Consider the following 134,124-nt stretch of genomic DNA (forward strand, 5'->3'; position numbering starts at 1 on the left):
ATCTTGTCCACCGCTAATTTTTCTGCAACACCCGAGCTAAGAATGGTTTGAACGTTTTTAAAGGGTCGGGGGAGAAAAATCCAAAGAATGTTCCGTGACATGTGAAAATTAAATGAAATTCAGTCCCAATGTCCATAAGTAAAGCTTCGTTGGAACACACTCACGCCCATTCGTTACGTCCCGTCTGTGGCGCTTTCACCCCACAACACAGAGTTGAGTAGCTACGACACAGACTCGTCCTCTCACCCCTGTGCGTGGCTGCTCAGAGCACGACAAGCCGCAGTGGTACAGCTGTGCCTTGACAGCATGCATATCACCGTAGTGCAAAGTTTTATTCTTTTATTACCTGTGCACATCCATCATGTCAAAACAAGAAAAGTGAACACTGAACGCCACACTTTTTTTATTGTGGTAAAACACACAATGCATGAAATTTATCATCGTAACCATTTTTAAGTTACGGTTCAGTGGTGTTAAGTACGTTTCCACCGTTGTGCAGCCATCACTCCATCCATCTCCAGAACACTTCACCTTCCAGAACTGAAACTCTGCCCCCATTAAACAGTAACTCCCCATTCCCCCCTTCCCTAGCCCCTGGCAACTGCCCTTCTACTTTCTGTCTCTATGCATTTGACAACTCTAAGCACTTTTTATGACTGGTTTCTTTCACTTAATATTCCCAAGGTCCTTTTTTAAGACTGAATAATATTCCACTGTATGTATATATCACATTTAGTTTTTCAACTTACAGTCAAATGTTGCACTTTTAAGGTACAGTGGAGTGTGTGTTATTTTTTTATCTGATTAGATGGCAAAGCATTGTGCATATTAGGCAATGACACTATATCTGTGCTAAAATAATACAAGATATGTCATGGTCCACAGCACCTAAAATATTTACTGTCTGGCCATCTACACAAAGATTGGATGATATCCCCTGTTTGGGTGTTTCCTGGCTTCACAGCACCTTGTGGTTGGACTGTTAGTCTGAATTCATTGCATGTCAATGTTGGCATGGTTCCCGTTTCAAATATAGGCTCAAGTGCTCAAACTTTTATCTGCAGTTTCGTATGGGCTTCCCACAAATGCACTTGACCCTTTCCTCTTAACTGTGCCAACCTGCACCTGGCCCAGAACCACCCACAGCCCCTACTCCAAAGCCCCAGCTGGCCCTGTCCTTTCTTACCCAAACATCAGTCATTCTGTAAGTATTTCCTGATTCCTCTTCTGGACCCAGCCCTGGGGAAGTTGATACCTGAGGAAGGCTGGGAGCGGGGAGGGGGTGATGCTTATGTACCAGACCAGTCCCTGCCTTCCCCACCCACATGCTTAGCATCTTCCTGAAATTAATCATAGAATCTTCAAATTACAGGATCTGAGACACAAAGGCTTTTCAGCACTTGTGAATTATAGAACCTCGGAGCTTTTAAGCTCTTGGTTTAATAGAAAGTTAGAATGGAAGACATACAGGACCTTACACTAGTGAAATGTTGGGATGAGGAAATCTTAGGGTGCCAAGTTGTTAAAAATAAAAAACATTAAAATGGTCAAGCCTCAGTCACAAGGTCTCCTCTGCCCAGCTTGACTGTCCCCTCTCTCCTCACCTCCTACCTCTCCCTGTTGACAGGCTATCCACTCAAGTGTCTCCCCAAATGTCACCTCCACCAGGATGTGCCCCTTTGCTCCCCTGGGCAGAGGTCACAGCCCCCACTCTATCCTCAGGTTCACCTCAAGCCTACAAGTCACTTTAATTCTCAGAGCCTCAGTCTCCCATCTGCAAAATGGGAAGAAAAAAAGTGCGCCCCTCTCAAAGGGTTCTTGTGGAAATGAAATTAGAGAACATAGGAAACATGAGCCCAGCGCCAGACACAGAATATTAGCTGAAGAGCTCAGGGAGGGGCTCTGAATGCAGAGTCCTTGTTCCAGGCACACAGCCTCCATGGGCACATGCAGAACCAATTGAACGCGGTGTTGAACCTGAGCCCAGGGAGAAGGGGAGTGCACACCAGGCAGGGAGGTGCCCAACCAGGAAGACTCCCTAAAAGAGGGTGGATTACCTTTGCCAGGATCCATTTAGATGATGGTGGAAGATGAGGGTCAAATGTGGGGTGAGGCCAGCACCTGATTTGGAGTGAATGACAGCCCAGCATTGGAGTTGAAAGACAGGTCAGAGGGAGGGGCTAGGGGAGGAGTAGGGGGACTCCATCATCTAGCCTGGTGGAGGGGCTCAGGTTTCAGCTCTGAGAGAAGTCACCCCAGCAAGCAAGGAAAGGAATGGTGCATTTATTGAGCACTTACTGTGTTGAGCCTTGAGATCAAAAGTGCAGCAGAAGAGCCAGGTGGATCTGGGTCCAAATTCCAGCTCTGAGACTTCCTGGCTGTGTGATGCTGGGCAGGTCACATCCTCTCCAAGCCTCAGTTTCCTCATCTGTAACACAGAGACAAAAATATTAGACTAAACTAAATAAATTTGTCAACATCTGACTATTTGGACCTATAAAAATGGCAATTCCATGTGGTTCAGATGAAAATCTACCCTGGCAGGTTGCTGGGAGGATTAAATAAATGAATCCATCTAATGTCGTTGGCCCAGTGTCTGACACATCGTAAGTAGTCAATAAACAGTAGCTTGTCTTTTTAATTGTCTTCCTTGTCCTCACGCACCAGGTGAAAACACTGAAGCTCAGAGAGGTTAAGCAACGTGTCCAAGGCCACCCAGTTGGCAGGCTGCAGAGAGAAGATTCCAGCCCAGAGGCAAACCCAGACCCCTCTGGAGCGGGTGGGACAGAGCCATGCCTGAGTCTGTGCAGCTCAAGACAGGCCTTACTTCCACACTGCCAGCTGGAACTGGGGGTACCAGGGGGCTGGAACCCACATTCCATTAACCACCTCCCTCCGGCTCCCTCCCCATCAGGGCCTGAATCACAACCGGGTGAGAGGCAAGGGACCACTGCTGCCTGGTAGGTGCCCTAGGACAGCGTAGGGGTCGGGGTCAGAAGCTCCCCACAGGCAGTGATGGGATGACAGGAGAGTAGGGTCACGCTCAGAGCCGGCCACAAGCTTTTACTCACACTCAGCCTCCTTCCCAGGCACAAAGAACTTGCTTTGCGTGGGAGACTGGGAGCCTGAGCGAGCGTGTGCGCATGCACATGCACACGTGGGTGGGTGGGGGTGGGGCGTGAGCGGGTACACAGCTCGTGGTGATGGAGATGCAAGTTCCTTATGCGTGTTTCCCGTGTGTTTGCCGGTAGCTGTGGCGGTGTGCAGGGTGCACGCGGCTACAACAGGCAGACGAGCAGAGGGTCTCAGCCCCGACTCTGCCACTTGCTACCTGTGCGACTTTGGATAAGCTATGCCAAATCAAATCCAACAGATCCAGACCGAGTAAGGAGAGACTTTATTCAAAAGGATTATCGTGGGGGAGGCACTATTGCCAAGGGGTTAAGAGGCGACTGTGGCACCAGGAAGACATTCTGATTGTAAGTTCTGCAAGTATCTCAAGAATTGGGCAAAAGGGAGTTTTCTTTTACAGAAAGGAGGAGACAAGACTAGAAAGATCTGGTGTGGGAAAGCGGGATGAAAGGGTGGGTGATGGAAAGATAGAACAGAGAATGTTCGATCCTGAGGCCGGCCTGTTCTGGGGATGGCGGAGCTGTCTGCCGGCTCCAGCTGAGGGTGGGCCTGGAGGAAGGAGAGAAACCTAAGTTTAGTTAACAAGCGTTTTGTTCTGCGTGATCAGTAAGCACAGGCAGTCCGTTTATCGGGCCAAGGATGGGAGTTGGGAGGGTCTGTGTCTGGCTTTGCCATGGGGAAGCCAGCCGGGCTTCTGTGAGTCTTAGTTACTAAGGCATCCGGCCCAGGGGGCTCCGCGCAGTAAACCATTTTCTGAAACCCAAGGGTTGGGGTGTTTCTTAACCTTCACGGTTTGGCGGGCTCCCAGGGCTCAGGTCATTTCACCATGGTCACCCCTTAAGCTCTCTGTGCCTCAGTGTCCTCCTCAGGAACGCAGGGGTAATAGTAGCAGCCACCCTGTAGGCTTCTGGAGAACACTCAGTGAATTCATACCTGTAAAGAGCTTAAAGTGGTGACAGGCCTGAAGCAGGTGCCCAGGACTTAATCTCGCTGCTCGGTGGGGATAAGGTCTCTGATCTCACCCTCATTAAGTGGTTACTGGGCATTTCCAAGCCCCGAGCCAGACACTGGGGACAAAGAGGAATTGGAGGTCCCTGAACACCAGGAGCTCACCTTCAGGGTGATGTGTGCCCTCCAAGAAGGGGTGCTGAGTCCCAGGGAGGAGTCCAGGGAGGGGCCCAGGAGGCTTCTGGGAGCTGATACTTACGGGGTTAACAGGATTGAGGCAGGGTCAGCTCATGTGTGAGAACTCGGGGTGGGAATGAGAGAGACTGTGTGTGCACGTGTGCGTACGTGTGTGGGGCACACACGTGCCTCTCTGGGCTGGCCTGTGAGGGTCAGCACATCTATGCACATGAAGTTTGGTTCATGGGTGCAGAGGCCGAGGCTGCCACCTCTCACAGGCCTGACCACCCCAGCCGGGAGCCATGCAGCGCAGTCCCATGGGGACCCCAGGACCCAGCCTCAGAGCCCACAATGGCCTGTGAGGGTAGGAGGGTCACCCGCCTGGCCCCAGGAAAGAGTACATTCCTGCAGGCCACATGTGTGACCCCGGTTTTCTCTCTTGGGCACCCAGAGTGGGACTAGCAGGTGACTCAGCTGGTCCACAGGGCCCAGGATGCACCCAGCCCTGCTCTGGGTGGCCATCTCCGGCCTCGGGGTGGTGGAGCAGACGGAATGTCAGGGCTCCTCATCACACCCTGAGGTGTGGAACTCTTGGGGAAAGTCGGACCTGCCCTGTTGCGGCACTCACCCACCACTGGCCCTGGCTCTGCCCACCCAGCCAGCCCGAACGGACACCGTTATGGAACCAAACCTGGGTCCCTCGCTTGCATGCAGTAAAGCCAATCTACTGACCCCGAGTTGTGGTGAAGGAAAGTGCCACGTTTATTTGCAGGCGCCAAGCAAGGAGTCCAGGCAGCTGGTGCTCAAAAGACTCAAACTCTCTGATGGATTTTAGGGAAGGGTTTTTAAAGACACGGTGAGGGGTTGGGGGTTGTGGGAAGTGAGATCAGCTCATGGACACTCTTCTGATTGGCTGGTGGTGAGCTAATCAGGAGTCAACCTCATCAGCCTTCTTGTTCCAACCCATCCAGGGTCTACTTGCCCGTGGGCAGCATACAGTTAACTTCTTCCGCCACGTGGGGGTTTCGGCACGTGCAAAACAGCTCTAGGATATGGCTCAATGTATTATCCATAGCCCATGAGGAGGAACTAAAGGTCCTTGACTTTGCTTTATGGCTAAACTATTATTTTGTCTTGTTTGACTGTTTTCCTTTGTTCCTGCATTTTTCCCGTTTCTCTGATTAAATTTGCTCTTTGGAACTCAGGGAAAGCCTAGAAGGCTAATGCTTGTCTACCAACAAGACGCGGGGGACACAGTAGGGTCCTGCTCAGTTACAATGCCTGTCTCAGCTCCTTTATTCACTCATTCATTCATTCAGCACCTACCATGAGGTGGGTCCTGTGCTAGGACCAAGAGCAGAGCGGTGAAAGACAGAGGGGCTGAGCCCTCCAGGCTCACAGCAGAGTTGAGGGGAGGGTGCAGGACAGGCAGTTCTCAACACAGATAAGTAGGGCTGCCAGATAAACTACAGGACATCCAGCTGAACTTGAATTTTAGATAAACAGTGAATAATTGTCCATGTCCGGAGTAATATTTGGGATCTGGGATAATTATTCATTGTTTATCTGAAATTCAAATGGAACTGGGGATCTAATGTTTTTATTTGCCTACATAAAATGTTTTCAGCTGGTAACAAACAATCTGAGGAAACTAAGCTAGGGTGATTTTTGTGGTAGTATGGGGTGGGGGTGGGGGGGCCTGCGGAGCTGAGGCCTGAATAAGGAGGAAGACCCCACCCCAGACGCCATCTCTAACCCCACCCACCTCTGATTTCTTCAGGTATATCCTGGCTTCTTAAGATTAGACTCATCATCACTATAAAAACCTTAGAATTGTCCCCAGGAGCCAGGCAAAAGCAGAGAGATTCAGTTGGGTGTCATTTCAGTGTCTGTAACAGTGGGCCCCCAGAAGAAGTCTTAGAATCAAGCAGTAAATCCATCAGTTAAACCCAAACCCGAACACAGACAGTTAGCCTCAAATCTGATGTGAGAAGTGGGGGAAGACATAAATGGAATTCACAGGAGCCAGGCTATGTACCCACGCCCTTCTTACGTGGTGGGAAATCCTGTTTGAGTGGAACTTGAAGTGGGACTCATGTCTCATCAAGGTTATGGGCAAAAACCTATGACTAAGCCTGGGGTGTCTGTGGACGTTAAGGAATCTTAGAGGAGATGATTACTCCACAATGGCTTGGGAAGTCATTTGGGATGGCAAACCCTTAGCGAGCCCACGTCTCTTAAGCATGATAAGAATTGAGCAAGAAAAAATAAGAGAATCAAACATAGAGTATTTACCTATTTGTGTTAAGAAATAATGGGTACATGTTTGGAATTTTAAGTGTTTGTAATATTTAAAAGAATATTTTCAATGGGGATAACAGATCAGCCTTGAATTTCTAATTTAAAGTACATAAATGAATCATTGATTGATTTAGACTTGTGATTTTTAAGTCAAAATCTTACTAAATTTATCAACAGTATTAAAATAGTTATAAGAATTTAAATTCACCATATCTTTTTTCTTAACATTTTTATTGAGTCATTTTACAATGTTGTGTCAAATTCCAGTAGAGCACAGTTTTTCAGTTATACATGAACATACATATACTCAATGTCACTTTTTTTTCACTATGAGCTACCACAAGATCTTGTACACACTTCCCTATGCTACACAGTATAATCTTGTTTATCTGTTCTACATATGCCTGTCGGTATCTACAAATTTTGAACTCCCAGTCTATCCCTTCCCACCCCCCCACCCCCTTGGCAACCACAAGTTTGTATTCTATGTCTATGAGTCTGTTTCTGTTTTCCATTTATGTTCTTTTTTTTTTCTTCAGATTTCACATATGAGTGATCTCATGTGGTATTTTTCTTTCTCTTTCTGGCTTACTTCACTTAGAATGACATTCTCCAGGGACATCCATGTTGCTGCAAATGGCATTATGTTGTCATTTTTATGGCTAAATAGTATTCTGTTGTATAAATATACCACCTCTTCTTTATCCAGTCATCTGTTGATGGACATTTAGGCTGTTTCCATGTCTTGGCTATTGTAAATAGTGCTGCTATGAACATTGGGGTGCAGGTGTCATCCTGAAGTAGGGTTCCTTCTGGATATATGCCCAGGAGCGGGATTCCTGGGTCCTATGGTAAGTCTATTCCTAGTCTTTTGAGGAATCTCCATACTGTTTTCCACAGTGGCTGCACCAAACTGCATTCCCACCAGCAGTGTAGGAGGGTTCCCCTTTCTCCACAGCCTCTCCTGCATTTGTCATTTGTGGACTTTTGAATGATGGCCATTCTGACTGGTGTGAGATGATACCTCATTGTAGTTTTGATTTGCATTTCTCTGATAATTAGTGATATTGAGCATTTTTTTCATGTGCCTATTGATCATTTGTATTTTTTCCTTGGAGAATTGCTTGTTTAGGTCTTCTGCCCATTTTTGGATTGGACTGTTTGTTTTTTTCTTATTAAGTCCTATGAGCTGCTTATATATTCTGGGATCAAGCCTTTGTCAGTTTCAGTTGCAAAAATTTTCTCCCATTCCATAGGTTGTCATTTTGTTTTACTTATGGTTTCCTTTGCTGTGCAGAAGCTTGTAAGTTTAATTAGGTCCCATTTGTTTATTCTTGCTTTTATTTCTATTGCTTGGGTAGACTGCCCTAGGAGAACATTTTTGAGATGTATGTCAGATAATGTTTTGCCTATATTTTCTTCTAGGAGGCTTATTGTATCTTGTCTTATATTTAAGTCTTTGATCCACTTTGAGTTTATTTTTGTGTATGGTGTAAGGGAGTGTTCTAGCTTCACTGATTTACATGCTGCTGTCCAGTTTTCCCAGCACCGTTTGCTGAAGAGACTGTCTTTATTCCATTGTATATTAAAATAGTTATAAGAATTCAAATTCACCACATCTTTTTAAAAATTTTTTTGAGTTGAAGTATAATTGGTTTAGGTTGTGTTAATTTCTGGTGTACAGCATAGTGTTTCAGTTATACATATATATTCTTTTTCATATTATTTTTCATTATAGGTTATTACAAGATATTGAATATAGTTCCTTGAGCCATATAGTAGAACCTTGTTGTTTATCTATTTTGTATGTAGTAGTGTGTATCTGCTAATCCCAAACTCCCTATTTATCCCTCCACCCTCCACCCCCCTCCCTTCGGGGGAATTCACCATATTTATAAACATAAATTATTAGATTTCTAAGAAGTATTTAAGTTCTTGAGAAAGTTTTGTTTGTCATTAAAGCAAGCAAAGCATTTAAAAAAGAAACTGAATATATTAAATTTATAAATGTAGTTTAAAGTGTTTCAGCATGTTTAATTAACCAACATTAGAAGCATTCATCCAATGTCCCCTTAAAGTTATTTTTTAAATTGCTATATTCATAAAAGAAGATATTTAAGCTTACTCAGACTGAAGTGGGATTGTTGAATTTATAAATATAATAAACTGAATATCATAAATTAGCAATTTTTGAAAACCCAAAGGAGAATCTGAATAATCTCTTTCAGGCGGAAAAGCCACCCAAAAACTCACATTGATGCTCATGTAACAACAGCTGTGGAAATTAAAAGCAGGTCACCCACTCCCACTTTCCCAGTGACTTGAGATCCCCCCAGGGGTCACTGGACTGTCCGGGTGCACTGGGCACCCTCAGGCAAGGCCCCGAGTCTCTGGACGGCTCAGGTCACCTTCTCCAGATGACCAGCCCCTTGGTCAGCCTCTTGGCTTCAGCCCTCGTGGGACGTGCCCACCAGTAACAGCAACAGCACCTGCTATGAACCGGGGGCTTTATGTGCTGTAGCTCATTTCATTCTTAGAACAATCATGTGAAGAAGACACTTTCATCACCCGCATTTTACAAGTGGGAACACGGAAAGGTAAAGCAGTACTAGGATTCAAATCCAGAGGTCTCTTGGCTGTGTCTTGGCAAGCTCCCCTCTAAAGCATGGAATCCATCTAATTAACTTGCTCAGAGCAGCCCCTCCTTTCTTCCAGCTTTGAGCTCTAAGAGGCTGAGAGATCCTTGTGTCGTTGGCGCCCCCTGCTGGAAGCTGGGCATACGGCACAGCCTTTCACAGCCGCTCAGAAAGAACTTCGTCTGAGGCTTCTGCCCTGGGGGAGGGACAGAAAGGGCTCCAAGCTCCGAAATGGGACCGCCACCCACCCCCGGAAGTTTTTTAACCTCCAGTTTGCCTCTAAGGTCAATTCCACTGTCCAGTCTGGGCTTTCATCACTTGCCATTTGGAGCGCAGCCCTCCACCTCCTCCTCTCGGACCTACCCTCACCCGCAGCAGAGAAAGATCCTGCTTTCCCTGGCTCCCTACTGCCCAAAGAATCCAGCCAAAAGGCTCTCTGGCCCAGCACTCAAGGCCTCCGTGGCCTAGCCCCAGACTGGCCTTGCCCACCCCCCCAGACATTCTGCCCACAACTTACCTGCACTCCCTGAGCTGCCACATTGTCCTCCCTTGGCTGTGCTCTGCCTCCTGCCAGGAACGCCCTTCCCCTATCTCTGCGTGTCAAACTCCTACACATCCTTCAAAGGGGAGCTCCAAGTCCACCTCTTCTACGAGGCCTTCTTTCCTTGGCTTGAATGAACTTTTCCCTTCTCTGCTGAAGTACAGGCTTTGCCTACCAGTCAGACCTCCAGCAGCAACTGGACCTCTGCCTGAAGGCTTTGTCTTTGAGCAGACAACAGACCAGGAGTTCTGGGGAATTACCCCAGCCCCCACCCAGGCACAGCCCTCCACCCATGATTCAGCTAGAGGATGGAGGATGAATACCCAGCTCCCTCGCCCCCGGCTAGGGTAGCTCTGAGTTAATGCTCCACACTGTCCCCCAGAGACCCCAGTGGGACCCAGCTCCAATTGTCCACCAAGGCAAATCACTTTATACCACTCTCCTTATTAACTCCCTAACCTTAACTGCCTCAGTTTCTCACTCCCCTCCAGGTGTTTCCTGGAACTGACTCTCAAGTAAACAGCTCGTCCTGAATTCCTGCCACAGGATCTGCTTCCAGGGCATCCCTCAGTAAGCTGTCAGGGCATTCTCTTCGTGGTACTTGGCTGGTGCCTTTGCCGTAGCACCGGTCAGCAGGGGCCTTGAGGGATGACCATTAAAACCACAGGCAAGATGAATCAAGCACTTTCTATGTGCCTGGCCCTTTATGTGCATCATCTGGTTTAAACTTCATGACAACCTGGGACATAGGTGCCATGGTTACCCCCATTTCACAGATGAGAACATCAAGACTCAAGTAAAATGACTTGGTCAAGTTCTCAAAAGCCAGCAAGTGTTAGGGCTGGGGGTTTAAATTCAAGAGGACTGCTTCTAAAGCTGGAGAATTTCACCACCTTGTGTGGCGTGGCAGGAATGATTTTAGCACCTGTGTCCAGGTGTAAATGCCTAAGAAGAACTCTTATAAAAGGCAATGTGTGTGCCTACACACATGTCTTCATAGAGCCATGCACCTCCTCCTGCCCAGCCCAGTGCCTGAGCACTCAGTGGTTATTTATTAAGTGCTTGTTAGAATGAATCAACAACCCAGGCTCACAGGACCAAGGCACTAAGTCAACAGGACAGACATAAAAGATGAAGCTCAAGAGACCCGGCTCTGCTACCAACAGGCTTGCGCAGGTCACTGCCCTCTTTGGGCCTCACTCCATCTTCTCTGGGCCTCAGTTGCCCCTCTGTCCAGGGAGAGAGTTCCAGTCTAAGGGAGTGGACTTCACAAAGAATGCCTGAACCCTGACCCCAACCACCTACGCAGGAGAGGGTCCCGAAAGCTAAAGGAAGGAGCTGAGTGAGGTTGGAAAGAACCAGGAGGCATCCTTGATCTCTCAGTTTCATGCTGGTTCATTCCTTCTCTCCGGTCAGAAAAACCTCCCTCCTCCCTGCTTCTAAAATGGGGATCTGGCGCCACCTTGTGGTCACCACCTCTTCCATTGTCCACTACATTTTCTCTTCCTGTCTCTTCTTGTCATTGACACCGCTAATGGACATCTCTGGGAACTCCAGAGTAATTCCACCATCTTCACCAAATATGTATTTACTATGCCCAGGCACCAAGGCTCAACCCAAGAGAGACGATCATGAACAAGGTAGCCACAGTTCCTGCCTAACAGTTTAGAAGAATCTGGACAAGCATGTCCAATGGAAATATGATGCAAGCCACAATTGCATGCCTCACATGTACTTTTGAATTTTTCAGTAGCCACAGTTTTTTAAAGTAAAATAAATAGGTGAAATTAATTTGAATAATATTTTTATGTAACCCAATATATTGCAAATGTTATCATTTCAACATGTAATCAATATATTTTTAAAAATTGTTTCCCCTTTTTTTGCAAACAAAGTCTTTAAATACCTGTGTATTTTACACTCACAGTGCACCTCAGTTTGGACTAGCCACATTTCAAGGGCTCAGTAGCTCCAGGGTGCAGCAGCTACCTACCATGCTGGACAGCACAAGGCTAGACAGACGGGTCAACGTACTCTGGCTCCTTGACAGTTGTTGAGAGATTCGACCCATCCCATCTTCTTCAGGGTCCACATTTGTAGCTTTGCTTTAGAGGTGTGGAGGTATTAAGAATCCAAGTTCTGTACTCCCACTGAGCTGGGACTGAATCTCAGGGTCTAGGGATAGGACCAAGGGCAAGTCATATTACCTTTTGAAATGTAAAATGAGGGGCCCTCTGGGCTTGCAGCAGGAACACCTGGCAAGAAGTGAATACTGCATAAATGGTGACCTCATGTATCAGAGCCATAGCCTACATTTTGGCACTGTGGTAGTTAATTTTCCACAGCAACATCTCAGCTCCGGCTCCCTGGTGGTTTCAGTGAGACGCCGGACTAGGTGTTGCAGTGAAGTTATTTTTTTATTGAGATGTTATTAACATTTAAATCAATAGACTTTGTGTAAAGCATGTCACCCCTCCTGCCCCCACCCCATACTGTGGATGGGCCTCAACCAATCAGTTGAAGGTCTTAAGAGCAAAGACTGAGGTTTCCGGAAGAAAAAGAAATTCTGCCTCAAGACTGCATTATAGAAACCCTGCTTGAGTTTCCAAGCCTGCAGATTCCAGATTCAGGACCGTAGCATCAACTCTTTGTGAATTGCCACCCAGCCTGCTGGTCTATTCTACAAACTTCAAAATTCCCAGCCCCTACAATTGCATGAAGCAGTTCCTTAAATTCCTTTTGGTGATGGTAGCCCCTGGAAGTCTTTGAAGGCTGAGTATAGAGCAGGACACCTGTCCCTCATTCTGAATACCTCTGGTATTAGAGGTTGAATAACTGCCTTGCTCCAGCCACTGCATGAATACAACAATGTAACACCCCAGCCCTGCCCTCCTTCTCAGTGAAATACCTTGCAGGACCAACGGCCGAAAAAGAAGCAGAAGTAATACCCACTGAAGGGGAACAGGACTCTGTGGGCACCTCCAACCCCTGCATCTTATTTATAGAAGAGCTGGCGTCTCCCAGGCCTCCCTGAGTCATAGAAGAGCAGGCGCAGGCAGTTGATCAGGACAAGCCTGCAGGCACTGGGGGATGGCGACAACTCTGACCACCTATCTCAACGATTAACTGAGAGTATTCCTTCATTTCTCTTTAAGACTTTCATGGCTGAACAGAATCTTTGGAGATGGTTTTTGTTTTTTGTTTTTTGTTTTTTTCCAGGGTTGCTGGGTCCACCAGATTGCGTGCATTCTGGTTAAAAGCAACTTTTTTTTTTTTGTCGCCAAGGCTGTTGTCTCCAGGAACGTACCCCTGCTCCTCCCTCAACTAGAAACCAATTTCTCTTATGTAAGTCTCAGGAGGCAGCTGCAAAGAGAAGAAACAAGAACTGGTTAGAACCAACACCTGAGAAGGTGGAGAATTTGACTTCCAGTGGACCTTGGCCTCAGCATACACTCATTGATTACATGTATTAGTAGCAGGCGAGGTGACACTCCCACCAGGGCCATGACAGTTGACGGTTGCCATGACAACTGGAAAAGCCCATGCAAGGACTGAAGAGCCCCTCCAAGGACTGACTGGCTCCATCACACCCAGAAGGAGGACAGGATGGCAGAGATGCCCATCAAAGCCCATGTGGCCCAGCCTGGCTGGAGCTGTCTTACCGGCCGTCTTGGCTGCCGGCTCCCTGCCCCAGCGGCTCCCCGCCCCGCTCCCCACTCCCGCTTTTCTTTCCTTCTCCCTGCTTGAGCATTTTCCTTCCTTTTCTTCTTTTGAGAAGTAAAAGCAGTTTTTGTTCTGTCCCTCTGCCTCAGCTGTGAATTCTTTCTGGCCGGCAGGCAGACTCCTAATTTAGGGGTCTTACTGTCGGTTTAACATCACCACTCTGGCTTCCTACCAGACCCTGTTGAATTCAGCTCCACAGGACAGTCAGAGTGATTTTCCTAAAGCACGCATCATGCCATTGCCATGTTTCAAGGTCCTCCCCAGGCTTTCCTGTGACCTTAAGATAAAGCCAAAATATTTACGAGGCACTGTGTGATGTGGCTATGGCCAGCCCGGCCTCCGCCACCCCATCCCCCAAATCCTGGCCAGATGTAACTCACCAGGCCCTTGCACGTGTACTTCCGTCTGTGGAACACTCTTCTCATCCCCCGTCCCGCATGCAGCCCACCCTCCCGGTCTCACCTTGGACACCTAGGTCTACCCCTTTATTCTGTGTGGCAGCCCTGCTCCCCTCCTCCAGGCCCCCCAAAACCCTGGCTCCATTGCCCCTCCAGAATTTCTGTATCTGAGGATCTTAGATGCAACCATCTGCTTGGGGTGGCTTTGGAGGGGCTGGGAGTGATCACAGGGCACTACCCTGCTCCGGCCCTCCCCTACCCTCTCCCTCCCACAGCTGTCATGCAACTGCCTGCTTTCACATCTCCAACCGCCTGGTACTTAGTACAACCTGGCACATAAGTGTGCTCACTCCCTGCTCTGGATTCCTCCATTTGCTGTCTGGCTGGGTGACTTGCACAAATTCATTCCCCCTAGACTGTTTCCGTAGTGTAGTGGTTATCACATTTGCCTGACACGAATTCCTTCCCTTCTCTGAGTTTCCTTGGCTAATTAGAACCTGGCTTTGATTTGCAAACTCTGAAATTCTGGACATGAAGGGAGAGGAATGCATGCTTGTGACACACTGCAGACGTTTTTTAAGTGTGTTATCAAATACTACGTAAGAGGTGAGGGATATGGGTCAGTGGTAGAGCACATGCTTAGCACGCATGAGGTCTTGGGTTCGATCCCTAGTGCCTCCATTTAAAAAAAAAAAAGGAGCCAAATAGCAACATACAATCAGAAACCTGTTTTTACAAAAACTTAACCATATACACGTGTAGGAAATAATTACCATCTACTGGGACTTGAGTCTGTGCCAGGCCTAAGCACTAAGCACTGTGTCTCATTATTCCTTACAACCCTGTGCGCTGGGCACTACTAGTATCTCTTATACAGAGAAAGGAACCGAGGTCCAGAGAGGTCCCCAAGCTAGAGAGGGGCTGAGCTGGACTTGACCTCAGGTTTGCCAAGCCCAAAGGCTATGCATGCTCTTCACCGCCAGGCTGGTCAGTGCCTCTGTGCAAATTGGGGATAATAATAGCTCCCACCTCACAGGATTGTTAGGAGGATTAAATGAGCTAAGAGGTGTGAAGCCCTTAGAGCTGCTCTTGGCACAGGTTGAGGGCTCAGTAACTCATTGAGCGCAAGCAGTACCGGACTGCCCCTAAGCAAGCGCTGTGAGATCATACACAGAAATATTAACAGTGGTCGTCTCTGGTCATGGGTCATGAGTGACCTTTTTTAAAAGTTATTTTTCCAAAATGATCAAGGATTACTTGTGTATTTCTTTCTTTTTAAATTCTTGCACGTATGAGGCCCAAAGTGAACTTGAGGACAAAGCAGGCCCGTGAGATATCCAGGTCACCTCCCAAGGTTCCCCCAAGACCAGGCATAGAGAGAGACACACACACTCACCCACCCACCCACCCACCCAGGAAAGGATCAGAACAGCTCAGATGAGCTTCTCCCAGGCCGGCTTTTCTGTCCACGTGCTTGGCAGGAGCCAGAGTGAGTTGGGGGTGTGGGGTGCGGGTCAGTGCCAGAGCTGGCCTGACCTAAGCCTGCCCTTTGTTGGCATCCCCCGAAAGGCACAATGAGATGTCTCGTGGCTCTTCCAGGCCCCAGGGGAGCAGCCGTCATGCGTGAGACCTCCGGCCCTGAATCCACCAACAGCTGTGACCACTTCAGTTATTTTAAACCCTTGAGCACCCGGAGGCTCCCATCCTACCAACCATGCACTGTGACCCAACACCGCAGGCTCAGAGCCAGGGACAGGAGCCCTGAGTGTGAGTCAGCCAGGTCAAGGTAGGATTTTTTTTTTTAATGGAGGTAATGGGGATAGAATCTAGGGCCTCATGTATGCTAAGCATGCTGTCTACCACTGAGCTATACCCTGAACCCCAGGGGATTTTGTGTGTGTGTGTGTGTGTGTGTGTGTGTGTGTGTGTGTGTGTGTGTGTGTGTTTAAGAAGAGGGAGTCTGATTTCTTGATCAATCACTATATGTCAGACACCGTGCTAGTGTCTTCCACACATGGTCTCATCTACTGTCATCCTTACATCTGTGCTGAGAGATCAGCTGATTCACAGATAAGAAAATGAGGCCCCAAAGAGCAGGCAGGGTAAATTGTCCAAGGGTCTCCAAAGGCAGGGCTGCACTAGAATTTGGGTTCTGAGACAACATTCCTTCTCTGCTTCTACTTGCTTTGCCCGGCCCCGCCCCTCCCCTTCCCACTGCAGCCACGCAAATTCCTCTCCTGGCTCTGCTGCTCTTAGGAGCTATGAGATCAGAGGCAGGGCAAGTTCTTTAACCTTTCTCCATCTCGCTTTCTTCATCTGTAAAGTGGTGGGGTTGGTGGGAGGGTATAATGATCTAACACATGAAAAGTGCCGCTGGACCAGCGCCTGGCTCACAGAAAGAACACATTAAGGGCCGGCTGTTACTCCTCTGCCGGCAATCACCACCTTTGTCTGAGGTTATCACTCCCTGGCTCCTGTTAAGATCTGCCCAGGCCTCAGTGAGGGGGGGTGCACCACCCCTCCCCTCACTCTGGACCCCGGTTTCCCAGCAGGTGAAATGAGGGTGCTGTGCGCTATGATCCCCATGATAATGGGCACCCTGGCCCACGCCCAGTATCTGCCACATAGTAGGGGCTCAAATGTAGTTCCGGATAAGCAACAAGGTCCTGCTGTTGTTTACAGCACAGGGAATTATATTCAATACCTCGTAATGGCCTATGATGAAAAAGAGTGTGAAAAGGAATATATGCATGCGTAAATGAATCAGCATGCTGTACACCAGAAATTAACACATCATAAATCGATTATACTTCAATTAAGAAAAGAAAAGAAAAAAAAGTAATTCTGGTAGAAGGATGCCCAGACAAGAGCCCACATCAGGGGCCTCGAAATAAGCTCCAGGCTGCACAAGTTTTTACCTCTTTGACAGATGGCCACCTTGCCTCCCAATTACAGGATACACTCAGTGACCACCAGGAGCCTATCAAAAGTTACCAGCATCTCCCTGGGTCTGTGTGTCAGAACACAGGCCTTCCCCCTTCTCCACCCACATTCCTTCCAAGTTCCCACTACCCAGGAGCAGCTGGGCTCTTGGCCATTTCCTAATTTGGGCTGCCTCGAGGAGGCCGCTGGGGTCAGGAGTCTAGGTGTGTCTCAGCTCTGGGCACTTGTGAGCCTCAACCCTCTTACTCAGAGGTGCGCCTCGTCCCAGGGCTCCCATCTCTGCAGCAGACCACCCACTACCCAAATATGCATCCCCTCCAGCCTGTCACATCCTTCTTATAACCTCTGCCTTCTCACACCTCTGTTCCTGTCCCTTCTTCCAAGGACAACTCAGTCATACATGCTGAATTATCTGAACAGGCCCTGTCCTGGCTTCAGAGCTGGAAGGGTCTGGAATGGGATAGGGGCTGGCTGCTTCAGGCCCCCACAGGGTGTCATCCTGCACCTCAGCCTCCACAAACCACAAACTGACCCCTGCAGCGTCACCTTCCTGTGCCCAGTGGCCAAGGCCAACATGGTGCCCCTCATTGTCAATATTTCAGTCCACAAACATTAGTCAGCTCAATCCCTTTCTCTCCAGCGCTCTGGGCAGCCCCAGCAGGGGTCTTCATCCACCCTCCCCAGGGGCACCTCCATCCAATGAGCCAGGATGGCCTCCTTCACTCCCACTCCTGACCACTCCTCACTGAGGCATCCGTGCCAAGGCTCCCATCACCCACCCACCAATGCCTTGCCATTCTGGCCCGGCAGGCAGCCGGGTCCCCCATCCCACTCCCTCCCCATCTTCCCTCTGTAATACTGATCTGATTGTTGGGAGGTTGAGGTGGGTGTCAGGCTGTATCTGGCTTCCCGGTTTGCTCAGGAAGCTCCCTCTCCTCCCTTTCCCTTGCTTCAAAAACCCTTCCTTTAAGAAGGCTCTGGTCTGGGACCCTGGGCTGGGTTAGGGCACCCACTGGTCCTGGGCTCCTGCCACCTCCCACCCCAGCCCCTGTGACAGCTTCACATTTATATGATCTGCCCCGCAGGGCTGGGGGTTCCCAGCGGGGAGACGGGCCCCGTGTCCTGGCGCCGGGCAGCTGGGGGCCCACTGAAAGTATGTTGAATGAAAGAATGAGCAAGTCAACCATGGAGAGGCGGAAACTGGCAACTCCTGATCTCATCCCGACCACGGGGCGGGGGGCGGAAAATAGTCGGGGGCGTGGCCACATTTGACGGACGGGCCCACAGCCCACTGCGAGAGGAGACCGAAGGGCCGCCCCGCCCACCGGCGGCAGGATAAAGGCAGAGCGTGGGGCCGTGGCCTGTGCGGCTAGCTGGTGGCGCTCTTTTGCGGCAGGTGCTCCGGCCGAACCCCGAAGAGCGAGGTCGTGCACGGGACCGGACACTGAGGGGCGATGCTGCGCGAGCGGACCGTGCGGCTGCAGTACGGGAGCCGCGTCGAGGCGGTGTACGTGCTGGGCACGCACCTCTGGACCGATGTCTACAGGTGAGCCAGGTCGCTGCGCCGCCCTGAGACCCCCTTCGACCCCCTGGGCTTGGCCCGAAATCTGAGCCGCAGAAATCCTGAGACCCTCCCCGGATCGGGGACACGAACAGCCCGAGTTGTCCCTCATCTGAGCCCCCGCGCCCAGAAATCCTAAGAACCTCGCCCAGAAATCTGACAGCCCCCAAACCCTGTGTCAGACTCCTGGAAATCCAGAGACCCTCCCAGACACTCTGACACGGCCCCAGCTCCCTCGCTACTCCTTTCCCAGACCCCTGCCCCTTCACCACACTCTTCCGACTGCCTGACCCTCTCCAGCCCCTCTCCCAGGTCGACCTCGGCACCCCAGCAGCTTCCTGGCAATCCTCTCCTCTTTGCCTTCCCCGCTCTCCCCTCAGCACCTGCCTTATGCGGTCCCTTCCCTCAGACCCTCCTGGCTCACCACTCACCTCAGCCTAGCCCCTCACCCCACCCCCCAGATTAGCTGAGCTTTCCTTCAGGACTTGCTGAGGACTGGGGCAGGGCCAGAGGGGAGCTGCCCTGGGGCGGAGCCTGGCCCTGGGGGTTGCTCGGGCTCCGATTTCACCCCGTGGGGGCTGCTGGTGGTTGCTCACTGGCCATGAGTTCCATGTCCCCAGATGCCTTCCCCGACTTCACCCTGGGGTCAGGGAGGGACCTTGTTCCACCAAATGGAGGGTGTGGAGGTAGGGTCTTTTATCAGAAGAGCTCTCTTGATTCAGGACCCTTTCCCACCCACCCTTTTCTCCTGTCCATGAACTTTGGTGGGGTGCAGGATTTCTAGGACAGTAGACATAGGGTGGGGGAATTGAAGTCAGAGCGCCACCACTACCCCCAGTCCCCAGGAAGCAGCCAAGTCTAACGATCCATCTCCCTATGGTGCGGGGGGGGGGGGGAGGCCTGGCAAAGGTGTGGCTGGTGTGAGTGAAGGGTTGGAGAGTCCAGGGTGGGATCGTGCAACCCTCTATTCAAAGCGTCTGAAATGTTCCCCACTGCCAGCGTGGGAGGGGTCAGTGCTGAGAGGAGGGAGCATGCTTGACTCAGGGGTGGGACCCCATGCTGGTACCCTTGAGCAGGTCCCCTAGACCGCTCTGTGCCTTGAGCTAAGCTGGAGGTGCCAAAGTGGCTTATTGTCCCCAAACCGTTTTGTCATCTGGAGCACCCTGCTCTCCCAGGCCCCCACCAAACCGCATCCCTGTGGCTTCCCATACACCCTCCCCAGCGCATTCTCTGTCACCTCCAGCGGCCCTGGCAATCCTGCTTGGCTGGTCCCTTGCCACCTCCTTAGCAGGCACTGGCCTTCCCCGAGAGCAAAGGGTCAGTTACCGTGCAGACCAGGGACCCTCTCCACTCATCAGCTCCTGGCCTCAGTTGTCCACATGTAAACCTCAGGGCTGGTTTCTGAGGTCATAACACAGAAGAGGAGTGTGGTCCAGGCCTCAGTGGCCCGGGAGAGCTCCCCTCCCTTCCCCACCCCCAATCCTAGACTGGGCACTGCCAGGAAGTGGGCCGGGAGCCAGGACGGTCTGGTCTCTAAGCCTCAGCTGTCACCATACCCGCCTGTTTGTTCACTGGGGCACTTTTAGTGCAGCCTAAAAGGCTGGCGTGGTGCCTCCAGTAGGGGGTGACGAGTAAAGAAAGGGTTTAGACCTGGGCCCCCTCCCCATCCTCTGTCCTGGCAGAGAGAGGCCCAGCCCCCGTGGGGGCGGTGTGGACTCATCTCCCCTCTGGCGGGGGCAGAGGTGTGATGATCCATTTCGTCCTTTCTCAGTCACAGTGACCCTCCTGCACCTGCACTTCACTTAAGACTCTCCACCACCCCCAAGAGAAGCAGTGCCTTCTAGACCTACAGGGTCCAGCAGAAATAGAATGCAAGCCACAAACAGAGCCACACGTGTAATTGTTAATTTTCTAGTAGCCACATCTTTAAGGTTAAAATAAACAGGAGAAATTAATTTCAATAATGTATTTTATTTAACCCAATAGAACCCAAAAGTATCATTTCTATATGTAATGAATATCAAAATTATTAATGAGATCATTTACGTCATGTGAAGTGTTTGAAATTCAATGCTGTATATTTACAGCACATCTCTATGTGGACTCACTGCATTTCAGGTGCTCAGTAGCCACAGGTGGCTGGTGGTGACTGTGTGTACTAAACAGCGCAGGTCTGGAGCAGGGCTTCTCAGCCTCGGTACTACCACGTTTGAGCCCGGATAAATCTTTGTTGTCAGGGACTGTCCTGTGCATCGTAGGATGTTTAGCAGCATCCCTGGCTTCTAACCCCTGGATGCCAGTAGCAACCCCCCAGTTGTAACAACCAGAAATGCCTCCAGACAATGCCAGCCATCCCTGGTAGGACAGATCACCCCCAGTTGAGACCCACTGGGCTAGTGGAAGGAAGCCCCTTCTGGAACTAAGGAGCCAGGGCTCCCCGCTATTGGTACTCCTGACAGCTGTAGTGGGGAGAGCTCTGATCAATATTAGTAGCGGGAGGTATCAGCACTTACAAACCAAGTGCATTGTCTCTTGTCTTCCTCCCACAGACCTTGGAGGTCATCCTAGGAGCCTCCCATTTTGCAGGTGAGGAAAGTGAGGCTCAGAGAGGTGAAACCATTTGCCTGATGTCACATAGGTCTAGTTCTGTCTAACTCAGAACTCATGCTCTTAATCTGTACAATAGCCTGTGTGACCCTAAAACGAGCAGGTTGGACTGGAGGGCCTGTCACCCTCCACCCGGGCCATGAGCCCACTGCCGCTAGAGACCTCACCCACCCCCCATCAACCTTCTGCTTCCCACCGAGCCCTTCCCTAGCCAGTGGAACTGACTAGTCAGACACACGTCCTGATTCATGACCCCGTGTGATGCCCCAGGGTCTCCAATCTCCAAGGAGACACCAAGCGACAAGGCCTGGTGGACCCTGGGTCCAGTTAGTAAGGCAGTGGTGTCTTTTTTTTTTTAATTTATTAATAGCTTTTCTTAAAATTGAAGTGTAGTAAGTCTACAATGTTGCATCAACTTGTGGTGCACAGCCTAATGTTTCAGTCATATGTATACAAACATATGTTTGTTTTCATATTCTTTTTCATTATAGGTTACTACAAGATATTGAAATAGTTCCATGTGTATACAGTAGAAGTTTGTTGTATATGTATTTTATAAATAGTAGTTAGTATCTGCAAATCTCAGACTCCCAGTTTATCCCTTCCTACCCTCTTTCCCCCATAGTAACCACAAGTCTGTTTCCTATGTCTGTCAGTCTGTCTCTGTTTTATAAATAAGTTCATTTGTGCCTTTTTTTTTAGATTCCACATATAAGTAATATCATATGGTATTTTTCTTTCTCTTTCTGGATTACTTCACTTAGAATAATAATCTCCAGGTCATCCACGTTGTTGCAAATGGCATTATTTTTTTATGGATGAGTAAGTAGTATTCCATTGTATAAATATACCACAACTTCTTTATCCAGTCATCTGTTGATGGACATTTAGATGGTTTCCATGTCTTGGCTATTATAAATAGCTGCTATGAACATTGGGGTGCATGTGTCTTTTCAAATTAGAGTAGGGGGTGGTATCTTGACCCCTCACTCCTGAGTCACAAAGGTGAACAGATCTCAACACCCACCCCCTTTCCAAGGGCTCTGGGCCCCCTTTCCTGAGATGTACACACACTTCCTTCCCCTCCAAACACACAGACAGGGCCTTGCCTGCCCCTTCCTCAGCAGGCCCTGTGGGTCACCACCCTCTCCTAGCAAAACTGGCCCTTTGGGGATGGATACCCTGACCCAGCCACACTCTGAGTGCTGGTATCCAGCAAGCTATAAATAGATGCGCAGAAACAAGGAAGTAGGATTTTTTTTTCTAGAGATTTACTTTGTGATAGTTGTTAAGGATACTCGCTTGTTCCTCCCACCTCTCTCCGTGTCCTTATCTTGGGTCTGGCACAAGCACATCCTGTCCACACACTCTCCCCCGATGGCCCCTCTAGCTGGCAGCGGCTTCTTCACTAGGGCTGACCTGGGTCCCCATCTGATTCTGGCTTGAAGTTGGAAAGACGGCACGGAGTGAGTGGCATCCCATGTTGGTTTCACCCTCCCTACTCACCCCTGCCAGGCACCCCCAGAGCCTGGAGGGATTGGAGGAGGGGCAGCGTTGGAGTAAATTAATGGGGGATCGGACTCTGCCCAGCTCTGCCCCAACCCATAAACAAAGCTGGGCAGACAGCTTCTCCTATCCCTCCCTCGGTTTATGCATCTATCCAGGAGGATGAAAGTTCTCCATTGGGCAGCTCTCCTCTTCTCCCTAGTGGAGAGAGGTCAGGACCAGTATCCTGAGGTCTGCCGGAGCTTCAGGGCAGAAATGATATTAACAACTATCTCTTGCCTCTGCAGAACTTTCTTCTGCTTATGTTTGAATTCGTGATGAGCCCATGAGGTAGGCAGTAGGGGTGATCCCCTACCCCTTTCTCTGAGATACCCCAACCAATTAGAAAAGGCTAACCAGCCTTTTCTCCTGGCAGAGCCTTCCCCATCACTCTCTGGCAGAAGACAGGAAAAGGGGTACCAGGGCGGGAGATCCTAGACGTCAGCACAGTAAAGTGCTGGGTAAACAGGGCACAGGACAGTTATGTATCCTGCCTTGGGGGAGAGCCTGGAGGATCTAAATTCATCCCTACCTCACTCCCAGACTTCCTCTCTCCAACTCATGGTTGGTGTGAGTGTTTTAGAAAGTATCCCTAGGACAAAGGCCAGGGAGGGTCTGCTCACGGCCCAGGTAGAGGGTGGAATGGATACCGGGCCAGTTTGAAGTGACGGGGACTTGGGATGCCATGGTCTCCCCTCCCTATAGGATGCCGGGCCCCGCCTCACTGATCCCATCTCCTGCTGACTCCGCTGCGCACCCCAAACTCCAGCCACATTGGTTTTGTGGATGCTTTTGGCCCTTGAGGGCACCAAGCTCATCCCCACCTCAGGGCCTTTGCAGGCGCTGTTCCCTCTGCCTGGAGCACTGTTCTCCAGACCTCTGCAAGCCTGGCGTTTCATCCATCAAGTCTCAGCTCACATCACCTCCTCCAAGCAGCTTTCTTGACTCCCCCCATTTCGTGGTACCCTACCCCAAGCCCCACCAGGCACTCTCTACCTCATCACTACTGTCTTTTTATTTCAGATCTCACTATTTACTTAATATTACGAGCTAACATTTATTGAATACTTATTCTGTACCAGGCAGCCTTTGGGCACCTTGCACACTCAGCTCGTGTGTATTTAATAATTTACACGTGTTCAAACCTCACAACAACTTTATGAGTTAGGTACTATTATTGGGGAAACTGAAGTAAAGAATGTTTGTCCAAGATGGCGCAGCTGGTAGATGGTGGTGGTGCAGAGCCCAGGCCCCTGATCGCTCGGCTGGGCTGCCTTCAGGGACTCGTGTTTTAGGCGTGACCTCCTCCATGCTCACTGCCTTCCTCGTTCCCATGAACGTCTTGCCCTCAGGTCACTGAAGGGCTCCTTGGTTAGGTGAATGAATGGATGAATGTGGCCAGGGATGCCTGTGGACTGGCCTATTGTTGGGCTGAGCTCTCCACCCCCAGCCTCAAGGGATGGGTACCACTGGACAGGCCCGTGGAAGGTCAAGGGCAGATGGCCAAGCTTGGCCAGAGCAGGACTTATTCCCCAGAGAATGACAGTAAGTGGAATTCAGGGCAGGTCAGATGGCCCATAAATTAGAACAACACCTAGAGCCTTCAACCCTAAACAGGAGGCCCAGCCAGGAGCCGCTCCAGGGCTCAGGTTTCAGGCTAGTTCCGAGGGCATGGCAGGGTCCAAAGGAACACCCGGCACCCTGTGACTTGAGCCCACAGGCCCCTGCACAGCTGGGGTCCCTGAGAGCCTTCCTTCCCTACTCACAGAGCCCTGAGTCAGGTGGAATGTGGTGGCAGGGGTTCACCCCAGTGCCCACCCCCAGCTGGACAGGCACACCTGTTAAACTTTGGGGGAGGCCAGTTTTCAGAGGTAGGTCTGTCCAGCCCAGCCATGCCAGGCCCTGTGCCCCAGGCTTTGGCTGGCCTAAGCCTGCTTCTCTTGGTCACTCACCCAAAAGCCCAGGGCAGGAAGCCAGCCTTTTGTGTCCCCTCTCTGGCCCTCTGATCCCCACCTGCATAATAAGTAGGGAACTCTAGAGGCTCCTAGGGGCTTCTCATCTGATCCTCTCCTGAGCCAGGCCTGACACTCCTCCTCACCACCAAGTGTCCCTACCCGGAGGACCTTTAGAGAGGATCCTCTCTCATCTGGATCCTCTCCCTGGAAGGGAGCAGCCAGGCTGGGAGCTCAGAGAGTTTGAGTTTACCCCACACTCTACCTGTTACAGTCTTTCCCTGAGACTTGGAGCAAGTTCTTGCCCTCTGCAGGCCTCAACATGCTCATCTGCAAAATGGGGTAATTTTAAATACAGGCCTCATGGGGTTATGGACTGAGATCAGGTGGCACAAGGACTTGGAACAAAGCCTAGTACATAATACTGAATAAGTAGTTATAGTATGAATTAGCATTGGGTTTATCATAATAGGATTAAAGCGAATAATGAGCTATGGCTTCAAAGCATTTATGATGTTCAGTGGAGAGAAATGCTGGATAAGTGTTGTTTGAGGCACCTGCAAAGGGTGAGAGAGAAGAATCCGGGCTGATGGAATCAGGAAAGACTTCTTGGCGGAGGTGGCAACCTAGCTAAGGGATGGACAGGGGTTCACAGTGTGACCAGGACATGCCATGCAGCAGCACAAGTACTGACAAGAAAGTTGGGACATGTGGGGGCGGAAAGGGCATAGTTTCCATGGCCTGGAGTGCAAAACTAGAGCACTGATAAACTTAACCTGGGGCTTTGAATCCCAGGCTCAGGCATTAGACTTTGTTCTGCAGGCAGTGGGGAGTCACTGAAGGTGTTTGGGGAGGGAGTGACCATGGATTAGATTGTTTCTTCCCTAAGGAGAGGGCCCCTGGGCAGCTGGAAGCACCAATGCCTAGTGAGGGCGGCTGCTGAGCTTACGAGGCTCAGGAGAAGGTGGTCTGAAAACAGACCTCATCGTCTGTCTTCAGTGATCCCTGTCCAGGCCAGTGACCCACCTCAGGGTTCCAGCCACCACAACTCCAGGCAGCTCCTGGAGGGTGCTCGCCATGGGATTGCATGCCAGGTTGGCATCCACGAACCCCCTCAGATTCCTGCAAAGACCCAAGGACAGGATGTCACACCCAGGCTGCCAGGAGCTGAGTTCACTGTGGAGTAAGCCCCACTGGTGTTAATGAGGCCCAGGGCAGTTGGACAAGCAGAGAGAGCCAGATGCCAGCAAGTAGCAGGCACATTGTGCCTTCAAGTCTGGGGCTGAGTGAGTGTCCCAGCCCTGACAAGCCAAGTTGGGGACCCTCCCCACTGACTAAGAGAAGACCAGAGAGGCTGACTCACTTCCCAGAGGCCACACAGCACTTGTGGGGCTGAGCAGATGTTAGGTCACAATGCCCAGCATTCCCATTCTACATCGGATACTCCTTCTACATCTGATACAATCTTGCTCAAAGTTCCTTTGTTTGACCCCAACCAAGCGGCCATCTCTCTCCATTTCCACGGCCGCCACTGGGTCCCACTCAACCAGCATCGCTCACTTGGACAGCTGCAGCCAACTTCTCCCTGGTTCTCCTTTTCTCACTGTTGCTATCTGGAATCCATTCCCCACCTTGTGCCCTGGGTGATTTGTCTGCAGTGCAAAAATGATCATGTCTCCCCTGCCCAGAGCTTCAGTGCCCTCGGGGGCAAGGCCAGCTCTCGCCTTGACCTGGGTCATCTCCGCCCACCACTCTCCCTCCTCCTCGCTCACAAACTCCAGCCACATTAACCTCCTTCCAGTTTCTTGAGCATGCTGGGCTAGGGTCTACCCCAGGCCATTGCCCAAGATGTCCTTGCCGCTTGGAAATCTCTGCTCCTCTTCCCTCCTCGCTTTGTCCAATTCAGTGGTTCCCTGGACCAACAGCCACAGCATCACCTGGGAGCTTGTTAGCAACGCAGTTTCCTCCCACCGTATCTGTATATCAAATCATCATGTTTTAATACACACAGTTTATATCTGACAGTTTTTAAATACACACAGTTATATCTGACAGTTTTTCCTCAGTAAAGCTGGGGTGGGGAAAGAAATGCAGTTTCTCAGCACCCATCCCAGGTCTGCTGAATCAGAAATTCCGGGGGTAGCCCGACAACCTGTATCTTAAATGGCCTTTCAGGTTACAGTGATGCACACTGGAAGTTAAGAACCACTGGTCTAATTAATTTTCATCTGTCGTTTAGAGTGTAAAATTTAAACCGCAACTCTAATGCCATTTCCTCCAGGAATCCTTTCTTGACCTCCAGGCCAGGGCCTCTTAGCAATCCGTACTTCTCCTTTATAGCAATTATCACAGCTGTAATCACACAATTAATTGTGTAATCCATTGAAAGTCTCCCTCTTCCACTAGAATATATACTCCATGGGCCACAGGAACATGTTATCTCTTTTGCCCTGCCCCAGCACCTAGTATATGCCTGGCACATAGCAGGTGCTCAATAAATGCATGTTGGGTGAATGAATGACCACATTAGCAAGCCCCTCTTCCAGCCCTTCCTGCCTTAAGCTATACTCATTGTGTGCCTATGCTAAAGCAGATGCTAAAACAAAAAGAAAATAAAATCTCTACTTTCAAGGAGCTAACTGTCACAAGGGAAGATAAATAGGGATGGAGACAAACTGATCGGTTTGGGTCTTCAAAGAGGGATGAGCAGTTGCCAGGCAGAGAAGTCAGAGAACAGTATTGCAGGTAAAAGGAACAGCATATGCAAACACATGGTGAGATGAAGCAATACAGGGAATTGAGGCAGGGGAGGAGATGCAGGAAAGGAGGCCAGAGAGTTGAGTTAAGATGCGGTGGCTGAATTCCACTGGGTGAAGACCAGGCTACAGAGTTTGGATTTTATTGTGTGGTAAGCAGTCAGGGGCCACTGAATATTTTCAAGCAGGCAAGTAAGCTGATTTCATTTTGTTAAACCACTAGAAATACAGTTTGGGAAACCAAGAAGGGTGGGTTCATTCATTCATTTATTCCCAAATTATATACTGAGCACGGCCATGTCCTGAGCACTGGGCTGCAGTGGAGGGCCGAGCAGACATGGTCCCAGCCTGTCCTTCTGTTCACATATCTTTAGTCTCGTTCCCATAAGCAGGAGACCATGGCCACCACCATCCCTGCTTTATTTCCCTCTATTCCTCCCTGGGCCCCTTCCTGCAGCCTCCAGGAACATTTGAGGTGCCGGCGGCCCCTGGCTCTTGAGTTTCTGTGGGGGGTTCTGAGATGTTCTTCCTGGGGAGGGAGGCAGCCAGTAGGATCTGCAGGGGACAATGGGTGCCTTTGTTGCTTCAGCCAGGGCCTCTCTAAGAATAGCTGTTTATTCAGCTCAGAGCAGGACTGGTGCTGGGATGGGAGGGTGTGGGGCCCCAGAGCTCCATGTGGGCGGGGCATTAGCTAACCCCCAGCCTCTGGGGCCTCCTCCAGTTTCTCACTGGCTCAGAGGGATGAAGTTGGCGGGAAGCATCACTTACAACAACTATTGTCAGAGTCGGGGCCTTAAAAGATCATCCTGCCCCATGAATTTATGAAGTTTTTTTTTCTAAATAGAGTTGTATACAGAAACCCAATATATACAAGCAGATGGAATAACAGTGCCTCCCTCCCACCCCTTTGCCCAGGCCTGCCCTCTCTGTGCTCCCCAGACTCCAACCACCTCTGACCTGTCCCCATCCTCTCATTTCACACTTGATGAAACTGAGAGAGGACAAGCACCTTGCCCCAGGCCATCCAGCAGGTTGATGGTCAAAGCCGGGACTTGCACTAGAGGAATGTTTCCCAGACCTGAGCCCACAGTTGTCCAGACCTTCATGATTTTACCAAAACCATATTCCAATATTGACTTAAAATTTTTTAAACCAACTCATATTTTCTTAGAACTTTAAGTGGAGATCTTATAACATTACTGTAAATGGCAAGCCTTTATCCATTGCCATAAGAAGATAACACATTTAATTAATACATAAGTCCAATTTTAATTTATGTATCCTAAAAGCTAGGCCATGCCCTCAGGGGCTTACAATCCAGAGGAGAGCAGACACCCTGTAGCAACACCATGAGGCAAAATGCAGGCACCATCCTGAGGAATGAGAGACAAGGCCTGGGGTCAGGAGGGATGGACAGTCATCCTGCACCTTATAGGTCAACAAATGGACACTTCAGAGGTGCAAGGGACACACTAAAGTCGCCATCAGTGCGTCAGTGACTGATGAACCCAAACCTTCTGCACATGTGCACCTGGTCCAGGGTTTCTGCCCGGACTCTGTGCCTCTCCTGATGATGGATGTGAACGGAGGGCAGGAGACCATAGCCAACAAGTGTCCAGCCTCAGATCAACCCAGTGTCCCCATGATGGGCTGAGGAGTTAGAAGGGCACAGGCGAGAAACAGAGTGGTCCTGGAGCTTCTTTTACGAGTTCCTTTCCCAGCACTGGCCATGGGCTGCCAGACGCTCGCCCACTCTCTCGTGCCAGTGCCCGAGATCAGTGGTCTTTGCCAGTAACCCCTGCAGCACCCCTGTGGCCTGGATCAGAGGCCCTGCCTGGTGGCCTCTACAAACTCCTACTCAGGGCCTTGCCCATCCCATCCCACGGCTCTAAGCACCACAGTGCACCCCTGCACATCTAGACCAGTGGTTCGCAAAGTGTGGCCCCTGGACCAGCAACACCAACAGTTCCTGGAAGCATGGTAGACATGCAGATTCTCAGGCCCCACTCTAGACCCGCTGAGTCTGAAACCCTGGGAAGGAACCCAGCAATCCGTGTTTTGACAAGCCCTCTGGGTAATGCTGCTGCTGCCAGTCCTAACTTTGAGAACCACTGATCTGAAGCTCTCGTTCAGCCCTGGCCACTGCTCACAACTTCAGCGGCCCCAGCCGTGCCTCCGTCATGTCAGACAAACTCTCTGGGGCTAGGATCCACAAATCTGTAACCCTTAAAAAAAAAACCTGAAGATTTAAACAGCACCCCCTGATGATTCTGATGCCCAGAGCCATTCTAGAACCCAAGAGCACCAGGCCTTCAGAATAGTAGGCATGCCTTTGAGGCAGACACTTGTCCCTACAGCTTAGTCCCAAAGCCAATGAGAATCCCACCTAAATCCCTCTGAGTGCTCTTCAGCCTTTGGGAATCTTCAGACCAGGGGCTGGAGATCCAGTAAAACTGTCAGCCCTGTCTCCCTGTCCTTCCTGTTACCTCCCCTCAAGCCAGTATCTTTCTTTTTTTAATTAGGTTTTTTTTTTATTACTGTCATCATTATCCTCATTATTATATACAGGGAGATCTAACTTGGGACCTTTCACTTGGGATACTGTAGATAAAGAAACATGGTCTCTAATAAAATACCGTATTCTGGCCTAGTTTTTAAGGTCTGAGCCACAAAAGCATCACAAAATGTTGAGCTGTGTTTAAATGAAATCTTATCTTAAACTTTCACTTTAAAAACCCTGGAAGGAAAATCTAAGCTGAGATCTCAAACTTGTTACAGAGGGAAATATAAGACTACCTTTTACAATACACTCTAAAGTAAGAACATTAACTTGAAGATGAACCCACAGTGTTAGGTCCTTTTTTTTTTCAGTTGAAGTGTAGTTGATTTACAATGTTGTGTTAGTTTCAGGTGTACAGCAAAGTGATTCAGTTTTATTTTATATATATATATATATGTATGTGTGTGTGTGTGTGTATATATGTATATATATATATTCTTTTTCAGATTCTTTTCCATTATAGGTTATTACAAGATATTTAATACAGTTCCCTGTGCTATACAGTAGTTCCTTGTTTATCTATTTTATATATAGTAGTGTGTTTATGTTAATCCCAAACTCCTAATTTATCTCTGTCCCCTTCCCCTTTGGTAACCATAAGTTTGTTTCCCATGTCTATGAGTCTGTTCTGTTTTATAAATAAATTCATTTGTATTATTTTTTAGATTCCACATATAGGTAATATCATACGATATTTGTCTTTATCTGTCTGACTTACTGTACTTAGTGTGATAATCTCCCGGTCCAACCATGTTGCTGTAAATGCCATTATTTCATTCTTTTTTATGGCTGGGTAATATTTATATATATATATATATATATATATATATATACACCACATCTTTTTCCATTCATCTATTGATGGACATTTAGGTTGCTTCCATTTCTTGGCTATTGTAAATATTGCTACTATGAACATTGGGTGTGTGTATCTTTTCAAATTAGAGTTTTTGCCTTTTCTAGATATATATGCCCAGGGGTAGATCATATGTTAAGTCTATTTTTAGTTTTTAGGGAACCTCCATACTGTCCTCCATAGTGGCTGCACCAATTTACATTCCCACCAACAGTGTAGGAGGGTTTCCTTTTCTCCACAGCCTCTTCGGCATTTATTATTTGTAGACTTTTTGATGATGGCCATTCTGACCAGTGTGAGGTGATACCTCACTGGAGTTTTGATTTGCATTTCTCTAATAATTAGCGATATTCAGCATCTTTTCATGTGCCTGTCGGCCATCTGTATGACTTTTTTAGAGAAATGTCTATTTAGGTCTTCTGCCCCATTTTTCAATTGGTTTGTTTGTTTGCTTGTTTTAACTTTTTTTAATTGAATGTTTACAGTGTTGTGTTAATTTCTGCTGTACAGAAGGATTTTTTGGTTTTTTGATATTAAGTTGTATGAGCTGTTTGTATATTTTGGAAATTAATCCCTTGTCAGTCACATCGTTTGTAAATATTTTCTCCCATTCCGTAGGCTGTCTTTTTGTTTTGTTTATGATTTCGTTTACTGTGTGAAAGCTTTTACATTTAATTAGGTCCTATTTATTAATTTTTGTTTTTGTTTCCTTTACTTTGGGAGACAGATCCAAAAAAATATTACTGTGATTTGTGTCAGAGTGTTCTGCCTCTGTTTTCTTCTAGGAGTTTTGCAGTATCTGGTCTTACATTTAAGTCTTTAATCCATTTTGGGTTTATGTTTGTATGTGGTGTCAGAGAATGTGTTTGGGCTTCAGCACCTGAATTTGAGGAGACAGTCAGTCCATAGCAGCCAGGTCAAACCGGTTAGTTCCCTGCTCTGAAATCTTGATGGCTTTTCAAGAATTCCAAAATTATTTCTTTCAATAGAACACCACTTCCCAAGGAATGACTCTCAGAGGGGAGAATTCCAAGCCATGAAAGCTGTGGCTGAAAAGAGGGGTCTTTATATGAAAGAGCCAGCCCACCCTTACCCCTTTAAGACACAAGTTCCAGGCTCCATGCTGTATGCATACCCAGTGTTTAATGCCTGCCTCCTCACTGTCCGCTGAATTCTCCTGGCTTCCAGCTCAGACACTGGACAGGGGTTGGGAGACAGGGTTGTAGGCCTAGCACTGTCCTCGGAGCAAATTCATTCCTCTCTCTGGGCCTCAGTCCTCCACCACTACAGAACCATGTGGCTCCAAAGCTGGTTACCCATCAGAAGCACAAAAAAGCTTGTTAAGAATACAGATTCCCCAGGTCCCACCCTGGAACATTCTGACTCGGTAGGTATAAGATTGGCTGAAGGAATCTGTATTTTTAACATGTGTCCCCTTCACTACCAGGTGATTACAGTACAGTTGGGTCCTTGGGGGCTCCCCTAGACCAGGAGGCCTGGGAGGGTCCTTGCAACCTTGCCTCTCCAGGAGTTTCCTCCTGAAGCCCCTTGTCCTGCCTGCCCCGGGACCCCCATGACCTGTGTCCTCTCTCCCTACAGTGCAGCCCCAGCCGGGGCCCAAACTTTCAGCCTGAAGCACTCGCAGCGTGTGCGCGTGGAGGTGGTGCGTGATGGGCAGGCCGAGGAGGTAGCCACCAACGGCAAACAGCGCTGGCCCCTCTCCCCCAGCACCACACTGCGGCTCACCATGAGCCGGGCGAGCACCGAGGCCAGCAGCGACAAGGTACTGTGGCGGGGGACATGCCCCTCTGAGGGCCGTGGGAACCAGGGGCTGCGCATCAAGACAGGCTGGACCAACTGCTGCCCAGTAGAAGCAGAACTCGAGCCACATGTGTCATTGTCCGTTTTCTAACAACCACATTAAAAGAGTAAAAAGACAGGTTGACTTAATTTTAACAATATCTTTTGCTTAACTCCATATATCAAAATATTATTTCAACATGACATCAATATAAAAAAAATTGATGAGATAGCTTACATCTTTTTTTCATATCAAGTCTAAATCTGGTGTGAATTTCACACTGTAGAACATCTCAATTCAGACTTGCCACATTTCAAGTGCTCAGTAAACACCTGCAGCCAGTGACTACCGTATTAGACAGCCTGGTGTTAGACCCTGGAATGATGGCTTCATGGAAAGTTAAAATCGTGGGCCGCTGAATGATGGACTATTAGAATCATTGGAAGTTACAGCCACAGACATCCTCCATCTTATCGTGTATCAGATGGGATGCTGAGCACCCACACAGCAGTGATTAGCCCAAGTGGTGAAGCCGAGACCAGACTCTCTCTTCCCTGGGTTCTCTAATTATAAACTTCACCGCATGCCCCCATGGCAGTGATGGCGCTGGGCATTATCCAAAGAGAACCGCCTAAGCCCCCTGGTTGCATAGCAGGAGGCAGACATACAGCATGGCTGATGTGGGGGCCCCCTGCAGGCAGCAGAATGCACCTGCGGGCAGGTAGGCAGACAGCACCCTGGATGCACTCAGAGAAGGGAGTCCCCTATCTAGTTGGATAACCTGAGAGAAACAGCCCACCAACCCAGGAGTACTTCCTGGAGGAGAGAATTCAGATGTTTAGAGAGGGTTGGCTTCACAGGCCGTGACGTGTGAGACAGGGAGGGTGGTCACTGGATCTTCCCGCCTGTGATCTGTGATCTCTGCTCTTCTCTCTCTCCCAATGTGCCCCACCCCCCATCAAGGTCACCGTCAACTACTATGAGGAGGAAGGGTTCACCCCCATCGACCAGGCTGGGCTCTTCCTCACGGCCATTGGTGAGTTGGCATGGCTCTGGCCGAGGTGCCTTTGTTCCCCAAGGGCTGGTGTTGCTGCCCTTCTCAGTGTTTTCAGTGCTACAGTCCTGGCACTCAGAGCTCCCTCTAAATAATGCAGGCCCGAGGAGTGATACCACACGTACCCAGGTCCTCTGTACTGGGGAGAGGGATGTCCTGCAGAAGGAGGCATGCTTTGGTCCTCCAGCGACTCACCCCAATGTCAGGGTCCCCATCGCAGGCACTGTGGTCCATGGAGGAGAAAGAGCAAAATCCTTTTCTCCCCCTGCCTCTTCCCTGCCACCCACCCAGAGAAGAGCTTGCCTGTCACAGTGAGGGAAATGGCCTGTCTACAAAGCCTGTAGTGTCCCTGACAATCTCAGCTACACCCTTTCCCTCCCCAGACCCAGCCTTGGGGGCACAGAGATGCAGCCTGGGTCCTTAACTCACCTGGTCCAAGCCCTTTGATTCACAAGGACACTGAGGCCCAGAGAGGTTAGGAAACTCATTCAAAGTCACACAGCCACTCAGTGGCAGGTTGGGTCCAGAACTCAGGATTCATTTCCTCCTGGGTTCTTTCTATTCCCGTGGCACTCCCCCCCCCTGGGTGCCAGGGCACGTGGGGTGTGGTCTTCTGAAGCTTCACTCACTGACTCTTCTGCAGTGGGGGTATTGCTTTTTTTTTTTAATTTTAAATCATATAATGTTTAAGCCAGAGGGACACTTCAGAGTGTCATTTTGTCTATCCTGTCTCAGTATAACATTGACAGAGTTACCACTTGGCAGGGGGAGAGAACTACCAGTTATCAAGAGTCAATCAAGTGCTGAGTGCTTTAAAAATAACAATGCTGTTGTCTATTTACTGAACACCTGCTCTGTGTCCAGGACTGTGTCTGGCACTTTGAGGAGGAAGTGGGGGAAAAGAGTCACCTGACACTTATCGAGCACCTACCGTGTGTGTGCCAAGACTAGACGTCTTACTGTCATGATCTCAGTCCGTTCTTACATCTATTCCAAGAATACACACTTATTATCCCCATTTTACGGATGAGAAAACCAAGGCTTCTAAAAAGTCAAACAAATAAATAAAAATTTGCCTGAGGCCACACACCTGGAAAGTGGTTTGTGGGATACCCAGCTGTTTCACTGTCTCACATTCTCTGGGGGTCTCCAAACTCCCCCACAAAACAACTAGTTCCCAAGCCAGCTGCTCCTTCTCCAGCTCTGTGCCTTTAGCCACTTCAATGCTCTCCCACTTCTGAGCTTGTTCCCAGATGGGCTTAGTGGCTGGTCACCTGCCCTTCTTTCTGCACCGAGGGAGGGAGTGCCCAGCCTGAGGGGCAGGGTTTCCTCAGGACAACCTTGGGGAGCCTTGGGGGGTGATACTGAAGCCTTCCCAGTTGCAGCTAAGGACTGGCACGTGTGTGAACCTCACTGGCACACTGTGCCCCCGGGGGGTCTCAGATGACCGTCCCTGGGGAAACCTAATCCCACAGAAGAAGGGACACCTGAGGACATCAGCAGGAAGGGCAGTGGCCGAGGCCTGGCGAAGGAGGGAGATCCCAGAAGGCTGACTACACCACTAACACGAGCACAGCCGACCTAGGATGGACGGCAGATTAGTGCACTGGAAGGAGGCAGGACCAGCCTGCTCGTCTCCACTAGAAGTCTGTAAATCATGTGCTCAGAGGAAGCTTCCGAGGGAGCAGCAGGGCTGAGACCCCAGGAGATGCCAAATATGCGCACGATGAATGGCCAGGCTTATCCTTCTGAGCCTCCGAGGTTGTGATCTCATTGAGCAGTTATTTCTTTAACTGCCACAAGTTCCAGGTTTTAGGCTCCAGGGGCCAATTAAATGCCCCTCTTCCCCACCCCCCAACCACCTAAAACACAATAAGCCGAACAATTCTGATGCTTGGCCAAAAAGAAAAGACATTAATAATACCATTTGCCAGGTGGGGGTTAGAGCTCAGTGGTAGAGTGCATGCTTGGCATGCACGAGGTCCTGAGTTCAATCACCAATGCCTCCGTTAAGGGGGAGGGGGGTAAAAATAAAACAATTTGCCATTAGCTATCACCGTCATTTTAACATCTAAAAAATAAGCAGGGCATTATTTCAGAATAAAAGACATTAATTTACATTGTAGAAATAAAGCTTTATTTTACACTCACCCCATCAAACTGTTTCCTGTTCCACCAGAGATCCTGGTAAAAACTGGGTTTCCCTTGGGACGCACTGGTCTGTCTGACCTGCTCCAGGTCCTGTCTTCCCTCAGGAGCCTTTGAGCCGCATGCCCAGAGTAATTATTCAGAAGCAGCACCTCAGAGGCAGAAACTCCCTGAATGCCTCAGGGTGGTGGAGCTGTCCTCCAAGGGTGCATCTGAGTCCGTCTCACCCTAGTTTTGTCTAGAGTCCACGCTGAGCAAAAAAATCCCTGGCTTCAGAGTGGGCAAAGTTCTGGCCCCGCCCGCTCCAGCCACATTGTGACCACCTCCACTGAGCCTCAGTTTCCTCATCTGCAAAATGGGATTCACGGGGCATACTTGCACAGGGCTTATTCAGAGGATTCGCTGGGATGGTGCATCCCAAGGGCCCGGCGTGGACTAGGTGCTCAGGAGATGCTCTTTTCTTTTCTCCCTTCTTCTTGGGGTAGCCCATTTTCTCACTGCTTGGGAGAAACTGGAGAACTTTAGTGTACTTCAGTCTTACTCCTGGGATTTGAGAACAAAACTCTGATGCCCTTGGCCAAATCAGGCTGTGGCTCATTGATCCCTGAGGACCTCCAAGACCCCAGTTAAGGCTGACTTGCAAAGCCTTCCTTGTTAAGGGGGAAAGTGGGAGGGGAGGGATGGCAGCAGGAGGAACAGTCTCACCCTCTTTGCTGTGGTCCCGACAGTGGGAACAGTATGTGTACCTGAGCCTTGAGAATTTTTAGCATCAACCTAAGGCCCTCATTCCTGGTGCCCCCTCCCCAGGTCCTAAGATTACTGCCCCAGTTGGCTGTTGGGGAAGAGAGCCCTTCCTCCCCACCACACCCCAAGCTGGCTGGTTAGGCAAGACGGCCAGGCACCCTGCCACTGTCCACGAGGGCCGGCAGCCCGCCAGAACGCTTGTGCCTGTGTGGAAGCCGAGGCCTCCGTGTCTTGATTCTCAGGGCATGCTGCCTTGAGCCCAATCCCAGTGACATTTCCCGTTAACTGCCCCACACCCCAGGTGCCACCTGATGCCTTGGGGCTATTCTGGGGAGCTGAGGTAGGATTCAGAGCCTTGAAGAGATGCTGTCTGGAGCCCAGAGGCCCTAAAACAGATGTCTTCTCCCTCCTACACCAGGGGAAGACAGAGACTTCCCAGGAGGCCAGAGCTCTGGACAGACCATGCCTGGCCTGTTCTCCTTCCCCACGGGAATCATCCCATTGGAGTCTAGCTAAGTTGGACACTGGGGGGTGTTCTGAAGGGGAGAAGTCCTCAAGGGATGGCTTATAGCTGAGGGGTTTCTGAGGAAGGGTGGAGGGGAGAGGAGGCCATTCCAGTTGACTGTGGAGATGGTCATGAGTCATAAAAGAGAAAGTGAGAAGCCCCGTAGGACACTGGGAGGTGGGCGACAAGGGAGCCCAACTACGTAAAAAGTTTCATAAGGGGACGTCAACTTACCTGGGTTTAATAAACCAAGAGAGAGTAATAAGCATATTATTTAGTATTACAGAGATAGTTTCAGGCAGGTGAGGGGACAGGCTGGACAGGGAGCTGCTAGGTTTTTTTAAACATTGCCTGGGGGTGGTGGGGGTGTAGCTCAGTGGTAGAGCACATGCTTAGCATGCGCAAGGTCCTGGGTTCAATCCGCAGTACCTCCATTTAAAAAAAGAAGCTGTTTGGTACCATTTGATTTTTTTTGCACTTGTGCAAATATTATATTGATAAAAAAATGTTTAATTTAAGAAATTCATGATGAAGTAAAGCACCATAAAGTGCTTCATAATTTCTCTCCTGTGACCCACTGCTTTCATGGACACACCACAGGAGCCACCTTGCAGCCTAGAGATGAAAACCACATGGCTGCCAGGGTGGGGATGTGGCCAGCTCCTCTGGGAATGACCTTTAGGGGAGCAAGTCTTGGGTCTTAGAATGCAGGGCTGGGTTTTGGAAATAGCCCAGGGCGGAGGTCAGCTTGAGTCAGTGGAGGGAAAAGCCAAGAGCAGGGGTCAGGAGTCTCTGACGAGACCCAAGTGGGACCCCTCGCTCTGCACTCTCTGGGGACCTCATGGCCACTGCCCTGCTGGGTGCCTCGGTTTCCTCATTTGGAGGCGGGGGTGGCCGAGGGGTACCTGCATGCGAAGTGCTCTGCTGCTGGCAAAGAACTGTCCACACAGAAGAGATTGTTATCTTGAAAAGCAAAGAGTGATTCCTGAAGGAGGTTGGCTCAGCAGCTGGTCCCCAGGGAGGAGCTTCAGGAAGCCAACACTCCCTGAGAGGCAGTGTTCCCTGGGGAATGTTCCACTGGAAAGTTTGTGACGGTCTGGGAATCAAAATCAATATTGTTCCTCCATCTGAGCCTTCAGCCTCTTTAACAGTAGCTGGTGGTGCCACCTTCTCTGCCTTCTCCCTGGAATCCTCATCCTGCACCAGCCTTCCAGATCATCAGCCCAATTTGCTGATAGGTGACATGTCCAAGTCTAGATTTGCTCACCTGTAAAATGGGAACAATAATATTTCTCTCATAAGACTGGGGGCTTCTTGAGAGCAAGCCCTGCACCCCAGCTGCCTACCACCAGGTCCCCACACCTAGCATGGTGCCTGGGACACACTGGATGCTCAGTGGTGATTCGCTGCGTAAACGGGCTCAATGTGAGGAGTTTGTATAATGATTTCCTACAGTATCGAACTGAGAGTGGGGCTACAGAAATTGGGAGTGCATCTCTCCCAAGGACTAGGCAACTTTAAAGCCTCCCCATCTTACCTCCTTCTAGACCCAGAAGAATCACATTCAGGGTTGGGAGGGAATTGGGCTGTTGACAAAAGGAGACCTTGAATGTAGTCCCCAGACTTACGAGAAAGGGAGGAGACACATCTGCCAAGCGGTCTGACCAGGGATCCATTCATTCCCACCCAACTCCTTCATCGGTCCAAGTCATGCCCAGCACGAGGCCGAGCCCACTGGCCAGTTCTGGGGCCTGGACCCAGCTCGTCTCATTCTGTGTGTGGCTTGTGTCACCTTCCCAACAACTCCCTGCCTGCCTGTTAGTCTCTAACTCAGGGGGCCATATCACCCACCAAGGGATTTCTGGCAGTATCTGGAGACATTCTGGTTGTCACAGCTGGGGGATGTGACTGGCATGCAGTGGGTGGAGGCCAGGAATGCTGCTAAACACCCTCCAATGCACAGGACGGCCCCCACAGCGCAGTAGTATCTGGCTTAAAATGTCAGTAGTGCCTACGATTGCAATTAGTGCAACTCCTCTAACTGGAAAGGGCCCCATTTTTCAGGTATAGAAACTGGGGCTCAGAGAAACTGAAAACCAACCCAAAGTCACACAGCTTGTAAGCAGAGAACCAGAGTTCGAACCCAGCACTGTGTGATGCTAAATCATAGGCTTGATTCCTTGCCCCACACAGTCCCCACAGCAGGCCTAGGGATGGCGAAGGCCCCTTCCCCTAGGGAAAGGATAAACAGGGACCCCGCCCTGGGTCCTCTATCTGGCGCCCTGGCCTCTCCGGGACCCTCAGATGGGAGAGGTGGAAGAATGAGTTTCCCACCCGAAGTAATGCCCTCAGTACTTAGAGGTGGGGTCTAGACCGCTGCACATTCTGAGACACACACACACACGCACGTGTGCACAGGACAGGCTGGGAAAGGCTGCAGAAGGTAGTTTTCACAGGAAAACTTTCCTTCAAAAGTTTTCAAAATATGAGCATAAATGCAGTGTGTGCTTCAGTTTTGCTAACATGACCTATGTGACCCTGAGCACGTGCATTGGCCTCTCTGAAAAAGAGGCTCACAGATCTGTCCAGTAGGGATTATCCTGCCTACCACTCAGAACTGACCAAGGAACAGTGAAGGGGTGCGAGACCCCCACCTGACAGCACCTTGGTGAGCTGCGCAGTCTGCACGGTGTCTACTTGAGTTTCCAGCCTGCAGTGGGGTGTTGAGGCAGGAGATTGGATAAGATGGCCTCAGCAAGGCCCTCCCCTTCCGGGGACCCAGCCAATGGGTGAGCTGCACCCTAACCCCGCAGGTCTTCTTCCTGCCCCTGCCCCACCCACCCTGTTCAGCATCTCACCCACGTGTCTGTCCCCAGAGATCTCCCTGGATGTGGATGCAGACCGGGATGGCGTGGTGGAGAAGAACAACCCAAGGAAGGTACGCCACTGCCGGGCAGACTGTCCTGAACGGGGGTGGGCTTCTGGGTCCAGAGCCCCAGGCTGGGTCTTGCAGGCAGCCATGGTCCTCCCAGCAAGCTCAGACAACTCCCATTTCACAGATGAGGAGACAGGCTCCAGGACACACACACAACAATGACAGAGGCCACCAAGGAGCAAGCTCCTTGGAGAAAAGCTGTGGAGTAGGTTCCCGAGTCTCAGTTTCCCCATGCACAGGATGGGGACACCCAGTTCACAGAGCTGTTGGAAAGAATGCATGTCCTGCTGCAGAGGAAGTGCTGCCAAAAGCATTTGCTCTTATTATTTCGCCTTTTTCTGTCGTTGTTGTTTATTTTAAAACTGAGTGGGGGAGACCATCGGGAGCAGAAGATCGCATTCATCACTCACAATTCAAGGCCTGTCTTCTTTCATGGCGCGAGGGCAACCAACCCCGTCCTGTTTTTATTTATTCATTCATTTGTTCATTCATTCACTTCCTCTCTTTGATCCTGCCTGCCCCCCTCCCATTCTGCTCCCCTACAAAGCACCGTTTTAGTGGTTTTCTTGGGTCACTCTCTCTTCTTGTGATTCTTGTGAAACATGTGTTGTGGTTGGCGAGCGGGCATGTATTTTTAACCTGTGCGGATAGCACTGTGTTCTCCTCGTCATTAATTCCTCCTTTTCCCTCAACCCAGTTGTTGAGCTCCTTTGGTTTTGCTCTGTGTACGTCCAAACTGTTGCTTCTATTTTCCGTTTTCTGCCCTTCTTTATCACTCAAAAGTTTTCCATGGGCATATGTTACTTTTATAATAACAATCTAAGGCCTGGTTTAAATTACATGTAGATGGATATTTTAAAAAGCTAAATAAATACAGCCCAGTGAGAAGCCTGGGGCCTAGTAGCCGGCCCCAGACTCTCTGCATGTCTCCAGCGGGTCCTCGGGCCTCGTGGGGAACCTCTTCTCCCAGGTTCATCAAGGGGCTTTGCCCCAGCTCTGTCTTCCCTATCTTCCTGAGGCCGAGTCAGCCCCGCACATACGTTCTCTGTGTCCGTGGCCAAGTCACGTGACGGAGGCCTCTAAGGCGTTCGACCTCCCCTGAGGAGCTGGGGAATCACACAGTCCCTGTGTGGTCCTGAACTTACTCAGACTTCCTCTTTCTGGACCAGGGAAGTTTCGTATTTTCTTTACTCATCCCATAAAGATGCATTGAGCATTTCTTATGTTTCAGGACTAGGTGGAGCCCTGGGGATGTGAGAATGAGAGAAATGCAGCTCCTGCCCTCAGGGAGCCCATAGTCCAGGGGGTAGGGTGGGATCCCACGTTAAATAAATAAATGATGTGGGTGGCTGTTTCATCATAACTGTCCTAGGTCCTCCCCAGAAAGAATGTGTCTGGTGCCGTAAGTATAAACCCAGGGAAACCTCTCTGGTCTGAAATGCTGTGACCAGAAGGAGGGGTGGAGTTGGCCAGGGGAGGAGGAGCAGGGCAACCTTCCAGGCAGAGGGCTGGAGGGCTTGGAGTCTTCTGGGAGCTGAGAGGTGGTGAGCATGGGGGAAACAGAGAGAGCAACAGGGAAGGCGGAAGGGAACAGATGCAGAGGTGGGCAGGTCTCCCCGGGCCTTGCAGGCCACAGTGAGGGGTTGGAACTTTATCCTGAGTCATCAGGGAACCCCCGACAGGGCTTAAAGCAGGAAAGTAACGTGATCTGGCTGGAGTTTGCTCTAATATTCCTCTGGCTGCCATGTTGAAAATCAATCGCCTTGCAGGTCCCATTTGGAGCACTCGGAGTGTGTTTGAAAATGGCTGGGTGTCCGTTCATCCAGGCGACTCCCCCTGAGCCCCTCTGGGCACTTTTTTTTCCTTCTGGTTTTATTGAGATATAATTGACACACATCACTGCGTAAGTTTAATGTGTACAGCATAGTGATTTGACTGACATACATCATGAAATCATTACCACACCAAGTTCAATGAAAAGCCTCTGTCCTCTCATGCAGATGCAAAATTAAAGAAATAGAAAAAAATAATTTTTCTTTGTGATGAGAACCCTTAAGATTCACTCTCTTAACAGCTTTTATATATAACATATAGCAGTGTTAATTATATTATGTTGTATATTACATTCCTCATACGTATAACTGAGGGTACCTTTTGACTGCCTTCATCCAATTCCCCCTCTCCCCACCCGCACCTCTGGTAACCACAAATCTGATCTGTTTATGTCTGAGTTTGTTTGTTTGATTGTTTGTTTTTGAAGTATAATTGACTTACAATACTATATTCGATCCTGTTACATGACATAATGATTTGATATTTCTATACATTTCAAAATGATCACAATAAGTCTAGTTACTACCTGTCACTGTACAAAGATATTACATAATTATTGACTATATTCCCCACACTGTACATTTCATACCCATGACATTTATTTTGCCATCGTAAGTTTGTGCCTCTTAATCTCCCTCATCTATTTCTCTCCTCCCCTCCACCCTGCTTCCCTCTAGCAACAACCTACCTGTCTGTTCTGTGTATCTATAGCTCTGTTTCTATTTTGTTATGTTTGTTCATTTGTTTTGTTTTTTTTAGGTTCCACGTATAAGTGAAATCATAGGATATTTGTTTTTCTCTGTCTGACGTATTTCACTTAGCATTATACCCAACACGTCCATCCATGTTGTCGCAAACAGCAAGATTTCATTCTTTTTTATGGCTGAGCAATATTCCAATGTGTGTGTGTGTGTGTGTGTGTGTGTGTGTGTGTATGTATATATATATAGTCACATTTTATTTATCCATTCATCTATGTATGGGTGTGTAAGTTGCTTCCATCCCTTGCCTATTGTAAATAATGCTGCAGGAACATACAGTGCATATATCTTTTCTAATTAGTATATTCATTTTCTTCAGATGAATACCCAGGAGTACAATTGCTGGATCATACAGTAATTCTATTTTTAATTTTTGGAGGAATTTCCATACTGTTTTCCATTGTGGTTGCACCAATTTACATTCCCACCAACAGTGCACAGGGTTCCCTTTTCTCCACATCCCCGCCCACACTTGCTATTTGTTGTCTTTTGGTAATAGCCATTCTGACAGTTAGAAGGTTTTGATTTGTATTTCCCTGGTGATTAATGATGTTGGACATCTTTTCATGTGCTTGTTGGCTATTTGTATGTCTTTGAAGAAATGTCTGTTCAGCTTCTTTGCACATTTTTTAATCAGGTGTTTTTTGTTTGTTTGTTTGTTTTTGATGTTGAGTTGTATGAGGTCTTTGTATATTTTGGATATCAACCTTTTATCTGATATATCTGTTACAAATATCTTCTCTTATTCAGTAGGCAGCCTTTTCATTTTGTTGATTGTTTCCTTTGCTGTACAAAAGCTTTTTAGTTTGTTTTTTCCCATTTGTTTATTTTTGCTTCTGTTGTCCTTGCCTGAGGAGACAAATCCAAAAAATTATTACTAAGACTGACATCAAAGAGTGTACTGCCTATGTTTTCTTCTAGAAGTTTTATGGTGTCAAATCTTGCATTTAAGTCTTTAATCCATTTTAAATTTATTTTTTTGCATGGTATAAGAAAATAGTCCAGTTTGATTCTTTTGCATGTAGAGGTCCAGTTTTCCCAATATTATTTATTGAAGAGACTGTCTTTTTGCCATTATATATTCTTGCCTCCCTTGTCATAGATTAGTTGTCCATATAAGTGTGGCTTCATTTCTGGGCTCTCTATTCTGTTCTGTTGATCTGTGTGTCTGTTTTTTGTGCCAGCACCATCCTGTTTTGATTACTGTAGCTTTGTAGTATAGCTTGAAACCAGGGCATGTGATACCTTCCCTCTGGATACTTTAGAGCCTGTCCTAGAATGTCTGCCTGTTCATTTCCCTGGCCGCCCTGTGTCTCCCTGCCTCCACCCACCTCCAGACTACAGCACATCAGATGTGAGGCTCATAAATGCCCCAGTCAGCTTTCTGTCCCTGTGTCTCTCTCTGTCACTGTCCCCCTCCTGAACTTACCTTTGATGCTTATACAGACCCTCTCTGGGCATTAGACGTAGGACTCACATTTGCCAGCTCACAGCTGCCCCAGTGGGTAGTGGTTGCTCTTGAGTCTCATCCAGGGGCTTCCTCTCTGGTGTCCAGTGGGGTCTGCATGGGGTCTGGGAATTTCTACCAGAAGATGGAGAAGACGGCACTGACCTCTCTCCCTGCCAATGCAGGCATCCTGGACCTGGGGCCCCGAGGGCCAGGGGGCTATCCTGCTGGTGAACTGTGACCGGGACACACCCTGGTTGTCCAAGGAGGACTGCAGCGATGAGAAGGTCTACAGCAAGGAAGGTGCCGCAGAGCCATACTTGGGGTTGGGGGGCGCGAAGGGCAGGGGGAACAATGGAAACATGCATGCTAAGACTTGGGCTGGGCCGAGAATGAGGCAGGAGTGAACTTAGGTCTCCTGAGGATAATGGACTCTTGCTAAAAATAGAAGACAAAGCTATCTGTACAGTTCATTTGCAACCATGATTTTTAAGAAGTTGCACATACGTAGAAAAAGGAGCGAAAGGAAATTCTCAGAAGGTTATAGGAGGCCCTGTGTGTCACTGGAGATGACAACTGGTTTTTAGTCTTTTGTGTAGTTTCCATAATACACGTGTGTGGGGTTTGCTTTGTCCTGAGTATAAAAGTAACAGGCATTTCTAAGCTAACATTCCAGCCACGATTCTCCTTTTATTTTTAGTTGAGATGTAATTGGCATACAACACTATATAAGTTGAAGGTATACACAGTAATTAATGATTTGATGTCCATACATCATGGAGTGAATATCACAGTAAGTTTAGTAAACACCTGTCATCTCATATAGGTACAAAATTAAAGAAATGGAAAAAAAATTTTCGTGATAAGAACTCTAAGGATTTGCTGTCTTAACAACTTTCACGTGTAACATACAGCAGTGTTAATTTATTAATCATGTTCATTACATCCCTGGCATTTATTTATCTTATAACTGGAAGTTTGTACCTTTGGACCACTTATCCAGTTCCCTCTCCCCCCAACCAGTCACAGTTCTCTTAATTCTAACCTCCCCACTCAGACCTCAAGGACATGTCCCAGATGATCCTGCGGACCAAAGGCCCGGACCGCCTCCCCGCCGGATACGAGATTGTCCTCTACATCTCCATGTCAGACTCAGACAAAGTGGGCGTGTTCTACGTGGAAAGTAAGTAACCCCAGCCTGGCCCTTGGGGGCCCAGCTCTGCCCTCTAAGCCTCCCCAGGCACTGCCCCTTAGCAGTCATGGTCCCCGCAGGCACAGGTGACTGGAGAGGGGCAGGACTGGCCTCTTGATAATGGTAACCAGGACCGCTGTCGGCCTGTGAAGGCAGGAGTCCCCGTAGGATAGATCTCTCCTCCCTCAAAGGAGTCGGCGGTGATGCTAATTTATGTGGAGCCCAGAGAACCTTCTTCCCTGTGAACCAGGAGAGGAAGGGCGTTTGAGATCCATCTATTCCCAGAGTCACAGCATTTTCATGGTCCTTGAGGCAGGTGCCCTCCCCACCGGGTGTTTTCTGCCCACCGCAGACTTTCTGGAGCTGAGAACTGCCTCCGACTTTTACAGAGCCCCTGATGATGCTGTGGGCCCCCTTGAAGAGGGGACCCCTTGCTCTTCTTAGTGGTGACAGGGCATCCTGGGCCCCCAGTGTGTAGGGAGCGTGCTTCCACCATGGAGCTAATCCTCGCAGCCGCCTGCTCTGTCTCGTTCTTTCTGTGCATGTGTGTTGAACCCCCTCAGTGTCAGGTGCTGATCTGGGCACCGGAATCCCTGGGTGAGCTCTGCCATCACGCCCTGGCCTCGGGGAGAAAACAGCCTCCTGAGGGAGACATAATAGTTAACACAATTGGAGGCAAAGACGCAGACCAAGTAATAGAGAATGGCAGGGGTGGGGGTGAGGCACCGCTAGCCTATGGTCTGGAAAGGCCTCTCTAAGCAGGCGACATTTGAGCTGAGACCCAAACCAACAATGAGAAAGAACCAGGCATTCATGAGCTGAGGGAAGAGTGTTCTGAGCAGAGGGAACAGTGCGTACAAAGCAGGAGGAGGGAAGCAGCTTTGGGTGCTGGCGGAGCAGACGGAAGACTGGAGCAGGGGGATGTGTTAGAGGCAAGGTCAGCGAACTGGGCAGGGGCCAGGGCACGCAGACAGAGCATGCAGATTTTATTCTAAGTGCAGCGGAAAGCCATTAGAGAGTTTGAAGCAAGGGACTGTCAAGGTCTGATTTATGTATTAAAAAGCTCTCTCAGCAAAATAGTTTGCTTTGCAGTTTGCTGTGGTGCAGGGTGGGGCTTCCGGCTGTCCAGGGGCCCAGGATCTCCGGCCTAGCTCCAGGACCCACCTCTGCCCTGACCCACTAGAACCAGGGCAGTCGCCATGAGGACTTGGTCATGGTGGCCCTAGACCCTCACCTCAGGGAGTGATTTAGTAAGGCCAGCAGTGGACAGCTGTCACCTGAAGCCAGTCCTCCTGATTCACCCTGGGCTCAGGCAGTGACCTCACACAGGTTGGAATGTCCCCAGAGTCAGGCCGGCTCCACCGCCCCAGGGGGCCAGAGATGTTGATATTTACCCCGTCCAGGCCAGGGTTGCCACAGTGGTGGGTGGGGGTGGCTGCCAGCAGGAGGGGTACAGGCAGGACCTGGGCTTCTCAACCAGGGCATTGAATTGTGATGATTGACCTGTTGCTAACAGTGACACCTGGACATTCTCTAGAGGGTCTTTTTGTTGATGGCATTGGATTGAGGTCTGGCCCGTAATCACATCCCTTCTGTTCACTGACACCTGAGATGGGTCCTGAGCAGACAAGAAAAAAAGGAACCACTACTGTGAGTGCTTAGAGATACTGTTCCCCACTCTGTCTTCTCTGGGCTGCCATCCTGCGGGGGAAGGCATTACTGACGCAGTGACGATCCCAGGATAGCCAGTTTCACACAAAATTGGAATCCTGGATAAATACTTAGTACCACACTAAAGAACAGGATGAAAAATAACCCATCTGTGGCACAGTTTCCTTTTTCTTCCTTTTCTTCCATGCAGGCATCTTGGGGTTTTGTCAAAATCCAAGTACACCTGCCAATGAGACTGTTGTGTCACATGAACATCAATGTCATCTGTGTCCCCTAAGGGCAGGGGCTGGGCTGGAGACCAAGCCCAGGAGGTTCAAATCCTGGTTCTGGGCACGTCTACTCACCAGACCATGCCTTGGGCTCCTCATCTGTGATGTGACGTAGGGCTACTGAGAGGCCTGGCTGTCCCTGCTGATGACAGAGATTAAACAAGGAACATGTATTAGGCACTCAGTACAGTAGCCGGCCCATGGAGCGTTCTCTATAGAGGGCACTTGTTGCTTTGGGAGGATTATTATGATTATTAATTGTAATCATTGAAGTGGACAGGAGTCTCCAGTCCTCCAGGAAAACCCAGGTGTGTGTGCTCCAGCTTCACATCCTGCCCACGATCTCAAAGTTGGGGCCTGACCTCTTCCTGCAGGGATACAGTGACCAGCTTGTCCCCGCTTGCCCAGAACCAGAACTTTCGGTTTTAGCATTGAAAAGCCCACATTTCGGGAAACCCCTCAATCCCAGGTAATCCAGGATGGTTGGTCACACTTCCAAAGAGTCTCATTGGTAGGTGGAATGGCTCCAAAGTGACCAGAAGGGTTATGCCAAACCATTCCACATGCCAGCCTGCAGGGCCGATGCCTGGGGCTAAAGAGAGGTCAGGGTGGCTGGCGGGGCCCAGTCCCAAGGCACGTGGGCTGCTCAATAGAGGGACATTGTTGGTCCCTGCAGGGAGAGCGAGCCGCACTCAGGCAGGCCTGCACCCAGCTGGGGACAGGGGGTGGGGGAAGGAGGTTCCTCGGGACAGTGGCTGCATTGTCCCCACCAAGTAATCAATCCGCCTGGAGCTGGCCCGAGGCACCAGAAAGATAGGCACATGTAAATTATAGGCCACAGGAAGGAGAAAACTGCTTCCAGATGGGCAAGAACGTGTCCTTCCACCTGGCCTTGCTCCCCTGCCAACACACACACACACACACAAACACACCCCACCTCCCCAGGCTGCCCAGAGCCCTGGGAAAGTTTTGGAGCTTTCTGCAAAGACAAGTCAGCTTCTAGGCCTAGGATATCTTTCCTGAGCATCAGTTCAAGTGCTACCTGGGACATGTGGACAGGGAAGGGCCTGGGGGCCTGGGGGAGAATTTTTCAAATTATACAGATCCATCTGGATCGACTCAGTGACTGGGACACAGGGCACGTGCTGTCTTTTCTGAGTGAGGAGGACTTTGTCTTTATGTCGGGCTGTGATGAGTTCCTTGGAACAACCAGTGCTTCATTTCTTGGGCCCACCCAAGGAAAGGTGGAGTGAGGTATTTTTCTTTGCCTTCTGGTCCTAAGATGATCAGTGAACATGTTGCGAGTTGTACAATAAAGTGTGTGCCGATTCATTCATGGGCTCTCACAGTAGCAACACCAGCAGGTCCCAGCTGTGTTACCGATGGTTACTCTCGGTTGCCAAGCTTACTTCAGTTCCTGATACTGTGACATTTTATCTTGCAAGGACCCAGTAGCATAGGTATTATTATCCCGCATTTAACAGATAAGTAAACTGAGGCTCAAGGAGGTTAAGTGAATTCCCCGAGGTTTCGCAGCTCATAAGCCTGATCGGTTCTTGAACCCACATCTCCCTGACTCTGGAGGTCATAACCACTAAGGTGACCCGCCCTCAGTGAAATGCATAACCGGGGTCTAGTTGAGCACATTGTCATCCTGAGCCTGGGCTTCACTGGTTCCTATGTTCATTTTGCAAATTTGAATCAAGCATCCTGTTTATGCCAGGACTGTTCTAGTTGCATGTCCTAGCCCTTTGGTGACTGATCGTTAATCGTTACCGTTGTTGTCGACAACAATACTAAGCTGAGCCTGATTCTGCCCTTCCAGCTCTGCAGGGCAGAAAGAAACTCCTCCGGGAACTCCGTAGGGTCCTACCTCCATGCCTTTGGCAATGCAAGTATCTCCTCTCCTCACTGCACCCCACCTCTGCTGCCCCAAAGGACCTCTCAAAGGCCGCCTTTCTCTGCTCACACTTCCCAGCCCGCCTCCTGTCCCCTGCCCTCCACACCCCACCCCACTATCCCCACGGGCTCTCTCACCCTGTAGCTCTGTTATGCTTCCCACACCTGCGCTAGCTTATCTTCACCTGAGCACTGCTCTTAGACACACAGAAATGCTGCATCTTGACCATCTCTGTCTCCCCCGATGCACCTTGCTCATGCAGGTCACAGAGGAGTAATTCATTATTTGTGCCCTGAATCGGCCTGAAAATTCTCCTATAGGGAGTGGTGAGTGAGCCATTGGTTTGTTCAGTAGACATTTATTAAACACAACCTGCCCTGGGCCCGGCCGGGCCTGTCTCTGCCCCCACGCAGGTGACAGTCTCTCAGGGCCAACAACTAATTTACTGAGATCATATCCATGTAAAGGCTGTGATGGGGAAGAATGGGGGCTGCGGAAGCTCCAGACGGAGCCCCCGGCCTGGTCTCTGGTGGATCTGGCACAATTCCCAGAAGTGATACAAAGTAAGGCTTGAAAGGAGGAGGGAGACAACTGTCCCAAGCCGGGGGGAGACAGCACTGTGAAGGGCTGGCGATTTCAGGGGGGCAGGAAGAAGCTTGCCTTTCTTCCCACCTGGAGAAGTGTGCAGCCTGAGACCCAGGTGCCAACATGGCTTCCATTACATGAAGGGGAATTTTTGGCACAAATGGGTGCATTAGTATTTTATTTATATAAAGGGGAGGGAGGTTGAGGTTCAGAATTGGGCTTGGTGGGGAGATGGATGTAGCTCAGCTGGAGGGGAACAGTATAGCTCAGTGGTAGAGCGCATGCTTAGCCTGCACACGGTCCTGGATTCCATCCCCAGTACCTCCATTAAAAAAAAAAGAAAAAAGAATTAGATATGGATTTGAGTCCCAGCTCAGACACTTACTGGCTACGTGACTCAGAACAAATCATTTCTCCTTTCTGAGACTTGGTCTCCGCCTCTGTATAATAGGACCAATAATTCCCTTCCTTGACACCACTGTCTGCCCAGTCCTCACCTGCTACCATTGCGTATGTGCCCTTCCTGGGAGAACGCGCTCACTTCATAGACGAGGAAGCCAGAAGCCAGGGAGGGTGTCTGTGCCCCACGGCTAGGGCACAGCAGTGCTGGGACAATGACCGGGCCGCGGCCCTCCTGGTGGCTTTTTCTGCTTGTGCTTTTCTCTCTGTTTCTAGGGGACAAGTTACTCTGCCATCTCGTCCCCCATCGGTGACCCCGCCCCACTGGCAGGGTCCTGGCTGGGGGCGGGGCCTGACTCTGGTCCTTCTCCCTCTAGACCCGTTTTTTGGCCAGCGTTATATCCACATCCTGGGCCGGCGGAAGCTCTACCACGTGGTCAAGTACACGGGTGGCTCCGCGGAGCTGCTGTTCTTCGTGGAAGGCCTCCGTTTTCCTGACGAGGGCTTCTCCGGCCTGGTCTCCATCCACGTCAGCCTGCTGGAGTATATGGCAGAGGTGAGGGTTCCAGGTCTCCAGGGGGCCGGGTGGGATCCTTCTGGAAGGGCCACTCCCAGGAGTCCCGGCTGTGCTCCACTCCCTTCAAAGCTCCAAGGGTAGAGGTGTCCAGTCTCGGAGACTGAGATGCCCCCACCACCCACACATGTCTGCCGGGGCCTCGGAGCTGTGCTCTGGGGATCCTCTTTGCTGTACCTATTCCCCAGGAGTCTCTGTGGGTGACTTTTTCTGACATCAAGCCCGTCTCCTGGTCTGCCCTCCTCCCTACAGAGGGCAGGCCTAGTTCTGAGGCCCAGAGCCCCAGTGGTTAGCACAAGGAACAAACGAAGCCACACACGTGAGGCTTACTGACTGCCTGTGTGCCCTGTTTGTCCCCCCCTGACTGACCCCTCACCCTAGCTGTGGGCTCTGCTGACTCTGACCACAGGCTGAACCCCAAATCCCAGTCCCAGGCCATGTCCCCTCCCTGGGGCCAGACATCTCACCCACTTTCGTTCTTGGTTTTGGGAAACTGGATGAAAAAGAGAGCCCCGCTAGAGGAGAAGCCCCATTAACTTAGGGTTTGTCCTGCCCACAAGGACCTCTCATCAAAGACTGCAGCCCCAGACCCCCACCTCTCAGGCCCCCCTGCTTTGCTCGATATAGAGAGGGACCTGGCTGCCCTCTCAGACGCAGGGGCTCCTCCCCACATTTCCCCCCAGACCACTTTGGGGCAGGATGCAATGGGCTCTGTAGAAGGTGAGCGGAGTCTGGCTTACATTGACGAGAAGGGGCTCTGGAGTCAGACTGCCCAGGTTCGAGCCCAGGAGACGTTGGGCAAGTGAACTTTCCCCCTGTGCCTTAGTTTCCCTGTCCGTAAAACAGAACCAACCAACGCTTCTGCTTCCTAGGATGGTTTTGAGCATCCAAACTTGTGAGAGCTCATTCGCAAAGCACCCTCAAGTCCCTGGGAAGAGGGAAAGGCAGAAAAAGCAGAGCTAACAGGATGGGGTAGGGAGGGGGCTTCTCCTGCTCCCACTGGTGCCTGGAGCACCCTAGCCATCAGGGTGTCTCAGACTGGCCCCTCCAGCAGACACCAGCAGAGACTGGAAAGGCAGACCCATACAGGAAAGGCCAGCCTGCCCTAGTCTCACCCCCATCCTCCCCACCAAAGGCAGGGGCAGGTTTCCTGTCTCTTTCCAAAGCCAGCCATGCAAAGGAATCATATCCCATCTTCCCTGAGATTTCAGGTGAGTTTCCCGAACCTTCCCTTAAAGAATGATCTGGACATAGCAAAATACTCCCCAATAACATTAAGATGCTCGCACATAGGAAAGGGCAAAGTGCCCAGAGCCAAAACGGAGGAAGGCTGGGGCTGGCTCAGCCGTCATGTGAGCCAGTTTCAGGAAGAGAAGTTTGATAAGGCAAGATCCAACAATGGGCAAGAGTGCAGGCTCAGCAACCAGGCCTCCTGGGTTTAATACAGGCCGTACCACCTACTAACCATGTGGCCCTGGCCGGCTGTGTGACCGTTCTGGGACTCAGAGGTCTGTGACTCGGTTTCCCCATCTTTAAAACGAGGATTAAAATAGCATCTCCCCCAAGGGTTGTTGTGAGGCAGAAATGATATCTCATTCTAAGTGAAGTAAGCCAGAAAGAGAAAGAAAAATACCATATGGTATCACTCATATGTGGAATCTAAAAAAAAAAAAAAATTGCGCAAATGAACTTATTTACAAAACAGAGACAGACTGACAGACATAGAAAACAGACTTGTGGTTACTGGGGGGATAGGGGATGGAAAGGGATAAATTGGGAGTTCGAGATTTACAGATACTAACTACTATATATAAAATAGATATACAAAAAAATGTTAAACTTTAAAAAAAATAGTAAAATAAAATAGATATACAAGTTTCTACTGTAGAGCACAGGGAACTATATTCAATATCTTGTAGTGACCTATAGTGAAAAAGAATATGAAACGAATATATGTATGTGTATGCATGACCAAAACACCAGAAACTGACACAACGTTGTAAACTGACTATACTTTAATTTTTTTAAAAAATTGTTAAAGGGGGAAGGGTATATAGCTCAGTGGTAAAGTGCATGTTTAGCATGCGTGAGGTCCTGGGTTCAATCCCCAGTAGCCTCATTTAAGTAAATAAATAAATAAACAAACCTAATTACCTCCCTCCCAAAAAAAAAGAAAAAAATTTTTTAATCATTAATAATTTTTAAAAAAATGAAAAATAGGACCTGGCACACTGTAAGTGCCCAATAAGGTACTATTGTTACCAGTTTCACCCACCTTGGAAGGCAGGAGTGAAAAGCACCCTGACAAGACTCTTTGACCCCCTCCCCTTCTCCCCCACACCCAGGCGATTCCCCTGACCCCCATCTTCACGGACACCGTGACCTTCCGGATTGCTCCATGGATCATGACCCCCAACATCCTGCCTCCTGTGTCGGTGTTTGTGTGCTGGTAAGCAGTAGCCACAGCACAGAGGCAAAGGCAGAGTGGCTGAAGCCGGGGCTTCTGGGGCTCTGTCACTTACTAGCTGTGTGGCCTTGAGCAACTCACTTGGCCTCTCTGTGCCTCTGTTTCTCTGAGATGCAGATATCGCAGAGTTACTGTGGGGATTAAACAAGATGAAGCAGGCAAAGTATTTATCAAGGTCCTGGCACAGTTTGTTTTTGTGCTCTGAAAATAATAACTCCTGCTTCTTTCCTGTATCTTCTTGGCCTGTGCCGTGTAGTTGGGAATCTCCTGTACAATGGATATCTAGCTCAGCTTATCCATGCAGCAGTTTTTAATTGAGCATCTATTACATGCTAGACAGCCAAAGCCAGTTGAGAAGCAGGGGGAAGAAGTGCCTGCATGTAAATGCTGGTCACACCGAAAGGGACCCCTGGGACAGGGGCCCAGCCGCTGCCTCCGTGCTAGGCACAGCACTTCTTTGGAAATTTAGGGGGATCAGAGATGCCAGGCTTTGGGGCAGGTAGGGGTGAGAGTTCCTCTCCTCATTTTATTTATTCATGATCTTGGCAAACACCACGTGACGAGGTGAGTTTGCTGGGCCTTTGCAAAGGAGCCTGTGAACACAGATGTGGCCTCATCTGCCCAGCGCAGCCCAGAAGTGCCAGCTGCTGTTGCTACCTCCATGGGCTGGCCCTCATCCCTCCTTACCCCTCCTCCTGGCCTCCCCTTCTCCCCTAAACTTCTCAGCATGAAGGACAATTACCTGTTCCTAAAAGAGGTGAAGAACCTGGTGGAGAAAACCAACTGTGAACTGAAGGTCTGCTTCCAGTACATGAACCGGGGTGACCGCTGGATCCAGGTGAGGAACCCCAGGCTGGGAAGGACGTGGCCCTGGGCTCAGGCAAGAAGGGTGGCTTAACATCCATACCCTGGCACCCAACAGCGCCACATATGAGAGTTCTGCCATCAGATCACACATGCACTTGTGCATAGGGACAGAAATGTCTAAGGCAACTCACTACAGTAGCAAAAGACTGTAAAACAACCTAAATGTCCATCCACAGGGGACAGGGTGACCCTATGATAGGACAGCCTTACTGTGGAGTACTATATAGCAGATAAAAAGAAGTCAATCTATAAATACAGAACACACTTCAAGTTAAGATGTTACTTGCAGGAAAACATATGCAGCAGGTTACCAATTATGTTTTTAAAATGAAGTCAGTATATATACAAAACATGCTTGGGATGTACAGAGACTGTCTGAGGAAGGATATGTAAGAAACCAGTGCTGTCACGTGCTGGGGAGGAGAATGAGGAGGCTGGCTGGTATTCACTGGTGGCCCCCTGGGCTCGTCTAACGGCTCTTCCTGGTGTCTCCGCAGGATGAAATTGAGTTTGGCTACATCGAGGCCCCCCACAAAGGCTTCCCCGTGGTGCTGGACTCCCCCAGAGATGGAAACCTGAAGGACTTCCCGGTGAAGCAGCTCCTGGTAAGATACTGAGGGCCACATTGGGGGTGGGGGGAGGGCCCAATCCTAAGGATTCTTACAGGACAGAGCAGTTGGGAGGCCTTGGGCACCCTTGGCTAATTAGTGTGTTGCAAATTAGGCTGTTGCCTCTGTTTCCTCATCTGCAAAATGGGTCAGTTGGGATAGCGACCTCTAACATCCTTTCCTGCTTTGATAACTGGTGGTTTTCCAAAACATGGAGGGTTTTCTCATTAGGAAATGGTTGCTATGGGAGATAGAGGCCTAACTCCTGCCACAACCCCACCTCCAACTTGCAGCAAAATCAGTTTCAAAGAGGAAAATTATAGTTAAGCAATTGTTGAAAAGGACTGTTCCAACATCAAAGCTCATGAAAGCTGTGGTTTTCAGGTCATGTGTTTTTTCTAAGCAATCTGACTCCACCCCCAATTCTAGAGGTCATTACCACTCCCCTTTTATGCCCTCAACAACCAACTGCATGAAGACAGAAGCCAAATCAATCTTCTTCGTCCTCACCTTCCACCTTGAACAGACAGGGGGAGGCTTGGACACAGCATGGAGCAGAGGCTGGGGTATGTCCAGGGGCTTTCCCATGGTCACATGCAGGGCAGCCTCCCGGGAGACATCAGGGCTGCCCAGAGGCAACCCTTTGCCAGGTCCACATGTACTTCTTGAGAACATCCACTAACCTGGTCCCTCATCATGGGAGAGGGTAGCCCATGGTGTGAACACCAAGCTCTGGATGTCAGTCGGACCTGGCCTTGAGTCCTGGTTCCATCTCTTAGCACAATGTGACCTTGGGCAAGCAACTTAAGCTCCTCAAGCCTCATTTTGCTCATCTGTAAAATGGGGATAGAAACAGTATTCATCTCACAGGCTTGCTATGAAGATTGAAGGCATTATATCAGGCATCTGGGCTGCATCTGATACAATGACTTTTATTAGATGTTGTTCTGATCATTTCACAGTCCTGGACACGGTCCTCGGTGAGGACTGTTCACTTCCTCCAACACTGTGAGTAGTAGTCAAACTGGCCAGCCATTGCCACAGGCTTGAGAACCAAGGCCTCTCACATCCTGCCCTTACTCTTTCTTCTTGGGTCACCACCTACCTTCAGTGTCCCAGGCTGGCCAGGTTCCAAGAGCCCCAGGCTGCATTGTTCCTGGAGGACTGGGCCAAGCCCATCTTTGTGTTGCGTGCCTGTCTGCCTATGTGAGGCCATAAATCTTCAGCTTCCCCAGCCTTTGGTAAATCGCACCTGGCCATCTGGGACTCCCAGGCGAGAAAGCGCTAAGCTGCAGCCATCCACCCACTGGCATGGCTGTCCTTTGAGCCTCTCAGCCCAGCTAGAATAAGCCACATCTTCTCACTCTATGGTTTTTATTAACAAGGATTTTTGCCAGACAAGCTTATTCCCAGCCCCAGTGCAAGCTCCCAAGCAAGACCTCAACTTTTTAACCAAAAAAATCATGGAAGGAAACTTAAAATTCAGGGGGTCCCTGGGGTTATATCATATAACTTCAGTCTGTTGGAGCTCTGTGCTAAGAAGGATTCTGAAGCTACATCTCAGTAAACAAATATGGTTGGTTGGGAACTTGTTGGGATGATATATACGTTATATATCTACCATTCCTGTGTGTATTGGTCAGCTTTCACTAGGTAAGGCTGCAGTAACAAACAGCCCCCACATCTCAATAGCTGACAGCAGCAAAGGTCCATTTCTTGCTCGCACTCCATGTTGACTGCTGGTTGGTTGTCTGCAGCTCTGCTTCCTTGTCCCTTCTTCATCCTAGAGCCCAAGATGCAGGAGCATCCCCAGTCTGGGAAATGCCATTCTCCTAGCACAAGGAGAAAAGAAAGGGAGTTGACAAGCATACACAGTGAACTCATGGCTTGTGTTCTGAGCTGGCATGTATCACTTCTGCTCACATTTCATTGTCCAAAGCAAATCACACAACCAATTCTGACGCTGGGCAGGAAGTATATTCCTGCCATAGGGAGCTACCAGAAGTTACATAGCAATGGCATGGGATGCAAAACCCTTACTGTGAGTAGCAAGTCTCTAGGAATAAGAATACAATCTACCACCCTGCCCCAGGTCACATGATCTGACGCTACTTTTCTAGATGGGGAAACAGAGGGTCAGAGAAATTGAGAGATGAGCAGGGACATCAGCAGCACAAAATGAGGACCAGTCATGAAATAACCAATACATCTCTGTGTTTGGGAAACAGGCACGTGCAGAGACCCAGATGTGCCTGCATACACACACGTGCACACTCAAACACACTCGTGTACTCATATTCATCCCACACTCACACCAGTGTAATCACAAACTCAGCCTCCCCGTGCCAGGGCCCTGCTCTTCAGTGGGAATAAGAAGACCATGGTTGATCCCCCTAGATCTCAGGTGCCCACAGTGCCAGTCCAAAGGTGGTGAAAAGTAGTCATTAGAGGGCTGCTGGGTTGGAGCTAAGGGCTCCTGGCCGCAGGAGACTAATGACGGGTGTGTGCCCTCTGCCTAGGGCCCAGATTTTGGCTATGTGACCCGGGAGCCCCTCTTTGAGCCTGTCACCAGCCTTGATTCCTTTGGGAACCTGGAAGTCAGTCCCCCAGTGACCGTGAATGGCAAGACGTACCCCCTGGGCCGGATCCTCATCGGGAGCAGCTTTCCGCTGTAAGAGAAGCCAGGGAGGGGCTGGGGCAGAAGGGGAGGGTGGGGGTTGGAAGGTGGTGAGTGTCCCGGGTGGCTTAGGCATGGAGTGATTGGCTGAGAGAATTACCCTCTCCCACAACTCTCTTACAAGATACAGACACTCTTGGAAAGAAAGTTAGCCTCTACATCTTAGTATGAATTAGAACCTAATATAAAACTAAATAAATAACCCTCTTCCCCAAATGGGAGGGTATATAAAGAGATTATAAGCCAGGTGGGGAAGGGATGAAGGAGTCCAGAGAAGGAATACTGAAAGAGGATGAGTGGGAACACACCAACCAATCATCAAGAATGCCTATATACAAATGACACATGAGAAGACATGGCCCTGCCCAGTCCCTGGCTCCCTGGCCTGTCCACAACACCCTCACTCCCTCCCCAGGTGACCCACCAGTCAATGAAAAGGCAAACTCTTCCTTGGTCAGGGCAGTTGCTGGGGAAAGAATGAGTACTGTGGACCCTCAGTTCACAAAAGGGCTGCCAGGAACCTGCACATATGGGATCAGCCAGGATTTGGATACCAAGTCCTTCTGAGCCGCATGAGATACTCTACTTTCTGGGGGAAGACCACTGGCACAGGCAGTGACCATTTGCCCACCCTACCCTCCTTCTCCCTCCACTCAGTAGTCACTGATCCATTCAACAGGTATTTCCCAAGCATCAGCCAAGTACTAAGCCATGTGTCAGGCATGGGGTTCCAAACATGAAGGCCAGCCCATACCTTCAAGGAGATGGTGGAGACCACAGACATGAAATAGGGAATATGTACAGTGATAGAATGGAAGAGAGCCAAGGAAACTCAAGGAGGGGTCCCTAACCCTCTTGGGGGATTTGCGGGGGGCTTCTTAGAGACAAAGATCTAATAAGAGTCTTCTCTGTACCAGGCATTATTCTAGGCTCTGGGAAGACAGCAATGAACAAAACAGACAAAATCCCAGGTCTCAGGGAATTTTCAGATAGGGGTCGGGGAGTGTCAAAAATAAACATGGAAGCAAGCAAGTAAATAAGACACTTCTGGGTGCTGAGCAGTGCAATGAAGAAGATAAAAGAGGGTACATGAAAAAGAGTGATGGGGTGGGGGCACTTTAGCCCTTTTGCGGTTTTGAGGAAGTGATTTTGGAATTGAGGCTTGGATGATGAGAAAGAAGCAGCCATGGGAAGGTCAAAGGGGAAGAGCATTCCAAATAGAAGGAACAGCATGAGCAAAACCTTGAAGTGGTAACAAGCTTAGCATGTGGCTGGAGCAAACAGAACAGGAGGAAGGGAGGAAGATGAGGTAGGAGAGCCAGGCGGGAGCCAGATCAGAGAGGAATTTGTTGGCCACTGTAAGGGTCTTGGGTTATATTCTAAAGGTAATGGGGAAATTGAAGACCTCAGTGAGTGTAGAAGTCAAAAAGGGCTTCCTGGAAGAGGTGTCACTTGAATTGATTGAAGATTGAAATTGAGAAGTTAATAAGCAAAGAGATACATGAGCTGGGGAGGATTTTGGAAGCATGCCTGTGCCCTAGCCCTCTCCAGCAGTCCAGGAAGGATCCCTGAGCTCAGAAGCTGGCTTCCTTACACCCACAGACACCCTCAGGGGCTGATGGCTGGGCTTAATGCCCTTTGCACAGGCCACGGCTACAGCTAACTCCTTCTTTCTCCTTGGGCTCAAATGCCTTTCTGCCTGTGCCAGGGTCTCTACGACTGAGGCTCCTTCCTGTGACTTTTCTGCTGATCCCACACTGGGTCCAGGCTGGGTTCTAGAGGCTGAACGCCTCCTGCAGGCCCTCTGGTGAGGCAGGCACAGTGGGCACGTTCTGAAGAGCTGCCTCCTCTCCATCCCCACCCTAGGTCCGGTGGTCGGAGGATGACAAAGGTGGTGAGGGACTTCCTGAAGGCCCAGCAGGTGCAGGCGCCTGTGGAGCTCTACTCGGACTGGCTGACCGTGGGCCACGTGGATGAGTTCATGACCTTCGTCCCCATCCCAGGCACGAAGGTGAGCTGGCCCCTGAAGCTGGAGTGAATAGAATCTCAGAGAACCCCGTCCTATCAGCTCTTGTCATCCAAGAGGGTTACCTAAAGGAAGTGGACCACATAGAGGAAGAAGGAAGTAGGCTGGAGCTAGTTTGTATGTTGTTGCTGTGGCAGGTAAATGTTTAACCCAATATATCCCAAATATTAGCATTTCAGCATGTGATGATTATAAAAATTATTGACGAGATTTTACGTTCTATTTTTCATACTAAGTCATCAAAATCTGATACGTATTTTACTCTTAGCACATCTCGACTTGACTAGCCACAATTCAAGTGTCCAGTAATCCCACAGGGCTAGTGGCTACTGTACTGGCTGCAATGCCCTGGAGAGCAATGGGGTATGGGCCTGGGGCTCTGGAAAAAAGTTCTTTCATTTTCTGAAGTTAAAGAAACTGGGCATGCCCTGGAAATTTTGTGCAAACGACCTGGCCTCTCGACAACTTGGAGAAGCTCTTTCTCTCTATCCAAAGCCACCTTTGACCCTGAGCTTTGACTCAATGGTGTAGCTAAAGTGGAGGAATTGCTGTAGCAGGAGGGGTGAGAAATATTCCTCTGAAACAGAGAAAACCCTGCCAGGCAGCCTTTGCCACTTAGCCTGGGGGCAGCTTGAGACACATACAGATAGGGCCCCGGGTCCTCAGGGCAGGGGCTCCCTCACGCTGTTTGGCCACTTCCTCTCTGCTGACACCATCCTTCTGACGGTCTCTCACAGAAATTCCGGATGCTCATGGCCAGCACCTCGGCCTGCTACAAGCTCTTCAGAGAGAAGCAGAAGGAGGGCCATGGGGAGGCCATCATGTTCAAAGGTGAGTGCCCACAGGGCCTTGGCAGGGAGCAGGGAGCTGAGCCCCCAGAGGAACCCTCAGAGAAGACTACCTGCCATTCAGCAGGTGCTCCACGAGTGTTAAATGTTACCAATCAAGCCAGAAGCCACATGGGCCAGCATGGTGGGAGAGGAGGCAAAAGTAGACATAGACCAGGGCAGAGGCCAAGTATGAGGCAGTTCTGGAAAACAGGAAGGGTGACACCTCTGGGCATCCTGCTTCTGCCACACTCACTCAGGTCAGCTGCTCATCCTTAGCAGCAGGCTCCAGGTGGGAGACCCAGGTGGCTACTGGGCCACCTGATCCTCTGGTCAGAGAGAAAGCAAGGCAGCTGCCACCCATTCCCTGGCCCAGGTGACACAGCCAACTGTGGAGAGCATAGTGTGTGCTGCCCTCCCAGCAGAGGGGGCTTGGCTTCCGCTGAGGTTGCCCTCTTGTGCCCCAGCCTGTCCCAGCCCCATCTCCCTCATCCTACAGTTATCCCAGAGGCTGGGGAACCTTGGCAAAGGGGAGCACTCAGGCTGGGTACCTAAGGCTGGACTGTCCCCTGTCCTTTGACCCCCCCCCTCCAGGCTTGGGCGGGATGAGCAGCAAGCGAATCACCATCAACAAGATTCTGTCCAATGAGAGTCTCGTGCAGGAGAACCAGTACTTCCAGGTGAGGTGGGGCAGGGACCTGTGGGTGGGATGAGGCTGTGACCAATAACACCTCTCACATCATCAGGGTTTCCATAGCCAAGAGTTCAGGGCACATTACAGAGGGGACAGCCTCAACAAGCATTCGGTCCAGCCTTCCTGCTCTACTCCTGTGCTAAAGCTGGAGGCTGAACGGAATGACAAAGGCGGAAGGTACAGGTCAGTGGAGGCTAGAAGCAGACAGGAGCCCTGGGAAGGAAGGCGTATCAGGCAATACTAAGGAGCCAAGGGCTCTGTAAGGCAAGAACTCACAACATTTGGAGGAGACACGCATTCACTAAAATATGATGAAAACTGCAGACTTGTTCTCCAGAAAAATACACATATGAATATATGCTCTGAATTTTGATTTGTTTTAGGGGATCAGAGACCCCTGAAGTTTTCTATCTATGGATAAATCCCACCTTCTGAGTACCTAAGTCTCAAAGATTTGTCTCCAGAAGTAGAAACCAGTCACCAGGGTCATATTTACTTGAATTAGTTCTGTCTTTATTTGCATGGGCATATTGAAAGTATCAAGTTTTTTAAAAACTCAAACTGATTTAAACAAAAAGGCACGATTGGCTCCTATAAGTGGAAAGTTCAACAGTGGTATGGATTTCAGGTGCAGATTGATCAGGGCTCCCACTCTATTTCTCTGTACTTCTTGAGTTCTGCAGATTAGCTGCAACAGTTCAAGGTCTCACATCACACCATCCACAAAGAGAGAGGTTTTATATGCCTCCAACAGTTAAACAAAAGCCTTGCATTTCAATCTGATTGTGCCAACCTGAACAAATAACTGTAGCCAAGGAAATTCCATACACTGATTGCCTTAAACCTGGTTTACTGCCCATCCTTGAACCAATCACTGGAGCAAAGAGGTAAGGGCAAGAGTCCACTAATTAACTCTCACCAGACGGTAGGTTGTGTTCCATTCAGTCCAACCGCATGCTTCTACATTTCAGGGCAACAGGAGGAGTGGCTGCTGGAGAAGTAACTGTAAGGTTTCCCAAAGTTCACACAACGCCTCACTGGCTATTTGAAAGTTGACTTTACTATAACTCCCCTCAAATGGTCATTTTTTGGCATCAGGTGGGTCTGGAGTCAAATCATGGCCCCCCACTTTTGGCAGTAGGATCTTGAGCAACCCACTAAGGACTCCATGTCTTGGGTTCCCTCATCTCTAATAAGGGAATAATAATAGTGTCTACCTCATGAGGTTGAGGCTTAAATAAGTAATACCGTACACTTAAGGTAGGTATTAGCTTTTATTATTGTTAATCAAAATCATTGTCACTGTTACTCTTACATCAAAGGGTGGCCTGAGGATTCAGGGAGACACCACTTGGCAAGCACTTAGCCCAGGGTCTGGCTCATAGTCGGTGCTTAGTAAATGAGACCTTAGTAGTGTCTTTATTACTGGCATGACTGAGCCCTGGCGGAGGGGCAGGAGGGGCCCTGGAAGTCTCCCTGGAGTGCCAGGGCCCCAGGGCTGGTGCAATGACGAAGGTGGCAAGGGTCTCCCCTCATTCGCCTGCCCTCCCTCCTTCCCCTTCGCTCAGCGCTGCTTGGACTGGAACCGTGACATCCTCAAGAAGGAGCTGGGACTGACAGAACAGGACATCATCGACCTGCCTGCCTTGTTCAAGATGGACGAGGACCGCCAGGCCAGAGCCTTCTTCCCAAACATGGTGAGGCGCTCCGGACCCCAAACCTCATCCGGGCCAATCAGGAACAGCCAGATCCAGAGGAACCCCTCAGCTGAGGCTGTCCAGCTGGGAGGCCCAGGTCCCAGTCCAGGCTGAGCTGCTGTGTGGCCTCCCACTCACCCCAGGCACGTGCCCTCTCTGGGCCTCATTCCCTCCTGGGGTCATATGCTTATCCTAGCAGCCTCACTGGGGTCCTGGGGGATCCTTGACCTTCACAGATTGGAAAGTGCTTTGGAAATTGAAAAGGCCTTTATGGACAGGAAGGATCCTTGTTATCACAGAGGAGAGGCTTCTATGAGATAGAGAAGTTAGAACACATACACACCCACACACAGACGCATATATACACACATGTACGTGCATGAAAACACATATTCGTGTGCATGCAGTGCACACGCTGATGCGGACATACATCGCTGCATGCACGTGCATGGACATACACATACACACGGGCAGGTTGGCTGGTTTTCCACTTCAGCTCTGCCATGGATGAGTTGCTTAGCCCCCTCTGAACCTCAGTTTCCTCACCTGTAAGGTGGGGATGATCACAGGGTTGTTGGGAGGGTTCAGAGAGCTGAGAACAGGGCCAGGTGTAGTAGATACTCACTAAACAGAGCTGTTGCCCCGCCCCCATCACAGGTGAACATGATTGTGCTGGACAAGGACCTGGGCATCCCCAAGCCGTTCGGGCCCCAGGTTGAGGAGGTGTGCTGCCTGGAGACGCATGTGCGCTCCCTGCTGGAGCCCCTGGGCCTCTGCTGCACTTTCGTCGACGACATCTCCGCCTACCATAAGTTCCTGGGGGAGGTGCACTGCGGCACCAACGTGCGCAGGAAGCCCTTCACCTTCAAGTGGTGGCACATGGTGCCCTGACCTGCAGGGGGGCTGTTGTGTGCCAGTGTGATGGCTGGACCAGCCCTCGTGGTTCTCTTATTACGATTGCAAGATGCCCTTTAGCAATAATTATCCGGACACTTGGGGGGAAAAACAGAGCATATTACTTACAGGACCTGGATATTACCTGGCACATCTGGGGCCACACAGTGAGGTCACAGGAAGAGAGAGAATTCATAGGATTGGGGTTATGCTTTTTGCGGGGGTTGAGGGGAGATGCCTAGAGTTTTGAGGGCTCACCCATTATTGGTGAATTTAAAACGTTAGAGTGGGAATTTAAAGCGAGGTGAGAGAAAAAAAAAAAAGTGGTCCAAATGGTCAGTTATCAAAATCAACCAAGATCTCTAAAAGAAAGGAGATTCCATGTTGGGAGGCAGCCTGGCTCTTTTTCTAGTCGTGTGGCTGCAATACATTTACCTGAGATAGCCGTCTCTGAAGTGGTAGCCTCAGCCATCAAAACTGAGTCAGGCACTTGTATTACAAACAGGAGAAAACCCACCTGTTGGGGCTTACACGACAGGGAGCTTGGCACCTCCCTTCTTCCCCAAATCCTCCAGACTCTTCATAACCCCCAGAGCTTCCCCCTGCCTGGCATGGACTGGAGGGCCCCATTAAGAGAGCTTTAGGAAGTGGGAAAGGATTTGGGGTATCCATGCCTTGCCCTCCCTTGGAAGGGCCTCAGCATTCACCGAAGTCACCTCCAGTGAGCCTCAACTCTGTCCTTCCTGAAAATAGCTGTACATTTGGCCAACATCTGTATAGCCCTGACATGAAAAACAAAATGAAACAAAAACCCATGTACCCAAGCCATTCCTCAGAGAATCCTTAGCCTCCTGAACAAAATCAAATGAGGGGAGAAGGGAAGGAGGTTCTGGGATGATCAGTTCTTTTGGTAACCATACCTGAAGGTCAAGGTAGATTGCGTGGAAAGGGACTCCAGAACCTCCAGATATACCTTGAACTGCCATCATCATTTTAAACCCTTGGAGTGTCCATGTGCCACCCCCAATTATTCATTCCTTACCAGCCTCCTTCAGATCCCCTTGGCTTTCTCTCTGCAGTGTAGACACCATTGGCTAGCCTCCCCATTCCCTAAGGGTCCAATAATTGAGCTTAGAACCTTCCCTGGAAGCAGATGTTATCAAAGCAGCCTTCTCCGTTTTCGAGATGCCCCTATGCCTCATTTTCTCATGGACTCAGGCTCTCCCAGATGCTTGGAGGTTTCTCCCCAAACCAGCATCCTTGTGGCCTGAGAGTTCGGGGTGTAAAAATGCCGCAGGGTGAGCCTTATCCATCTTCTCTTGCCAGGTTCTTGAGTCTCTGGCCAGTCCCTGAGCTCCCTCCTCTCACGGCCTCCACTTCCTATTCCGATGCCATCTCTCCAGGCAGCTAGACAAGGACTTCTTCCCCACCAGCCAGGCTCAGACCTGCCCCCAGGATATAATCCAAGACCCACCCCTCCTCTCCAGACATCAGCCCCCACACACAAAGATCGTGTCCTAGCTCCCAGCCAGAACAGCCAGTTCTGGGCCAGCTGCTGGCCTTAGAAACAAGCTGATTATCTCATTGAAGTTCACCAGTGCATTTGCTGAAGACCTTCTCATTTGGACATAATCACATTAGTTCTTTAGCTCCAACTGAAAAGACTCAGTTTCAACCAAAAACAGTTCCTCTAGGGCCAGCCGATTCCGGAGAATAAGTGACTTACAATTCCCTTTTGCGAGTTAAAAAAGAATTGATTTATAACCAATGAAAAGGTTATAAATTTGTATTCTTGGAGAAGGGGGTTTTCTTCTTGGATTATTCACTCGTTCAACAAACATGTTGTATGCCTACTAAGTACCAGACAGAGTGGGCTCTGAGGATACAGTGTTTAGTAACAAACTGGCTCTGGTCCCTGCTTCATGGGGCTGGTCAGTTCCCAACCTATGGCACCCACATTTAAATGGCCAGCATTTGTTCTTTCAGTGTAGGGTCTTTAGAAATACCCATCTGCTACATTCAGGAAATGCACAGGACACAGATCTTCCAGAAAGTACTATCTCAGTGAAATGAGAGGGGTGGGTCTTCTTTAAACCGGCCTCCTTCCCGTCCAGCTGGGCCAGTACCACCCAACAGATCAGACCCCAGAGACTTCAGAAGCTATTGTCCCCCCTTTGGGGACAGTGGTTCCTGCCTTTGGGGGCCAAACCCCCAGATGTCTCCAACCCCAGAGCTGAAGACACCAAGTGCCTATTTGTGGGTGTTTATCTGGAAACTTAGAGTTTGTCATGTGCGTGTGTGTTTGGTTAATGTGGGTTTTTGGGCTTCCTTTCATCTTTTTCTAGTCTGCCTTACAGGGAAGTGAGTGCTTCCCACGTGGAGACAGCATGTTTTTATAGATTTTTCTAAGGCTCTCCCCATCAATAAGTCAGTAACTTCTAATGATTCTGGAGACCCCAGGATTCAGACACCCATTCACATCTTGCTTGCCCACTCGTGTGACTACCTTTGACATGGATGTCCCCCCAGCCCCCTTGGATTTGTTGCTCTCCCCCGCCCACCACTTTCTACAAATGTAGGCCTAGAATACACTTCTGTATTGCAAAACTCAGCTGAGTTCCTGTTTCAGTCATTATTTTGAAATATTTGCCTATAAAGAGGGCAGGTGGTGTCGTGAAGATGGCAAGAAGCAGGCCACTGTTTCAACTTTCTGGACAAGAGGCCATGATGGAGATCAAAAGATGTTTGGGGAAGAGCCTGATTAAACAGCAATAAAAAAAATTTTTAAAAATAAAATAAATAGAGGGGAAATCATGTATGTGGCTCTTGGTGCGACATTCATCACTGTTTCGTGGACACTGCCTGGAGTGAGGCAGGCCACACAGGGCCCTCTCCTGGTCCTGCAGCTCTTCTGGGCGTGGGATCAGGCATTCAGAAAGGATATCTCAAGGGTTTGGAATCCCACACACACTGAGTGGATGTGTATTACATGGCCACCACCCAAGGTCAAGACCAACACCCACGATAAAGTCTGACTTTTTCTGGTGAGGTTCCCCAGAAGCAGGCCTTGAGAGGAACATTTGGTAGCAAGTGATTTATTAAGGAAATGCCTCCAGGAGAAACCAGAAAGGGAGTGGAGGGAGCAGGACGAGGAAAGGGAAGAAGCCAAACAAGAGTGTGATTTCAGGCAGAGCCTTGACCTCATCACTGGAGAGTGCTGGAGAATGCGTGGCAGATTAGAGTCGTTCCAACTGGAGGCAGAGTTTCATGCCCCTGCACCAGTCAGTCATTGGCTATGGGGACTTTGGCCCTCTGAACAGGCAAGGGGGTGGCAGTAGCCCACAGGCAATCATCTAAAGAGGATCACAGCTGTAGGTGTTCACAGCAAAGTCACAGAAGCTGGGGAATGGTGTCCACCAGTGGAGTCCACTGCTCTGGGTAATATGTTCTCATCATATGGAATTGTTATATGTAGGTAATTGTGATTTGACCCATGGTATAAAAATCCACACAACATAGCCATGATCTAACAGGGGCTTTGTGAACAAACTCCTGAGTCCCTAAAATAAAGCCATCTAGTTTGTGCTGAGCCTCAAAGCCACCTCCAAGCTTCTTACTCCTCAGCCCCAGCTTGGGCTTCTGGACTGATGTTTGGTGCAGCTATTTTAAAGGACCACTGCAAAATGAAAATCACTAGTTCTCTTACTCCTGGACTTAACCCATGGGCCCAGCCCTCTGAGGTCACACTTCCCTTTTATACCCAGCTAACGTGGCCCAAGCCACAGCCAGGACAACCTTTAATGGCGGTTTCCTGACCCACCTATTTCTGAGACTCCCCAAGAGATGCTGGTGTGTTAAATCCAACCTGCTGGAGTTTTCACATTTTGGCCACTCACCCGGCCCAGGATTGCTGAAAATCACCCCGAGACTTCTAGAACAGCACCTTTTAATAGAAATATAACACAAGCCATACGTGTAATTTTACATTTCCTAGTAGCCACATTTTAAAAAGTAAAAAACAGGTGAAGTTAACTTAATAATATGGTTTATTTATCCCAACATATCCAAATTATTATCATTTTGATATATAATCAAAATTTGAAAATATTGACGAAATATTTATGTTCTCTTTTTTGGTAGTAAGTCTTTAAAAGCTGATGTGTGTTTTTTATACCTATGTCACATCTCTGTTCAGACTAGCCACATTTTAAGCGTTCAAAAGCCATGAGTGGCTACCATTTTGGAAGGCATAGTTGTGGAATCTTTGCTATCAGGCTGAGTCTCAATTATAGAAATAGGTACATTCCTTAAATCCCCAGAGTCCAGTCAGTCTGACTGCAATGGCTAGCAAAGGTTGATTGTTATAATACCAAAAAGAGAAACACAAGGTAGACATTGGCCCTCCTTAGCCCTGGAGTGCAGAACCTTGCCCCTCCAGAAGTTCCTCTTGCTGAACCGTGGCTGCTGCCATGTAACCAGGACTGGCCTCTGTCTCAGCAAGGGGAGTGCCTTTGGCCAGGTCCCTGCTGCCCATGGTCAAGATGAGAACCCACATCAGCCTCATTTAAAGGAAAAGCACACTCCCTCACCTCTGGCCTCCTTCCCCTCACCCTTCCCTGGGACACAATTTGTTTCTGCATTTTAATAAGTTAGTCTTCGGTTCCCAGTGAGGGGAGTTGAGGTCCCAATTTTTCCAGCCTCTTCATTCCAGATGGGACCTGATCCATACCCTGGCATAGCTAAAAGCCAATGGAAGTGGGGTCCCTCCCCCTCCAAACAAAAGAGCATCCAGGGATAAACTCTGCCTTCCCAGAGGGACTTATCCAGGATTCTCACCCAAGTGGCATCAAAGTGACATCAGGTCCCAGGGGGCTAACTAAATACAGTGGGTGATACCAAATGACAGCACATGGAACCTCTTCTCCAGCTGGACAACCAGAAAAAGGACATGTCCAGGCAGGAAACTCAGCTCTGCAGCCTTCTTTCAAGCCTGGCTGATGTCAGAAATCTGATTTTTCATCTGTGCCTCACCATCCCCCACCCTGCCCCCGCCAGCCAGCTAGCTCCTGTTCAGCCCTGATCCCTGAGAAAGCAAAGGTCTGGTCTTCTTTAGCTGGTCTCCAAGCAAAGTGTCAGGTTCAAGTCAAGCCTGCCTTTGCCTCAGCCCCTCACATTCTGTGAGCTAAGGCCCGCTTTATCACAATCGTGGGTAAACCCCAAGGTGACTCTTAAAGGACAGTCTCTGACTGGCATTCTAAGGCCCTTTTCACATATTCCACTGCCACTGAAGTATTGAGAGCTACCTTTAAAAGGATTGCTTTGTTTTCCTCTTTTTGGCAATTGCTGACGCACAGTGCTCAGAAGATATGTTTTGAATGAAAGAATGAAACACCTGTTCAGTTGGGCAGAAATATCAGCAGAAATATCAGCCCAACGAGATGCGGTAATAACAGCCACCATTTCTTAAACACTGACTACCTGCCAGGCTGAATAAGACAAAATGCCGTTTGAAAGGTCAAAATGGTCAGAGAGAGATGATTTCATATGGTTCAGCCTAGTAGTTTACACTCATCATCTCACCTAATTCTCACAACAAAGTTGTGAGGTTCTTATCCCCATTTTATAGAGGAGGAAACTGAGGCTCAGAGGAAGTGATTTGCTCAAGTTTACACAGCAGGAAGCAGCAGAACCCGGATTCTCACCCAGGGGGTCTGTCTCCAGAGCCCTCCCTCCCACTGAACTCTTGTCTACCTCGTCTTAGAAACGACTTCCTAACCCCAAGTTCAATGAGTTGTCATTCTTTTATTCATAAATGTTGTATCAGTCATTTTTTTAACACGCTAGATGTCCTATTTGAATCTTAGAACAAGAACATGCTCTACCTGCAAGCAAGATGTCTGGAGATCAGAGGATTCCTACCAACCCTTCAAAGCCAATAGAGCCCACATCGAGATGACCTCTGCATAACACAGTATGTGCTCTCTAGCCTTCAGCTCGGACTAAGGGGGCATCTCAAAATCATGAAAAGCAAATTAAATTCATTCATCCACCCATTCATTCTTTTTTTCCATTAACATTTACTAAAAAGCATCTTTTGTGTGTAAAACTAGAGTGATCATATAATTCTTCATCTAAACCAGAGTGAAAGGGAACGCTACCAGTAATTCCACCAGTTTAACAGGTGAAAACTGGAACCATGCTGAGCAAACCAGGATGTCTGTTCTCTTCCTGGAAAACCCTGGTATGAGACATGATCTCATCCCTCAAGGAACTGAGAGCGGAATCAGAGAGACAGATGGGAGAACAAAGAGGCGGACTGATAGAATAGATACTTGATAAACATTTGCTGAATAAAAGAATGAACAAAGTACAAATGCTGTGGAATCATACATATATACATACACACACAATTATTTCCAGCTGGAAGAGTGACCAAGGGTGGCCTCAGTGCTCATTTGGACTGGGATGAGTGACTGTTGAATGGATGTAGGAACACGTGACTGGGCAGAGAAGGGAGGAAGGGCTGCCAAGCTGAGTAGAAGTGCAAAGGGATGTGAGTGTATGTTTGAGAAAAAGCAATCAAGGAACGTGGCTAAGATTTGGACTGAAGTCATGCTGGAAATATGAGAGTTTGAGCAGTGGGATGCCCCCGCCGAAGTTTCGCAACAGCCACAGTCACACGACCAATCCTGAATTTTAGAAAGAGGACGGTAACATATATTTCTTTGCTGCTATTAAGAAACTACCTGAGAAATAATCAAACTATGGTACATCCCTACATTTGTTTATTTTACAGCACATAAGATGAAATCCATCTATGTGTACTGATACAGAAAGAGCTCCAAGATAGAGCGCTTAATGTTGGTGTTAAAAAAAAAAATGTCAAGCCAGGTTGTGGATTTCTGTAGAAACATACATATGTATATACACACAAAGAAAAAGATATGGGAGCAATCCCATGAGACTGACAATAGTAATCACCTCTGGGGAAAAAAGTGTGACTGAGGGGATTTAAACTTTATCTGTGTTGCTTGAAATTTTTACATTGTGAGAATTTAATTACATGTGTATTTTTAAATAATTTTTAAGGCAGCCTGAAACCCTTGATATCTTATTTATGCTGAAGTCTTCCCATCCTGATTAGCATAATCTCTTTCCCCTAATAATTCACATTCTCTTTTACCTTTTTTCTTCCCCCAGTTGGGCTTCCCATCACCAGTTTAAGATTGATAGCTCTTTATAGATGCTAATTCATTTACTTCTCCTCCCTGTAAAGTGACTATGATTCTTTTTCTCCATTTTACACAATAGGAAACTAATGCACAGAGAGGTTAAGTGACTTGCTAAAGGTAACACAGTAAATGGCTGATATAGCAGGATTTGGACCCAAAGGCCTGCATACTTAACCATTCCACCTACCTGCCTCTCTAGAAGGTTGACTTGCTTTTGACATTTTACATCCCTCTGATTGTCTTGCTTTCGATGAGCCAATATCTAACCACTACAAGTGAATATTTACTACTATTCTCTTTTTGCATTTTATTTACATGGTTCTGTCTCTGATAGAAAGGGGTACTCAAAATTCAGATTCAGCTGGAAAGAGTTTTATCATATACTGCGTTTACAAAGCACTCACCCACACACACCCAGAGGACCAGATTAACTGCTAATTTGAGAGTATGCTGGTGATGTGGCAGACAAATGAGAGTGAGACAGAGGTTAGCAAAGTGGGTAAGCTCTAATTGTGCGTGTGTGTATGTGTGTGTGTGTAGGTGTGATGCTATAGGGCCCAGAAACGTGACAGTCCCCAGAAGGCCTTGGGCCACTTGCTAAGTCCCAGCAGCTGAGCTGACATCAGCTGCGTGAAACGCAGCCCCATCTGGAGTGGGGGCGGCTCGTGACTTTTGCTCCGGGAGTTCCATAGAGACTGCTCATGAAATTGGAGAAGTCTGTAGCATATGATTGTCCCCATCCCACTCAGAGAGAATATTTTGAGAGTCTAATTATATGGTGAGGTTTGGAGGGAACAAGGTTTAGATAAGCCCTTTCTAAGGGCAGATTGGAAAGGGCTGTTAGGGAGCCCTGGGCAGTTCCATGAGGCAGGGGCACCCTCTGCTGGTGGACTAGAGGGGCTGCAACCACTGTGTTCCCTCGAGCCTTGGATATATGTCCAGCCATGCATAGCCATGTATAGCCCAGCCATCTCCCTAGCAGAAGATGCTGACCTCCTAGCTGTGTGACTTAGGGTGAGTTGTTGACCCTCTCTTACGCTCAGTTGCCTCAACTTTAAATGAAGGACAAAAATCCCTACCTCGTGAAGTCGCTGTATTGATTAGAGAGAGAAAACGTCCCCACACTGCCCTGCAGAGGGCCTGGTATGCAGTAAGTCCTCCGAACATGGCAGCTACAATCAGCAGCAGCCATAGCAGAAGCAGCCCCATCATCACTGTCACTGGCATGTTGAACAATAGTAAAGATGACCACCGAGTGACCTAGCCAAGGGAGAAGGGTTTCTCTGAGAGCAAGCCCAGGCAGGGCTGGGGCAGGGGCTGGAGGAGATCGGGACCAGGCGGCCTGATAGCATTTTGATTTGCTAACGATGTTTGTTCCAATACTAGGGGATTGTTTTCACCTCCTCTTCTCCCTAGAACCCCACGGTGCCAAATTATGCTGCTCCCTGGAAGAAAAATACGGCAGGCAGAGAGCTGGGATATACTTGGAGGAACCCAGGTATTTGCAAATCTCCCAGTGGTGGTGGGCCTGCCAGCATGGACCCACAGAAGGGAGTCCTTCCACAGCTGAGGGAAAGGAAGGCAACTCTGTCTCCTGCTGTGACTCAGCGCCTAGTCTCTCTGAAAGGTCTCCTGCTCCCCGCAATCCCACCCATCCCTTTGCTGTAGATCAGAGGGCTGGACCAGGTAGAGGCCAGGGCTGTGATCACCATCATCCCCTTCCTCCTCCATCCCTGCCCTCACTCCTTCCTTCACTCTGGCCCCTGAGAAAGCACCCAACCCCTTTGATGTATCCTAAAAGTTCTCCCGTGCTAACAGCAGGGAAACAAACAGGGGTTAGCAAGACTAAGAGAAGATGGAGAAGTTTCTGCAAATAGAAAAGGAAGGACAGAAAGGAACCAGGGTGATTGCTCCCAGTTCCCTTGACTGACTCAGTTCTCTGGTTTTTCTCAGAGAATACTGCCTTTACCTAAAATTTTGATGTTTTATTCATCACGATTTTTTTGCATTTTGAATAGTGCATCAAAATATTATTTATCTTAATGACCAAGTTTTTTGACCATCTGAAATTCCATGCACTCACCTTGCCCTAGTCTTGACCCGGAGATTAAAGCTGCCTGGGTCTCCACTGGGCTCCCTCCTCCCCTAATCATCCCCCCACCCCCAATCTCTCCTTTCACCTTCTACAAGGGACAGGGACAGCTCATCCTCTGTTTTTATTTACCCCTTCATTTAATCAACATTGACTACATACCTACTACATGCTATTTCCCAAGCCAGTCACTTTGGAAACAAAAATGAATTTGTTCATTCATTAAATATTTATTGGTCATCTACTGTGTGTCAGTCACTGTGCCAGGCTCTGGGGACACAACAGTGAACAGGACAGGCATAGTTCTTGACCTCTGGCATGATAAATTTTAAGGATAAATATATTCATAAGGAATTAAAACCAAACTTGCAAATAGCAATAAGTTCTACAAAGACAATAAAGTGAATAGACTATGCCCTCCAAATGCTTACATTTTGGGGAAATGGACATTTAAATGGGTAATTGTTGACCCAGATGCTGATGCAGAGGATGTTTTGATGGGGGTGGTCAAGGGGTGATTTCCAAGGAAAGGGACAGTTGGAGCTGAACCTGAAAGGGTGAGGAATTGGCCATGTGGAAAAGGAGGAAAGGGCACCTCAGATGCCAACATGGAAGCGAGCAAAGGCTCGGAGGTGAGGAGCAGGGAGGGGAGAAAAGCGGGTGTTATCACAGGGAGAGATGAGACTGGAGGGGCCGGTGAGTGGGCCAGTCTTGGAGGCCCCTGGGACACCCGGGTGGAGATGCTCAGGAGACAGCTGGACAACAGGAGAGGGTCAGCCAGAGAGGTGGGAGAGGACAATGGTCCTTGGGTGGAAGGCAAATGAAATCCTGAATTTTGGATGTGAAGGCCCCTGAGTCCCACCACAGGGATCTATTGGGGTGAGGTAGGTTTTTCTCAGAAGCAAATAAATCTCCCAGGCTATAAAATCATCAGCTCTCCCACCCCTTCTTAGCCCTATGGCTGGGGGGAGTCCTGCAAGGTTGCCCTAAATCCCAAGACACCAGATACATAGCTGGATGTATAAATGACAGTTGACTCTGCTTTTTGGTTTTAAATTTTTTTAATTTCCAGCCCTCAGAGAAGAAAGGGGTCCTAAAGCAAGATTCCCACCCAGGATTGCTTAGCTTGCTCATTATCCAAAGACGAAGAAAGTCTGTAAAATGGAGACAGGCATTCCGACCCAAAAGCGTTGTTATGAGGACCAAAGGAGACTTTATGTAAACACATTCGTAAGTGATGAGGTTGCGAATAAACATAAAGCATCTAGCTGACTGGTGAGAAGCACTACTTCACTAGCTAGACAAATGGAGACAAACAAAAGCACTTTGGGTCTTATCACAAAGACACCTTGGGAAGCTATGTCAGGAGCAGGCCGTGAAAATCTCTAAGTTCTCGTGCAGCTGTGCCTTTCTGGAATCCCAAAGTTCAGGGCGGAGGTACAGCCGCCCAGGAATTTATTTCTCCATAAATTTGAGCTCCCCAAATCCCCATGAAGCCCAGGAATGATGTGACTGCAGGGCGCGTGGGCCCATTGGCACCAAGAACCCCTCCATAAATCAAGGTCTCACTCCTGCGGGCCTCAGACTGCTTTTTCCAAGGTGACCTGGGCAAAGTAAAAGGGGAGTTGCTAACCTCAGAGTGGCAACTGCCTTTGAGATGAGAGAACCCTGAAAATGCCAATAGGATGAATTGTCTAGAAACACGTTCCTTGAAGGGAGAGGTCACTCTTCATCTCAGAAGGTAATTCAGCCAAGAGGACTTAGAGGGAGAGTGACATTCTTCCATGAGTTCATCCAACTTGGGTGGCCCCTTGTGGCAGCCTTGGAAGAGCCCTATCCAGTGGTGGGTCAGCCCCAGTGAAAAGTCAAGGTGACTTCAGCCCTGTCACCAGTTACCCCTAAGGTAGCCCCCCAAGGCAGCGATGTGAATCACAGAAAGTTTTTTTTTTATTCTTTTCTTTCTTTTTTTTTTTTAATTGAAGTATAGTCAGTTTACAATGTTGTGTCAATTTCTGGTGTACAGCATACTCTTTCAGTCATACATACACATATATATTCTTTTTCATAATAAGTTACTACTATAGGATATTGAATACAGTTCCCTGTGCTATACAGTAGAAACTTATTTTTTTAATCTATTTTATATAGTAGTTAGTATCTGCAAATTTCGAACTCCCAATTTATCCCTTCTCAACCTCTTTCCCCTCTGGTAAACACAAGTCTGTTTTCTATGTCTGTGAGTCTGTTTCTGTTTTGTAAATAAATTCATTTGTGTCTTTTTTTTCCCCCAGATTCCACATATGAATGATATCATATGGTATTTTTCTTTCTCTTTCTGGCTTACTTCACTTAGAATGATGAACTCCAGGTCCATCCATGTTGCTGCAAATGGCATTATTTTATACTCTTTTATGGATGAGTAGTATTCCATTGTATAAATATACCACAATTCCTTTATCCAGTCATCTGTTGATAGACATTTAGGTTGATTCCATGTCTTGGCTACTGTATATATTACTGCTATGAACATTGGGGTGCATGTATCTTTTTGAATTAGAGTTCCCTCTGGATATGCCCAGGAATGAGATTGCTGGTGAATCACAGAATCTTAGATCAGCTGGCCCAACACCCTGATGATACAGGCAAGGAAACTATAGGCCAGAGATGGGGAGGGACTAGTCCAAGGTCACACAGCATCAAGGGAAAAGTCAAGGTTAGATCCAGGGGTCCTGACTGTTTCTTGTGGCCTCACTACATACCTCCTCTAATGAGTCCACACAGAAGGTCTAGCGCAGGACTCCAGAAACTAAGCCCCATCCACCAATTCATCTGGCCATCTTGATTTCTCTAGTAGCATCTAAGTGATGTGAGTGTGGAAACCAAAGACTGCAAAAAGGTGTCTTTCATAAGGGTAGGGGATTAAGAGGTACAAACTACTATGTAAAATAAATAAGCTACAAGGATATATAGTACAACACACGGAATACACTCAATATTTTATAAGTGTAACATAACCTTTAAAATTTGTGCATACTATGTCGTACCTCAACTATAACCTCAATTTTTTGAAAAAAGAGGCCTTTCACATGTCAAAAACAAGCGGGTAGTCAAGGAAAAACATTGTCCTGGGAAACAGGACAGTACCTGCAAAGTTAGCTAACTACGTAAACTGCCTGAGGTGACTGAAGAGACTTGGAGGACTGAGGCTACTGCCCACCAAGGTAATCAAGCCCCCAAAGTAAGGCAAGCTCTGAGATGACCCAGGCAGGGGTCTGGAAAAAACAGCTGAGATGACTGAAACAGATTTAAAACACACACACACACACACACACACAACTCTCTCATAAGACTGTTGTGAGGATTAAGTAAGATGATGGATCTTAATGTTTGGCACACAGCGGATGTTCAAGAAATGGTTCCTGATGCTAACTGACTAAACCACCGAGGACTGGGTTCCCTTCTGGTCCTTCTTTTGCAGAACAGAGCTTACTGTATTGCAATTGTCTGGTTGCATTCCGATTAGAGAGTAATTTCAGTGGGGTTGGCAACTGTACCTGGCTTACTCACTCGTACCACTGTTGGCACCTCCGAACCCTGCTTACTGAATTCAGGCTCGAGGACAGAGTTTTGGATGAAGTAGAAAAGGCAGCTTTACTTCTTTGCCAGGCAAAAGAGGTCACAGTGGGCTAATGCCTCTAGGACTGTGAGACTCCTGGGGAGAGAAGGCAGGAGGGGTTATAGTAGAAGTTCAAAAGTTCCAGGGGTGGGGTTAGTTTCCATAGAGATCATATACAGGGTAACCAATTCTTGCAAAGTTGTTCTTGTTTTTGCAGATGCAGTGGTCCTCTTCCCTCTGCTGGATATAAAGTTCACCTCTGGCTTTGGGACTCTGAATATTCCTATACCTAGAACAAAGGATGCATAGGAAGGGGCTCCGTGGAAAAATGCTCTAGAGAAAACTTGTCCAGTTTAAAGTCAGGCTGATAAATGATTTTAAATGGCCTTTTAAGCAGGCCAAAGCCTGGTACTTCCTGCTGCAGGCTGAGGCCTACAGCTCAAATAACAGAATACAAGGAAATCACAAGGGGTCAAAAACAGCTGCAGACATGCACAGTTATGAACAATAAGATACACAAAACACCCAACTGCTCTTTCTGAGGTGCCAGGGTCAAGAGGAGGGCACTGGAGGCAAAAGCAGGGCACTGAGCCCCATCCTCTCCAACCTAAACCTGGTCAGCAAAAGCATGAGAAAAACCCTTTAAACCATCATACGGTTGGGTAGTTACAAACACCATTACAGATATCAGAAGGTCACAACGACAATAGGGTCCTGCTCTGTTACACTGCCCCAGCACATAGGAGATGCTCCATACGTATTTTTGAATGAATGAATGAATGAATGAATGACATCTTTGCCCCATCAGCTTTAAAGTCCTCTCAGTTCATTCACCAACCCTCCTGATTTACCTGGGACTGATGGGGTTCCTCCAGACAGGGGACTGATAAAACCTGGAGTCTCTGACACACTGTGACAGAAATGACTCGTGGACAGAGTTGAGCGACTTGATAAACTTTCAGGAAGAAAGGGGTTAAAATTGAGTTAGGGCTCAGATCGGACGGCCCCCCTCGTGCTCTTGGCCCCACTCCTTTCCACCCACTTCCCTTTCAGACCCCGCCCCCTCCCTCTGGGAAGGTCACCTTCGAGGGCGGGAGGCCAAGTGGGCATGCGCTGGGCCCACCGCAACTGCGCGCGCTCTTGTTCGCTGTCTCCGCCTTTCCTCCGCCCACTGAGGAACCGGAAACCACCTCCCACTCGGTGGCTCTTGCCCGGCTAGCAGGTCCTCGGTGGATGCTGGCTAGGCGCCGCGGTGCTCGGCGGGACGCCGGCGGAGAGCGACCTCAGGGTTAAGGGGTGGGGCTCGACGTCAGGAGCCAAGATGGCGGCGGTGGTCGCGTTCTCCTTGAGGCGCCGGTTCCCGGCCACAACCTTCGGCGAGGCCTGCCTGCAGGTGAGCTCCGGCGCCGGGGGTCGAGTGCAGGCATGAAGGCCACAGAGACGGCTTGCACCTGAGGGGGCGGCGGAGGAGGCTGAGGGAGCACAGAACCGGGCCTCAAGGGGGAGGACGACCCGCTCCCACCTGCTTAGTGCTCGGATTTTGGCCGGGAGCATCTCTGAGGTCTTTCTTCACCGCCTCGCAGCATGTGTATTGGTCAGGGCCAGAGGATTTTTTGGACAAAAGTAAAAAAGGAGTTCAGAGAGGGGGCTTGAATTGCCCAAGGTCACATGACGAGCGAGTGACTGGCTGGTGGAAGCAGAATTCGAATACAAACATTTGGACTCCAAGCCTTTTTTTGCCAACACACAGTCGCCTCTGGGAAAACCAGACGTGCCAGAGCGTGAAGGATAGGGCTGGGAGGCGAAGTCACTCCTCCAGGGTGCGAAATTGAGAGCTCAGTAAAGAGGGACTGGATCCGGGGTTGGTTAGGAAAAGGGCGGGTGAATTGTCGGAGACAGGGGAAGGGAGAATGGGAGGGAAATACACTTAGCCTGAGGATCTGGTTTCCTTAAAGTAGTGTCATCCTCTCAGTGTCTCTGCCTGTAAACGGTGGATCACAATACCGACCTCACTGAGTTTGGGCGTGGATCACGTAGGTACAGAGCTTGGCGCTGCTCTTTATATTATTCAGGGTGCACTGATAGGTTTCCCCCCACCCCCTGCATTGTCAGGAAACTGCAGACTTCTGATCTGCATTCTAAATGGGAACTTGTCAAAGAGAAAGGGAAATTGCTGTTGCAGTTTGTGTACGTAAGAGACTAAGGATGTTTAAATCCCTTTCAAATCTTACTCTTCTGGGCTCCTGAAAAAACCCTGTAAGGTGGGTGAGCAGGGATTCTAAGCTCCTTTTTAGAGATTAGAAAACTGAGGCCCAGGGTGGGAGGGTATAGCTCAGGTGGAAGAACGCATGCTTAGCACGCACCAGGTCTTGGGCTCAATTCCCCAGCACCTCCTCTAAAAAAAAGTACATAAACCTAATTAAGAAAAGAAAGGGAAACAGGCCCAGAGAGAAAATTTGTTTACTTGCTCACAGTATCACAAGAACTGATTGATCCAGGATCTAAACCCAGTGTTTTGAGTATAGTATGTGGCAAAACTCCTAGCACAGACCTGGGCATATGGTAGGTGTACAATAAACATTAATTCCTCTTCTCTTCTTGCATTCCCATGAGAATGTCTCATTTCTAAGTACCTGCTGTGGCTGCATAACACAGTGCATATGGACTGTCTTCTAATGCTAGCTCTTTCCAATATGCTGTACGCGAACTTGGAGAAGTCATTTCACAGTCTTTCTCAGAAGGGGAGACAGGGGAAGAGGACTGCCTCTCAAGCTGGTGCCCTCTGAGCATTAAACTGATGATTGATAATGACCTTGTTTATCAGTTCCTTTTATGGTTGCTGAGCAAGCAGTTAAGTTGTGAGAGCCCCACCAGTGAGAGTGAGCTCTAAAGCTCAGGTCTCTCTTCCAGGAATAAGTCATAGAGAAAGCTAATTTCATAGGTCAGTGTTGTAAGGTGAGGCCATTGTAGGGCTTTCTGAGGGCAGAGAAAATAGAAGATTCACCTCCCCCCTCCATACACACACAAAAACACACATACACACAACCTTGTAGAAATACGCATTTTTACCCACAAAAGCCACCTAAAAAGAGTCCAGTAATGAGCTTGGTGTATTACCTCTGGGCATATTCAAGTTCCTAGGAGTCTGGGGCATAGTAGGATTTCTCTTCTGAATTAATTTTATGCATTACCTTCCACCACTGAACCACAGTTCTGCCGGTTAAGTATTTAACTGTACTGTGTTAGCTGTTTGTATTGCCTCATTTCTTCATCTGGACTGTGTACTCCTTGAGGGCAAGTGCCACCTACTTTCTGCTGTGTATCTGATAGCTCCTCGCAAGGTCAGGGCTTACGATTCCTGCCTGCCAATCAGAGTAATACAAGAATTGATACTGTTATCAACATGGAAAAGCAGAAATTATTTTCTGAGCAACGCTAGAAGCCTGGCCCTTCAGTTAATCCTATGAGGTGGATTTTTAATACTTCCTACTTTCTTACAAAAGAGGAAATAAAATCAAGTTAAGTAATTTGCCAGAGCACATCCAGCTACTAAGCGTAAGAGCTTGGATTTGAACCAGTGCCACTCACACGTTTCAGAAACCAGCCTGCACCTTGTGTTTTACTTAGGTTTACACAGACCACCCTGCCTTTCTCCTCTTCGTTTCTACACCTTTCTCTCCCACCTCCAAGCCTAAATCTGCTCTGTCTAGCCCCAAGCCTGCTCCTTAAGGAAGCATTCCTTGAAAAGTAACAGGCTGCCTTCCACACCATCCAGAATTCACCCTTCTCATCCTCAGTCTGGTTTCAGTCCAGTCGTTGATTATCTTGCTTCTTCCCTTAAATTACAAACTATGAATTTAATCTCATGCAAGATGTCCTACAAAGGTATGCTCAGCTTTGAATACACATTAGCTTTGTAGGTTGAGATAGAAATGCTTTTGAAGGACCCCCTCCATTGTAGATTCATAGAATAAATTTATGCATAGGCTGCCAAAACCCTCAAATTTTTGCCCCCCTTCCCCCTTAAGCCTATATTTTCTCCTTTTCTGCCTGTTACTGTGGGGAACTGGCAGCACTCTGTGGCTGCCTTTCACGGCTCTGTGTCCCGTCGCTTATTCAGAGCTTGCTCTCCAGCAATTCTCCCCTCACCCCTGCATTACCAGTTTTTTCTTCTCTATCAGATCAGCAGCAGCAGCATTCAAACGTGGTGTAATTTCTCCCATCTTGGGGGAAAAAAAAAAGCCATTATCTAACTACCACCCCATTTCTCTACTCATTTTTATAGAAAAATTTCTCAAGAGGCGTCTAAACTCACTGACCAAAATTCATCTCCCCTCCCCACCATTTACTCACAAACCTATTCCAGACTTCTCACCCATACCACTTCTCAGAAAGCACTTGGGTCAGGGTCACCGGTGACCCTGACTTTGTTAAATCATTTCTCAGTTCTCATGGTACTTTGCCCTCTGAAGCATTCATCACTTTTGTTCACTCCCGCCTCAGAACACTTTTTGGTCTGACCTCCAGGACCTCCCAGTCTCCAGGTCTTCCTCCTCCCACGCCGACAGTTCTTTCTGTCTCCCTTTGCTGATTTCTCCTCATTGGCCCAAACTCTAAATACAGGGCTCGGTCATTATAGACACTCCCTTGGGCTTTAGATGCCACTTACCGGGTATGCTGGGAACTCCTAAATTTATGTCTGCAGCCCAGACCTTGCCCTGGATCTTCAGATTGGCTTGGCCACCTAACTTCATTTTCAAGATTTCCACATGGATATTTAGTAATTAATACATTTAATAAATTTTGCTTGCCCTAAAGCCAAATCCTGGCACTCCACTTGCCACACACACACCAACTTTCTTTTCCCACTTCACTCAGTTGACGCAGCTCCAGCCTTCGCATGACTTGGGCCGAGAGCTTTGGAGTCATCCTTGTTGTTTGCCTCACATCCCTTCTGTAAGCGAATTTAAAAACTAACCGCTGCTCACCATTTCCACAGCCACCAGCCTGGTTCAGGCCTTCATCATCTCTCAGCTGATTATTGCAGCCACTTCCTACCTGGTTTTCTCACGTTCATCTTTGCAGCTCTACGGTTGATTCTCAAAACAGAAGACAGTATGATCCTTTCAAAACTTGTCTGACTTGGTCACTTCTCTGCTCAGAACCTCACAGGAGTTTCCCATCTTACTCGGGGTGAAAGCAGAAACCCCTCCAAAGCCCTCCGTGATCTGGCTCTCCTGTTAATGTCCTGACTTCCTCTCCTGTCCCTGTCCCCTCACCCACTCCATTCTCAGCTGCCACTGGCGCCTCGTTGCTCCTCAGCACATTCCCACCTCATGATCTTTATGCTCAGTGTTCCCTCTGCCTGGTTTGCTCTTCCTCTAGATTCTGTGTGGCTTGCTTACTCACCTCCTTCAGGTCTTTGCTCAACAGTCACCTTATCAGTGGAGTCTTCCCTGGCCACCCGGTTTAGAATTGGAGCCAGGATCCCTGTTCCCTGCCTATCTCTCCCGCTTCACGGCGTTTCTCACCACCTGACAGACTTGTAGATTTTATTTGTGTGTTTTCCCTCCAATCACAATCCACCAGGACCAGAATGTATGTCTGTTTTGTCCTTGATCCCCCAAAGCCTAGAACTGTCCTTGGGGCATAGTAACTACTCCATAATTATTTATCGAACAAGTAAGTGAACGAATGTATCTGGACCACCTACCACCTAAAAACCTTGCTGATTGTGTGAGCAAAGTAACAATTTCTCTTGTTCCTTGGATCTTTGGGGGGAAAGGAATTATCTTTTTGTGCTGTTCTATTTTGAATTTTCATTTTCACCACTGTATGGTGGCTAAAAGGTTGAGCTTTGGAGTCAGATGACCTGTGTTTGAATCCTGGCTCTTTTTTTTGTTTGCTCATTTTTTGATTGTGAATAATTAAACTTCCCTCATAGAGATGTTGTAAAGGTTAGAGATAATTTAGTGCAACATCTGGCACGTGGTAAGGGCTCAGTGAATAAAAGCTATTTACTTCTATTACGAACACCTGCAGAACAAATTTTTAGACTTCTCTATTTGGGAATTTTATTATCATAATCCTATGGATTAACTCTTAGTGCAGCCCTCAAGATGAGCAGAGCTCATCACTTTTAGAACCACAACCTGCTCTGATCATTTTGATTTCAGTATCTTCTCCCCTCATTCCTGTTAGCACCCTCTTCCCAAGTGTTGTATTACGTACATTTTTAACTCAGAGTGAATTTAAATAAGCTGTTTTGAAAAAAAAAATGAGTGACACTTTGGGGTACCCTGAAACTTATGTTGGGACTTACCACTTTATGATACCTCGTTGTGATAAATCCTTGCATTACTTTTTGCCTTGCATCATTTTTATGATAAGCCTTTTTTTTTTTTTAATGCTTTCTAAACGAGCGCAGTCCCTTTTGGGAAGATCTGCATGATCAAGTTTAGACCTTTGTGTCTTTGTAGAGTGGAGAGAAAGCACATATATTAGGTATTAGAAAGAGGTGTTAAAGCGAGGACTCATTGCAGATAACCATGGTCACCTTTGACAGGCCTTTTTGGAGTGAAACTGAGCTTGATAGAGCTGGGGGCCTGATGTCCACTGACAATACTGTCAAGTCAGGCTTTAGAACCAAGAAGTGATAGCTGACAACCCCAAAACCCCAGGTTCTGTTTAAACTCCAAGTGTTTCTGATGTTTTGGAAAAAAGAAAAAGAAGACGAAGAAGAAGATGTTACATATTTTTTTAAGGCATTTTATCCCTCTCTCCCTACCACCTACCTCAGGCACAGCAGCCACCCACTCTGGGAAAGTTTAAGCTGCCATTTCTTAAAAAGTTAAACATGTAACTACCATACAGCCCAGCAGTTACATTCCTGGGCGTTTATCCCAGAGAAATGAAGACTTCTGTTCATACCAGAACTTGTCCACAAATGTTCATTACAACTTCATTCATAATAGCCCAGAACTTGGAAACAGCCTGCAGATCCTTCAGTGGATGAACAGCTTAACACACTGGTGCATCATACTGTGGAACACTCCTCAGTAATAGAAAGAAGCGACTATTGAGGCACACAGCAGCTTGGCTGAATCTCCAGAGAATTATGCTGAATGGGGAAAACCCCAATTCCCTAAAGTTACATACCAGGTGATTGCATTAGATAACATTCTTTAAATGTGGCAGATTAGTGATTGCTGTGGGTTCAGGAGTAGGGATGGGAAGCACGAGGGACATGGTTGTGACTATAAAAGAGCAGATCTCGTGGTGATAGAAATGATGTTCTATGTCTTGTCCCTATCAGTGTCAATATTCTGGTTGTGATATTATGCTGTAGTTTTGAGCGTTGTTGCCACTGGAGGAAATTGAGTAAAGGGGTACATGGGAACTCAGTATTATTTCTTAACAGATGTGTATGTATGGTTCTACCGTTATTTCCAAATGAAAAGTGTAATTTAAAAAAAACTCGATGTATGCAACAACATGGATGAATCTCAGAAGCATGATGTTGAGTGAAAGAAGCTAGACACAACATGTGCTGTCTCATCGCATTTATGAAATTCCATAAAAGGCAAATTTGTAGTGGTAGAGAGCCAATCAGGTGCCAGGGAGAGGGAGAGGGCACTGATTGTAAACAAACACTGGAGAACTTTTTGAATGGAAATACTGTCATAATTGTGATAGTAAATATACAACTTTATCAGAACTCATCAAATTATACACTTAAAATTGGTGAGTTTTATTGTAATGAATTATACCTCATTAAATCTAACAGAAACAAAAAAGAAGGGGGGATGTATTAAGCAAGCAAAGGCTGCTGGAGCTGCTGTCTTAGGAATCTTTTCACTTTCTCCTAAGTACCACAAGGTGGCGCCAGCCAGATGTTCCTGTCAATTCACAAAATGGAGTCACTAGTGGAAAATGTTCCTATGCAGAAATGGCTTTCCTTTTATTAATGATCTTAGCCAGCTAGATGATAAGATAAAATACAGCTTTCATCCTCACCTTCACTTTCAATTTCTTCATCTGTTTTCTTCTTTCATACTGACAGCTGATTTTCTATTTCCAGCTTCATTTAATTTGGGGTGCTTTTTGCCAGCAAGGTAACAAATGCCATTGCCTTTTCGGTAATTACTCAGTTAAGTTTAAGAGTTTTTACTTTCTTTAACAGTTTATAAGAGTATTAGCTGGCCTGGAATATAGTCTGAATTTTTCTCTCCACAAATTGAGGGTCAAGTTATAATTGCCACTCGGACTGGCAGGCCCCTGCCCTCCTCATCACCATAGTAGAAGCTCAGCGGGCACTGGCATGGTCTCTGCCTTGTTTCATCTGCCTAAATAGAAAAGGGCTTCAAGGACAATGGGATGGGGACAGCTGGCTGCCGACTTAGTTATTGGTAAATGCCATATACAGAGGGGTATTTTTGTTTTATTTGTTAATGGCTTGATGTAGGTTACACTATTCAACATTTTAAAGTGCATTTAAAGTAAACCACATGTGTGCATTGGTCTAATGCTCAGTTTTTGCTCTTCAGTCTTTCATAACCATGGATTGAACTGCTGAATAGAGGCCACGACCAGGCACGCTAGAGATGTAAATATAACCTGGTCCATTCTGTTATATGTTACGTGTCCAGGTTGTTGCTGGGCCCAGATTGTTGGTCAAATGTCATTCTGGGTGTTTCAGTGAGGGTGTTTTTGGATGAGTTTAACATTTAAATTGATAGACTGAGTAGTGCAGATTGCCCCCCTAACATGGGTACGCCTCTTCCAGTCAGCTAGAGGCCTGAATAGAAGCACAGGCTGACCCTCCTCCAAATAAGAGGAAGTTCCTCCTGCCTGCCTGCTTTCAGACTGGGATGTCAGGTTTCCTCCTGCCTTTGGACTTGGAACATCGGCTCTTCCTGAGTTTTGAGCCTGCGGGCCTTTGGGCTGGCACTGCATCATCAGCTGTCCTGGTTCGCGGGCCTTCAGGCTTGGACTGGATTTACAGCCCTGGCTCTCTTGCGTCTCCAGCTTGCCAACTGGAGATCGTGGGATTTGTTATCCCCTATAATCACATGAGCCAGTTCCTTATAATAAATCTCTTCATATGTGTGTATATATGTACACCCCATTGGTTCTCGGTCTCTGGAGAACGCTGACTAAACACATGCCCTCAAGGAATTAGGACATAAAGAGAAGAAAACAGCACCAAGAAGAGACCTGAGAATATTTTCAAATCAGTCAGACAGTACAGTGTTTAGGAACATATTTTGGAGCCAGACAGACAGACGTGGGTTCCAAATCCTGGCTCCACTCAGTTGCTCTGTAATCATGGGCTCATCACTTGATCTCTGAGCTTTAAAAATGAGTATAAATGTAAATATAAATTTTCTTTTGAGCAACAGCACCGTTTTTTTTGCAAATACAGTCTTATCAGGAGGCGGTTGTGGGTGAAGGAGGGAGGGAAGTCAGGCCCACCATCTTACCCTGATCCTCTCACAGCAGCCCTGGCTGGCGCTGCAGGACTCCTTGGCTCACTGTGTGAAACCCACTGGCAGAGACTGTAAGGGCCCAGGAGATGTAAGAGAATCATCAGAGAGAGCAGGACTCAGCTGTTAGTTCACCCAATTTGTCCTGCTTTCAGATACAGTGTTCTTTATCTTCTTTCCTGCTGCAGTGCTATGGACGGGCATGTTTATGTTCCTCCCAGATTCCTGTGTGGAAGCCTCAATCCCCAGTGTGATGGTATTTGAAGATGGAGCCTTTGAGGGGGAATTAGGGTTAGATTAGGTTGTGGAGGTAGGGCCCATATGATAGGATTAACGCCCTTATATAAAAAAGGAAGAGACATGAGGTCTCTCTCCAACATGTGAGGATACAGCAGGAAGGCGGCTGTCTACAAACCAAGATCTCCCTAAACACCAAGTCTGACACCTTGATCTTGGACTTCCCGGCCTCCATCCAGAACCGAGAGAAGTAAATGTTGTTTAAGCCACTCTGTCTTTGGTATTTTGTTACCGTGCTGCAGACTGAGATGCCTAATGTAAAAACACCAGTGTCTCATTTTGACACCTGCGGTAGCTTTCTAACTGGTTTCCCCAGATGTCAGCAGACAATTCTTCCTTTGTAAACCAGTAATGTTCTTCTCAAAAATAAAAATGATTATGTCACCCACCTAATAAGTTCCTCTTAGCTTCTCATTGCTGTTAGGATAAAATCAAAACTTAAAAGTCTTTCTTGACTTCCTCAAATCTGCCACTCTTCCACCCCTGCCAAGTCCCCTGCTTCACACTGGGCTTTCCTCAGTTCCTCACAGATGTGTGTGCTCTCCCCCATCCCGGCCTCTACACAAGTTGTTCCCTCAGCCTATAACACCCCTTCCTCCTGCCTTAATCCCTCCCTGTTCATCAAACCTCAGCTTAAATATCATTTATGGAGCCCTCCCTGACCACTTACTCTGCTTACAGTAAGTCTCTGCTGTATTCTTCCCTCTCTGCACTTTATTGTGAATATATCATTTCTCTCTTGCTGACTACAAAGTAGATTCTATGAGAGCAAAAAAGCTTTGTCTGTTTTATTAAGGGCCATTTCACCAGTCCCCAGCACCATGTGTGGCATATTATAGGTGCTTAGTGCTGTGTGTTGGATTTTGGATGACCGCGTTTCCCAAGACTGTGTTTCAGTTAAGTGTGGATTTGTATCTAGTGTTGCTGTTTATAAGTGCCAGCTAAATAGAAGGATTTATCTTGCATTTTCAATAATTTAAATCTTTTCTTCTTGTGAACTTGTTCAATTTCAGGCTTGCCGCAGGGCCCAGACAGCTGCAGCCACAGCTCCCCGAATCAAGAAATTTGCCATCTACCGATGGGACCCAGACAAGACTGGAGATAAACCTCATATGCAGACTTACGAAATTGATTTGAATAAGTGAGTATCTCTGTGAAAGCTAGATATTTGAAAAATGAAGGTGAGCTTTTGATCTGATTCAGGGACTTGCTTTTCCCATCCTTAGAAGGTTTGAAAACAGATTATCCATGGCTCTGGAATTTATCATCGCTTTTTAAAACAAGAGTGAGGTAGGTACCTGATTCAAAAAGATAGTACCAAGAAGAATAACTTACAAAATTCCTTTCCTCCCTGCACATCAAAGTGTAATGACTTTTAGTAATACTGGTAGAGTTGGCTTTCTGCATAGTATTTGAAGTCATTTAACACATTACAATTTAAAAATATTTGATGTTTTCATGTTAATTTTATGTGTCTGGACCTATGTATTATATAATAGTGATGAATACTGTAATCTTGCCCGGAATGGTGATAGGACGAGATAGGGATATAGTTAAAATATTAAAAATGATCCATACATTAGCTTTCTATTTTTGTCATAACAAACTGCCACAAACTTAGTGGCTTAAAACATCAAAGATTTATTATCTTATGGTTAAAATTCTGGTAAAGGTCTCACGACTAAAATCAAGGTGTCAGCAGGCTGTGTTCCTTTCCAAAGACTAAGGAAAAATCTTTTCTGTTCATTTGAGCTGTTGGCAGAATTCAGTTGCTTATTAAGACCAAGTTCCCTATTTTCTTGTCAGCTGCAAGCTGAGGGCCACTGGCAGCTTTTAGAGGCTGCTGCATCCCTTGGCTCATAGTCCCCACCTTCAGAGCCAGCAGCAGCAGTTTGAGCCCATCACATTACATCTCTCTGCACCACTCCTCTTCCACCATCTTCCACTTTAAAGGATCACCCCAGGCAGCCAGAGGAAAAGACCTTGTGAGCTGGGCTCTAGCTTCGCGCTGCTCCACACCTCCCTCTCCCGTGTAACCAGACTGTCCTGTTTTATGATCTGCTTTATTTGTAAATGAATAAGTGTTTTATTTCTTTTGAACAAAAGCTTCCATGGCATCAAAAAAATTGTTTGAAACTATTAATACTCTATTTTACTCTCTTTATCAATACTTAACTCGGTTACTGAAATAGAGTTAACTGATATATAATCTTCTCAAGCAGACAAAAGTATCAGATACTCAGCAACCAAAAATTATTAGTAAAATTCAAAGAAAAGAAAATTGTACAGGCCACATTTGCTGACCATAATACAATAAAACAAAAATTCTTATTAAAAACAAAAAACCCAAATTACTTAGAAATCAAAAAGCACTCTTTTAAATAACTACTTGATTAAGGAATAAATAAATATTATCAGATACTTAGAAAATAAAAACATTGCAAATTAAAACTTATAGAATGTGATTTAAACTGAAAGAGTTAAATTAATCATTATTTTTTGATGGTAAAAAATTTTAGGTGATTGCATTTACGTCCAGTAATGGCAGAGTCGCTTTCATCAGACTAACCCTCCCACATATAATAGCTGTGCACTCTGTTTTATAAGATAAATATAAGAAGCAGCAGCCTGAAGGCACAGGAGAGTGACCAAAGCAGGCCGACGCTGGAAGGGAGACGACACTTGGAAGAATAGAATGGTACTTGGGTAAATAAATTGTTCTTGCATGTTTTTTTTACCTGAGGGCAAGCCCCAGTTGATGTGAGGGGCAAGGGCTAAAGCTCGATTTAAAAAAAAAAAACCCCATAGTCTTACAAGCGTGAACAACCAGAGGATACATCGGGAAGCTACCACAGCAAACAGAAAATGAGGGGGAAATCCTGGAAAGAAGCATGGAGAGGGAGCCCCAAACTCTCTGCCCCAGTCTTGAGTTCAGCAATACTAATTGTTGCTTTAAAAAAAAATAAAATCAGCACTCTTCTGAGAAATATACAGTCCAAGGTACTACAACATGTTACAAGGTCCGGCATACAATCCGGAATTACTAATCTTACAAAGAAACACTGAAACATGGCACATACTCAAGTGAAAAGACAGTCAGTGGAGACCAGCCTGAAGCAACCCATTTATTGGAATTAGCAGACAAGGATTTTAAGCGATGATAATTGTGCTTATAGATAAAGGAAGATACACTCACAATGAGATGTGAAGTCTTAGCAGGGAGGTAGAAACTATTTAAAAAGAACCAGTGGAAAATCTGGACTGAAAAATACAATATCTGAAATAGAAAATTGACTGGATAGGCTTAACAGTAGATTGGAAGTGACGGTGGGAAAATTCAGTGAACCCGAAAATGATCACTAGCAATTATCTGTACTTAAGACAAAAAAGAAACAAAGATTTTTATAAAAGGAGAGAAACTTGTTTATCTATGGAACAGTATCAGAAGATCTAACATATGTGTAATTGTAGTCCCAGAAGGAGTGGAGTTGGAGAATAAGCAAAAAATAAATTTAAGAATTTCTCAAGCTTGTGAAAAACAGTTTACATACTCAAGAAGCTTAGTGAACCCCAAGCAGGATAAGTACACAGAAAACCATTCAAGCACATCATAGTCAAATTACTGAAGATCAAAAATAAAGGAAAAATCTTGAAAGCCATGAGAGAAAAACAATACATACAGGGAAACAATGTGCATGATTATTTACTACTCATCAGAAATTAGAGAAGCCGAAAGACAATGGAATGACTTCTCTAAATTACCAAAAGAAAAACACTGTCAACTAGAATTCTGGATTCAACAAAAAGATTGTTCAAGAGGAAGATAATATTAAGACATTTTCAAGTGGGGAGGGTATAGCTCAGTGGTAGAGTGCATGCGCAGCATGCATGAGATCCTGGGTTCAATTCCCAGGACTTCCATTAAATAAACAAACAAACCTAATTACCTCCCCCTATTAAAAAAAACTATAAAATAAATTTTTTAAGATATTTTCAGATAATAGAAAGTAAAAGAATTCATAGCCTGAAACCACATGAAAGAGAAAGTTTTTCAGGCTGAAGTAAAAATAATACCACGTAGAAACTCAGCTGTTAGGAAAGTAACAGAAAGCACCAGATGTGTTAAATATAAAACCATTTTTTCCTCTTAATTGTATTCAAGTAGATACAGCTGTTTAAGACAAAATTATAGTATTGCATTACGTAAAATATATCTTACATAGATGTAATGCATATGATAACTGTATCTTGAGAGCTGGGAGCAAGTTGACCTACAGGGTTGGAAGGTTCTTACATTACATGAAGTGATGCAATACTAACTCTAAATAGACTGAAAACTTAAGGACTTATTCCAGAGTAACCATTTTTTAAATACAGAGAGAGAGAGCTAAAATGAAATTAAAATAGAATATATATATATATATGTGTGTGTGTATATATATATATAATGGAATTTTAAAATATTTACTTAATCTAAAAATATTAGTTAAAAGAAGGCAGGAAAGAACAGGGGAGAAAAATGTTGGAACAAATAGTAAAATGATAGACCCAAATCCAACCATTTCAGTAAGTACATCAAATGTAAAGGGACTAAACACTCCAATTCAAAGGCAGAGATTGTCAGAATAGATAAAGAAGCAAAGCCCAATCACATGCTATTTACCAAAAAAAAAAAATGCACTTTAAATATAAAGACACAAATTGAAAGTGAAAGAATAGAAAGCAATATTTATGCAAACTTCATTAAGCATAAGGAAGATAGAGTGGCTGTGGTAACGTCAGATAGAGTAGACTACAAGGCAAAAAATACTACCAGAAATAGGAGGGGATGTTTCCTAATGATAAGGGTACCATTTTATCAGAAGACATAGCAATCATAAATGTGTATGCAGGCATAACAGAGCTCAAAACTGACAGAATTAAAGGATTTAAGAAGTTTAAGGAACGCATAACTATCAGCAGTTCTTTCAGCAACTGATACAGCTAAATTTAAAAGTAAAGACTAGATAATCTGAACATTATCACCACCTCGATTTAATTGATATTTTTGAGACAGTACACCAACAGTTGTGAAATATGCAGTCTTTTCAATTGCACGTGCTACATTCACTAAGATACTGGGCCATAAAGCAAATTTCAGTAAATTTCAAAAAGTTGGAATCTTACATAGTATATTCTCTGGCCACAATAGAATTAAAATTTAAAGCAGTAACAGTAAGATAATTCATGCATCAAAGCAGAAACCACAAGGAAAATCAGAAAATATATTGAACTAAATGTTAATGAAAATACAGCATTTTAAAATATGCAAGATGCATCTAAAGCAATGCTTAGAGGGAAATTTATAGCTTCAAATGCATATATTAAAAGAAGAAAGGTTTAAAATCAGTGATCTAAAATTCTACTTTAAGGAGGTAGAAAAAGAAGAGGAAGGTAAACTAAAGCAGGTAAAAGAAGGAAATAATAAAAATAAGAGCAAATAGAATGGGGGGAGACAACTGATAGAAGAAATAAACGAAACCAAGTTATGTTTTTGGAAATAACAGATTTGATCGTCTTCTAGCCAATCTGGTCAAAAATAAGAAAACAAAATCCCGATATCAAGATAGAAGGGTTATCAAAACAGATCCTATGGATACGAAAATAATGCCGAGTGTGTTATATATAACTTCATAAGAAATTCAATAATGTGATGAAATGGCAAATTCCTTGAAAAAGCATAACTTACCAGACTGCTATAACATGAAATAGAAAATATAAATAGTTCTATGTCTGTTACAGAAATTAAATGTGTTATCAAAAACACTTTCACACAGAAAACTCCAGGCCCAGGTGGCTTCACTGGTGAATCATACCACACATTTAAGAAAAATCTAACACCAGTGTTCTTTCAGAAAATAAACAAGGAATAATCATTTCCTGGTTCATTTTATGAGATCATAACCTGATACCAAAATCTAACAAAGACATTACAGAAGGGAAAATTACAGATTGGTATCTTTCATGAACATAGACACAAAAATGCTCAAGAAATTTTAGCAGATCTTTAAATATGTGTAAGCACATTTAACTGTCCTTTATGATTGGATTACCACATTCTGTTGATTCTTAGTATGTGGTTGGCCTTATTCCTTTAATAACTATGTAAGGTTAAAAAGCTAAAGCTCTAATCTGTTCTTAGAAACAATGATCAGTAAATATATGTAAACTAAAAAAAAATATGTGCAGTATACTGTATATATGTATTTACATGCAGTATAATGTACATGTGCAGTCAAACTGTAATAACTACCTAATAAAACTGAAAAAGGAAAAAAAAAGAAAGAAAAATTTTAGCAGATCAAATCTAGCAATCTGTAAAAAGGCATAATGCCTTAATGACCAAGTTTCAGTTTATCCCAGGAATATGAAGTTGGCTTAACATTGGAAAATCAGTCATTGTAATTCACCACATAAAGGATAAAGGAGAAAAACCATAATTGCGTATTAGGAAAAGAAGGGAACTTCCTCAACCAGATGAAGAGTACGGAAAAAACCTAACACGGCATACTTAATTGTGACTATTGAATACTTTACCCATAAGACCAGGAACAAAGCAAAGATATCCACTCTCCATTTCTATTCAGCATTCTACTGGACATTCTTACCAGTGATTAAAGGCAGGTAAAAGAAATAAAAGACATGATGATTGAAAGGGAGAAAATAAAATCGTCTCTAGTCACAAATTACATGATTGTTTACACAGAAGATTCCACGGAATCTACAGAACTACAAGAACACTGTAAATTTAACAGGTTGCAGGACACAAGGTCAGTGTGCAAAAATAATTTTTTTATACCAGCGTCAGCTGTTCAGAATTTTACTGGAGGTTTTCACCAGGGAAATAAGGCAAGGAAAAGATATAAAAGGAAATTGGAAAGGAAGAAGGAAACCATTTCTTTTCACAGATGACATGACCTTATATATAGAAAATCCTAACAAATTCACACCAAAAAGTTACTAGAATTAATAAATTAGTTCAGCAAAGTTGTAGGATACGAGGTAAGTATATAAAAATCAATTTTATTTCTATACCAGCAATGAACAATTCTAAAATTAGAAAATGATTCCATTTACAACAACATCAAAAAGAATAAAATACTCAGGAACAAACTTGGCAAACAACATGCAAGACTGAAAATTATAAAACATTGCTGAAAGAAATTAACAAATACCTAAACAAAAGGAAAGACATTTCATGTTTCTGGGTTGGAAGACTTAGTATTTTTAAGGTGGCAGTATGCCCCCAAATTGATTTACAGACTCAACAGAATCACTCTCAAACCCTACCAGCCTTTTTTTTTTTTTTTTTAGAAATTGACAAGCTGATCCTAAAATTCACATGGAAATGCAAGGGACAAAGAATAGCCAAAACAAGCTTGATTTCTGTGTACAAAAATGTTATTTGCAGCATTGTGTATTAACCGAAAAGGATTTTAAGCAACCTAAGTGTTCTTCCATAGGAAAATGGATAATTAATTACAGTCCTTTGGTGGAGTCGTGAATGAAGAAAGCAAGATGCTATTATATATATATATATATATATATTGCACTTTTTTTTAAGTCTGAGAAAACTGATAGGAGATTCTTAATAGTGCCTACCTATTATGAAATTTATCATGAGACAGTTGAAAGGAAGGGCTTTGGCTTTTTAACTAATTATATTTGAAATTTTTATAAGATGCAGATATTAGCTTTTGTAACTTAAAAAAATGAATAAGTAGAATTGATGTACATAATTTAAAACATGCAGGACAAGAAAAGATAGGTCATTAGAATAAAAAAAGAGTCCCCAAGTGGACTTCACTATATAAGATGCTAGTATAGAATGGGTTAGGTGGAGGGGGAATATTACAAATCAGAGGCAAAAGAAGGTTTAGTCAGTCATTGATCTAGGATAATTGATTAGTCATTTTTGCAGTTTTGGGGGAATAATTTGAAAGTGTAAAAACTAGAAGAAAATTCAAAATATTCATCAGACCTCAGAAAGGGGTGTAGTCTTTTTAGACTTAAAAAGGGATAGTATCATAAGGGGTAAAATGGTCAGCTTTTAACAATGTAAACACTTAGATTTTATGTGTGTTTTATAAATTCCATTACCAGAATTGGAAGTCACATAGCCAGTTGCGGGTTGAGGGCAGGGGCAGGATCAGCAATAGGTGTAACAGATGTGTGATGCTGTGGTATATGTTTGGTCTTATCCGGGATTTCCAAAACCCTTGTAATCCTAAAGAATAAACGCTGTAGGGTTATCTTTTGTTATATTTCGTTTTTGTTCTCAGTTCCTGAAATAACTTCAGATAAATAGTAAAGGTGAAATGAGTTATCTTTTGTTATTCGTAACAAGGCCCTTTGAACCACACCTGAGTTTATATTAATGAGGTGATTCATTAAAAGCCTAGATGACCACTGGTTGGGGGCTGGTTGCTAGGGGATCCAGCCATGCGGTTAAAGGGCTGGAACTTTCAGCTCCCTCCCTGACCTCCTGGGAGAGGAGAGGGGCTAGAGGTTGAACCACTCACAGATGTCCAATGATGTGATCAACCAACCGTATGTTTAAAGCCTCTATAAAAATCCTTGAGGGACAGGGTGTTCAGAGCTTGGGTTGGTAGACTCCAGGAGGTGCTGGGAGAGGGGCCTGCAGCGGAGGAAATGGAAGCTCTCCTCCCCTTCCCACATACCTTCCTTCCCCTGTGCGTCTCTTCCATTTGATTGTTCCAGAGTTGTGTCTTTCTATAATAAACCAGTGAACTATTTGAATTATGAGCCACCGTAGCAAACCGAAGGAGGGGGTCATGAGAACCTCCGATAGATGGTGTCAGAACTGAGTTACATTGTGGGACACCCACTTGGTGTTGTAGAATTGCTTAGTATGGGAAAAACACCCACACATTTGATGACCAGAGGTCAAATACTGGGAGTGAGTAGTAGTGGAGTTGTGAAAAACAGAAGAGGTTTTCCTTTACAAGATGATAGGCTCAAATCTTTAATTTGGAGGAGGAGGGGAACCCAAGATTTCAGTAAACAAAGAGGCAAAGAACGTGGACAGACTGAATTTATAGAATTAGGCCACTTAGAATGAACACTCTTTGCAGGCAGGAATTTTCATCTGTTTTGTCCTCTGGTGTATCTTTAGCACCTATAACAGAACCTGGTACAGAGCAGACTTTTAATAAATAATTGGTGAAGATAGTTGACTTAATTTATGACAATTATTTGACCACTGTAGTATTCAAAGATCCCAAATTAAAATGCTGACGATAATATTTCTCCATTCTCAGAATAGCAGAGGTTTTTAAAGGTTACAATTCCCAGTGTTAGCAGAGATACAGTGAAAAGGGTGTGGCATGTTGATAGAAATGTGTACAGATAATGCAGATATGTTAACTAACCTTAATATGGTAATCATTTCACTATATATATATCAGATTATCCCATTGTGCACCTTAAATTTATACAATATTATTTGTCAAAAATGATCTCAAAGCTGAGGGAAAAAGGAAATGGGGGGCATGCTTTTTAAAATCTAGGAAAATGCTAAGAGGAGTAGAAGGATGGCAACCAGGAAATAAATTTGCTAAGCACTTATCTGTGCCAGGTTCTATGAAAATCACATGTTTTTATTTAAACTTCATAATAATCCTGTGATATAAATGTTAATTCCATTTTAGAGATAAAGGCCTTCAAAGAGAAGGCCTTTCCATAGAATCATGGTCTCTGCGTGATGATAGTCATAGTTACACTGAATGTATATGAGCTAAAAAAAAAAAGGACACAAACGAACTTATCTACAAAACAGAAACAGACTCACAGACATAGAGAACAGACTTACGGTTACCAGAGATTAAAGGTGGTGGGAAGGGATAAATTGGGAATTCAAAAATTGCACCTCTTGGGGAGTGATGGAAATGTTAGCTGTCTTGATTGTGGTGGTGGTTTCATTGGTGTATATATACATCTATCAAAATTCATCAGAGTGTACGTCTGATGTGTGGTTTACTGTACAGGAACCATACCACAATAAAGGGGTTTAAAAATGAAAATAAAAAAATAATAAATAAATAAACTGAATGTATGTGGCAGACTCTCCTCTGAGTGTTTCATTTTCCCGAGTGTAAATTCACCTGCAACAGTCCTATGAGACATAGGCGTTGCTCTCTGTGCTTTATAGATGGGAAGCTATTAACTAACCATCTAAAGCTACTTACTGGCTGCATCCAAAAAACAGAACTAAAATTTGAAATAAATTATTTGGGAAAACTTTTCAGGGAGCTTTAGAAGGAAAAACAAAAACTGCCAGTATGTGGAAATTGTTTCCTAACCTAAGTACTTATCTACTTCTTCAGCTTTCCATTTCCTAGAGATGTGTGTGCAGTGTGGTCATCAGAACAGAACTCTGCAGTACTTAAAATGTGTAAGAATGTACAAAAATAAAATTATCAAAAAAAATTTCTGAATGTGACCTGAGAAGGCCAATATACACAGGTGTCTCAGAGCATATTATGATGAAGTGAAGGGAGATTCAGCTTAACATACAGACAACTGGGTCAGTCTGTTTGTTTTTTACTTTTGTGGATTTTTTTCTTTTTTGGTCAGCTGTGGCCCTATGGTATTGGATGCTTTAATCAAGATTAAGAATGAAATTGATTCTACCTTGACCTTCCGAAGATCGTGCAGAGAAGGTAAGCGTTTCCTTCCCCGTTAGGCTCGGACACTTTTGCTCTGGTTCCCGAAGGAGACCTAGGCTGGCCAGAACTGAGGGGGGTACCTGGAGGGCAGCTGCAGCGCTCTGCCAGGTGACCTTGCCACCAGTCATAGTTTCTTTTCTTGGACAGAAGTGTCGGAAATTTGAACTGTGTTGCGAGTTCTGGTTTCTGAGTTTGCTTCCCTTCGGGAGTTTTCACTTGCATATTCACTGCATCTGGCAGTCCCTGTGAGCCACTGTACCCTTAAAGGACCAGCACGGATATGCTGGTTGACCACCACGGAGCTCATTATTAGAGGGGCAGTGGGGGATTTCCAGCTGGTGCTTGTCACACTTGACTCTTGTCCAACAGCGGGACGTGTGTTCCCCTCCAGCTCCCAGCATTACATGTGCACAGAGCAGGTGGTCAGTGGGAATGTTCTGGGTGGGAACAGCAGTCCCTGCAGTGTGCTGCTGATGCCACGGGGGCTGATTCCAGGCAGTGTGCAGACCAGCATTTTTTACTTTAATAGCTATGTATTTATTTTATGTACTAGAAAAATATAGTTACTAATGATAGTATAACTGATTAAAATGATTTTTAAAATACGAATTTAAGTTAAAATGAGTTGATTTAAAGAAAATTCCTAATCATTCAAAGGGTACTCAGGTGTGGGGAAAGTCGCACACAGTGCCGTGAAGGCTGACTGATCTGACGGCTGTGGAGCACAGACATGTGCAGGCTCCATCCATGCACTTTCCAGAGTGAGATGGACAGGTGCTATCGTTATTTACACTCAGTGTATACATGAAGGAACTGAGGCCCAGGGAGACTTCCAAAAAGACACATAGATGGTGAGCCAGGAGTCAGCCAGAGTTGTCAGATTCCAGAATTGCACTCCCAGGCAGTATACTCCACTGGCCAGGCTTGGAAAACCTGGGATAAAACCAAAACTGGGCATCTGGGGCCAAGACCAATGGCTGTAATCGAACTTTCTCCCTCAAATAACCTTCCATAAAAAAAAAGTCGTTACAGCTATTGGCCCGTTGCTTTTTATCTTTGTTCTGCTGTGCATTTCAAGCATTTAAAGTCCTACTTCTAAGACATCTGTTTTGATTCAGCTAATCTTACAGGATTGGACTTTATGTAGCAAATGCTGACAGATAATGATAGTGTGGCTGGATCCTGCTGTTCAAGGAACATTCTGCTGTAGTTAAATACCAACCTTCCCCACGTAAGTCCTGGCAACACAGGAAATAAAGATGCTTTTCAGTAACTTCTCCCCATAAAACTCTTTCATAGCCAAGAACATAAGGTGTGGCACACGTGAAGTAAAAAGAATGAGGCAGAATGGTATCAGTTGCAACTACTTTTGTTTCCATTGTTTGTGAAGAGAATTTCCAAGGAAGCCTTTTTAAGAGAGGTTTCATTGAATTCGTTTTTCTTTTTCTTTCTTTCTTTCTTTCTTTCCTTTTCTATACCGTTTCTCATGAAAGAGTACTGCTCTAGTCGAATGCCAGGCACACGTAAATGTACTGATGATACTCAATCTCTTGGGGAGCTGTAGGAGTATTTGCATAAGGCAGATCTGTATCATCTCTCTACTAACAGGAGAGGAGAGAACATGGTCCTATGGAAGTGACAGCTCTGTAAGTTTCACAGGTAGTCACATTCCTCTGGCCTGCTGTCTTCAAAGAACAGCTTCAGAGAAGTGGTAGCAGGGCTTTAGGTTGCAGAGTCATTTTTAACACTGAAAAACCTAGGAGATTCCACACACAGGAAATGAGTCCGGGCTAAGAAAATTCTCATTTCTGGGTCTTTGGTCAGCACCTTATTTTTGCTTGCTGTGGTTTGCTTTGGTTTGGTTTCACATGAGTTCATTCTTCTTAAAAAGTCAGTGCTACGGCAGCTTATGTGGGTTTCACATCCCCAGTGCAGCCACTGCCCTGCTCTGGGGAGACGGGAGAATGAGAGCTGTCTCTGGATAATCTGCATACAGCCCTCAACTTTAAGATGATCAAGACTGTTGATTTGCTTTGGGGTGCTGTGTCTGTTAAAAGCTTGAGTTCAAATTACAGTGGCTTCAAAAAAAAACAAAAAACCAAAGGCTGATTTATCTCTCAAAACACATGAAGCAAGGAGCTAGGGTGGTAGGGGCACTCCACGATGCCAGCAGCGCCCCCAGGCTCCTTCTGTGCTCTAGGACCACCCTTAGCAGGCAGCTTCCAACCGCAGGGTTGCCTCGTGGTTTCATAGGATGGTTTTTGTAACTACAGTTGTTAAGTCTACATTCTGGGCGGCAGGAAGAAGGAAAAGGAAAAAAAGCATCAGGCACCTCTGTACAGGTATGTCCCACGTCAGCGCCGCCCCTGATGGTAGGGCAATGACAATGCAGGGGGAAGAATTTGAGGCTGGACTGACTGCGCCTGGGGAGGGCGGCGTTGACTGTATTTTCTCGCAGGTATCTGCGGCTCTTGTGCGATGAACATCAACGGAGGCAACACTCTAGCTTGCACCCGAAGAATTGACACCAACCTCAACAAAGTTTCAAAAATCTACCCTCTCCCACATATGTATGTGATAAAGGATCTTGTGCCTGTGAGTTTCTGCCCATTTCCCTCTCTCTCTCCACTCCCCCACAACTTTTTTTTTTAGAGAAGGAGGGCAGAGGTACATGTGTTATGCTATAGATCTTTAGGGCAAGCCTTTTCCCTTCCTGACTTTAGTTAAGGAATTTGAATGGCAGAAGATAAGTGGCCTAGAAGATCCTCCAGCAGCTCGTCTCATGAGCATTGTTTGGGAATAACAGGGCACAGAAGTTTTTTGAACTTGGAACATTTTCAGAAATGAAAAATTTGGCCATAACTACAAAGAATTCATGTGGAAAATGCCAACTGGGAGAGCAGCCGTTGTTACGTGTTTTAATTTCTACCTCATCTGTTTGACCACCTTCCATTTTTCTGACTGAATGTTTTAAAGGACAGTGGGGAGACAGGACTGTGGGATTGGAAAGTTTCCCAAGTGGGCAAAGAGGAGATTTCCTAATCATGCTTACGTTGTGACCGTTTCTCCTTTGGTGACCTTTGCAAGTATCAATGCCAAAGGAAGAGAGTTTCACAGGGCAGAAAAGTAGGCAGTGTCCAAGAAATGGGGTAAATAGGAAAGCTAAGGGGTGGTGGTGGAATCTGACGCATTTCTTCTTCCTCTTTATCTCAGGATTTGAGCAACTTCTATGCTCAGTACAAATCCATCGAGCCTTACCTAAAGAAGAAGGACGAGTCCCAGGAAGGCAAACAGCAGTACCTGCAGTCCATAGAAGATCGGGAGAAACTGGTCATTAGTCCCAATTTATTTTCTTGATTTGAGGAATTTTGTTGCAAAGATGTCTGCTGGGAAGTGTGACTTGAGGGCTGAGGGAGGGGCAGTGGCAGCATGAGATGATACAGACCATTTAGTGTCTTCTGGAAGGGAACTTCAAAACTGTCTGTCCAGGGTTGAATATCCATCCTCTTGGGGCCGGGTGGGTAATGTGAACCCATGCAGGGACCAGTGATCTAATGATTGTTGTGTGAGGCTGTAAACAGGCCTTCTCACTCTTAGACTTGCTCCTTCTTTGTACAAACTATAAAGTCACTGAAAGTGAAGGACTTACCAAGTTTTTAGTCTCTTGCACACTCCTCTAAGAAGTCTCTGATTTGCACACTAACTCCCAGCATACTCAGTGTCCTTTGGAGAGGAAGAGTTGGGAAGGGGACCATAGGTCCCAACAACATACCTGCACAAGGCCAAGGAACATGTGCTATCTCAGGGTCACCACTTCACTCACTTACATGACAACCCTTTAGCAGAACGAGCACACCTCAAGGGCAGGGTCTGGGTCTTACCCCTTTCTGGATTCCAGGATCCTGGTATGTGCTTTTTATCAGTAAATATTAGTTGTGTGAATGAACAAATGGATTCTGCCCTTTAGGTCTTGGGGAATACTTAACCCCTCTCCTTTTCCCCATAAAACATTAGGAAAGAAAAGTGCTGGTAAGAATGCCAAGCTCTGTCATCATGGAGATGACGAGGGCCGATGCAGTGATGTTGTAAGTCAAAGTAAGCAGCTGACTTCTCTTTCAAGAGTTTCTTGTTCTCAGGATGTAGCTCTGCCCCCAGTTTCCAACTCCCAGGGAGCCTGACGCATCCCAGGGTCCAGGTTGGAACTGGCCTCTCTGGCCCAGCGGGTTGTCTCGCGCTCCTGGGTCAGCAGGCTCGTAGCTAGTAAACGTCTCTTTCGTGTGGTGGTATTAGGGAGAGGAGGTTCCTCTGAGCGTGTTCTCTAGTCAGAATTTACTCATTTAAATTCCAAATGTGTACTTATTCGGCCTTTTTCTCTTCTGTAAATTAATATGCTGAACCTAGCTTTTTTCCCATGATTTTAAAAGCCATAATGCTCATAATGGATAATTGGAAAATACAGAGAACTAATTTTTAAATAATTTATAATTTTACCACCCAAAGATAAATCTCTGTCGACAACTACCTTTTTGTGAGTGGACTAAAGAATATGACGGTCATTAAAGCTCTTAATCGTGTGACCTTATGCTTTCTAGACCAGTGGGGCCAGTTTACACTCCCACCAGCTTCCTGAACAGAACATAGGTTTTGTTGAAGACTTGTGGCTGTAGTCATAACCATCGACTCTGTCTTCTGTTTTCAGCTGTCACTTCAGATGTCAGTGTGCCTTTCTGTTTTACCACTTCTAATCAGCTTCTGTTGTTCCCCAAATCAGAAAGTCCAGTTTATTAGAACTGGTTGGGCAGATTGAGTCGGTGTGGCAGTGTTAGGGTAGGGATTCCAGAGTCAGACTGCCTGGGGGCCCATCCCAGCTCTGCCATTTGCAGCTGTGGGACCCTCAGCAAATGACCTACCCTCTCTGGACCTCATGCCTTACCTGTAAATGGGAATCTGATAGCACTCACCCCAGGATTATTGTGACAATCAAATGAAGTAAAGTCAGTAAAGCACGAGGTGCTCAGTGTGCGTTGGCTGTTTAGGACGATGTTGGTGTTCCCACTGAAAACCTGAAGTGAGGTCTCTGTTGAGCCAGGGCAGAGAGGCTGGTGTAGACTCCACATGCCTCGCACCCAGGGCCTTTTTAATTTCTGTTAGATTGCATTGGGGGTGGTAAGGTTTTTTCATGTTTTGTTTTTTAAATAAATGAGGGGTAATTTATTAAAGAACAAGTACGCTCAACTTAGACTTAAGAACTCTGGGCTGTAATTCAGCAAATTTCTAAATTTCAATTCCAAGATCTTTTTTATGAGTCGGATAAATCTCTGCAAACCACTCCTAGGATTTTGCCAAGAACGCTCATGGGCAAGTGGGCGCTTTGTTGACGCACTGACCCCAGACCTCACATTTAATCCGCTAAGGACACAGCCGTGCCTCGGTCGCGGCCCCTGACTGCCCTGTCCTCCCCGTGCAGGACGGGCTGTACGAGTGCATCCTGTGCGCCTGCTGCAGCACCAGCTGCCCCAGCTACTGGTGGAACGGCGACAAGTACCTGGGACCCGCGGTGCTCATGCAGGTGAGGTGCTCCTGCCTGACTTTAAGAGAAACTGGAACTCAAGCATCCAGAAATCCAAAAGGACAGTGTATTGTTGGAAACCAGGTGTTTGAGACGCAGCAGCTTCCTTCCTTGGCATTCGTTAGAGAGAAGTTACATCTGCTTCCCGTCAGTCTGGGGCTTCCTCTGCAAAATGCCTTCACGTCAGTGTGGGGAGGGTCGTGCCCAGGGGTGGTGGCTGCGGGGTGGCAACCGTGTCTTGCAGATGTTTACAGCGTTCTCCTGTGCAGCTGGCTCTTCCCTGCCCACTTGCCTGCTTTCACCAGACCGCATCTGCCAGAAGGCTCCCCATCTCCTTCCATTTTTAACATGCAAGCAGGAGAGAAAGAAATTTTGTTGAGGGGCAATTACCCAGGTGTAAGGTTGGCAGTTGTTTCCAGGCCAGTGAAAGCTTGGAGCGCCGGGTTTAGGGCTTGCGTGGGGGGAGAGTGGTACCACATTTCCTTGCCTTCCACTCTGGGTGCAGCTCACTGCAGGGCCCCGTCTGTCTTCTCGCGAAGCTTACACTTTTTACATTTATAGTCAGTGCTTTTCACACTCTTTAAGCAATTCACAAACAACTTCTTGTTTCTCATTGTCCCACAAAAAGAGAAGTTCTGTGGTTGTGTGACAGTTAGCAGTACTGATTCCTGGCCAAATTAAAGACTGAACAATGAAGTGCACCCACAGCTGGCGCTTGTCCCAATGATCTGAGTTGCTGGGAAATGTGAAGGTCCTCTCAGGAACACGGCCAGGGCAGGCCCAGTGATCAGAAGCTTAATCAGTGTTCAGCTGGCTGGGCTCAGGCTTCTGGGATGGATATGCTAATTAAAAGAATATATATATAAGTAGAGCAAATATTATCTTTCCAGAAGTCTGTTGAGTCATCAGTTTACTCAGAGACAATGGGTAGTGCTGTGAAGACAGATAAAGAGAGTCGTGTGACACAGGCCCTGCCTTCGCTCGTTCATAATCTGGGAGGAAGCTGATGAGCAACATGAAATCATTTGAAGACGATGCCTAGTTGTATATAATTAAGCACCAGGGTCCAGATGCGTGTGGTTCAAAGGTTTGTGGGAATCGTTAATCAGGATGATCAAAAGGTGTTACAGAAGAGTTGGGAGACTTTCTTTGAAAAATGGCAAGAGCTAGAGTGTGGGGACAAGGCATCTAAGCTGAGAGTCCCCTTTCCTCCGCACGCCTAGAGCTTTGAGCCGAACCAGAGGGCTGCTCTGGCCACTTAAGGTAACAGCTCAGCTAACCAGTCCCCGGCTTCCCAGGCCTATCGCTGGATGATCGACTCCAGGGACGACTTCACAGAGGAGCGCCTGGCCAAGCTGCAGGACCCGTTCTCTCTGTACCGCTGCCACACCATCATGAACTGCACGAAGACCTGTCCCAAGGTGCGTGGGGCCGTGGCCCTCGGCTCTGCAGCGGAGCTGGCGTGTGCTGGTGGGGGCAGAGTGCAGGTGTCATGGCGGCGTGAGCCGCGGGCTGTCGGCACGGAGCAGACTCGCCCAGGCCCCCTTGAGAACAATTTTTAAGTCAGGTTCACAGGGGCTTGGTGGAAGTCAGGGATGCCACAGGGGTCCGGGAACAGGAGCCTGTCTTCAGCCTGACTGGGCAGGAGCCACAGGAGGAGAGCCGTCAGCACACAGGCAGCTGCAGGGGCCAGGTCCCCTCTCCCTGTCCCAAGGCCTGTCGGGACATCACTGCCGGTCTGCTCTGCTCCCTGGCAGCGGGCCTGCGCTTTCTCTCTTCTCTGTCTTTTCTCAGCCTCAGAGCTCCTGCTTACTTAGCCTCCACTCCCTCGTCTGTTCATGCTTCCTGCTTCCGGGGCCCACCCTGACCTGTGGTTTCAGCGTGTGCCCGTCTTCCCTCAGTCTTTCTCGGCTCACGTTCCTCAGAGGGCATCTCGGTGGCCCAGCTCAGCTCTCCCCGGCAGCCCCGCGGCAGAGCTGGCTGGGCAGCTGCAGTCAGGCGCCAGCCCTGGTCCAGGCAGGGCAGGGAGCAGCCAGGGCTGCCCTTTGAGCAGAGACTGCAGGCAGAACAATTCCATTTTAAAGGTGCAGTGAGCAGACAGCAAGATGGAAAGCTCTAGGACAACCAGTTCGCAGTTAAAAAAAAAAAAAGGCAGCATATATTAACTAACATGAAACCCAGAAAGGGTAATTCCGCTGTGTTTCAAGGGGCCCCACCCTCCGCCTCCGTGCTTCTCACGTGGGTTCTCACGTGGGAGATCGGCTGTGAAGCCTGGTGGGGTCCCGACCAGCGGGAGAGCAAGGCTCTCGTGTCCCGCTGCCTACGTTTCCACCGAGGGTCTGCCCAGCGAGCTGTGTGACTTCTGAGGCAAGTCATGCCACTAAAGTGCTTAAAGCAGTGCGTGGCACATGGTGAGCACTCCATAAATGGGACCTTCTGTTACTTCAAAAAACAAGTGGGTGCTTGGCCCCTTGTAGCTGGTTGGTCAGAAGACAGCATCTCCAAGGCTGGGGCCTGGCTCCTGTACTTCTTCCAAAGCTCTGCAGAGGATCCTGAGGGGCGTGCCTGGGCATGAACCTTTACATCGCAGAGGGCAGCAGACGGACGGAGGCTCTGTGGGACTGTCTCCGTGTCCCGCCCTCCCCTTCAGTAAAGCGGGGTGGATGCTGGGGCTGTGAGGACAGACCAGACACAGGCCCAGATTGTTTGAGCTAGAAGGGATCTTGAAAGTCATCAGGTGCAACCCTTTTACAGCTGGCAAAGCTGAGCCCAGGAGCAGGGGTGGAGAGGGGAGCAGCTTGCCAAGGTCACTCTCAGGTTGGGGGCAGGGCAGGGCTAGACGCAGGCCACCTGCCTCCCAGGCCAGTGCCTGCCTTCCTGCACCGGGACTGGGTGTCATCTTGTTACCGACGGCCTAAGTCTAATACCCTTTCGATGAACAGGTGGGGCAGGGGTAGTCATGGTTCAGTGTTCAGAGGGTACGCTGTGCGGGGTCTTCCCCCCGCCCGGCAGCAGTGCCGTTACCAGACTCCCGTGTGCCCTCCCAGAGATACCTGATGCTACGCGCAAGTGTTGCCTGCGTCGTTTGTCACGGTCATCTTCCTTTTTCACTTAATGTCTCGGAGATGATTCCCTGTCAGTCTTCTGAAGTGTCTTCTTTCTCCCTTTTCTCTCTCTCCAAAGATCTTTTTCGTTTTCTTTCTTTCTACACACTTTATTTTCAGAGTTAGAGTTGTCCTAAAATAAGGGGACCTTGCATTGACCTGAGATGAGTGTCTAATTTTACCGAATACTTGGTTGTCTCCCTTCCTACTTCTACGAGGCTGGCGTTCACTGGGTTTAATTACTCTGCGTCCTGCAGAACAGATGTTTTGGCTGCAGGGTCACACTGTAGCTAAGGCCAATGTTTTCGGCCAGTTGACTCATACTGGTGCTTCTGAAGGGTTGACAGAGGGTCGTTTCTGACACATGCCTTTGAGAGCTTGTGGGTGCTGATTTAATCATAATTTGACTGATGTGGGACCTTAAGAGACGTCTGGCTGGTTGTGACACGCAGTCATAGAAGAGATGGCTCTTCCCCGGCTTGTTTACCTGCTACAGTAGCCTCACCAGCAGAAATCCAATGAGACAGGGCTCTTGACAGAGAGAGCTGGCCGCTTTTCAAATGTCTAAAAGCAGAAACAGAGGAGAGCTCTTAGGCCAGGTCTCTGGTATTAAAGGACTTGATCTGCAGTCACCGTGCCCTGAGCCTGCTTTCCCCAAGGTCGTGGGACGCTTCCATTCGGTTTCACTTACCGTTTGGTATTGATTCTCTTCTCTTTTTTTCAAGGGGCTGAATCCAGGGAAAGCTATTGCTGAAATCAAGAAAATGATGGCCACCTATAAGGAGAAGAAAGCCTCAGCTTAACTGTTCCCATGCCAGGCAAGACTGTCACCAGCTCAGCTGAACATAATTTATATCTAATTTGATTCCATCACCAGTCTTGATTGTCCACAAATACAGCATGTATAATAAACATTTTAAGAAATAAGTAAATGTTATTCTACTTTGTTAACAACAACAACAAACCAAGCCTGTTCCTTGTACTTGCTGCAGAGGGATGTGAAGTTTCCAGAAGGAGGAGTCCTTGTCCTTGAGGAGGGGGCCGGGGCTTTACAGTGGGTGCAGGCAAAGTTGGTGTCACACAGGACCTGGGGCTTGTCCCCAGCTTTGCCATTCAGCACTGGACAACCTTGGGCAAATCCCTTCTCTTTGCTGCTCTGTTTGCTCATCTGTGCAATGGTGCCGTAGCTGTGCCAGCCTCACCCCCTTGGTGCGAGAATGCCCACAGTTATTCCAGTGCTCAGTAACAGGGATCCGTTACTGTACAGACAGAGCAGCCCTGCTTCTACAGCTCCCAGTATTAGAATTACTTAAAACCAGACCCTGGTAAGTGTCTGTCTCATTGAGGCAAGGTTACAGATTCCTGCAGCTCAGCTGTGAACTCCAGTTAGTTCCACAAATGACCTCCAGAGCCCTCCCAGGGAAAGCATGAATTTCCACCACCGCTGCCTTGGCTGGGATGCTTACTACAAAAGTGGTAACTGAAAAAACAGTGCAAAAGTATGTCAAGTTAAAAGTGGAAACTGAAGCTCCCCAAGTTTCACATCCCCTGTTGACAGTTCACATTATTTCCTCCTGGACCTTCATGTCATCACAAGTGTGCGCATATGTAAAATTTTTTCCCCTCAAAAATAAGATGTGAAATAACTGGTTAGCAATTTTCTGTTTTTTCCTTTTTTTTTTAATCATGGTAAAATACACATGAAGTTTACCACCTCAGCCATTTTTCAGTGCGCAGTTCAGTGGTGTTAAATACATTCACATTGCTGTACACCCATCGCTACTGTCCATCTCCAGAACTCTTTATCTTGACAAACTCAGATTCTACCCTTTAAACAGCAGCTCCCCATTTCTCCTCCCCCAGCCCCTAGCCACCATCCTTCTACCTTCCTTTTCTGTCACTTTCTACCTCATACAAGTGAAGTTATATGGTATTTGTCTTTTTGTAACACATTTCACGTAGCATAAAGTTCTCAAGGTTCATCCATGTTGCAGCATGTGTCAATTCCTTTTTAGGGCAGAATAATACTCCTTTGTATGTATGTATCAGATTTTGTTTATCCATTTAATCCATTGATGGACACTTTAGTTGCTTCCATATTTTAGCTATTGTGAATAACAGTAGCTTTCTATTTTTATTGCACAATATTGTAAGGGCCTGTTCGGTGCTAATAAAGATCTACCAGTGTGTGTCAAATTTGTTTTCAACCTTAGCCTTTCTAACCACTGGTTACATGCTCTGTGGTGTAGATGTGTTGTAACTTATTTACCCATTTCCTCTGCGAATGCACTTTTGGGCGGACCTTATTTTCACTCTTAGGAATACTCCAAGGCTGTTTTTAAGTTGTAGCAGTGAGATCATCCTGAAAACAAAGGCTTTTTGTATCAGGGGGCTAAGAAAAATGTTTGACTCACTGAGAATGAAGCTTAGTGAGCATTTCTCACTTTAAAAGGGAACGATTCAAAAGCACTAGACGAGGCATTTTAAGAGGTGAGGTGCTGGGAGCAAGGATGGACAAAGTTCCCTCCCACCTAGCTGTCCAGTTTACCAAGGAAAAAGTAACCAACATAAATCATTAGAAACAGAGAACAGTGTCTTTGCCCTTAAGTTGCTATCTCAAAAAAAATTTTTTTTAAATCATCTCAAAATTCTTGACCATCTCAGTAAGACCACACAGTACCCAGTCCTCAGCTCTTATGCTTCAAATTTGGCAGCAAGAACTGGGGAAACAGGCAGGCCCCCAAACCCATGGCGGGAGGGCAGGAGGGCAAACTGCCTTCCAGGTCTGTTCATGCCTAGCTGATTTACGTCAGCCCTGGGGAAGGTCACATTCCTTGGATTCATGGATAATTTGATTTTGCTTCTAATCCCTAGACCTGCAGGGAAATATGGGGTTTTCTCACGACAAATTTAATGGCTTGTAAAGATGAGTTTTGCACCTCCAGCTACTGATAAGAAACTGAGGCATTGCCACTTCAAATCAGCTTCACTGGCTATCAAATTTGCAACTGTAGGTCACTCTCATCCATTTAAACTCAAGCCAAATTAGAATGTTATCAACTGATAGCTTAATTTTCTGCGTATTTAATCTTTCGTTGGATTGCAGGCAAGTGTTCCATTTCAAGTCACAGAGACTTCTCTAAGAAAACTGCAGACTTGAGCAGAGAAAGACAGTCTTTCGTCCTTTATGCTACTTCTGTGCCCTGATTGTGTCCAGCCGATGTGCTTTCATTCACAAAAACCATACTGTGGAATGGCTCTCTAGGACTGAAGCCAGCTGTCAATTCTCACCCAGTCCTTGGGCAAGCTGTTGAACCTCTTACTGCAGGAGAATAGGGCACAAGACCTGGTCGTGTCCCAGATCTCAGTCCCTGACATGTGTCCCAGGTCCCAGGTTGAGTTCCTGGGACGTGCCCCACCAAGTGAGTGTCCTTGGCTTTGAGCAGGAAAGACTTCAAGAGTGAGCCATAGTAGAGTGAAGGTAGATTTATTCAGAGAGATGCACACTCAGACAGAGTGCAGGCTCTCTCTCCAAAAGCAACAGAGCAAGAAAGGCCTTGGGGTGCGGCAGGGCAGTTAGTTTTTAGTTTTTATGGGCTCAGCAACTTCATATACTAACAAATGGGAGGATTATTCCAACTACTTTAGGCAAGGGGCAAAGATTCCCAGGAATTGGGACACCATCCACTTTTTAGACATTTTATGGTTAGATTCTGAATTGCCATGGTGCCTGTGGGAGTGCATTTAGCATGCTAATATATTACAATGAGCATATAACGAAGCTCAAGATCTACTGGAAGTCATGTCTCCCGGCCGTATCGGGCCTCAAAGTCTCCTGGAAGTTGAATCTTCTGCCATCTTGGTGCTAATTGCTGTGTCATCCTTGAATGGTTGTGCCCTGCCCCCTTCTCTCCTGTCTCACTCTGAACCTCTATTTTCCTATCTGTAAAATGGGGATTAAGAACATTCACCCCCTCAAGAAAAAAAAAAGAACATTCACCTCAGAATTGTGGGTAAAGTCTACATAAGAATAAATGTGAGTTCTCGCCCAAAAATAAATAAACACGTATGTGACATGTGGATGTGTTAATTAACTTGATGAGCAGAAATTCCTTCACAGTGTATAGGTATGTCAAATCATCACATCATACACTTTAAATACCTTACAATGTTGTCAATACTTCAATTAAGCTGAAAAAAAACTTTAAAAATAAAAACATATACTCGTTTAAAATAATAATGATACATGCAAAACACATTTAGCCTACAGTTGAGCAAATGCTCCAAAAATTCAGTTTAACTGATTTGCCTCAAATACCTACTGTGTGGAAGGCCTTCTGCTGAATACTGCAGGGACTTCAAAGGTGATTTATTCCCAGCCCTCTGGACTGGACAGTTGGGTGTATTTGTGACATGACTGGCCAAAGTTAGAGACCTCCGGTTGGGAGGGTGGTTTCTCTGTGCAAGACTCATAATGCTCATTTCTCATCTGTGAGGTCACACGGGCTGCTCGGGGCTGGGAGGGCGTGCCACTGACTCCCAGCTCAAATTCTCTTCCAGTCTCCTCCTTGCCCGGGAAACTACAAGACAAACTGCTGAAGCTCCACTTTATTGTGTGTCTAGACAGCCATAATCTTGTCATGGGGTTTGTCACTAGGCCAGAAAATCCTTTTTATTGCAAAACTCTAGTGAAACTAGAGAAATTGAGAAGTGAGGCAATACTGTAGAATAAACTGGTCCAAATTAAGTGACTTCTCAAGGCTTTTGCTACTCAGACTGTTACCCCAAAACCGGGTTTGCCTCTTGGTGTGTGTGGAGCCAAAAGACACAACCAAGCCAAAGGTAGGGAGAAGGAGGGATTTATTACTTGCAGTAAGAACACCAGGGATTTTTCCCAAAGCAGTGTCTTCCCGAACAGCAAAATTGTGGAAGTTGTAAGCTAAGCTTTATGCATATTCATGAAGGGGCTTCGGAGGCAGGCAAAGTCCAAGCTTTAGTTGAAGTCACGAGGGTCAGAAAAGGTCAACATCATCAGCTTTAGGTTCCAGCTGATGTGGGGATTGACAGCTTCAGAGTAATCCTTACCATTGAAAGAGAACTGGGAGTCTTTACAACTGATATAGTACCTTTGCTCTTGTTAATTCTTCTCTTCCCAGGTAAGTCTTTTGTTCGTTTGTTCCCTGAAGATCGTTAATTACTGAGACCTGTTCAAGGGCAAGCATGGTGGCCAGGCTTAGATCACAAAATGGCTTAGGCCAAAAGTGGCTTCTCTTATGCCAAGAAAACCCTGCCTGGTTCTCCTTCTCCAGGAACCCCCTCCTCTGTCTGTTCACAGGACCAGGCATATTATGTCCTTCCTGTGGGCCCCCAAGGGAGGAGCAACCCCAAGAGGGAAACTCCTCCCTGGGTCGTGGCCCACAGAGGACTGCATCCCAGGCCACAGACCTCCCAGACAACCACAGTGAAAGCCGCTTCCTCTAAGGTAACCCCAGGCCTTCCACATCCTCCGTGGTTTGGAAGGGAGCTTCCTTTGGCCTCCTGCCCCGTGAAGACCATGGAGCAAGCGGCAGGTTCGGCTCCTTCCCAGATGGCTCCAGAGGATGGAGTCCCTTAAATGCCAAGTTGCTCATACGAAAAATGAGGGACAGGTATTGCAGTGCAGTCCCCAAGCCCCCTCTTTTATGAAGCTTCTAGCCCGTGCCATAGTCTCAAGAAAGCAACTGGCTTCTACCAAGCCCCCACCCCCTCATCTCATCCTCCCAACAGCTTTCATTTTGCAGATGAGGAGAGAGGCTTAGGGAAGGAAAGGGATTTTTTTTTTTTTCAGTGGAGGAGGAACTGCGGGCTCTGAGAAGTAGGCTGCCCCCACTGGGGCATCTGCAGAGGAAACAGGTCTTCTCACCTGAACTGAGGGAAGGTAGCCCCATCCAGCAAGTGGTCAACCTGCTCCACCAGCAGCTGCCCCAGCTCAGCAAATAGCTCCACTGCCCCCAACTGCTCAGACTAAAATCCTGGGGGGCATCTTTGCTTCCATTCCTGCACCTCCATATCCCATCCATCAGAGAGTTCTGTCAATATTCACTCCTTTATCAGATGTATATATGGAGTTCTTGGTAGGTAGCAGGTGCTGTTAAGGGCTTCCCTGCATCCCCTCTGGAGTCGCCCCCTCACCATTACCCTCTGTCACACCTCTGTCTCCTTCCAGCCCTTTCCACGACAGGTTACCACTGGAGTTCTCTGCTTGCCTTTGACTGCTCCCCATGTCTGCTTGTTCACCCTCATGTTCCCAGCTCCTAGAAACAGTGCCGGCCATGGCAGAAATTCATACTGGATTGGGGGCAGTGGTAGAGTGCAGGCTTAGCATGCATGAGGTCTTGGGTTCAATCCCCAGTACCTCTTCTAAAAAACAAATAAATAAGCCTACCCCCACCCCACCCCCGAAAAAAGAATGAATTCATACTGGATAAACGTTGATCAGGCCCAGTCTTATCCTTGGCCCTAATGTGATCTTTCCCTGGTTTGCCCCAGAGCCCACAGTCTCTAATCCTTTGGAGGATTAGAGAAGCCACCGACCCCAGGGTCAAGGGACACTGGGTCTGTACCTGTCACTATGGGGCAACATGACAATGCTGCATACAAGCATGAAGTCTCCAGTGCCTTTCAGGAGCCTCCTTGCTTTCCACCTGTGCAGGCGTGTCTGTGGTCATGCTGAGAGGCTTCTGAGATCCAGATTATGCCTCAGTTATTTCTCTGGCATTTTAGAGGTCTTCTGTGCATCACTGCAGAGCCTCCCTGTGTCCACACACATCTCTGTGGGACACATCTGACCATGAGAGTCTTTGGGCAGGTGTGTCTTCCTTCTCAGACATTTATTGAGCAGCGCCAGGCACTGTCCCAAGTGCTTTACATGCTTTTGTTCATGTGAACCTCACAACAATCCATTAAGCGGGTATTGCTAATGTCATTGTCATCCTACAGGTTAAGAAATGAGGCCCAGAGAGGTTAAGTGACTTGCCCAAGGTCACAGAGCCTAGAAGACATGGAGGCCAGCTTGAACTAGCATGTGACATCCTTAACCACTATAGTATTGACTCCAGTATAGAATGTGTGGCAGGGAGTGGGGGCGGTGTTGTGTTTCTAAGTGTCACACTACTGGGTATGTGTACACTGTCTCTAAGTACCACTTCTGGGTGTCAATCTGTGTGTTGTGTCTGCGTCTTGGGAATTTGGCCTCTGTGTATGTATCTATATGTGTGTCTGCGGTTGTTGTGTACCTGTGTGTTTTGTACCAAGGCTGTCCTGTTTCCCTGAGTATCCTGCCTCTGTGTGTGCCTGAGAATTATTGTGTCTGTATCTCCGTGTCACAGCTCTGTATGTGAATCTGCGTAGGGTGGGAGGGGTGTTGTGTACTTGTGTTTGTGCATCTGAGGGCTATTTCTCTGTGTGTGTCTGTGCGCTCATGTGTCTGAGCGTTGTCCTGTCGGATTCCCTGAGTGTCGCCCCTCTGGGTGTGTCTGCCTGTCCGAGGTCTGTCTGTCTATCCCTCAGACCCCCACACCTGCACTCGCGCGTTGGCGGCGGGCTCGGACTACAAATCCCGGCAGCCCCGGCGGCGCGCGGACGGACGTGGCGCCGCAGGAGGCGGGGCGGGGCTTGGCCGCACTGAGCTGGGCGGCGCACAGAGCCCGACTGCAGCACCTTCGCCGCGGCACCAGACGCTGGGTCCCGCAGGTGCCTCGGGCCGCCCAGCCCCGCAGCGCCCCGCGCCCTCGGCCTTCCGTCTCGACCCCCACCGCGGGGCATCACGACGTCCGGGCCCGGCGATGAGCGCGAGGAGCCGCGATGAGCGCAGGTGAGCGCGCAGCCCTGGCCGACGGAAACCGGGCGCGGTCCCCGTCTGCCCGTCGTCACACCTGTCTTGGGGAGACACCCCCACTGCGGGGTCGCGGGCCCCTGGGGGATCTCTGCGCCCGCGCTCTTCCCCTTCCCAGAGAGGCCAGGAGCCCGGGGATGGCGCCGCGCAGAGCCATCGCCTCCGCGCCTTCCTACAGCCCCGGGAGAGGAAGCGCCTTGCGCGGTGCAAACCGGCAACCCCTTGGCCGCGGTAACGAGGCGCGGGAAGATATCCCCCTCGTACTGGACTCCCTCCCGTAGTGACGGATGTCCAGATGAGGGAAGAGGCGTGGAGGCCGCTGCATCCGGGGCCTCTGAGCAGTTGTTCCTCTTGGCTGAATGAATGAATAGGGTTGGAGAAGCCAAGGCTTCTGAGTACCCGCATCAGAGTGCCCTGGGGCACAAATACCACTCCTGATCTACTGCCTCAGCCCCCCAGGAAACTTGTCAGCATCCAGGTCCAAGGACCACACCCTCCATGTTACCGGTAGGTCCCAGGCCGTGCTTCTGGAGGCCACACTTCCCCGAGTCTAATTTAAGCCCCACTTGCTGCAGATGGAGCCGGTAGACCTCTCCTATACAGAAGGATCTCATTTCCATGTGAGTCACTCAGAGCCCAGACCTCAGCCAAGGGCCACCAATGCTTGAGCATCCTCTCTGCACCTGCGGACCCCTCAGTTCAGGTCTCTCCCTCCCCATCTCCCACCTTACTCCCCACCACCCGAAGTCTAGGGCACACCAGGGTGAGGGAGGGGGAAAGGCTGAAGAAAGATGGCCTCTTGACTCCAGATCAGAGTGTTCCTCGTAGATTGTCCCTCACGCTCCTAGCCCTGCCAAGGAGAGGAGCTTCTGGCCACAGGAGAAGCGCAGCAGCGGAGGAGGCAGCACTGCTGCCCTGGGCTGCTGCCAGGTCACCAGCAGGAAACCAGTGCTTCCATGCTCGCTTCGGCAGCACATATACTAAAACTAGAAACCGGTGCTTCCGCAGGAAACAAGAGGTTCCCAAATGGCTTTGACTCTAGCCCCCCTGCTCTGCAGTCAGGCTAGGTTCAAGTTTAGTCTTGACCCCTCAGAGCTGTGTGACCTTGGACATGTCAATCAACCTCTCTGTGCCTCATTTTAAATGGGGATCCTAATCCACAGTTTTCGAGAGGTGACTGTGAGGATGAACTAAGAGAAATGTCTTCATTCAGACCCACTGATTTCCAGCTTCTCCCCTTTCAAACTGAATGACCCGGGGCAAAGGACTTTGAAGCTGTGTTCCTCAGTTTCCTCACCTGTAAAATGGGATAATCGTCCCTCCCTCCGAGGGTTACATGTAAAATCAGTCACTGTTATTCAGAAGAGCAATGCAGTCATTGTGAAAGTATTCACATCCCAAGAAGCCTGCCTGCGCCTGCTCTGGGCTGGCCTGAGCTGGTGGTACCAGAAGAAATCAGACACTGCCCTGTCCTTCCTGTGCTATCCCTGTGGGGACCGAGATTGAATAGAGGTAAACCAGCACTTCCAAGTGTTTTGACAGGTTTTTTTCAAGAACATGCCCTGGGCTTGACCCTGCCAAGAAACTATAGAGGGTACCACAGATGTGACTTCCTCCTTCAAGCTCCCTTCCTTTTTCCCCAGGTTGGCTGGGAGAGTGTCCTCATGAAATGGTGGGTGTGTGATAGGCATCAGGAAGAACTTCCCAGAGGGGACATTGTTTAGATCCTGGGGAAAATGAGCAGTGAGGGCAGCTCAAGATGGCCTTTGGCGGAGCCCCTCAAGAAGAGGCTCTTACCTCTGACCTCACAGCTGACCCAGAGGCAGGAGATGCACTTAGTGACTCCAGGCACCATCACTTCCACACTCTTTTTGTCAGTGAGGTGTGCAGGCCTTCATCATTCATTCATTCAGTGAATGATTTGTGAGTCCCAGCCACATGCCAGGCACTGTGAGCAGGAGGACCACGACACCTGTGCAAGCCTGATGTTGTGGTGGTGTTGGTGGATGTGGGTGAGGTGGGCAGAGAGGATGTTGGAGTGAGGCCCTTTCCAGCTGCAAGATAAGTTGGTGGGCAGACTACCTCTCTGAGGCTCAGTTTTCTCATCTGTAAAATGGGATAAGTTGAATGAGTGTTGCAGGAGGAAATCAGATCAGCGGGAGCAAAGTGACCCACCCAGGGCCAGCCCAGCTGCTGGCCTGAGGGTTTCAAGGCACAGGGAGGAGCTGTTGACTGCACCCAGGGGAGCAGTGGCACAGCTGTGGGTTTTAGAACAGGGTGATGGGAACGTAGCCTGAGAAATGGGGCAGAGCAGAAGCCACACCTCCTTGACAGGGAAGCCAGCAACCACCCACCTGCACAGGCCGACGCTTCAGGAACTTCAAACACCGCGTGTGCCAGCTGCTTCGGGGGTTATAATCCTAGAGATGGGAAGTGAAAGCCCAGAGAGGTTAAGCCGCTTGTAAGAAGTCCAGGAGCACAATTACTGATGGAGACGACAGCGATGGTGGTGGTAGTGCCGTGGTTGAGTGTGGACCCTGCGGCCACACTGCCTGGTTCCGCATCCCACCACTTGCTGGCTGTGTGGCCTTTGGGCAACTTGCTTCACCTCTCTGGGCCTCAGTTTCCTAATCTCTAAATAGGGATAAAAGTAGTACCCACTTCACAGGGTTGTGGTGAGGAATAAATGAATTAATGTAAGTAAAGCCCTTGAACAAAGCCTGGCCAGTGTCAGCCCCTGATAACCCCGAGGTGCTCTTCTCCCTTACACCCCAGAAACATCTCAAGAACAGCCCTCAAGAGTGTGAAACTACTCACGCCGCCCCACTCAGGGAGCAGGTCCCCCAGGCTGGTGCCGGGCTCTGACAAGGAGGACAGCTGGGACTCCGGTAGCAGCTGGACTGTGGCCTTTTGAAGGGGGCAAGGAAAAGGCTGGGGCTTGTTGATGGCCAGGGACCTGAGACCCCAGGTTGCTAGACTGGGTCAGTTGTCCTGAATGCTTGTTGCTCTGCCCCCAGGCCAGGATCCAGGGCAAGTCCCCTCAACCACCCCCCACCCACTGCCACTCCCTGCCCCAGAGAGCAGAGAGGCCTCAGCTGTTTGTCGTCTGTGGGCTGTTGGCAGGAATAGGAGGAAACGAAGCCCTGACAAGCCTTACTCACAAGCTGGACTGGGCCAGGACGAGACAGTGAAAAGGACCACTCCAGGGGACCCAGGCTGGGGTCTCTATGAGCCCCGGGGCAGAAGGCTGACAGGCTTCCTCCTCTGGATTTGAGACTTTCCTGCTGGCCAGACACCTGGGTGATTGAGGGCTACAGGCTGAGGGAGAGGGAGAGAGAGACAGAGAGAGTGTATATGTGTGTGTTTTGTGTGTGTGTGTGCGTGTGTGTGTGTGTGTGTGTGTGTGTGTGTGTGTGTGTGTTTTCCCCAGAGACCAGGCTCTTCCTGGAGCTGATGGCTTCGTATATTTTCTGAGTCATCCAGTGGACGGGGAGGGATTGGCCGTGGGTGGGGCTTAGATTAATTTGGGTTTTGAGTCATCTCTCTCAGAGAGGCCTAGGAGGCACAGGCCATGTGCCCTGTTCTCTGAAAGTGCCCAAAACACAGCATCGGGGCTCTGACTTCCAGGCTCCACCGTTTACTCAGGGGTCTTTGTGCCTCTGAGCCTCAGTTCCCTCATTTGTACAGATGGGAAAAATAAGGGTCCCTCATGGTGTTGCTGGAGAGTGAAATGAGCTGATTCGTGTGGAGGCTTAGAGCAGCTCTTGTCACCTGGGAAGTGCTTAATGAACATTGGCTACTCTTATTATGGTCCTTACTGTAGTAATTATTACCACCATAGTTATGAGGTGATACGGGGGGCTGGGATGGGCGAAAACAGACCCTCTGCCTGGTCTCGTGGGGACACACAGCCCCGATCCTCAGGGTGTTCCCGGGTGGTATGGCAGAGGGACTAAAATCCACTCTGAAGCCAGCCTTTCTGAGCTTGCATCCTGGCACTGCCGGGTACTCAGCTGTGTGATCTAGGGCAAGTTACTTAACCTCTCCGAGCCTAATTTTCTTCTATAAAAGGGGGATAATTATTGTGCTTACACGGCAGGTAACTTGTGTTAACCGTGTGAAAAGGATCAGGAGCAGAGCCCGCACACAGTAGGCCCACGGGGAATGTTGACTGTCAGGGTTGCTTTGGGGAAGCTGTGGAAACCCAAGTGTTGGGGGACAGAGCAGCTGAGGGGCTGGGGATGTTGTGCCAGGGGCAGCTGCCTGGACACCCTGGGCTTGTTGGGTGGAACTTTTAGATCAGGTCTCTGCAGGGCTCTAGTTGGGGAGGAGGAGGGGAGGGAGTCCGAATTCAGCAGGCTGCCCCCCAGCATGTGTAGCTTTCCCATCCCCCCTAGCAAACTTTTCCGGGGGCTCCTGGGGAGCATGCAGATGCCCAGCACCACTGCTGTTGCTCCAGAAGGCCTTGGGAGGGGCCCAGGCATCTTCATGTCTTAACAGGTGCTTTAAGAGGTTGAGGGTTCACATTTAAAGAAACCCTTGCAGAGGCTGCCTGAGGGTTAGAGCTGTGAGCCCCACCCTTTCTGGGGGCCCAGAGCACCTGCCGTCTGTCAGTGCTGCTCTACAGTAGGGGAGGCAGGAGAAAAAAAGAATTTCTGCAGTAGAGCCGTCTGGTGTGCTTCTCTGAGCCTCAGTTTACCTGTCTGTAAAATGGGGGTGATAGTGGGAAGGAACCTGTTAACTGTTCACCTGGGCTCTGGTACATCAGGCCTTGGGGGCTCACTCAGCACAGCCCTCCTGTCTGGCCCACCCCCAACAGCTAGATTCTTCCCTCCCCTTGCCCCCACTTCACCTTTGGAGTGAGGGTGCCCCTTTTCCAGCTGCCCTCAGACAGGCCTGACGTTTTATCAGTCCAGCTTCAACTTCTCAGTATCTCTTCACTGCCAGACTTGTGCTGGGCATGAGGCTTGAACAAGGATAAGCAGCCCTGTCCCTGCCCTCAGCGTGGAGGCTGGATGGAAAGTGAGACACAGAGCTCCCAGGAAGCTAATAGCTGGATGTGTGGGTGCTGGGGCAGCTCGGGGTGCCCACCAGGCCTTGGCCCCCAACCCTGGCCCCACACCCAGTCAGAAATCACCAGATGCACAAGGAAATAAGACACTATGAGTGCGAACCAGCGGATCGGCCAGATAACAGACCCATGAAGACGCAAGTTACTGGACCAGCTTTATAAAATGACTAGGCTCATGTTATGTTTAAGGAAAGAAGGAGGAGCCTCCCCACCAAATGACATTTGCTCTTTCTGCCCACAGACAGCAGCCCGCTCGTGGGCAGCACGCCCGCCGGTTATGGGACCCTGACGATAGAGACATCTATAGATCCCCTCAGCTCCTCAGTTTCATCCGTGGTACGTGGACAGGGGAGGGGCGAGGGAGCCCCGGGTGGGAACCCGGATACCTCGGCCTCCCGCCCCGCCCCGCCCACCCCCACTTTGGCCTCCTCTCGCCCATGTCCCCAGAGGCTCAGCGGCTACTGTGGCAGTCCGTGGAGAGTCATAGGCTATCACGTCGTGGTCTGGATGATGGCAGGGATCCCTTTGCTGCTATTCCGATGGAAGCCCGTGTGGGGGGTGCGGCTGCGGCTGCAGCCGTGCAACCTGGCCCGCGCCGAAACACTCGTTATCGAAATAAGAGACAAAGAGGTGAGAGGCAGGCGGAGCAGGGGCAAGCCTGGATCCGGAGATGGGTGGCAGTGGGTTGGGGACGGTGGTGGGTGGAGGATGCTTGGGCTCTCAGCCCAGCCTGGCTGCTAAATTTCTGTGGGACCTTACACAGGTTGTTGTCCTCCTGGGACCTCAGCTTTCCCATCTGAGCAGTGGGCAGAAGGGGTGGGTTGTGTGGTTCCTGAGGGCACCTCTATCCTTGCTCCCAGCCTCCTCCAGCAGGAACCACTGGGCCGTGGGGTGGGGCCTTGGAGAGGACAGGTTTCTTGCAGGACTGAGTCCACATTTCTGTGTTCCAGGATAGTTCATGGCAGCTCTATACTGTCCAGGTGCAGACTGAGGCCATCAGCGAAGGCAGGTGAGGCAGCCCCATGGCCTATTCCCAGAAGCCTCTGCTTCCCCTGCCCTCCTCCTGCAAAGGCGCTGATCCTGGTACCTCCCATCCCAAGGAGGGAAGATGGCTCCATGGGGATGGGGAGGTGCTGGGGCAGCCCCCAGGGCTCCACAGTGACTCCCTCACCCGCCTCCCCAGCCTGCAGCTGCCCCCACAGGCCCAGGCAGAGGACGGCCGGAGCCAGGTGGCTGTGGGGGCAGTACTGGAGGATGCTTGGAAGGACACCACCCAGCTCCACAGGAACGAGGAGGCGGTAAGTGGACAGCTGGGTTCTGGACAAGTCCTTGGCCGTCTCTGTGCCTCGTTTTCACACCCTGTATGGTGGGGAGCTGGACTCCGTTGTTCTCCAGATACCTCTGGTTCTGTTGTCCCACACGTCCAGGATACTGGCTGATTGACCACATTTACACGTCCAAGCCTCTCCCACCTCTTCCCTGTGCTGCTGGTCCCTGCCCCTCCCCACCATGTGCTCACCCCTCCTGGGGCCGCCTCCAGCCCAGCCCCTCCTCTCTCCCACCCAGCAGCGGACACTGCGGTACTACCTCTTCCAGGGTCAGCGCTATGTCTGGATCGAGACCCATCAGGCCTTCTGCCAAGTCAGGTAAGGAGTCAGGGCCAGTGCTGCTCACGCCGCCTCCCCCAGCAGTGCTGGGTTGGGCCGGAGAGGTGGCATGAAGGTGGCCTGGCCTGGGCTTCTCAGCTCTGTGCCTTGGCCCCCTTGACCAGGGGCAAGTCGCTGAGCCTCTCTGGGCCTCAGAGTCTCTTGTCTATAAAGATCACGAAGAGAATCCTGGCCTCCTGGGGCTATTTTGATAGTAAAGTACACACGCTTCATGTAAGACTTGATACAGCCTCTGGCCCAAGGTGGCGGCGCTGCTGTGGGTCAGATCACAGGCTCTGGACCGGGGCCTTCTGTGCCTGTTCTGCTGCCTACTAAGTGCTTGATAAATGTGGGCTCACTTTATGTCTTAGTTGAACCCAAGAAGCAGACCCCAAGACAAGGATGCACATGCAGGGAACCTGTTTGGAAGGTGATCCCAGGAGACACAGAGGAAGTGGGCCAGGGCAGGGAAGGTAGCCAGTGGAGGGGGCTTGTCATGGGCACCTGGAGCTTAGGCCCCTCAGGAGCTCTTTGAGCCAATGTAGAGCCCACACCTTGGGGTGCCCTCACCCAAGGAGTGAGAAACCACGGGTACACCCCATCACCTCCCTGCCGTTATGGGTCACGGGCCACTCCCGAGGATGTGAACTCTTCCATGATTTCGACTTTCCTGGATCATGGGCTGAGGGTGTCCACACAGCCAGGAGAAGCCCTTAAGCAAAGGCAGGTGTTTGCAGTAAGAGGCTGCAACATGCAAAGGTGAGTGCCAAGGGCATGTAGGGATGGCACCAACAGCCTCCGCTACACAAGAAGACGTGTTTGTTACTTCTTAGTAAGTACCAGGCACTGTCCAAGCACTCTGCAAAACTTATCTTGTTCAGTCCACCCAGTAGCCCTATGAGATAGGTGCCGACACTGTCCCCATTTTGCAGATGAGAAATCTGAGGCCCAGAGAGGTTAAGTGACTTACCTAAGGGGGCATCATTGTAAAGAATGCTCTAAATATCACTAAATAATAGCTGTGCTGTGGTCACTGTTGAGTATTATCACCTCTCATTGTTCTTCCTGGATGAGATGGTTTGGGGCCCAATCAGAGAAACGAAAGGAGAAAGTTAAGCCCAGAGTTAGTGAGGGACCTGCTTTCTCCTGGGAGCTCAGTGCGGCAGAAGTGGGCCAGAAGGGGTGGGCGGTGCAGAGCTCAGGCCCCGCCACCCACACAAGTGCCCCCTCTCTGTCTTCCCAGCCTGCTGGACAATGGCCGCACCTGTGACGACATCCACCACTCCTGCACTGGCCTCAGCCTCCAGGACCAAACCGTGAAGTGGGTGCTGCCCTGAGAGCTGGGGACCCCTACTTTGCACCCTCGGGTGTGGCCTTCTTCCAGGCCCCTGCCTTCTCTGGGCCTCAGTTTGCCCACTTGTAAAATAGTGGGGGAGGTGGGAGTTTGGCTCAGTGGTAGAGCACAGGCTTAGCATGCATGAGATCCTGGGTTCAATCCCCAATACCTCCATCAAAAGAAAAAGAAAAAAAAAAAAAAAAGAAAGTCCCATCGCCCCCAGAGGGTTCAGCTGCCTCAGCCCCCCCATCTGATGGCTCTGCTGCTTCTCCTTTTACAGGAAGACCATCTACGGCCCCAATGTGATCAATGTACCGGTCAAGTCCTATCCCCAGCTGCTGGTGGATGAGGTAGGGCTGTCCCTGGGCCTCGCCTCAGCTCTGGCCTGAGCTGGCTGTGTGACCTTGGCCAGGGACATGCCCTCTCTGGGCCATTATACAGTAGCAGACCAGACCAGACCAGCTTCCCCCTTCTCCATAGTGGAGAACCATCTCAGACCCAGCCTCAGTTTGCTCAGGGCAAGGCTGGGGCTGGGGATTAGAGGCCAAGAGACAAACACACAGCCTGGGCTCCCACTGTGCTGACAGCCAGGCTCCAGAGTCCAGGACCGTTCCGGGCATTGTCCACTTTTCATGCTCCAACAGCCTCAGGGTAGAGACTGGGAACAGGGACACTCCATTCACCCTTGAAGAACCCAAGCTTCAGAGCAGGGACGTGGCATGGTCAGGGTCACACGGGGACAAAGGGAAGCCACTGACCCAGACAGATCTAGAGTACACTGCTAACGTCCCGGCCCTCTGAGCCAGGGCTGGACGCCTGTGAGAGGGAGAGGAGGCCTTGGAGTCTGGCCTGATGTAAACCTCAGTCTGCCACTTGGGAGCTGTGTGGTTTCAGGCAAGTGATTTACCCCTTCTGTGCCTCAGCTTCCTCAGCTGTAAAATGAAGCTGATGGTAGCATCCACCTTGTGGAATTGTCATCACAGTCGTGTGACACTTAGATGACGTGCTTAGCAGGGACCTGGAAAGCCTGTGTCCTCTTTAGAGCAAAGAAGCTGGGGGCTCGAGGGATGTCTGGACGGGACTGACCAGGAGACAGGCCTGGCTTTAGTCCTTAGGCAGCTGCCAGGCCCTCTGCTCCTGTGGACACAGGAGGCCCGGCCTGGGGCTGGGCTGCCCTGGGGGACGTGGGCCCTGACGCTGCCTCCCCACCCCACCCCTCACCAGGCACTGAACCCCTACTATGGGTTCCAGGCCTTCAGCATCGGGCTATGGCTGGCCGACCACTACTACTGGTATGCCGTGTGCATCTTCTTCATCTCCGCCTTCTCCATCTGCCTGTCGATCTACAGGACCAGAAAGGTGGGTGGTGCGAGGTGGACAGGACAGGGTAGGCGGTCCCCGAGTAGGCTCCACCCACCCACTCTCTTCTTGTTCTCTGTGCTCACAGCAAAGCGAGACCCTGAGGGACATGGTCAAGCTGTCTGCACAGGTGTGCGTGTGCCGACCTGGGGGAGGTAAGCTGGGGGAGGGAGGGAGGCTGGGGAGGGAGGTGGGGGAGGGGTCCAGACTGTTCTGAGATGCCCCCACTTGCCTGCAGTGGAAGAATGGGTGGACTCCAGTGAGCTGGTGCCGGGAGACTGCCTGGTGCTGCCCCAGGAGGGCGGGCTGATGCCCTGCGATGCTGCCTTGGTGGCTGGCGAGTGCATGGTCAACGAGAGCTCTCTGACAGGTCAGCCCCAGCCCCCTGCACGGGGCCTCCCACCCCTCCTTCCAGGACACCAGCACACCGAGCCCTGCTGCTGTGTCTTGCATCGGAACTTTTTGATTGAGTTCTCTTTCCCTTTTGCCCTCAGGTAACATGCTTACCCTCCCCCCTCAGTGAGGCACTCAGTGAAGGATTGCCACTCTGTCCGGCAGAGAGCTAAGGGCTTTACAGGTGTTTAGCCCCCTCGTGTCAATCTCTGTATTGATTTGAATTATAAAAGTGACACAGCTTGTTACAAAATAATTCCAACAGAAGGCAAAGAACACTCTCCCCCACCCCTGCCCCCGACTCTGCGCACACGTGTGCTCCCACACTTTCTGGCTCCGGAGGGATGCTTCCTGGAAACTGGCTGGCACACATCCTTCCCCGACTGTCTCGCTGCATCTGGGTCTTTTGCCCTTTCTGAGTCTTAGTGCACCTCTCTGTAAAATGGGGCCAGTGGTGTCTTCACACATGGTTACAAGAGTTAAATGAGACCCAGGGTTTATGTCACAATTCTGTGCATAACTTTGGGTCTTGGTGGGAGGGAGCGGCACAGAGGCCCTCATGGCCTCACACCACGTCCCTCCCAGGGGAGAGCATTCCAGTGCTGAAGACAGCCCTGCCAGAGGGACCGGTGCCCTACGTCCCGGAGACCCACCGGCGGCACACGCTCTTCTGCGGGACCCTCATCTTGCAGACCCGGGCCTTTGTAGGATCCCGTGTCCTGGCGGTGGTGACCCAGACAGGTAAGGATGCTCAGCCCAGCACCTAGAGGAGAGGTAGCACGAAGCAGCATGGGACCCATCTCTGCCACTGCCCTGTTGTGAGACTCGGGCAAGTCCCACCCCAACTTGGGGTTGGCTGAAGGGGGCAGGGACGCGGCAAAAAGGAAGGAGCCCACCCCGTAGGGAAAGAGCAGGGCTGTACACCTCCAGTAGGCTCCTGTTATGTGGGAATGGGGCCCGTTGTCACCAGGTCTGACTTTTCTCAGCAAAAGCCGCCTATCTGGATTTTAAGTGAAACCACTCAGTTTGTAGACACTATCCACTAATTCCTTGTTTACTGAGCCCCAGAGAACTGGGTAAGGCCTGTGGGGCTCTGTGTGTGACCCCAGCTGGGTGGTTGCTGACCCCAGGAGCATCCTGCCTTACAACGCCAGAGGCACAGGTTGGGTGGAGTGTGGGAGAGGCCCATCCTGACCCTTAGCTTCCTCTGCCTCACTTTCCACATCTCCTCCCAGGGTTCTGCACGGCTAAGGGGGGCCTGATGAGCTCCATCCTGCATCCCCGGCCCATCCACTTCAAGTTCTACACACAGAGCATGAAGTTTGTGGCGGCCCTCTCTGTCCTGGGTGAGTGGCCCCCCACACCCTACTCTGCCAGTGGCCCCCCGGAGCCCCACCCCAAATCCCACTGAGTCCTCTCCTGTCATCCCAGCTCTCCTTGGCACCGTCTACAGCATCTTCATCCTCTACCGCAACGAGGTGAGCTTTAGGGGCTGGGTGGGGGCTGCCAGTGATGGCCCCAGGCCCACCTGGTCTGGCCCTTGGCATTCACAGTGCCTCCTGCCAGGTGCCTGTGAAGGAGATTGTGATCCGGGCTCTGGACCTGGTGACAGTGGTGGTGCCGCCAGCCCTGCCGGCCGCCATGACCGTGTGCACGCTCTACGCCCAGAGCCGCCTGCGGAGCCAGGGCATCTACTGCATCCATCCACTGCGCATCAACCTGGGTGGCAAGCTCCAGCTGGTGTGTTTTGACAAGGTGGGGGCTGCAGGGAGGGGCTGACATGGGGCAGGGGACACCTGCATTCTTCATTCAACACTGACTGAGGACCTGCTAAACCCAGAACCCCACCACCCATGGAGCCCCTGCCCTGAGCTCTGGTACCACCTGGTCCTGTGCTTGGACGGAAACATTCAGAGGCACCACTCCCCCTGCCCTGCTGCCCCAGCTCCCACCTATGTGCAGCTCACAGTCCAGCAGATGAAATGTCCAAAATCATTTAATTTGTTTGACAGCCATGGAGGGCCTCATGGGTGCTGGGTGCTGTCGTGAACACTGGGGATCCAACAGTGACCTACACAGAGATGTTCCCCACCAAATGAGTGCACTGGAGGACACAGACAGCTGCAGATGGTGATGGGTTCTAGGAAGGAAGCAAATGGGGCACATGATGGGTGGTATGTGGGGGTCAGTCCCTTAGAGGAGGGGCAGACAAGGAAGGCTCCTCTGGTCCCTTGGTGACCTCTGAGGCCACAGCAAGAAAGGAGAAGGGCCAGCAGGGTGGAAGGGAACAAACAGCGTGACTCATGGCTCCTTGGAGGAACATCCATGTCCCTGGGGCACAGGGACAGGGAAGGGGGGAGGCAAGGATGAGGCGAGCAGAGTCCTGATGGAGCAGAGGCTTACAACCCCAGAGGAGAATCCTGGTGAGGAGTTTGGATGTCATTTAAATTGCAAGGGTGGAGCACGATCAGATTCACAGAGCTCCCAGGCTGCCAAAGGGGCCAGCTGTGTAACTGAGCAGTTGAAATACGCTATGGGAAATGCAGGCATCTGTTCACTCCCTCCCTCACTCCTTCATTCATTCATTCAGTAATTACAGTGAGAGTTGTCCATGGCCAGACTCTCTCCCTGGTACCACTGTGAACAAATGATGGGGTGGTACAGGTGCCAGGGGTGGGATTCCAGAGCAAGGACCACCTGACTCAACTGTAAGGTTAAGGAAGAAACCTTTCTGGAGGAAGTGATGCCAGATGGAGAAACCTGGGGGTTGGGGAGGGTGACCCAGCAGAGGGACCTGCATGAGCAAAGGTCTAGAAGCAAGAGGACCTCTTCTGATGCCTGGGGTTCCCACAGGCCCCGCTGGTAGGGGATATGGATGCCCACCTCAGCAGGGCACAGCTCACCCCAGGACTCATCACTGGCCTGCGTGCTTGCCTCCTACAGACAGGCACCCTCACTGAGGATGGCTTGAACGTGAAGGGTGTGGTGCCCCTGGAGGGACAGAAGTTCCTGTCGCTCGTCTCAGAGCCCCGCTGCCTGCCCATGGGGCCCCTGCTCCGGGCACTGGCCACTTGCCACACTCTCAGCTGGCTCCAGAACACCTTAGTGGGCGACCCCATGGACCTCAAGATGGTGGAATCTACTGGCTGGGTGAGGAAGCTGAGCAGGTCCACCCCCTGCCTTGGGGCAGCCAGACCCTAACTAAGCCCACCTGGTCTTCATTCTGGGACTTCCAGGGGGAGTCTCTTATGGTGCCCACTGTCGAGAATAACAATGGTCAAGGCCACATGCTGAGCACCTACTGTGTGCCAGGACTGCTGCACATGCCTGTCTCATGTACTCCTCCCTGTAGCCCCAGGAAGGGAGCTTCAAACCTGGAGGTTTTCACAGGGAGGACACCAATGCTGAGGGAGATTGGGAATTACTTGTCCAAGGTCACCCAGCAGCTTGTAAATGGCAAAGCCAGAGTTTGAACTTGGGTCCACCTTACTGCAAAGGCCCACATTCTTGACTTTGGTTCTGTCTAGTTTCCCATGGGGGAAGTCTTCCATGAGTAACTTCAGTCTCTCCTACTGCCCCTCCATGGCCAGGGACTGGCTGCCCCAGGCCGCCCCTTTACGCCACCCTTCTCTGCCTGCTTCCCAGGTCCTGGAGGAGGGACCAGCTGAACACTCGACATTTGGGACCCACGTTTTGGCTGTGATGAAGCCCCCGCTTCAGGAGCCCCAGCTGCAGGGCACGGTGGGCTGAGGGAGTGCCTGTGGGGTGTGGGCTGGGAGGGGGGCTCCACAGGCCAGCCCCTCAGCTACCCCTCCAACCCTGCAGGAGGAGCCTCTGGTGCCAGTCAGCATCCTCAGCCGCTTCCCGTTCTCGTCGGCCCTGCAGCGCATGAGTGTGGTGGTGGCGTGGCCGGGGGCCACTCAGCCTGAGGTCTATGTCAAGGGTTCCCCTGAGCTGGTGGCAGGCCTCAGCGACCCCGAGACAGGTGAATGGAGGGCCCCCAAGTCCACTGATTGGCTTTGGCACCGAGTGGGGTGGACACCCAGCCTCCATCTCTGCCTCCACCTCCTTGTCCCAGTGACACCTGCCTCTTCCCGGCAGTGCCCACCAACTTTGCCCAGACACTACAGAGCTACACAGCCGCTGGCTACCGCGTCGTGGCCCTTGCCAGGAAGCCACTGCCCATTGCACCCAGCCTGGAGGCAGCTCAGCAACTGACGAGGTGCGCCCTGGGGGCTGGGCCTCAGGCCCTGCGCGGGCAGAGGAAGGCCCTTGTGCCGTCAGGGCCCAGGGAGGAGGCGCCTGCCTGGTGCCTGGGGGAAGGGTCATGGCCACTGCCTGACCTCTGACCCAGGTCTGCCCACCCTCCAGAGACGCTGTGGAGTGGAAGCTGAGTTTCCTGGGGCTACTGGTCATGCAGAATCTGCTAAAGCCACAGACAACACGAGTCATACAGACTCTGCGGGGGAACTGCATCCGTACCGTCATGGTGACAGGTACCAGCAGGGGCCGGGTTAGGAGGGCAGAATCTGCCCCATCCTGGCAAAGAGAATGGTACCCAGTGTCCCCTCCCAGGGCATCTCTTTGGGCCCCTGCTTCAGGTCAGATCCTTTTCACATATTTCAAGTATCTTCACAATCTCCCTCCCAAGTGGTAATTGTCACCCCATTTGACAGATGAGACAGGTGAGGCTCAGAGGAGTAGAGTGACTTCCAAAGAGCCCAGGGCTGGTCTTGGACAGCCTGGGTTCCAGCTTGGCTACTTACCTGCTAGACGACCCCTCCCCAAGTTCCAGCTTCCACCTCTGAGAAACAGGGGAAGTTATGTCAGGCTTAAAGGTTGTGACAGGAACTCAGGCCCCCGGTTTCTCTTAAGTCTTTGATGCCTAGTTCTGAGAGGTTCAGAGATGTCAATAACCTGCCTGAGCTCACTCAGCCAGTTGTGGCAAATGGATTCTGTCCGGCTTCAATTTTCCCATCTATATATGTCAGGGTGAGGATGGCCCCCTTCAACAGCAGCTGGACCCTGACCTTGCCCCCATACCCCTCAGGGGACAACCTGCAGACGGCAGTCACTGTGGCCCAGGCCTGTGGCATGGTGGACCCCCAGGAGCGTCTGGTCATCATCCACGCCACCCCTCCTGAGCAGGGCCAGCCTGCCTCCCTCCAGCTCCTGCCAGTGGAGTCCTCCACAGCCATGAACGGGGCCCAGGTGAGTCTGACCCAGAGTTCCAGCCACACACCCCACCCTGTCATCTGACCCGGGCCCCAGCTCTTGGGGTGGGCAAGGGGAGCTAAGCTGAGCTTCCTGGGCCCCCAGGATCCTGACCAGGCTGCAAGCTACACCATGGATCCAGACCCCCGATCCAGTCACCTGGCCCTCAGCGGGTCCACCTTTGGTGTCCTTCTGAAGCACTTCCCCAAGCTGCTGCCCAAGGTAGGGCTGCCCCTGGGCCTCCCTGTTCACCCCATACCTCGCTATTCTGCGCTCCCTCCTCTTCTTAGCTGCCTCAGCCCCTCCTCGTCTCCCTGGGCTCCCAGGTCCTGGTCCAGGGCACCGTCTTTGCCCGCATGTCTCCTGAGCAGAAGACAGAGCTGGTGTGTGAGCTGCAGAAGCTGCAGTGAGTAGCTGTGCGTGAGGGGCCTGCGGGCAGCCGAGCTGGTCCATGGGTCCCTGCCTCCCACCTCAGGCATCAGGGAGCCATCAGCCTCAGAGAACCTGGCGGCCTCTCCCCGGTCTGCCGCGCTTAAAGTAGTGCATCGGCCCTTGGTGTCTGCGGGGAATTGGTCTCGGGAGTCCCTGCACAGCCACAACCCAGAGATGCTGAAGTCCCTTACATAAAAAGTACAGTTGGCCTTCCATATTTGTGGATGCAGAACCTGTGGATGTAGAGGGCAACCTGTATTTGCACCTAGTTACCGAGCACCTACTGGGTACCATTTACTGGGTATGTACCAGGCAGTATGCGGGCAGCAGGGATCCAGCATCCCCATGAGGAGGTTCTGCCAGCAAGCCCGTGAGGTGGGTGGGTCATTCCACAGATGAGGAGGCCCCTCCCAGACTCCTAGCCGGCAGGTGAATCCAGGCCACGCCCGCCCTCCCCTCTCTGTCAGGTACTGTGTGGGCATGTGCGGGGACGGCGCCAATGACTGTGGGGCCCTGAAGGCAGCTGACGTGGGCATCTCGCTCTCCCAGGCAGAGGCCTCAGTGGTCTCGCCCTTCACCTCGAGCGTGGCCAACATTGAGTGTGTGCCCATGATCATCAGGTGAGGCGAGCAGGGGGCTGGCGGGTGGGGACTCGGCAGGGTTCATCCACTGGCCTGGGCCTCCTAATGCCCGTACCCCGATACCCAGGGAAGGTCGCTGTTCCCTGGACACGTCGTTCAGCGTCTTCAAGTACATGGCCCTGTACAGCCTGACCCAGTTCATCTCTGTCCTGATCCTCTACACGGTGAATATCTGCAGGGCCCGCTGCCTACAGCCATGCCCAAGAGCCCAGGGCCAGGACTGCAGCAGCGTGGGGAGGAGCCCGGCGGGTTCTGGAGTAGACAGTGGGGCCCCAAATCCTGCTCGAGCCGTGTGGCTTGGGCAGCTCCTAAGGCTCAAATAAGGTGATGAAAGCACTTAGCACCTGGTGCACAGTAGGTGCTCAGAAACAGGAGCATCTGTCCTGTGCTAATGTTTCATCCCTGTCATCTGGGAGCTCCAGTCTGCAGGGGAGACTGAGGCAGAGTCCAGGCAGGGGTGAAGGAGGCGGAGGCAGGAGTCGTGTAGAGCCAAGGCCTCTGCCTGTTTCCCTGCTCACCCTGGCCCAAACCTTGGCTGTGCCTCCCTAGTTCTGCTTAGAGGGTATCCCTCACCCTCTGCTTTGAGCATGCGTTGCTAGCTCCCACAGAAAGCAGGTGATGTCATGGGGCAATGCAGACTTCATAGCAGCTTCTGTCCCTGTGTCCACTTTAAACCTGAGGGCAGGAACCGTGTGTCCTCCAGTAACCTACGGGCTCCACAAGGCAGAGCCAAAGCCTCCGCCTCAGGCTGGGAGTTCCCTGCGGGTAACAGGAACCTGCCCCCATCAGATTTAGGCCCCCCAAGGTCAGCAGGGGTGCCTTCTCCCTCAGATTGGGAGGGGGCTCCCTGAAGGCAGGGCAGTGTCTCCTCCATCAGACTGGGAGTTCCCAGCAGCAGGAGGGTGCTGCCTCCCCATAAGATTGCCCAGCAGAAGCACAGCTTCGCCATCAGACTCTTTGAGGGCAGGGCTGCTGCTTCCCCCATCAGGCTAAGAGCTCTCTTTCCTTCTCCCCCCGCCCCTGCTGGCAGGTCAATACCAACCTGGGCGACACACAGTTCCTGGTCATCGACCTGGTCATCACCACCACAGTGGCAGTGCTCATGAGCCACACGGGGCCGGCGCTGGAGCTGGGGCGGGCGCGGCCGCCGGGGGCCCTGCTGAGCGTGCCCGTGCTCGGCAGCCTGCTGCTGCAGGTGGTCCTGGTGGCCGGCATGCAGCTGGGGGGCTACTTCTCGACTGTGACCCAGCCCTGGTGAGTAGTAGGGAGCTCACCCCTGCCCCGTCCTCCTCACACGTGTTCCTTGACCCCTGGTCCCTGTGCCCCCAGGTTTGTGCCTCTGAACAGGACGGTTCCTGCACCAGACAACCTGCCCAACTACGAGAACACGGTGGTCTTCTTTGTGTCCAGCTTCCAGTACCTCATCTTGGCCACGGCCATGTCCAAGGGGGCGCCCTTCCGCAGGCCACTCTACACCAATGGTGTGATGGAGGGAGGGGCTGGGGGGACTAGGGGGCACCCTTCGGGCATGTGTGTGAGTGTGTGGGGGCTCCCTGGCCTGACTGACTCCTTCACCTGCAGTGCCCTTCCTGGTGGCCCTGTTGTTCTTGGGCTCCGTCCTGGTGGGCCTCCTCCTGCACCCTGGCTCCCTGCAGGGGCTGCTGCAGCTGAAGAACATGACTGACACCTGCTTCAAGCTGCTGCTGCTGGGCCTGGTTGCCCTCAACCTTGTGGGAGCCTTCATGCTGGAGGTGGGGCCTGCCCCAAACTGGGGGGTGGATGGGGGCTCTGGGGGTGGGACTCAGCCACAGCTGCCCCTCTGCCCCATCCCTGTCCCCGGCAGAGTGTGCTGGACCAGTTCCTCCCAGGATGCCTGAAGCGGCTCCAGCCCAAACGGGCCTCCAAGAAGCGTTTCAAGCAGCTGGAGCAGGAGCTGGCTGAGCAGCCCTGGCCGCCACCCACTGAGCCCATGAGGTAGCGCAGGCCCCGGCTGGCACCCTGGACACTGGATCTCCCTGCCTCTGAGCCACCCACTGGGACCCATCTCCAGAGACACCACCGCCATCACTACTGCAGCCCTGAGGTTGGCGTTTGTCACCCTCATGCCCCAAGTCTTCCTGGCCCAGCCTGCTCCCACCTGGGGAAATGCTAACTCTCGATGTCCCCCTTCAGATGTCCCATGTAGTGACGGCAGCCACCACCCCCACTCAGAACTGCTGTCAGTGTAGCAAATAAAGTCATAATATTTTCCTGGCTTGGCCCTGCCTGTCTCCTGCCTGATGCCACTGACCCAGGTGCCCGGCTGGCAGCCCCTGGCACATGTCTGCTCCCAGCATCCCCAGATTTTCCAGGTCACATTGAACAGCTCTCCTCTCTGAGCCTATGTTTCTTCATCCGACAGTACTATTTCCTGACTGAGCATGTGCCTGGTGCTCTGGTCAGCATTTTATATGCATCGTCATTTAATCCTCACGACAGCTGTGGCATACTGTACCCCTCTTACAGACATGGAGACTGAGGCTTAGCGGTCATGCAGGTAGTCCGAGGTGGGGCCAGAGGGCTTTGAATCCAGAATCTGCGCTCTTAACCTTCCTACCCTCCTGCAGAGGCAGGAAGACAATTGCTTGCCTCTGACAAGTGCCAGTGCCTACCAGGTATTTAACTGGGGCAGTTCCCGCTCTCCCCCAACATCCTGGGACATGTTTATCATCCAGTTCTTCCCTCAGATAAAAATCCAGGCTCTGAGCCCACGTCTCCCAGCCCAAACCACGTGCCCTGTCCCCCAGCGAAGGGTGGGTGCTTCTGACCTCATCCCACCAATGGGACACTGGCCAAGCCCTGCTCTGGAGATACAGCTTGATCATCTGGTCCATCTGTGCTGGGCAGGGAGAACAGGAAAGAAAAGCCCCCGCCATTCTCATTGCTGAAATTTCTGGTGCCATCCCCAGCCTCCCCTAGTGGGAGCCCAGTGAAAGTTGAATCAAACTGAGGACAAGAGATGTGGGGCGTGAAAAGATAACTTGTACGCCAGGCGCATCCACAGACCTTCTGTGCTGGCCACTGAGTCATCAGGCAGCGACAATTCAGGGTAGCAGATGCTGGGGAGGCCGGAGGACCCAGGGCAAGGCGTGGGTTTGAATCCCTCCTCTACCCCATCTGATTAGTCATACATTTGCTCAGCAGTCATGTGCCAAGCACAGGGGCTACAGAGGTGAACAAAAAACAAAAAAATGACCTCTGCCTGTGTGCAGCTTATAATGTGGTGTGAGAGGCAAGCAGGGAAGGAACAAATCTCCAAGAATATTGGGGAAGAGAGCTGTCACCCACTCCCTGCTACCCGACCAGCTGCCACCTCTGCTTGGGTCCTTAGGGCCAGGAGAGTGGGCAGAAGCAGCAGAGAGGATCTAGGAGCCAGGACACTAGCGGTGGCAGCTTTGGGGCTTCAGTGTCCCCATTTTATCAAGTCCTGGGGGGCAGCATTTATGCCAGGCAGTCTCCTCTCCTACCCTAGTGGGATTGCACCTGGCAGCAGGGAAGGACTAAGGAAGGGCAGAGAGGGCTGGGCTGGCCCCCAGGGAGCATTGTACCCCAGGTGACAAAAGTCCCTGCTATTCTGCCATAGACACTGGAGAGGGGGTTGGCAGATAGTCATTCATTCATTCACTTGACAAACCAGCACTGGGAAACAAACAGTACATGGGACATAGTCCCTGCCTAATTCAGATTCAGAATCTAACGGATCCACAGCTGTGGGGGGCGTGACTGCAGACAAGGAGATCTGAAGGCAAGGGCCTGAATCAAGAAGCATCTGGATCCTTCTCCCAGCTGAGCCCTGGTCTTAGGCCTAGACTCCTGTGACCAGGCAGCGCTGAGGACTGCCCTGGAGGCAGGGGTCCTCCAACCCCCACACCCACCAGTCTCTCCCAGGAGAATCCACTGTACATGGGTTTATTCATTCCACAAATGTTTACTAAACAGCTGCTCTGAGCCTGGCATGGTGCCTAATGGGCAAAAACTGAGGATAAGCAAAAGCAGTCTTTTCCCTGTCTTCCTGGGGCTGACAGGTTCACTGGGGAAAGAGGCAGGGTCACATGGTCACAGACATAGGGCACCAGCTGTGAGCAGTAAAACAGAAGATGCTTAAGAGCTTGTAACAGGGAGAAAGGGAAGGCTTCTCTGAAGAAGGAAGGATTTGATCTATGACCTGAAGGAGGAAGACCTCACCAGTGTTCCAGGAGGAAAAAACAGCTTGAGCAAAGGCCCTGTGGCAGCTGGAGGAAGGGGTTCAATGAGAAACTGCCTAAAGGCCATTGAGGCTGTTGGGAGACTAGGCAGAAGGAATGAGGAGGCAGAGCGAGGCTGTGATGAAAGGTAGGGGCTTTGGGGGCCCCTTGGGAGTTTAGCCTTGTTCCCAGGTACCATGGGAAACCAACGAGAGGCTTTAAGTAGAAGTCCCCCTACCCCCACCCTGTCTGAGGTGAGTGGGGGAGGGCAGGGCCCACTTGGGAAGGCCTAGATTGGAGGTTATTACAGAGTCAGAATTAGTGGTGGGAGTTTGATTGCCTGCAGAGGCTGAGGGCAGGGGAGTTAGCCTGGGTAATGGAAGAATGGTGGGCTCAGGTCCTGAATGGGAACATCTTTGAGGGCCAGGTCTGGGGAGGGTGGAGAGGCTGTGATTTTATGGATCCTTGTTGGATTGGCTGTGCCTTGGGAACATTTGTGGGACCAGGCCCGGTATCCTTAGCCCATGGGTTCGAAGAAATACTGGTTATGGAAGCCAGCTGTGGCCAGGAGCTGGCCAAGGAGACCCAGAAGGCACAGCCAGG

General features: G+C 49.0%; 3 protein-coding genes and 2 long non-coding RNA genes across 11 annotated transcripts; 3 read left to right on the forward strand and 2 right to left on the reverse strand.

The window, feature by feature from the left end:
• The first annotated feature begins 18,155 nt into the window (after positions 1 to 18,155).
• PADI2 (peptidyl arginine deiminase 2) lies at positions 18,156 to 64,035 on the forward strand. Of its 2 annotated transcripts, XM_072975278.1 has the most exons (17): positions 18,156 to 18,345; positions 32,236 to 32,419; positions 33,401 to 33,473; positions 39,765 to 39,826; positions 44,050 to 44,167; positions 44,922 to 45,047; positions 48,822 to 48,887; positions 50,258 to 50,436; positions 52,800 to 52,903; positions 53,648 to 53,759; positions 54,286 to 54,393; positions 56,916 to 57,067; positions 58,940 to 59,084; positions 59,837 to 59,930; positions 60,521 to 60,606; positions 62,189 to 62,317; positions 62,975 to 64,035. In XM_072975278.1, the coding sequence occupies exons 1-17, from the start codon at positions 18,254 to 18,256 to the stop codon at positions 63,206 to 63,208; spliced, it is 2,064 nt and encodes a 687-aa protein (XP_072831379.1). In that variant the 5' UTR covers positions 18,156 to 18,253; the 3' UTR covers positions 63,209 to 64,035. The 2 variants fall into 2 exon arrangements, with proteins under 2 accessions (XP_072831379.1, XP_006196759.1); XM_006196697.4 differs by lacking the exon at positions 48,822 to 48,887.
• A 12,079-nt stretch (positions 64,036 to 76,114) lies between these two features.
• On the reverse strand, positions 76,115 to 77,348 carry LOC140700793 (uncharacterized). The gene is made up of 3 exons (XR_012079477.1): positions 77,234 to 77,348; positions 77,003 to 77,106; positions 76,115 to 76,440 (listed from the first exon to the last, which is right to left on the reverse strand). It is a non-coding gene; the product is annotated as an uncharacterized lncRNA (long non-coding RNA).
• SDHB (succinate dehydrogenase complex iron sulfur subunit B) lies at positions 77,223 to 106,260 on the forward strand. Its single transcript, XM_006196696.4, has 8 exons — positions 77,223 to 77,544; positions 86,947 to 87,074; positions 96,569 to 96,654; positions 99,119 to 99,255; positions 99,874 to 99,990; positions 102,128 to 102,229; positions 103,528 to 103,650; positions 106,059 to 106,260. Exons 1-8 carry the CDS (start codon positions 77,473 to 77,475, stop codon positions 106,134 to 106,136), a joined length of 843 nt encoding a protein of 280 aa, XP_006196758.1. The 5' UTR covers positions 77,223 to 77,472; the 3' UTR covers positions 106,137 to 106,260.
• LOC140700792 (uncharacterized) lies at positions 101,897 to 106,109 on the reverse strand. The gene is made up of 2 exons (XR_012079476.1): positions 106,025 to 106,109; positions 101,897 to 105,897 (listed from the first exon to the last, which is right to left on the reverse strand). It is a non-coding gene; the product is annotated as an uncharacterized lncRNA (long non-coding RNA).
• A 6,739-nt stretch (positions 106,261 to 112,999) lies between the features above and the next one.
• On the forward strand, positions 113,000 to 131,551 carry ATP13A2 (ATPase cation transporting 13A2). 6 transcript variants are annotated; one of them, XM_072975279.1, is made up of 29 exons: positions 113,000 to 113,185; positions 118,519 to 118,613; positions 118,725 to 118,907; positions 119,228 to 119,286; positions 119,461 to 119,575; positions 119,844 to 119,923; positions 121,167 to 121,244; positions 121,540 to 121,609; positions 122,484 to 122,618; positions 122,707 to 122,773; positions 122,857 to 122,988; positions 123,597 to 123,752; positions 124,247 to 124,357; positions 124,443 to 124,489; positions 124,578 to 124,766; positions 125,955 to 126,161; positions 126,657 to 126,752; positions 126,837 to 126,996; positions 127,113 to 127,233; positions 127,383 to 127,507; positions 128,062 to 128,222; positions 128,331 to 128,447; positions 128,525 to 128,631; positions 129,125 to 129,277; positions 129,366 to 129,462; positions 130,329 to 130,552; positions 130,628 to 130,779; positions 130,880 to 131,049; positions 131,142 to 131,551. In XM_072975279.1, exons 1-29 carry the CDS (start codon positions 113,176 to 113,178, stop codon positions 131,274 to 131,276), a joined length of 3,552 nt encoding a protein of 1,183 aa, XP_072831380.1. In that variant the 5' UTR covers positions 113,000 to 113,175; the 3' UTR covers positions 131,277 to 131,551. The 6 variants fall into 6 exon arrangements, with proteins under 6 accessions (XP_072831380.1, XP_072831382.1, XP_072831383.1 ...); XM_072975281.1 differs by having other exon boundaries at positions 128,552 to 128,631; XM_072975282.1 differs by having other exon boundaries at positions 122,511 to 122,618.
• The last annotated feature ends 2,573 nt before the right edge of the window (positions 131,552 to 134,124 follow it).

The sequence above is a fragment of the Vicugna pacos genome, chromosome 13 (assembly GCF_048564905.1).
Source record: "Vicugna pacos chromosome 13, VicPac4, whole genome shotgun sequence".
Taxonomy (NCBI): Eukaryota; Metazoa; Chordata; class Mammalia; order Artiodactyla; family Camelidae; genus Vicugna; species Vicugna pacos.

Coding starts and splice junctions, on each gene's coding strand:
- PADI2 (XM_072975278.1), top strand. CDS start 18,254: ATGCTGCGCGAGCGGACCGTGCGGCTGCAGTACGGGAGCCGCGTCGAG. Junction 50,437..52,799: donor TGCTGGAGTATATGGCAGAG/GTGAGGGTTCCA, acceptor CCCCACACCCAG/GCGATTCCCCTGACCCCCAT. Junction 60,607..62,188: donor AGGAGAACCAGTACTTCCAG/GTGAGGTGGGGC, acceptor CCCTTCGCTCAG/CGCTGCTTGGACTGGAACCG.
- SDHB (XM_006196696.4), top strand. CDS start 77,473: ATGGCGGCGGTGGTCGCGTTCTCCTTGAGGCGCCGGTTCCCGGCCACA. Junction 96,655..99,118: donor CCGAAGATCGTGCAGAGAAG/GTAAGCGTTTCC, acceptor ATTTTCTCGCAG/GTATCTGCGGCTCTTGTGCG. Junction 99,991..102,127: donor TAGAAGATCGGGAGAAACTG/GTCATTAGTCCC, acceptor CTCCCCGTGCAG/GACGGGCTGTACGAGTGCAT.
- ATP13A2 (XM_072975279.1), top strand. Junction 119,924..121,166: donor CAGGCCTTCTGCCAAGTCAG/GTAAGGAGTCAG, acceptor CTGTCTTCCCAG/CCTGCTGGACAATGGCCGCA. Junction 127,508..128,061: donor CCGTACCGTCATGGTGACAG/GTACCAGCAGGG, acceptor CATACCCCTCAG/GGGACAACCTGCAGACGGCA.